The 135,892-nt window shown below is 36.2% G+C and overlaps 1 non-coding gene and 2 pseudogenes across 1 annotated transcript; 2 read left to right on the plus strand and 1 right to left on the minus strand.

Moving 5' to 3' along the window:
* The first annotated feature begins 1,022 nt into the window (after positions 1-1,022).
* LOC144365082 (protein tyrosine phosphatase domain-containing protein 1 pseudogene) lies at positions 1,023-2,337 on the plus strand (annotated as a pseudogene).
* A 22,946-nt stretch (positions 2,338-25,283) lies between these two features.
* On the minus strand, positions 25,284-110,940 carry LOC101958381 (antigen WC1.1-like; annotated as a pseudogene).
* On the plus strand, positions 35,318-35,420 carry LOC120888846 (U6 spliceosomal RNA). The gene has a single exon (XR_005732517.2). It is a non-coding gene; the product is annotated as a U6 spliceosomal RNA (small nuclear RNA).
* Positions 110,941-135,892: the final 24,952 nt, after the last annotated feature.

Consider the following 135,892-nt stretch of genomic DNA (forward strand, 5'->3'; position numbering starts at 1 on the left):
CTGGCAAACAGCACAACCAATCAAGAAGATAAAGAAGACAAAAGGCTTTTCACAAGTTCCTAAGAGGGACCTTAGAGGAATCTAAGGTGACCTTAATAGTAGTTAAGAACAAGATCAATTTTTGACCAGTTTGCTCTTAAACACCTGTTGGAAAAGTTTAACCAAAATACAGCCAACGTGGGCATATCAAAGGAAAGAAGGTTGTTTAAGAATATCTTGTTTTAATATTACATGAGATGCACACTTGTGTCAGCCCTAGCAAAAGTAAGTAGAGAGGCTATAGAGGAAGAGGTCTGATGCATGAGTGTTGGATAAGAACTATCAAAATAGATTCTGCTAAAATCATGTTTTCCCTAAATTAATTTAAGTCTAATCATGATTTATTCTTTTTAAATCCAAATTCTGATATGTGTAAAGGGAAATAAAAATATTAAAGCTTACTTGCTAAACTTTTGTTTATTACCAGTATCAAGACTAATCTCTGGGAAGTATATATCTTCTCCTACTTTTCAACCCTTGCCCTCTGAATCTTTCTAATAAAGCCTGAATCTTCAAGATTACAACAATTATATGTTGAGAAGATGGTAACACAAAACTTCCAGCCAATTTCCACAACTGAGGCCAGTTTTTCTGTTAGTTCATGGAGAGGCCACAAGGGAGGAACTGAATACCACCAAAAACAAGGTGAGGAGCTCATAGTGGGTCCTCCCCAACAGCTGCAGCTTGAGATGATGGCACACCAACAGGCCCCTTAACTGTACCTTCTGAGAAATTTGACCTAAACACACCAGATAAAAAATGACTGGAGAGTACAGAGGGCCATTCCAGAGACATGTATAAACACAGATTTGCAGGTGTGGGGCCTGCCGAGGAGGACGTTGTCTATGTATTGGGTTGGACTCCTCTTCCCACTCTGAGCAGCAGGGAGTGTCCTGGGAGGTCTCCTGTAGACCCTCTGGGGTAGCATCTCCATGGTAGCTGGTCCTTCCTGTCAGCCTGAGCCTCTGGGCCCTGGATGACGAATGAGACCACTGGCTCAAAGGGCTTCAGATTCTGACAGTGACAACAAAGCTCCAAAACAGACTGCCAAGGCTGCAGGAGTCTTGCCTCCAAATGAGCAACCATATTCCATGTTGGTGAATAATAGTGGGTTTGCTGCAAACGTAAAAGGAAATCTAGTATATCCAACCCTGAAGTACACAAAAGTGGAAGGGGGAGTTAGGACATGTCTTCCCTGGACACTGGTTTGTTCCATGGTGTGTGGTGGTACAGCATGCGAATGTGAGAACCCAGCCTGCTGGAGTGAGCAGGAGCAAGACATTAAGGGTGTTTCCTCATCCTGCATCACTGACAATACAGGAAGGAAAAGTAGCCCTTTATTGTCACCCAGGGCTCTGTCATACAGGTCTTGTAATAGCATGTTATTTAGTTTTTGCAACCAAAATGACTGCTGACCAAGCAGTCATATTTTTGCAGGCCAAGTGACCCAATTCCAAACAAACCAGAAGACAACTGCTGTGTATTCAGGAAATGACTCACTTTCTGATTCCTTTCCACATTATTTTCTCTTTCTTGATCCCAAAGCACATACTGTCACGTTAGTTCAGTACCTAATTTTCCAGCATAATGCACTTCATGGTTATGAGTCATGACATCTGAAACACAAGCCCCACATTGTCCAACTGGTCTGAAAACAGGCCAGTGGTGATGAAGTTCATGTTGAAAGGTCATGTTGAACTCTCTGCTGAAATTAAAAAGACCATATCTGAGATAATGACAATGTGGCTGGATGAAGAGTTAATGAAGCACAAGAGTGAGGCATCAGACCCATTTAACCCTACTGCAATGGTGGCAGAGTTTGTGAAATGGGATGATTCTTTCCAATGAGCAAGAGTTTGACCCGCTTTGGAAGAGGCAGGATGTCCAGTAACCCATCTGAAAAGGTGATTCAGCTTTAAAGTGACTCAGATTTAAAGAGGACCAAAACTCTCCTGGAGCAAGAGGAGACATCATTCCTGCCCAGGACATGCTCGGCCACAACGTCCAGCAGCAGAAGCCCATCAGACATTGTGGAGACTCAACATCTCCAGAACTCGAGTTCCAGAGGAGGCATTGGTTAGTACATTTTCTTTCTGGAGTCACTCTAAGTGTGGAGGTTTGAAAAGGCTCAAGGATGATGAATCACCACATTTTTGTAAGAGAGATATTCCAAAGGAAGTACAATGAAATATTACCTTCTCTGTGGGTATTTCACATTCGTCCAATCCTGGGAATCAGTTAGAAAAACTTTGCAAATTTCAAGCGTGCACCACTGTTCTGGGTGATGTGATTGCCTAAACTTGTTTCTTGAGAGTCAAACTATCACCCAGTCCTTGAACCCATAACTTTATTGAAATTAATTTAATATGTGGGAGTATCAAAATCCAAGCCACAGAAAGGACACTAGCTTCTTCAGTAAAATTGATATTAATCAGACAATTTCAAACTCAAAATGGTATTACTCAGTTTTCAAGATTGAATTTCTGGGAAAGCAAGACTAATTTAAAATGAATAAAATTTGTCCAACTCCTTCATTTCTGAATTATAGGTCTAGAACATCAGAAAATACTTTAGTAATTATGGATCTTACTAACTCTAATGGCAAATACTAACTTCAGTGTTGTTCCATATTGTTTAAATTTTCTTAGGAAATCATATCCAATGGCAATCAACAAACTCACTAGACCACGCTGAACTGTCTCATTTTTCAAGTACCCACCCTAGTAAAGAAGGATAGGAAGTAGTTGCATTTTATCCAGACATACATTAGATTATTGCCCCCACCCCCCACAGAAAAATGCTTGTCCTTGCCTCAATCAACCTCAAGTGCGCAAGTGATATCACAGAGCTTTTTATCAGCTCGTTTTCTTTCCTTTTTCTTTTTTTTTTGACCAAAAATCAAATCAGCTGTTTGCTTTGTGTCCAAAATACTTGTTTCAAACTATAGAATAGTCGTGATTTGACCACAGCACTGCACATCTGAAAATCCAGGTACATTAGCTTGAAAGGAGATATGATTAATCTATATACAAGTATTGTGTTTATTGGAATAAAAGTGAAAAGAACAACCCCAAAATAAAACAAAACACAGATTTATAAAAGAGTCTGATGTGTTTAGACATAGTTTTTATTGCTGACAGTTGCTATTGCTCTTTCCTAGAATGACTGTAAGTGTATATCTAATGAGGTCCAATAATGAAGGCAGCCCTCCAAATGTGGAGACTTCATAGTCTAAAGTAAGACCTTTGAATTTCTAATATAGCTAAATGATTCCCAGTTCTGAATTACAGAATTTCATGAGAAGTTTTTGAAAAAACTAGCTGTACATATGGTTCATAAATTTCAGAATTATTTTATTTTATTCTTTATTTATATATGATAGCAGAATGCATTACAATTTTTATTACACATATAGAGCACAATTTTTCATATCTCTGTATACAAAGTATATGCACATCAATTCATGTCTTCATAAATGTACTTTGGATAATAATGATAATCACATTCTATTTTTAAAATAATTTTATATTATGGTAAGAAAATATATTTTATTTTTAAATAAAATATTCAAGTTATAAAAGTAAAGAAAACGAGATTCAGGTAGTCAAAGGTCAAATGCTTTCTCTCATATGATAAAGCTAGAGAGAAATAAAATTCAAAATGCAGGATCCATGACAATAGAAGAGAGTTCAGTGGAGGAGTGGAAGAGAATTGAGGGGAACATTAGAGGCACATGAAATGTGAGGAAATGCAGGATGAAATTGACCAAATTATGCTAAGTACATATATGAATATACTAGAGTGAATTTCATCTTATACAAAGAAAGAAAGAAAGAAAGAAAGAAAGAAAGAAAGAAAGAAAAAACAAAATATAAGGGAGAATAGTAGAGAAGAGACAGGGGAGGGGAGCAGGAGAAGAAAGGAGAGGAGGGAGAGTGGAATTACTGTGGATGGTAATGAAGCAAACTATATTATGTGCAAATGTGAATATGTCAAGATAAATCACTGTATTATGTATAACTATAATGCATTAAAAAAACAGAAGTGGCTCAGGCAGTAGCTCAGTGGCAGAGCACTTGCCTACCATGTGTGAGCACTAGGTTTGATTTTTATTACCACATAAAAATAAATAAATAAAATAAAGCAATGCTGTCCATCTAAAACTACAAAAATATTTTAAAAAAATGAAAACAAAAAAATCATTAAGGAAAAGAAAGGAATCACAAAAAAAGAGTAAATATAATCTTGGTTTAAACTTATTCAGTTAGAATAGAGATGTGGAAAAATTCATTTATTTGCAAGCAAATAACCGAATTTTGGAAAATTTGATATAGATGATAATGAGTCTCTAGCACTGAGAAGTTTATTCAGTCCTTTCCAACTCAAATAAATATGTAAGGATGGTCTGGGATGGGAATAATTCATCATAAATACAGCCACTTAGAAATCTTTTGCAATTCTAATGGTTAGAATTATTGACTGTTTAAACAAAGAAAACCAGAGAAAGAAGTAGAGAAGACAGCAAGGAAAACTAATACAAAACAATAGAATTTAATGATTAATAGTGCAATTAATGGAGAAACATGATATTTAGAGAGTTGTAAAATAACAAGAAAGGAGAAGAAAACATTGGAGTAAAAGACTAATAGGCAGTAGTAGAATCTAGTTATTGATATTTTATAAAAATCATAAAGAATTAAAAGAAACAGCCATTTCCCATCCACCTGATACTCCCCAATAACTAAATGTAGGTTTTAGTCAGCATGAATGGGATGTTTTTGAATATTAAGATAGGTATTTCTAAGTTAATTTTCATAAGACTGCATTCTTAGTTCAGGACTGCATTCCATTTTTATGCTGTTCAAGAGAAGAATAAACTTCTGTTCATCTAAATGATTAAATGTATAGGGTGGGGGATCCTATGTGGGATCCATTCAGTTTGAACACTAAATTTTCAGAGCTTGCTGGCCGTGAATGCATTCAAATTAAGAAAATGAAATTGGTATTTGAGGCTCAGAGTATTTATTGTAAATAAGAGAAACATGTAGAAACTTTCCAGTAATGAAGAAGACAGAGCTCTCTTTTATCAGCAAACAATATCATAAGAAGTTATCTGCAGACTTGGTTACACAAAATACAAAATTAAACAATAAACCACTAAAAGGTGTTAGGCTCAACATCATTATATCCAGGGTCTTCTTACCTCAGGATGAATAAGGATGCTGTCTCTTCCATGTTAGAATTGTCAGCTTCTTTGAGAGACTGAGGAGAGAGATGTCTGGAACAGTAAGATAATCCTGGTTTTAGTAGTGACAAAACTACTAAAAACTACTCTGAGTCTTTTTACAAAATAAAAAGACTAGTAGAGTGGCTAGAAAATATCTATGGGGAACTAGGACTTTTGTGGAAGTGTTAATAGAGCTACATCACATTGACTATATCCTGTGCAAATGTCTTGATGTGAACAATGAGAAGGAGAATGAGTTAAAAATAGTGAGGAGTGGTAACGAGATGTGCTCTCTTGCACACCAGGCTGGTCTGATTCCTTAAGCACTCCAGGCAGAAGATGACCTCTCTCAATTCCTCCATACCTCAATAACATACCACACTTTCTTTCACAGAATTCATGACAACAACTTGGGTTCAGATGTGAAAGAAGGGCAGCTTAACTAAACTCAATAATGTCCTTTTCCCACTGACCACATGACCATGCACAAGTAGAAATCCCACTTCTAAAATATGACAATATATGTTTTTTCAAACAATAAGAGAATTATTCCTTCTAGCATGTGAAATTTCAATATCTCTATTTAAGGCTAATGTATGTTATGGATTAAAATGGGAAATGTTAATGAAAGTAATTGGTTACATGCTTCATTAAAAATAAATTTTTAGCAATGCAAGGTTGGTTCAGCACATGCAAATCAATAAATGCAATCCATCACATAAATATAATTCAGAATATAAGTTATATAATCAACTAAATAGATGAAGAAAACAATTCATTAACAAAATTTAGCATCCATTCATGTTAAAAATCTCTGAAGACACTAGGGATAGAATAAAATGATCTCAGTCTTATCAAAGCTATACATGACAAACCCCAAATCACATCAAAATGAATGGTGAGAAATAAAAGCATTTCCTCTAAAATCTAGAGTAGGATAAGGATTCATACCATTACCATTCCTATTGAATATAACTGTTGTAATAATAGCTATATTAATTAGACAAGAAGAGGAAATTGAAGAGATACAATGAGAGAAAAAATTCAAATTATCTCATTTTTGCAGATGATATGATTATATACATAGAATCTCTTTCAGAAGAGTTTTTGAGTTGATTAATAAATACAGCAAAGTAGCAGGATATAGGATAAACATACAAAAATTAAAAGTTTTTCTATATGCCAATAGTTAAACCAACCAAAAAAATGAAGAAAAGTATTCCACTGAAATTAACCTGAAACAAAACACAAACATGAAAATAAACCTAGCTAAGAAGTTGAAAGACCTCTAAAATAAAACTATAGAACACTGAAGAAAGAATTTAAAGAAGACTATAGAAGATGGAAAGGCATCTGTTGTTCTTCAATAAGCAGATTTATTATTGATAAAATGATTATATAACCAAAAGCAATTTATAGTTTCAATCAGTCCCAATGAAAATATAAATGACTTTCTTCACAAAACTGGAAAAATCCATCCTAAAATTCATATGGAAAAAAAAAATCTAGAGTATCCAAAATAACACTGAGAAAGAAGAACAAGGCTGAGACATCACAATTTTCATGCTGCAGAGCTCTACTAACAAAGATAAAATGGCATTTTTATAAAAACCAACATGAAATTCAATGGACTAAAAGTCACAGAGATAAATGCACACAGATATAGTCATTTGATATTTGACAAAATCAGTAAAAACAAACATTGGAGAAAAAAATGGATGTTATGGTTTGGATGTGATGTGTCTTCCAAAAGCTCATTGTGAGAATATGTAAGAGGAGAAACAATTGGATTGTAAGAGCTTTGATGCAGTCATTGCATTATTCACCTGGTGAGAATTAACTTCCTGGTAACTGAAGGCTGGTGGGTTGTGGGTTGAGGGGTTGGGTTCATGAAGGCATGGCCTTGGGGTATATATTGTGTTCTGGAGAGTGGAGTCTGTCTCTTCTTCCTGATCACCATGCAGGCTGCTTCCTTCTGTCACACTCTTCCAACATGACTTTCAGCCACACCTTGAGCTTCAATGAATCTATTTATAAATAGATACCTTTGAGAACTTGAGCCCCTGCATAAATCTTTTCTCCTCTACAATTGTTTTAGTTGGGTATTTAAGTCAAAGAAGTGAAAAAGCTGACTAAATTTACTTTTTAATAAATGAGGAAACACAGGGAAAACAAATATCCATATGTAGAAGAATGAAATGAGCTCCTTCTGTCTCACCCTGCATAAACATCAACCAAAATTGATCAGAGGCCTAGTAATTAAACAAGAATCTTTACAATTGCTAGAAAAAAGCATAGGGCCAACTCTCCAATACAAAGGCACAAACAGTGACTACCTTAATAAAACTTCCAAAGCTCAAGAAATGAAACCAAGACTCAATTGGGGCAGCTTCAATTTTAAAAACTTCAAACAGCAAAGGAAACAAGATGTTGAAAAGAGAGCCTGAAGAATGGGAGAAACTCTTGTCAGTTATTCTTCTGACAGAGGATTCATATCCATAATATGTAAACATCAAAATAACTCAAATAACCCAGTCAGTCAAAGGGCAACTGATCTAAACAGATATTTATTTCTCAGAAGATGACATGAAAATGGCCAACAAATATATGAAAAAACTATTCAAAATTCTTAACAATAAAGAAAATGAAATAAAAAGTACACCAAGGTTTTATCTCACCCCAGTTAGAAAGACAAGATCCAAGATAAATAATAATCATTGCCTTGTTTTAGGTTATTGTGAATTGAATAGTTTTCCTGATTTTAGTCTCAGCAGATTCATTATTGGAATATTGAAAAGGTATTGATTTTTTTAAAAATATTTACTTTTTTAAGTTTTAGTTGGGCACAATATCTTTATAGTATTTGTTTATTTTTATGTGATGCTGAGATTGAACCCTGGGCCTTGAATGGGCTACGTGAGTGCTCTACTGCTGAGGCACAACCCCAGCCTGAAAAGGTATTGATTTTTGAATGCTGATTTTGTATTCTACTTTCCTGAATTTGTACATAAGTTTTAGAATTCTTCTGATGGAGATGTTTGAGTATACTACATACAGGATCCTTTCTACAGGAAACAGATAATTTGGCCTCTTTTCATATTTGTATCTCTTTAATTTCTTCTCTTGTCTGATTGCTCTGACTTTAGTTTCAATAACTATATTGACTAGGAGTCGTGAGAGTGAACATCCTTTTCTTGTTCCTGATTTCAGAGGAACAAGTTTTTCTTCATTCAATAGGAAGTTGGCTTTGCATTTGTTATACATAGCCTTTAAATATTGAGGTAAGTTCCTTCTATCCCTAATTTCTTCAGAAGTTTTAACATGAATGGGAGCTAAAATTTATCAAATGTTTCTTTTTCTTTATCTATTGAACTGATCATGTAATTCTTATCCCTAGATGTATTTTTTCGTGAATTAAACTTATTGATTTGCATATGTTGAACTATACTTGCATCCCACTCACATGAAATCCACTTTTTCATTCCATACTATCTTGTTAAAGTGTCATTGAATGTGCTTATTAATATTTTATTGAAAATTTTTGTGTCTGCTTAATTCAGGCACATTGTTCTGTAGTTTTCCTTCCTTGATGTGTCTTTGTCTTGTTTCGGTAGAAGAGTAATACTGGCTTTATAGAATAAATTTGGAAGTGTTTCCTACTTTTCTATTTCATGGAATAATTTGAGGAAGATGGGTAAAATTTCTCTTTTAATAATTTGGTAGGACTTTTTTTGTTGGAGGACTTCTAATTGCTGCTTCAGTATCATTGCTTGATATTGGTCTGTTTAGGTTTTCTATATTTTGCTGGTTTGATTTCTACCTAGAAATTGGCTAATATCTTTTAGATTTTATAGTTTTAGTATAAATTTTCAAAATAGTTCCTAATGAGCCTCTAGACTTCTGAAATGTTTGTGATGATATTCATTTTTTCATCTCTAATTTTGTTGATTTGGGTCTGCTCTCTCTTTTGGTTATTTTAGCTAAGGAGAGATCTGTACTAACAAAAACAGCATGATACTGGCATCAAAACAGACATGAAGACGAATGCAATGGAATAAATAATGCAATGGAATAAAAAACACAGAATAAACTCAAATAGATATTTTCATCTGATACTTGACAAAGGAACAAAAAACTTACATTGGAGAAAAGAGTCTTTTTTAAAAAATGTTGCTTGGAAAACTAGTTCCCTATCTCTCAAGCTGAACAAAGGTTAAATAAAATGAATCAAAGACCTAGGAATTAGTCCAGAAACTTTGTGACTGACAGAAGAATATAGGCTTACTATTCCAACATATTGGCACAGGCACCTAACCCTGAAAGCTCACAAAATAAAACTAATAATCAACAAGTGGAATGGTATCACTTAAAATATTTCTGCACAGCAAAGGAAATAAGAGAAAGAATAGAGAGCCTATAAAATGGAAGAAAATTTTTGCCAACTATTCTTTTGAAAGAGGATTAATATCTAGAATATATAAACATCTCAAAAAGTTAACACCTAAGAAGCACTTAATCCTATTAATAAATGGACAGTAAAGCTAAATAGATATTTTTCAGAATCAGGGTGATGTTGGCCTCGTAGAATGAATTTGGATGTTCTCCCTCTTTTTCTATTTCCTGAAATAGCTTTAAAAGTATTGGTATTAGTTCCTCTTTAAAGGTTTTGTAAAACTCTGCTGTATACCCATCCGGTCCTGGGCTTTTCTTAGATGGTAATCTTTTGATGATTTCTTCTATTTTCCTTCTATTCAGAAAAAGACACTTCAAAGAAAGAAAACTACAGACCAATATCTCTAATGAACCTAGAGGCAAAAATCCTCAATAAAATTCTAGTGAATCGGATACAAAAACATATCAAAAAAATTGTGCACCATGATCAAGTAGGATTCATCCCTGGTATGCAAGGCTGGTTCAATATACGGAAATCAATAAATGTTATTCACCACATCAATAGACTTAAAAATAAGAACCATATGATCATCTCGATAGATGCGGAAAAAGCATTCGACAAAGTACAGCATTTCTTTATGTTCAAAACTCTCGAAAAACTAGGGATAACAGAAACATACCTCAACATTGTAAAAACAATTTATGCTAAGCCTCAGGCTAGCATCATTCTGAATGGAGAAAAATTGAAGGCATTCCCTCTAAAATCTGGAACAAGACAGGGATGCCCTCTCTCACCACTTCTTTTCAACATAGTTCTCAAAACACTGGCCAGAGCAATTAGACAGATGAAAGAAATTAAAGGCATAAAAATAGGAAAAGAAGAACTTAAATTATCACTATTTGCAGATGACATGATTCTATACTTAGCAGACCCAAAAGGGTCTACAAAGAAACTATTAGAGCTAATAAATGAATTCAGCAAAGTGGCAGGTTATAAAATCAACACGCATAAATCAAAGGCATTCCTGTATATCAGCGACAAATCCTCTGAAATGGAAATGAGGACAACCACTCCATTCACAATATCCTCAAAAAGAATAAAATACTTTGGAATCAACCTAACAAAAGAGGTGAAAGACTTATACAATGAAAACTACAGAACCCTAAAGAGAGATATTGAAGAAGACCTTAGAAGATGGAAAAATATATCCTGTTCATGGATAGGCAGAACTAACATCATCAAAATGGCGATATTACCAAAAGTTCTCTATAGGTTTAATGCAATGCCAATCAAAATCCCAATGGAATTTCTTGTAGAAATAGAGAAAGCAATCATGAAATTCATATGAAAGAATAAAAGACCCAGAATAGCAAAAACAATACTAAGCAGGAAGTGTGAATCAGGTGGTATAGCGATTCCAGATTTCAAACTATACTACAGAGCAGTAGTAACAAAAACAGCATGGTACTGGTACCAAAACAGGCGGGTGGACCAATGGTACAGAATAGAGGACACAGAAACCAACCCACAAAACTACAACTTTCTTATATTTGATAAAGGGGCTAAAAGCATGCAATGGAGGAAGGATAGCATCTTCAACAAATGGTGCTGGGAAAACTGGAAATCCATATGCAACAAAATGAAACTGAATCCCTTTCTCTCGCCATGCACAAAAGTTAACTCAAAATGGATCAAGGAGCTTGATATCAAATCAGAGACACGGCATCTGATAGAAGAGAAAGTTGGCTACGACCTACATGCTGTGGGGTTGGGCTCCAAATTCCTCAATAGGACACCCATAGCCCAAGAGTTAACATCTAGAATCAACAAATGGGACTTACTCAAACTAAAAAGTTTTTTCTCAGCAAAAGAAACAATAAGAGAGGTAAATAGGGAGCCTACATCATGGGAACAAATCTTTACTCCTCACACTTCAGATAGAGCTCTAATATCCAGAGTATATAAAGAACTCAGAGAATTACACAATAAGATAACAAATAACCCAATCAACAAATGGGCCAAGGACTTGAACAGACACTTCTCAGAGGAGGACATACAATCAATCAACAAGTACATGAAAAAATGCTCACCATCTCTAGCAGTCAGAGAAATGCAAATCAAAACCACCCTAAGATACCATCTCACTCCAGTAAGATTGGCAGCCATTATGAAGTCAAACAACAATAAGTGCTGGTGAGAATTTGGGGAAAAGGGTACACTTGTACATTGTTGGTGGGACTGCAAATTGGTGCGGCCAATTTGGAAAGCAGTATGGAGATATCTTGAAAAGCTGGGAATGGAACCACCATTTGACCCAGCTATTCCCCTTCTAAGTCTATTCCCTAAAGACCTAAAAAGAGCATGCTACAGGTACACTGCTACATCGATGTTCATAGCAGCACAATTCACAATAGCAAGACTGTGGAACCAACCTAGATGCCCTTCAATAGACGAATGGATAAAAAAAAATGTTGCATTTATACACAATGAAGTATTACTCTGCATTAAAAAATGACAAAATCATAGAATTTGGTGGGAAATGGATGGCAATAGAGCAGATTATGCTAAGCGAAGCTAGCCAAGCCCTAAAAAACAAATGCCAAATGTCTTCTTTGATATAAGGAGAGTAACTAAGAACAGACTAGGGAAGAAGAGCACGAGAAGAAGACCAACAATAAACAAGGAGGAGAGGTGGGAGGGAAAGGGAGAGGGAAGGGAAATTGCATGGAAATGGAAGGAGACCCTCAGGGTTATACAAAATTACATACAAGAGGAAGTGAGGGGAAAGGGAAAAATAATACAAGGGGGAGGAACAAATGGGGGTAGAGAGAGAAGAGGGGAGGGGTGGGGAGAGGAGGGGAGGGGGGATAGTAGAGGATAGGAAAGGCAGCAGAATATAACAGACATGAGTATATCAATATGTAAATCAATGGAAGTGTAACTGATGTGATTCTGCAAGCTGTATACAGGGTAAAATGGGAGTTCATAACCCACTTGAATCAAAATGTGAAATATGATATATCAAGAACTATGTAATGCTTTGAACAACCAACAATAAAAAATAGGTATTTTTCAAAAGAAGTAATACAAATGACAAAGAAATATATGAAAAGCTGCTTAACATCTATACCAATCAAGGGAATGAAGATCAAAACTAAATTTTTATATCATCTGGCCCCTGTTAGAATGGGAATCATCAAGAATATATATAATAGTAAATGCTAGAATGGATGTGGGGAAAAGTACTCATTCATTTTTGGTGGCACTGCAAACTAGTACAGCCACTTTGGAAAACAGTATTAAAGGTTTTTTAAAATACCAAGAGTAGAACAACTTCATGATTATGTCCCTCCTTGGTTCTATCCAAAGAACTAAACTAGGCATACTGGCATGATATTGGTATATCAGTGTTGATGAAAGCACAATTTACATTAGCCAAGTTATGGAAACAGCTGAGGGCCTGTCAGCTTATGAATGCTTATAGAGAATGTGGCAAAATTTTAATCAGCCATAAAGGAGAATTAAATTATGGCATTTGCATATAAATGGCCAGAACTGGAGAACATCATACAAAAAAAATATACCAAACTCAGAAAGTCAAAAATTGAATTTCCTCTCTTATATGCAGAAGTTGGAGCAAAATAAGGCATGAAGGAGAAAAAAAGGGATAGAATTCTGGATTAAAAATGACTCATGAAAGAAAAAAAGAGATCAGTGGAAGAGAGTAAGGGGGCTAATGAAAAGGGAGAAAAGATGAGAAAAAGAGGAAAAGAGGAACTGTGGAATGAAATTGACCAAATTACGTTAAACATAAGTATACCATGTTAAAGTATATGTGTGTATGTATGTATAATTGTGTGTATATATATATATATATATATATATATATATATATATATATATATATATCACTAATTTATTTAAAAACTACAAATTAACAGAAAGAAGATAAATAGAGGAAGGAGAGCAGAAGAAGGGAGAGGAATAAAGTGAAATATGGGGAATTAAAATGGAGAAAAATTTATTTTGTGGGTATGTAAATAGTTCAAAATGAACACTACTATTATAGATAAATATAATGCACTGATAAAAAAAATAAAAATTCAATATATAAATGTTGGTGAGGATGTGGGGATAAAGAATTGAGGGTGAGAAGGCAAATTAGTGTGACTTGTAAAGCAGTATGAAGATTCTTTAAAATAACAGGAATGCAGCTACCATATGACCCTGCTATTCCACTTGTTGATATGTATCAAAGAGCTGAAATCAGCATAAAACCGTGATACAGGTATATCAGTATTTATAATAGCTGACTTTCTAGTGACCTAATTATGGAACCAGCCTAGGTGTCTCTTGATGAATGAATGAATAAATAATCACACACACACACACACACAATACCCACAAACACACATAATAGAGTTCTATTCAGTCATAAAGAAAAATTAAATTATATCATTTGTTGGTAAATGGGTGGAACGGGAGAAAATCATGCTAAATGAAATAAGCTCAGGATGATAAGACTTTCACCTTTACTCTCAATCAGAATCTACATAGAAGTAAGAAATAAAAAGAGATGATATTATGAAAATAGAAGCAATAACAGTGGATTAGAAAGGGGTTGAAGGGAGGCATAATGGGGAGAAATGGATAGGATCTCTGAAATGAAATTCTCCATATTATGCTCTCTGTGTGCTTGAATATATCACAATGAATTCTACTTTTATGTATTGCCAGGGTCCTGCCCTAGTGGGGTCCAGGGAGTCCTGAAGGATGAGTGGCATAGGCGAAAAGATGAAATAGGAGTCGGTCTGTTAGAGCAATCTCCAGAGAGAGAGAGAGCTCTAATGCAGCTTTCTCTGAATCATCTTTTATTACAATTTTTCTCATCATTAGAAATACAGAATACGTCATTGATTATACAATTTAAAACTCTTGCCAAGATATGACATTTCCTTAACCATATTAGGGGTACAAAAAATGTAACATTAATTTACATTTTTCCAGGATATGATCTTTAGTTATTTAATTATTGAAAGTACAGAATCATTAATAAAATACGTCATTAATTTACATTTTTCAGGTTTTCCCAAGATTTACTATTTTCCCCAAAATATGCTATTTTCTTATTAACTAATGCCAAACTACATAACCAGACTCTAAGTCTTCTAACCTATATTAACCTTTAAGTTTAAAGTACACCTTTACTTTATTTCTAATCTAAAATTCCTATCTAAAGATGTCCCCTTAAATCTTATAGTTAAAATATACTAAAATTTATAAATCCTTCTTAAGACATATCAGAAACCCATACATCTAAGAACTTAAGAATTTCTAAACCCCAAAATCTAAATAGGATAATATTTCTAACATTATTCTAAAAATATATCTTATAAAGATACTTTAATTAATTCCTAAATTTATTCTCATAAAACTGGTTGAGCTGCTTTCTCAAAGAGTTTCTTTGTTTCTCAGTCAAGATGCACTAGTTCTTATATCTTTATAATATTTCTTAATAGAATGCAAGTTCTAAACATCAGTCCATTTTCCACCAATATTAACTATGCTCATCTTAAATTCCTATGTAAAGTAAATAAGGGTTTATAAAAAGAGAAGAATAATCTTTATATGTTTTAACTTTCCTAAGTGTATAATATAACTTTCCTCAATCAAGAATGAGACTACATATGGCGGGTTTTGTAAAATGAGCATAATAATTAGGTTTTCTAAGAGGTCGGAAATATGAGCTTGGGTTCTAGTTGATATATTCAATGTGGTGCCTAAAATTCTCGTGACCTTTCAGAGGATGATTGTTGTCCATTATCAGATTTGTCCTCAATGTACTGAGATAGAAGAACAGCCTTCTACTTTGTCCTTGATATGCTGAGGGGTAGAAGAACAGCCTTCAAGGCATGAACTACCTATTATGTTCTAGCCATCTGAAGTTAATTTGTTTGGCATTTAATATACTCATGCCTCCTGTAAGAAACATAAGAATGAAAATGAAAAGTCCCAATTACATAAAAAGGGTCTCATGGTTTCAGTTTTTCACCAACCAGCACGGCTTTGCCAGAATTCATCTTCACTGTGACCCTGTCAAGACAGTGGGAGAGCAGCTTTGCCAGCAATTATTCTTACTGTGACTCTGTCAAGACAGTGAGTGGTGGATCACCTTCATCAATGTATGAATGTAATGTTCTCACTACAAGAACAATAAATACATAGAAGGAAGACCTGTTGATAAAGAGAAGGTAATCAGGTGGAAGGAGGAGGGAAAGGGGAAGTACTGGATATTTAAATGGAGCAAATTATGCTATATGTATTTATGAATATGTAAAAAATAATGCCACTATTATAAATAATTATAATGCACTAAGAAAAACACTAAAATGCTCTCCAAATTACTTCTCACATATTTAAAGACAACCATACTTGATGTTCAAACAGAGGTCTTGGTTTGCTGTGTAAAAATTGGAACAAAGCCACAAAGTCTCTGGAGCTCATACAGATATGTCTGGATCCAAAGGGCAGTATGTGCAGACAGAGGACACAATATTTACATCCTTTCAGAAGAAATAAAAGAGTTTCAATAAACATAAAAAGGGAAGAGAATGCATCATCTTGGTTTACAAGGCTACTTAGAATCTTGTAGTAAAGGAAAACTGATCATTGGTATGTCCAAATCCTTCTTTACCATGATAATAATGCAAGACCACTGGAGAGATAGTTATCCACTTACCTGTCTGAGAACACCTGGCACCACCTCCCTCTTCTGGGAAAAAATATTCTCTTTCATCCCAAAGGAAGAAGGAATTTCAGGAACAGGTAACTCTTCAACATCATCATAACCACTGTTTGTGGCAACTGCATGTTGTCCTCCAGGTTCTGAAAACAGGTAATAAGGAGAAAGAGCAAGATATTTGTTAGTGCTGGTGATGTCTTCAATCTGTTCTAATAAAGAGATTCTATGAGATTCTCATAGCTGAGAAATATAGGTAACATATTCCAAGGCTGACCCAAAGGGTTACATTTGATGTCCATATTCTTAGATCATGTAAATCATCTAAATATTTTAATGTGTGAAATTCAATAATATTTTACTAACATGTCATGCCGAAAACATCAATAAAACTTATGCTGTAAGTCTGATGCACTCTTTTCAGGCCTATGATTAAGGGTTGGAAAATATGTACATGTAAGAGATTGAGGGTGATTTTATCAGGAGTACAGATAACCCAGGCTGTTCATATGGCCTATGAGGCAATGGAGACACAGAAGAGAATCCTGGCTTTCTCCCTCCCACAAAGGCTATTCTACCAATTTGAATCCCAGTAGGCAAGGTTTTCAACCTCCTCTAGTGCTTTGCTGACCTTAAGATTTAATTTTAAAGAGCACTCCTGGTTATGCCTCATCCTAGGAACTCTCCATTTTTACCACTTGGGGAAGGTCCATGATGTCCTCCTTTCTTAGGTCATTTTTAGAGAATATCCTCCAATGATTGATAAGTATAGGCGTCACACACACTCCTTGTGTTCCAGTGATTATGAAGGTCGTTTTTTGTCTTTGTATTCCATAAACCACAAAATAGTCCATACATCCCTGTATTTCAGGTCAAATCTATATGTCCTCTTTCACCATAGAATTTGTGAGATGATGGAGTTCAAATGTTCTTTTTTAAAGTTATGTCCTTGGATTTTATAATGATGGATATTTGAGGTGTGTCTATGACCATATGGAAGTATCTATGGGAACCAAAAGACTAGAATCTCATCTTTCCTTTTCTGTATGACAGAGTGGGTGGAGAGAAAAAGTAGTTGTGACCCTGAAGGAAGAGACCCTTCCCATCCTAATCATAGAAATTTCTTATCAGATTATAACCTCCTGCTCACTCCCACCATCCAGGGGAAGACTTGTCTCTACTACCTGGGGAAGGTTCAGGGTCTCCATTCTCCTCATTGTCCCCTGTGTAATAGGATAGCTTAGTTGCTGAGCCATCATAAGATATGGTTCCTAGTAGGGAGAAAACATCATAGACAAACACAGTAGGAGGTCCAATGTCATGGTTCAGAAAAAAATTTTGAAGCTTTATACTTGCAGAGACAGGGCTTAGAGCTCCTGTCTTAGAAGAATGCTGATAATTGTTATAGTAGTCTAGGAATATTCCTAAAAGATCTTGTTCTAAATGGTTGGTCCTCAGGTTGGTGGTATTTGAAACCTTTAAGGTGTGAGAACTAGTGGGAGGAATGAAGTTGTTGGGTGCATCCTCTTGAAAAGGATTGTAAGATGTTTATCCCTTCTTCTTTCTCTTAACTTCCTGGTCACTGTGAGGTGAGCATCTTTGCTCCACCACATGCTCCCAGCATGATAGGCTGCCTTTCACAGGCCAACAGCAGTAAAGCATCTGAAAATGGAAGCCAAATCAAACTTTCTTCTCTATAATTTTATTATCTCAGGCATTTTATTTCAGTAATAGAAAGCTACCAGATATGCCATATGAGGTTGGGTTAGTCATGATCTTTGCTTATTAAAGATTCCCACACTGATAGCAAACTCATGCAAACAAAGGAAGCTATGGAACACACCTGGGCTGTTCAGCAGGCTCTCCTTCTCTGGATTCATGGTGTAATCTATCCCCTGGTACAGGACCTCATCAACAGCATCTTCAAAAGTGGATAAGACTATGGAAAGCAGAATGAGTTCAGACATTGCTCCCGGAAATCTTGCCCTTACCAACAGACAAAATCTTCTTTGATGTACACTCTACAAGACACTTCTCTGGGTTCCCAAGGTCCATTTCTTTAGCTTTGTGATCCATTTGGATAGAGCTAGATTTCTTCTCACCTGGATCTTAGACCCAGTCTCCACTAGCACTGTCCACATGGGAAATCATCGCATATACAATTGGCCCAATATTATCTGTGCATACTTTCAGGTCACCATATTCCCAAGCCCTACCTTGGTGTTTTGCTCTCCATCTTATAAGTTGAGTTCCCAGGATGATAAAGACAAAAAAGAGAAGGAATCCCAGCATCATGCAGAGGATCCAAGGTAAGGAGAAGATTCCAGGGACAGGGGCTGAGGCTGAACTGGTACCTGAAGAAGAAAAAGAGTCATGAGTCTTTAGAGAGGATCATAAGCTCAGGAGAACCCAGTTATCCTGATCATCACTTGAGTCCTCAGGACCATGAATTCCTAGCTCAGTAATTATAGATATGCCTTAATCCCAAGATTTTACCACCCTGGATCCTGCTCTGGGCTATGTCAACTATCTTCTGAGCCTGGTTGTAAGGGATTTTTATAAAGTGAATGTGGGTGCGGCTTTGGAGCTCTCTGACTCTAAAACTTAATACAAGATATGGCTTCTTCTAACACCTGATCATCAGGCCTACCGTAATATGATCAGAATTGTGTAGATTTCATAGTGAAGAACACTGAAAATATGCCTATCTCCTCTATTACCTGGTTCAGAGCAAAACAATCACTTTTTTGGGTGGTGAGAGTTGTTGTCCTTTCACCTGGGGAGAAGAGGAAGAAAATGGAATCACTGCAATGTGTTGGTCTGGGAATATCACTGGGTCCCACCCACCATCACTGGCACATACTTCTGTCCAAGATGCCAGGAGATTGGGCACAGGCTTCCAGAGCCAGAGGGAATCCTTTTGGTTGCAAACACACTCCTTCTACCCTGGCATAGAACACTGAAAATATGTCTATCTCTTCCATTACCTGGGTCATAGCAAAAGAACCACTTACTTCTCCAGGTGGGGCGAGTTGTTGTCCTTTCACCTGGGGAGAAGAGAAAGAAAATGGAATTATTGTACTGTGTGGGTCTGGGAATGTTGTTCAATCCCAACCACCACCACTGACATGGTTGTCTCTCAGATGCCAGGAGATTGGGCACAGCCTTCCAGAGCCAGGGCTCAGGGCAGCAGGGCAGCCTGGGAAGCCCTTTGGATGCAAACACACTTCAACCCTGTCCCCCCCCCCGGTCCTGCTACTCAACAGAGCACCTCACACCAGTGTCCTCCTCATGCTTGTAGTCACTCTGTCCCCAGGGTGCTGCAGCACAGGCCCACAGGGAGGGCTCCCTGCCCCTGCACTGCACCTCACCCAGCCAGATGCTTCCATTTCCAGGGCCAAATGCAGCCTTCCCTGGTGCATCCAGGGCAGAGCCACAGCCCAGCTGCTGACACACCACCTCAGCCTCTGCCAGGCTCCAGGAGTCATCACACACAGTGCCCCAGGTGCCTTCATGCCAAACCTCCATTCGCCCTGAGCACTCACTGTCTCCTCCCCTGAGTCGGAGCTTCTCTTTGTCTAAAAAGGCAGCCGCACCTCCTCTTACTGCTCTGATGAGAGAAAAGGAGCCCCTGGAAGCCATGGGGAAGGTGGGAGGGGATGAGGTACCTGTGAAGGGTGCAGTGGCTGGACAGCTCTTAGGTCTGTGTCCTAAAGGAGCAAACAGAGGGGAAGCACTGGTAAATGACAGCTGGGAGATCCTGTCCCAAGATAAGGTTCTCTAAATTCCTAGGCTCAGTTCAGGCAACAGGTGGTGATAAGGTGCTTCATAAGTAGTCTGTCAGGCTGGGTTACTGAGACATTCCCTGGAACATATCTGTATCAGCAGCTGAAATTATTTTCATCTATTTCCCTGTTTTTACTATGCCTACTATGTAAAAAATACAAACATGATCATGCACATGTTCATGTGTGTACACTCAAACACACAAAGACACACATAACCCAGAAATAAAACTCCACTAAAAAGGGGACCTTGCCTCATTCCCTCTGTTCCCACTAATAGAACAATGCCTGGCATGTTGAATGCCTTCATTAGAAGTATACATGGGTAACTTCCTATGAAAGTTTTGAACAGTGGCTTGACAAATATTTACTGATTAAATAAATAGAAGAGTAAAATCTCCTGAAAAATATTTTTGAACTCTTGCTAATCCAAAAGGTAATAAAAGAAATGGAAGTTAATGTCAATGATTTGTGGCAATAAATGTTAGGCATTTAAAACATAAGTACTGGGCTGGGATTGTGGCTCAGAGGTAGAGTGCTTGCCTAGAACAGGCAGAACCCAGGTTTGATTCTTAGCACCACATAAAAATAAAAAAGGCATTGTGTTGGGTCCATCTACAAAAGGTTCTCTCTCTCTCTCTCTCTCTCTCTCTCTCTCTCTCTCTCTCTCTTTCTCTCTCTCTCTCTCTTAAAAAAAGCATAAGTACTGAGTAATCCTCAAAAGAAATTGTACTTAATATCTCTCATATTATTAATGAAAAATCACAAACATTGAAAGTATTCATTTACGTTAATTGAAGTTATTCCTTTAAGTGACTTAGAAGTATTTTTTACATAAATAAAGCAACTAGATTTCAGAGAAAAGTTAATAAGTGGACAATAGTTAGCTGGTAAGATAGAAACATTTTCAAGAAAAGATAATACACTGAGAAAAATTAATACATAGAGGTAAAATAGGGCCAAGCACAACAAAACAAATGAATACATATAAGTGAAAAATAACACAGAGAAAACACACATGACACACTTGTCCTAAAACACCATCATGGATATACATTTTCCTCATTATTGTGTCAAACTCCTATACTATACTGAGAACATCTCTAGAAATGATGGCAGGATCTCTCTTGGGTGGTTGCTCACTTCAGAATTGGATGTCTGTTTCTCAATATGTGGAGTGTATTGTAAGAATAAACATCATCATTACCTAATCTTATTATTTACTATCCCTTCAGCCTCTACAAGGAAAAGGAAAAAAATAAGGTGAGGAAAGGGAGTAAAAGGAAAAGTGCAAGCATTTATTTGCTTTTGAAATATTTATCATCATTTGTCATCTTATCCTCCCTGGATTTTAGGCAGGTCCTAGCATAGATTTATGGGCTTTGTTCCTTTTTTGATTTTTGAGCTTCTGTGTATTCTTTGACTTTAGTTTAATGGTCAAATAATAAAAAAACAAACAGTGTTTTCTATCAAGATATGAAATATCAATTGAAAACAATTACTCCTACTAAGTAATATGACAATATCTGTTCAAAAAATAGATATCTGATGATCTTGCAACCATTGGCAGTCATCTTGTAGTAATAACCTACTAGTATGTAGTGTTACATGTGCAAGGACATTTAACTGGGTGGTAACAATAGTCATATATGTTGTGGCTGGATGAGATGTGTCCCTGTTGGCATGATTTGGGGATTTATATCTTGTCTTTGTTGAGCAGAGTTCTCCCCATTTCTGCTTCTTGGTGGCCATCTGCTGACCTTCTTTCCCCTGCTTCACTCTTCCACCATGATGTTCTGCCTTACCTCCAACCACAAGAAGTGTAGTAGGATATCTATGGAGTGAGACCTCTGAAACCTTCAGCTTCAAAATAATTATTTTTTCTCCTAAAATTGTTCTTGTCAGGCCTTTTTTTCACAGCACAAAAAAGTAGACTAAAACATTAAATGTCCTAGGACATTTTACTAAAAGAAACTCATAAAATAACATCAAAAACATGAAACACCAATAGTACATCTAGTGAAAGTTATGTTTAAGTTCTGAAGGAAATTAGAGATTTACCTTATACATTAATTAGCTCCATATTGATGTTTAAGTCAAATCCAAACTCAATCTACAGAGCATCATTCTATTATTGAATTAAATATATCATGTTGTTTGTAAAATGTATTTGAAATGCAGAAGACCAAGCATGGCCAATGCACTGGGCAAAAAAAACAACACTATTAGAGAAATTACTTTAAAGAAATCTTTACAAAAGTTAATCAGGCATGGTACAAAGTTATAGTTAAGGAGGTGTGCATGACTAAAAGCCTAGAAAATGACAGAATGGAATAGAACAGAGCATAGAGCAAGAGTCAGAAATATCTGCACCCTGTGTATTTCAAAGGTGACACAACAATGGGGAAAAGGCTTTTCAGTAATGATTCTGAGTCAATTGGATGTACAAACAATGATGTGAAAGTTTTTTCTTATCACACACTATATAAAATACCAATTCCAGAAAGATTGTTCAGCTATACGTAAAAGAAATGTAACTAAATGTGTACAAGGTACTCTTGAAGAATATTTTTATTATCTTATGATAACTAAGTTCTTTTTAAAAGGACACTAGAACACAATGTGCAATGGTGCACAAGAACTTCTGGTCTATCTAAGTAAAACCTATAACTGATTGATCAATCTACAGCCTTCCATATCTAACCCTTACACTTTCCAGCCTATGGAAATCACAATTCCAGTCTAAACTACTAAATTTTTATGAGGTCAACTTTTTTTAGGGTTTCACATACAATGAGATTATAAGACTCTTGTCCTTTTTGCCTGACGTATTTCACTTACCCTAATAGTTTTCAGGTCCATGTATGCTGCAGTAAATGAAAGGATTTCATTCTTTTTTTTTTTGGCCAAGGAGTATTCCATTATGTAAATGTACTTCATTGTATTCAGGTATAAATTGATGGACATTTAGATTATTTCCCTTTCAACTACTGTCAGTAACTGCCATAAACATGAGAGTACAGAGGTCCCTTCAACATCCTGAATTCATTTCCTTTGGATATATGCTCAGCAGTGATTGCTGTATTATATGGTGGTTTTTAGGGGGGAGGGTTGTCTGATAATAGCTTTGTATTTCCTTTGTTTGAAAAGGACACCTTTGCCATGTTTTTTTTTTGTTTGTTTGTTTTTTGTTTTTTGTTTTTTTTTTTAGAGAGAGAGGATTTTTTAATATTTATTTTTAGTTTTTGGTGGACACAACATCTTTATTTTATTTTTATGTGGTGCTGAGTATCGAACCCAGTGCCCCATGCATGCCAGGTGAGCGTGCTACCACTTGAGCTGCATACCCAGCCCAATGTTGTATATTTTTAATTTGCAAATTTTTCTTTCAGTTCTATGAAAATCTCATGGCACTCACTTATGGCCTACATGTTTCCTGTCGGGAAGCTAATTGTCAGGTGAATTAGGACACCCTATGTGTTCTTTGTGTTTTTATTCTTGATTCCTTGAGACTCTTTATATTTCATCTTTGAAAGCTGTATTATAATATGTAATGACAAGATCTCAAGGGTCCAGGTCAAATTTGGGCACCCAACTAAACTTTTGAGCCCAAGCAGAGACTTAAATCTCTCCATAGTGTGCTCCCTGGGACTTTGGGAAGAATTGAGGAGTGTGGTCCTGTGGCAAACAGTGCTGCAATGCTATGTCACACACTAGGCCACAGCCTGCCAAGGAAACACAGCTCTGTGGAGGGACCAAGGTCCTCAATGCTATGAGCTGCCTACTGTTGAGGTGGACTCATGGCCCAAGACTCCTGCAACCAGCCACAGGCTCTTCTTGAATGTGTCCCACAGCACATAGGTCATGCTCTCTCTATGAGTACTGTCCTACATTTGAGGCCTCTATTTCCTACTGAGTACTGAGTTTCATCATAATGTGCTTGGCATTGTGCTCTAAGACAAAATTCTATATATGTTCTTGTGTCCTGCTCCTTAGACAACAGAGTATTGATTTCCTTTTTTCCAAGACAGATTTGAGAAGTGAGGGTAGAGATAGTCTCTTAGATGTCAAATAAACATAGTTCCAGAATCTCATTCTGAGGTTTATGGCATAGGAACAAGGGTTATTGGGCTCTACTTGGCACCTGGCTAGTTCTATGTTTCAAGTTTAAGGCCTTGACTTAATTATAATTCCATTCCCCAAGAAGGATGCATATTTCTTCATGCTGGGCTGCTTCAATTAAGGGAAAGGATAACTTTTATTTTCCTTTCTTGTTCAGTGTGTATTTTCTTTGTATTATCATAAAAGCAGGGAATCATTTGTTTACTTTTCTTTTCATACACCTGGTTTATTATCTCTTATCAAACTGTTTGGTGTCTGAAAAACTGTTTACATGGTGTTTGTGTGAGAGATCACAGATCTCTGGCCTTCCTGCCAATGACATAAAAATTCTGATGTCTAAATCTAGAAAGGAGAATTGCAACTTTACAATAACCCATAAATTCCCCTATGATGTGTTTGATCCCTGTGCCCATATACCTACTAAACCAGTACAAAATATTTCTGACTGTACATCTACAAACATTCAATTCAACTGAGAAAATAGGGCCTCATTCTTGTCTGTCATTTTAAAAGCACTGCAAACAGAGTGTGTGTGCTAATTTATCTGTAAACCTAAAAAACCCTATAAATTAGAGAAATGAAAGTATGAAAATTGACTTTAAGTTTAAATGGTCTACAAAAAAATATCTTGTGAATTAAGAGAGTTGAGAAGGGAAAGGACAATATCAGAGATTTACAGGACAGGAATAAATGAAGCCTGTCATTCAGTGCTACTCTTGAATCCACAGATTCAGAAAAGGATCTTAGTCCTCTCTGTATAATTCACCTCCTATTCCCCCAGGGATAAGACACTACTTCCTGGAACTTTCCATTCTCTTAGATAATGGAGAATGTACTGACAATACCTGAGCAGATGACTCCCGCATCTTCAGAGTGATCACAGTTGTTCTGTCCCAAGCCCAGGGCAGGGCAATTCCACAAGTAGGCCTCCTCTCCTGTGCACGCCATCTTTGTCAGCCAGATGGGTCCAGATCCCTCTCAAAATTGTGCATAGAGCAAGGCATTGAAGGCCATTCCACAACCCAGCTGTCTGCACACCACATGAGCATCTTTCAGATCCCAGCTGTTATCATAGACAGTGCCCCAGGAATGCTGGTGAAGGATCTCCACTCTGCCTGCACAGCGACTGCCACCATCCACCAGGCAAAGCTGTGGGCTCTCTGAGGGAAAGAATCATATCAATGGTTTATATTTAAAAAGATAATGGAAAGGGTTCTCTTGTCATGTGGTATTGCCTTCCTAACCAAGCAGTTGGCAGCATGTACTTTAAGAATGTAGAACTTACTGAGTAAGACATGGAATCATTCATTATAGTAGGCAGCCGGTAAGTCTGAGTTTCTAACATAACCTGAGGAAATTAATTGTAAAAAATAAAAAATTAAATCAAACACAACATAATCAAATGAGTAGTCTCAGGTAGAAGTTATTATGTAGATCCGAGTAAAACTTGTTCTGCATATGGTGAGACAAAAGAATTTGAGAAATGCCAAGATTCCTAATCTGAGTAGCTGAAATTGTCTTCTCTGAATGATTTCTAAGAGTTAGTGTAATGGGCCAGTATCTGAATTGGTTTCTTGTAAAGCACATACACATGACTATCCAAAAGATTGTCAGAAGTCTCAGGTGACAGCCATGAAACCAGAGGGAAAACATGAAATTATACAGTCATTAAGTCTAAAAAGTGAATGGATCATAAGACCAACCATAGCTATTGTAATATATTTCACTATTGATTCTAGGCTTCATATTTCAATTATGGATATTAAATTTTAAATTTGTGTTCACTTTAGGTAGATTAGGCAACCTCCCTGAATAGATGATATCAGATATTGACATTGCCCAAATGCCACTAGGAATCATAGAATGTTACTTATTCCCCCAGTATATCCAATCTGTGCTTGGATTTCCTTCCAGGATTTATTGATGAGGAGGTAAATAGCAGAATGGAATTACACTTTTTCATGACTCTGTGAGTGACAAGAGTCAGAGAACACAGGGAAGACTGTATTTTGAGAAGAGAAAGAGGAAAAAACTGGGAACCAATGAAAAAATGACGAAAAATGTTGACAATATGGAGAAGCATTAAGGCAGCCCAGAGAAAAATACAAAGCAATTCTCAACTTCAACTCCAGCTATCTTACCTGTGGGAGAAACACAGGGTTCTCACAAGTTTTAGATCAAATTTGGGGAGTTGATATAACAAGAGTCCATATAACAAGACAGATTTGGAGAATGAATTTATCACATTGCTTAGCAAGCTCTCAGAGTGCTATAACCAGGGGCCATCTTGAGAAGGGTACTAATGTGAGGGCAAAACTGTGCTGGAATTATAAAGTATAGATTCATTATAACACATGGTCCCTCAGTCACCCCTCTACATGACTGGATGGAAGATGTGAGCACTTATAGTCTTAGATAGGAAAAATCACTTCTACAAACACACTGAGATAGTGGCAGAGAAGGGACTAGAGGCCTCATTGATATGTGGGCCTTCTCAATGTGAAGAGGAGTGATTCCATCTCATGTGGCTGCACAGAGAGGCTGGGTTTGAAAGCTCAGAGATCACATCTGGTGATTCACCCAATTCCTGTGCCCCATTTCCTGAGTGGAGCTCAGTAGTTTGATTGTTTTGACCACTTTTCACAGGAATTCCAGAGATTCACCATGGTGTGACACTTGCTAGACTCCAAGGGCTCGAGGTCCCTGTAGCAAGTGTGTGCCCACCAGTTGGGTCCACAAATCACTGAAGGAAGGGCTTGGGGTAACTTTGACTTTTACTATGCCCCTACTATTTCAAATGCAACATCTCCAGCATGATTATGGCCTGCCCCATCAATATTCCTTAACCTCCATTGCAGGAAATGAGGAGCAGAGTGTAGGCAGCATATCACACCATAACCTAGCTCTTTTTATTTTATTTATTTTTTTATTTTATTTATTTATTTATTTATTGTTACCGAGTTTGAACTCAGGGGCCCTTGGGTGCTGAGCCACATCCCCAGCCTTATTTTGTATTTTATATAGAGATAGGTCTCATGAGTTGCTTAGTGCTTCACCTGGCTGTTGCTGAGGCTGGTTTTGAACTAGCAATTCTCCTGTATCAGCCTCCTCCGTTGCTAGGATTACAGGTGTGTACCACTGCACCTGCTCCTAGCTCATTTTTATGGAATTCAAAGGAGCTACATTTGGCTTCTTTTTTAGCCTAGGGACACCTGGTGGATTCAAATATTAAATGAACAGGAAAGAGTTGTCCAAAAGACCAGAAAAGAGGTGTCTATATACAAGTATTTTGTCTGGAAATATTTTTGACACATTTTTCATTTTTTTAATATCTATATTATTATATTTTCCTTACTAGTATATATTTAATGCATTTTAAAATTCTTTAAATAATTTTTTTTCTTTCTCCTTTTTTATATAAAATAGTTTTATTGTTATTTTTTCTTCTTTTCTTCTCTGTGAGTTTTCTTATGCAATTTTCCTTTTTAAATTATTTTTCCTTTTATTAATTTACTTTCTTGTTTATTCTAGATTTACTATTTTCCTCATCTATTTATATTGCTTATGTAGTTGTTAATGAGTTTGATTATTACTATATTTTATAGTATTTTTATAGCTGGTTTATGTTTCTGTGGTAGTTACTGCTGTTATTCATTAATCTTCTTTCTGAATTATGATTGTGATGAAGCCAAGAACCTTGAAGAGTTTGGGTGTGCTGTGCCACTGAGCTATACCTCTAGCTATTTGAGTGAGGTTTTCCCTGAATGTAACCATGACCTAGCCCTGATAAACATTGGTGGGTGTTTTGGTTTGGATATGAGGTGCCCCCCAAAGCTCCTGATGAGACAATGCAAGACGTTTTAGAGGATAAATGTTTGGGTTATGAGAGTTAAGACTCTCATAAGTCTAACTCAGTTGGTGAATTAAGCTTCTGATGGGATTAATTGAGAGGCAATACTACTCTTATCTTTGAATTACAGAAGAGACTAGGGAGTTGGGTGTACTTGAAGGGGGATGATTATAATGGGACATTATTTCATTTAGTCTGAGTAAGAAGAACATATACAATCACAAGGAGAGTGGAAACCTAAAAACTGATAAAGGAAAACATTCAGAATCTGCATGAGGATAAAATACCTGGAAAAGGTGCATCATTAATATCTGTCATAAAGAGAAGAAGCAACAGTCAGAGAAGTGAAGAATGCCATCAAGATCTCAAGCTGCAAGTTAGTGATGGTCAAAAGTGTGGTTATACATGGAGATGGGTATGAGGGAGCATTGATCCTGTTACTGCAGCCTTCCTGGATGAAGGGGAGTGACCAGGCACTGAGAGTGGCACCAACAGAAGTTGTTGCTGGTTTCACCTCATGGGGCAAATTTCATGTTGCTGGACATTAAGAAAAAGGAAAGAAATTGTTGAAAATGACAAGGTGCAGCATAAATATTCTCCGATTTGTCCAGAAAAAGATTGCATGTTTAAAGAAATTGCAGTGCCTCCAACTAATAAGGAAATCATTGTTTTTAGAGTGTAGCCAGTTTTTTTTTTTATCAGAGCATGAATCTGAAGGACACATTACAGTTCTTAGGAACTTAGAAGATATTAGGATCCAATTTTCTTCAGGCTCCATTAACGTTTCCTGGGAGAGGAACAAAGTAGGCAGATTAGTTTTCAGTAATGTCCATATACAGCCTCAGAGGAACAGTATCAACCAAGACCACTGTCACTGTAAGGAGATCAACTTAAGAGGAAAATGAGGGGAGACCAGGTCACAACTCAAGGTCACAATGCTCTTTTTACCTCAGTATTTAAACTGAGCAAATGCTCTACTTTCTTCCTGCATTGCACCTCTACTCCTCCTTTATTTCTCAACCTAAATATGGTTTCTCTCTTCCTCAATGCACATATTTGTACAGCACCTACCATGCCTTCCTGACACTTAACTTCATGCATGGTGTGTATCATCAGGCTGGAGTGAAAACTATATGAGAGCAGGGGTAATATTTTCTTCTTGTGTCTGTTTTCCAGCTTGGTATTAAGTTTCTACCTACAAATCATGCAATTATTTTTCATCAACAAACTAATCTGAGAGGTTGTCTGACTGCTGTAGTGGATTTCAGAATAAACAGCTTATTGTATTGATTTCCACAAGTTTCAACTCACTCAATTCAAAGTGTGAGGCAGATGAATTGTTTACTCCAAACCTTGCTTTCCTCATCTGAAATAAATAATCACCATAATGCCTACCAAGTCTTTAATGTGATGATTAGACTACATTACATGTGATGGTATTAGGGAACAAAGTGATATGTGTATTATTGAGGTCCAATAATTCACACTCTCACTAAGGAAATACAGAGTAATTAATATAAGGTAAGACTGCATTAACTAATTGCTAACAATGTTCATCAGAGTACAGAATCATTCTCCCATTCACTCAGTTAAGTAAGTATTTGGTACTTTTCACATAAATTGCTATCATTGCAGGTTACCTGACATCTGCCTTGAAACAGAATTGCAAGAGGTAGATCAAGTAATCTCAATCCAGTATTCATTTTGTAGACTTATTTGAACTCATCCATTATTTTTAAATACATGAAACTTTCCTAACAGCAATCTACAGGCATAGGACACACACATAAAAATAGACAGTAGGTCACCTGTACATGTGATATGAGCTTCCTCTTTTGGAGAACAAAATTGGTGTTTCCACGGGTCAGAAGGACAATGCCAGAGAGAGCTATCAGTTTTTCGACAGTGAATCCCATTGACCCAGCATGGTCTAAAACCTTCCCTGGAATGAATCAAGAAATTCCGTGCCCCAGTGTTTCCACAGCCAAGCTGTCTGCAGATCACAGACAAGGTCACGTGTTCCATGGGGCTGCGGCATACACTGCCCCAGGTATTGTTGTAGAAAATCTCCAGCCATCCAGTACACTCCTGGTTCTCACTCAACTGCCTGAGAGCCAGGAACTCTGAAATGGAAATTAGGAATATGGGCATCAGTTAGCATTCAACTCTTAGTATTGTTTTTTCTTTATTCTTAAGTAGTGAGTGCTCATTGCTGACTCTGCTAAGGAAGTGTCCACGAGGTGGAAGACTGGAATTTTTGTCCCTTTAACTTGTTTTGCTAACTTGTACCTCTCTTTTTCTGCAACAATGTAATATTAGCAAATAAACAGGCTGGAACGGTGATTTGGGGGCTCTGTAGCAAAGAAACTTATTATTTCATACCTTACCTGCTCACACCTTGTTTATAGCCCACAAAGACCCTGTTCAAAATTCTAATCCGTGCACTGTAGGATGACATATATGTGTTGATTTGAGTCACTCAGTCTGACAGACCCTACAAAAGAAGGGTGGACAGAACAGTGGCAGAAGATTGGAGATCCAAATATGTCCACTCCCTGATCTTTGTAGTGTGTGAATATTTTAACTCCTTACCAAAAGTGCTCCTAAGACACAATTAAGATTCTTTTGTAAATTATTCTGGATCATCCTAGTTTGATAGTTGAGTGCAATCTGTCATATCCCTAGACCTCTATAATCAAAAGTAGATAATTCTTTCTGCCCCTTATCAGAGGAAGTTGTGAATATGAAAAGATGGTCAGAGGATTGCACTATGGTTGTTTTGAAGAAGAAAGTGGCCATGAGACAAGGAAATAAGTCAAATTCTAGAAGCTTCAAAAGGAAGGAAATGAGTCTTCCCAGAGCTGCAGCTGTTGTAGCCTGCTCACAACTTGTTTTAGCCCACACAAACTCTGTTCAAAATTCTAATCTGTGCACTGTAGGATGACATATATGTGTTGCTTTGAGTCACTCAGCCTATGGTAACTTGTTACAGCAGAAACAGAAAACTAATTCAGTGGGTCATGAGGTTGCACTGGCAGGTAACAGAAGAGTAATGACTGATTTAAATGAACACTATAGAGAATGACTGTGTCAGGGGACAGTGCTGAGAAGGAAGGAGCAGAAGTTCAGTAGCTGCAGCAGGAAACATAAGCACCTCATGTTCTCTACTGGAAGGACAGGAACTGTCATTCCCCTCTGCCTTGTCCCAACCCCTGTATGAAGCTCAAAAAACATCTTGTAGACTCTCCTCTGTCCTCCCAGCCTGTTAACAGTGTGCAGCACAGACTTGAGCAGATGACTCCTGCATCCTCCTTGTGACTGCAGTTGTGCTGTCCCCAGCCCTGGGAAGGGCACTGCCACACATGGGCCTCTTCTCCTGTGCAGTTCACTTCATCCAGCCAGATGGGCCCTGATGCCTCTCCAAAGTGGGCAGAGATGGTGGCCTCCAGAGCCACTCCACAGCCCAACTGTCTGCACACCACATGGGCATCATTCAGGTCCCAGCTGTCATCACAGATGGAGCCCCAGGAGCCCTGCTGCAGGATCTCCACTCTCCCTGCACAGCGACTGCCCCCATCCACCAGGCGGAGCTGTCTGCTGTCTGAGGAGACACAGGGTCATGTTAGTGGGCATTTGCACAGAGAATGGGAAGGCTCTGGTGCTCGGGTATTGCTCACCTAAGCAGTTGAAAGTGTGGCTTTCTGAGGCTGCAGAGCCTGCTGGGTCAGGGCAGGAGTCATTACAATGGGGCAGCAGCTGGTTCTGGTTACCTACAGAAGGTAGTAGAGTTGATGAAACTGAATTAAATTACATAATAATCGAGTGATGTCATCTGAAAGCTGTAGTCCCTGATCAGTAATTTCCTATCTTCAGAATTGTTCTCCTAATGATGAATTCTGCTTCTAATCTGACACTTTTGGGCTTTATGTTAGGCACTAGGAGTGACTTTAGGAAAGTGGGATTATGTTAGTACTTCTTGAAAGCATTGCAGAGCTACCAGGATAGCTAGACTTTAGGAGTCAAATGCAGAAAAAAATAAATGTGGGACCCACTATTTTTCCATGGATGCATTTGCCCAGTCAAAGTTAGAAGGTGAGACTAATGATCTCAGCATGTTTTCCAGATTGTTTTGGCCATACACAAATATAATTTGGTTTGAACCAAAAAGGAGGAATCAAGTTACACAACTAGGAAACTTGTATCATATTTTGTGAATTAAAAGTATTTTGTCACAGTAATGGTGTCCAGTTTCTACAAACTTCAATTGTTTTCATATAATGTGATCTATCTTAAATAGAGTACCTGGAAGAGGCAAAATAAAATATTTTATGAAGGTTTTGTATACTTTCTCAAAAACAATGCTGATCCAAAATACCACATAAAATAGTGTTAAATGGAGAACAATGAGAAAAATGAGAAAAATTTTTCATATTAGTATTGGTGTTTCCTTATAATTAGTTTATGTAATCATGATAAATTGTCTATTAAATGGCATGATGTTCATCTTGGCAGAGAAGTAACCACAAAAGTATAGTAAAAATTTGAGAATTAAAAAGTCAAGAGCTTAAAATAAGAACCCAAAGATGAGTAAAAAAACATTTCATTATCACAGAATAGAAATTGCTAAGTACAAAAATATATAAAATACACTGAGTACATCACAGAAAGATAAGGATAGAAAGTACAAACAGAGACTTGAAAGACATAGTGAGAGAAACTAACATTCCTATGTTATCTATAAGTTTTAGGTATTTAAGTCCACTATAATAGTGCTAAAGTACATCTTAGAAAATATACAGTAGATATGGCCATAAATCAACATCCTAAAGGAAAAAGGAGGCATGACTTTCTACAGAATATGTGCAGTGCTTCTAATCCATTGACTGTGCAAAGTCACATTCCTCCTTCTTGGTGAGATGTAAGCAATAGAATATGATGAAACAAAAATGGCTTGACATAGAAATCTAGCTTAGAAAGTCATGCCTCCTTTTCTTTAGGATGTTTGATTTATGGCATATCTACTGTATATTTGGGAGAGAACATTTATAGGTGGTTCTGTCAATTTCAAGCTACCAGCTATGTGAATGAACTATCCTGGGTCCCAGCTTTGTCAAGTCTTCAAATGATCTCAGTGCCACATGACATTCAAATATAACCTCATGACAGATCTCAAGAGTCAAATGCCAAGACCTTTTCCCAAATTTATGAATCAGAAAATGATGAGTAAAATGAAATGTATTTTTCATTTGTGTTCCTCTTTCTTTTTGGCCTAATATTTCATTCAAATGCCTAACTTACAAAATAAGGATACATTTTTAAAGGTGATAGAAAACAAATATCACATTACATTTAGAGGAAAACCAATTTGCATCTCAGCTGATTTCTTAACTCAGATGCTCAAATCTCTGTGGTCTTGAAATAATGTATTTCAAACTTTCAAAGAAAATGGATGTCAGCCAAGAATACAATACACAGCAAAATTAAGTTTCATATTTGAAGATGAAATCAAAACCTTCCTTGATAAACAAAATTAAAAAGAATAACTAAAAAGCCCTACACTACAGAACACTCTCAGCAAAATATTTCTTGCAGAAGAATTAAAAAATAAAAGTGAAAAGCAGCAAAGTGAGGAAGCACACTAAAGGAGTAGTCAATCAAAGGGTAAACTACATAAAATTAAAAACCAGAAATAAAACTAAATGACTGGGAATACAAATTATATTTCAAATAATATCTTTGAACATAAATAGCCAAAACCCATCAATCAAAAGTCATAGACTGGCATGCTGGTTTTAAATAACAAGACCCAGCAATATGCCTCTTCAGGACATCCACCTCATAGTTAAATACATTCACAGACAAAAAGTGAAAAGATGAGAAAAACTGTATCACTTACATGGTCATGTAAACAAACAGGGATTTCTGTTTTCATATCAGATAATGTAAACTTCAAGCAAATATAATCACATTGCACAAAGAAGGACATTTCACATTGCTTAAGAAAATTATACATGTGTAAGACATAGCAATTGTAAATATTTATGCCTCAAATGGAGCATTTGGGTACATTAAACAAATTCTTCTCAATTTCAAAAAAGAAATGGATCACCACACAATAATACTGTGTGAGTATAGCAACCCTCTATCACTACTGGATAGATCCTCCAAACAAAAGCTAAAGAAACTATAAAAACTACAATCAATAATTTAGATTTAAAGACATTTATAGAGTATTTCATCCATCAACGATCAAAGACACTTTCTTCTTAGTAGCACATGAATCCGTCTCTAAAATAGATTATATCTTATGCCACAAAGCAACCCTTAGAAAATACAAACAAATAGAGATAATGACTTGAATTCTGTTCAATCACAATGGAATAAAATTAGAAATCAAAGATAAAATTCAAGAAATAGAAGCTACTCTGGCACCAGGAGAATAAATAATACACTACTGAATGACCAATTGATTGCAGAAGAAATCATGGATGAAACAAAAATATACTTAGGGGAAATAGAAATAGTGTCACAACATATCAAAACCTCTGGGACACTTTGAAGGCAGTATAAAGAGGAAAGTTCATTGTGCTGAGTTTATTCACTAAAAGAATACAAAGTCAACAAATAAGTAACCTAAGATTACAACTCAAAGCCCTAGAAAAACAAGAACAAATAAACACCAAATGCAGCAGAGGACACAAAAAAATTAAAGTTAGAGCTGAAATCAATAAAATTAAAACAAAATAAATAATTAAAAACTACCAAAATGAAAAGTTGGTTCTTTGAAAAGAAAAGCAATAAAACAGAAAAATCCTTAGCCACTAAGACAAAGAGAGAAAAAACAAAAATTACTAAAATTTTTGATGAAAAAAGATAAATTACATATAAATACAGATGACAATCAGAAAGTATTTTGAAAATTTATACTCAAAAATAAAATAAACAAAAACTTGAAGACACTGATAAATTTATAGAAACATATGATCTAGCCAAACTGAATCAGGAGGACATACACAATTTGAACAGATCACTTTCAAGCATTAAAATAGAAGTCACCATAAAAAGTCTACCAATCAAGAAAAGCCAAGGACCAAATGGATTCTTAGCCAAGTTCTACAATACCTTGAGAGAAACTGGATATCAGTCAAGATTACAATCAAGTGCTTGCTTCAGCGAAAATGTACTAAAATTGGAATATACAGAGAAGATTAGCATGGCTCCTGTGCAAGAATGACATGCAAATTCATGAAGCATTCCATTTTTTTTAATAAATTGGAATTCACATTGAAAAAGCCTACAGGAGGACAAATGTATAAAATCACAACAGATTACAAACCAAGGCACATTATAACAAAAATGTCCAACATATAGAATAAGGAGAGAATTTTAATAGCCACAAGAGAAAGGAATCAGATTACATATAGGGGAAAATCCATTAAGGTAACAGCAAATTTTTCAAACAGACCCTGAAAGCTGGAAGATCCTGGGATAATGTATATCAAGCTCTGAAAAAAAAATGAGTGCCAACCAAGAATCTTGTATTCAGCAAAATTAAGCTTCATATTTAAAGATGAAGTAAAAACCTTCCATAATAAAAAAAAAGTTAAAAAGAATTTATAGCTAGAAAACCGGCACTACAAAATACCTTTGGCAAAATATTCTATGAAGAGGAAACAAAAAACAACAATGAAAATCAGCAGAGGGAGGTAGTACCCTAAAGGAAAAACTAATCAAAGAAGAAAATCAAGTCAAGGTAAATAACAAAACTAAACAAATATGGCTGGAATTACAAACCATGTCTCAATAATAACCCTGAATGTTAATGGCTTAAAGTCACCAATCAAAGGACACAGGCTAGCAGAATGGATTAAAAGAAAAGACCCAACTATATGCTGCCTCCAGGAGATTCATTTGATATAAAAAGACATACACAGACTGAAGGTGAAAGGTTGGGAAAAGTCATACCACTCACATGGACAAAAAAAATTCTTGGATCAAATAAAGGAGACTTCAAGCCAAAGCTAATCAAAAGGGGTAAATATGGAAATTACATACTGCTCAAGGGAACCATACACCAAAAAGACATAATGATAATAAATATATATGCCCCAAACAATGGTGCAGCCAGATTCATCAAGCAAATACTTTTCAAGTTTAAGAGTCAAATTGACCACAACACAATATTCTTGGGTGACTTTATCAAACTTCTCTCACCACTGGATGTATCTTCCAAAACAAAGGTTGAATAAAGAAACTATAGAACTCAATAATACAATCAATATCTTAGACTTACCTGACACATATACAATATTTCAACCTGTGTCAAGAGGATACACTTTCTTTTCAGCAGAAGATGGATCCTTCTCTAAAATAAACCATATACTATGCCACAAAGAAACTCCTAGCAAATACGAAAATGTAGAGATACTACTATGCATTTTATCAGATCATAATGGAATGAAATTGGAAATCAATGACAAAATAAAAAATAAAAATTTCTCCATCATCTGGAGACTAAACAATATTTCTACTGAATGAACAATGGGTTACAGAAGACATCAAAGAGGAGATTAAAAAATCTTAGAGGTAAATGAGAACATAGACACAACATATTGAAATTTCTTGGACACTATAAAGCAGTAATAAGAGGAAAATTCATTTCATGGAGTTCATTCCTTAAAAGAAGAAAAAGTCAACAAATAAATGACCTCACACTACATCTCAAAGCCCTAGAAAAACAAGAACAATTAAACAACAAAACAATAGGAGGCAAGAAATAATTAAAATTACATCTGAAATTAATGAAATTGAAACAAAAGTAACAATTGAAAAAATTGACAGAACAAAACCTTGGTTCTTTGAAAAAATAAATAAAAGCAACAGACACTTAGCTACACTAATGAAGAGAAGGAGAGAGAAAACTCAAAATACCAGCAGACACGACAAAAAGGTAATATCACTACACAAACCACAGAAATACAGATGATAATTAGAAATTATTTTGAAGTCTTATACTCCAATAAAATAAAAGATAGTAGAGGCATTGACAAATTTCTTAAGCCATATGATTTGCCCAGATTGAATCAGGAAGATATAGACAATTTAAACAGACCAATATCAAGTGATGAAATAGAAGACTCCATCAGAAGCTTATCAACAAATAAAAGCCCAGGGCCAGATGAATACACAGCCAAATTCTACAGACCTTTAAAAAAGAACTAATAGCAATACTCTTCAATTTATTTCAGTATATAGAGAAAGAGGCAACACTTCCAAATTCATTCTATGAGGCCAATATCACCCTGACCTCAAAACCAGGCAAAGACACATCAAAGAAAGAAAACTTCAGACCAATATCTCTAACGAATATAGATGCAAAAATTCTCAATAAAATTATGGTAAATTGAATACAAAAATATATCAAAAAATTGTGCACCATTATCAAGTGGGATTCACCCCAGGGATGCAAGGTTGACTCAATGAACAGAAATCAACAAATGTAATTCATAATATCAATACACTCAAAGATGAAAATCATACCATCATCTCAAAATATGCAGAAAAATCATTTGACAAAATATAGGACCCTTTCATATTAAAAAAAGAAAAGCTAGGAATAACAGAAACATATCACAACATTGAAAAGGCTACCTATGCTAAGCTTCAGACCAACATCATTCTAAAAGAAGAAAAATTAAGGGAATTCCCTCTAAAAACTGGAACAGAGATGCACTCTTTTACCACTTCTACTTAACATAGTTCTGGAAAAGCTGGCCAGAGCAATGAGACAGAACAAAGAAATTAAAGGGATATATATAAGAGAAGAAGAACTTAAATGAGCAGTATTTGCTGATGATATTATTCTATACCTAGGAGACTCAAAAAGCTCCACCAGAAAACTTCTAGAACTAATAAATAAATTCAGCAAGTTAACAGGATATAAATTCAACGTCTATAAATCAAGGCATTTCTGTATATCAGTGACAAATCCTCTGAGAAGAAAATGAGAAAAACTACCCCATTTACAATAACCTCAAAAAAAAAATAAGATACCTGGGAATCAACTTGACAAAAGAGGTGAAAGATCTATATGATGAAAACTACACAGCCCTAAAGAAAGAAATCAAAGAAGACTTCAGAAAATGAAAAGATCTACCTTGCTCTTGAATAGGCAGTATTAATATTATCAAAATGATCATACTACCAAAAGCACTATACAGATTTAGTGCAATTTCAATGGCATTCCTCAAATAAATAGAAAAAAAATCATAAAATTCATCTGGAGACATAAAAGACTCATAATAGCTAAAGCAATACATAGCAAGAAGAGTGAAGCAGGTGGAATCACTATACCAGACCTTTAACTATAATATAGAGCAATAGTAACAAAAACAGCATGGCATTGGCACAAATAACAAAAGCAGATTGGTAGACCAATGGTACAAAATAGAGAGCACAGAGACTAACCCAAAAAACTATGATTATCTTGTATTAGACAAAGGTGCCGAAAACATGCATTGGAGAAAAGATAGCATCTTCAAAAAATAGTGCTGGGAAAACTGGAAATACATATGCAACAAAATAAAATTATACCCCTCTCCCTCGCCATGCACAAAACTCAACTCAAAGTGGATCATGGACCTAAAAATTAAACCAGAGACTCTATGCCTAATAGAAGAAAAAGTAGGCCCTAATCCTCATCATGTGGGATTCGGCTCCAACTTCCTTAATAAGACTCCTATAGTGCAAGAATTAAAATGAAGAATCAACAAATATGATGAAATCAAACTAAAAAAGTTTCTTCTCAGCAAAATAAATAATCTGTGAGTTGAATAGAGAGCCTATATCCTGAGAGCAATATTTTACCCCTCACACATCAGATAAAGCACAAATCTCTAGGGTATATAAAGAACTCAAAAAGATAAGCATCTAAAAACAAAAGCCCAATCAACAAATGGGCCAAGGACCTGAAGAGACACTTCTCAGAAGATGATGTACAATCAAACAACAAACATATGAAAAAATGTTCATGTTCTCTAGCAATTAGAGAAATGGAAATCAAAACTACTCTATGATACCATCTCACTCCAGTAAGAATGGAAGCTATTATGCATACAAACAACAATAAGTTGGCAAGGATGTGAGGAAAAAGGTATACTCATTCATTGCTAGTGGGACTGCAAAGTGGTGCAACCAATATGGACAACAGTATGGAGCTTCCTTGGAAAACTGAGAATGGAACCACCATTTAACCCAGCTATCCCTTTCCTTAGTTTATACCCCAAAGAATTAAAAACAGCATACTACATGGACACTGCCACATCAATGTTTATAGCAGCACAATTCACAATAGCTAAACTGTGGAGACAACCTAGATGCCCTTCATTGAATGAATGGATAAAAACAATGTGGTATATATACACAATGGAATTTTATTCAGCCAAAAAAAAGAATAAAATCATGGTATTTGCAAGTAAATGGATGGCTTTGGAGAAGATAATGATAAGTGAAGTTAGCCAGTCCCCCCTAAAAACAAAAGCTGAATGTTTTCTCTGAATAAGGAGGCTGACTAATAGTGGGGTAGGGAGTGGGAGCATGGGAGGAATTGATGAATTCTAGATAGGGCAGAGGGGTAGGAGGGAAAGGGAGCTGGCAGAGGATTAGCAAGGAAGGTGGAATGTGATAGACATCATCAACCAAAGTACATGTATGAAGACATGAATTGGTGTCAACATACTTTATGTACAACCAGAGATATGAAAAAATATGCTATATACATGTAATAAGAATTGTAATGCTTTCTTCTGTCATTTAAAAAAATAAGTTAAAAAATATAATCAACACCAATAGTCCTCAAATTATTTCATGAAATAGAAAAGAAGAAAATCCTTTTAAACTCATTCTATTAAGCTACTATCACTATCAATCTGATACCAAAACCAAACAAAGACAAATCAAAGAAAGAGAATTTCAGGGCTGGGGATGTGGCTCAAGCAGTAGCATGCTGGCCTGGCATTTGTGAGGCCCAGGTTCGATTCTCAGCACCACATACAAACAAAGATGTTGTGTCTGCCAAAAACTAAAAAATAAATATTAAAAAATTCTCTCTCTCTCTCTCTCTCTCTCTCTCTCTCTCTCTCTCTCTCTCTTAAAAAAAAGAAAAAGAATTTCACAGCAATATCCCTGATAAACATAGATAAAAATATTCTCTTGCTGTGAAAAAACTTTTTAGTTTAAGTAAGTCCCATTTGTTGATTCTTGTTATTAACTCTTGTGCTATGGGTGTCCTGTTAAGGAATTTGGAGCCTGATCCCACAATATGTAGATCGTAGCCAACTTTTTCTTCTATCATACGCAGAGTCTCTGATTTGATATCAAGGTCCTTGATCCATTTTGAGCTAATTTTTGTGCATGGTGAGAGGAGGGGATTCAGTTTCATTTTGTTGCATATGGATTTCCAGTTTTCCCAACACCATTTGTTGAAAATGCTATCCTTCCTCCATTGCATGCTTTTAGCCCCTTTATCGAATATAAGATAGTTGTAACTTTGTGGATTAGTCTCTGTATCCTCTATTCTGTACCATTGGTCTACCCGCCTGTTTTGGTACCAGTACCATGCTGTTTTTGTTACTATTGCTCTGTAGTATAGTTTGAAATCTGGTATTGCTATACCACCTGATTCACACTTCCTGCTTAGAATTGCTTTTGCTATTCTGAGAAACAATAAGAGAAGTAAATCGGGAGCCTACATCATGGGAACAAATTTTTACCCCCCACACTTCAGATAGAGCCTTAATATCCAGAGTTTACAAAGAACTCAAAAAATTAGACAATAAGACAACAAATAACCCAATCAACAAATGGGCCAAGGACCTGAACAGACACTTCTCAGAAGAGGACATACAATCAATCAACAGATACATGAAAAAATGCTCACCATCTCTAGCAGTCAGAGAAATGCAAATCAAAACTACCCTAAGATACCATCTCACTCCAGTAAGATTGGCAGCCATTATGAAGTCAAATAATAACAAGTGCTGGCGAGGATGTGGGGAAAAGGGTACTCTTATACATTGCTGGTGGGACTGCAAATTGGTTCGACCAATTTGGAAAGCAGTATGGAGATTCCTGGGAAAGCTAGGAATGGAACCACCATTTGACCCAGTTATTGCCCTTCTTGGTCTATTCCCTGAAGACCTTAAAAGAGCGTACTACAGGGATACTGCCACATCGATGTTCATAGCAGCACAATTCACAATAGCTAGACTGTGGAACCAACCCAGATGCCCTTCAATGGATGAATGGATTAAAAAAATGTGGCATTTATACACTATGGAGTACTACGCAGCACTAAAAAATGACAAAATCATGGAATTTGCAGGGAAATGGATGGCATTAGAGCAGATTATGCTCAGTGAAGCTAGCCAATCCCTAAAAAACAAATACCAAATGTCTTCTTTGATTTAATGAGAGCAACTAAGAATAGAGTAGGGAGGAAGAGCAGGAAGAAAAGATTGACATTAAACAGAGGCACGAGATGGGAGGGAAAGAGAGAGAAAAATGGAATTGCATGGAAATGGAAAGAGACTCTCATTGTTATAAAAAACTACATAAAAGAGGTTGTGAGGGGAATTGGAAGAAAAATAAGGAGAGAAATGAACTACAGTAGATGGGATAGAAAGAGAAGATGGGGGGGAGGGGGATAGTAGAGGATAGGAAAGGTAGCAGAATACATCAGTCACGAGTATGGCATTATGTAAAAATGTGAATGTGTAACCGATGTGATTCTGCAATCTGTATTTGGGGTAAAAATGGGAGTTCATAACTCACTTGAAACTATTGTTCGAAGTATGATATGTCAAGAGCTTTGTAATGTTGTGAACAACCAATTAAAAATAAATAAATAAATAAATAAAATTAAAAAAAAAAATAAAAAAAAAATAAAATAAAATAAGTAGCTGTTAAAAAAAAATATTCTCATTAAAATTCTGGCAAATCTTATATAAGTACATTAATAATAGTGTACCATGATCAAGTGCGGTTCATCCCAGGGATTCAAGTTTCATTCAACATACAGAAATCAGTAAACATAATTCAACACATTGATAGGCTTAAAGCCAAGAATTTTATTATCATCTAAACAGATGCAGAAAAAGCATTTAACAAAATACAGCACACCTTCATGTTCAAAACACTAGAAAAGCTAGGGAGAGTAGGAACCTACCTTAATATTGTGAAAGCTATTTTTGTTAAATATCAGGCCAACATCATTCTAAACAGGGGAAAACTGAAAGCATTCTCTCTAATAACTGGAATAAGACAAGGATACCCTCTATTTTAACTTTGTTCAACATTTTTCTTAAAATTCTAGCCAGAGCAATTTAAAGAAGAAACAAATTAAATGAATACAAATAGAAAAGAAAGAACTCAAACAATTCCTATTTGCTGATAACATGACTCATATTTAGAAGACCCCAAAAATTACACCAGAAAACTTCTAGAACTAATAATGAATTCAGCAAAGTAGAGTGATATAAAATTAACCCCCATAAATCAATTGCTTTCCTAAAGAAATTAAGTAAACTATCCCATTCAAATGGCTTCAAAAAAAAAATATTTGGGAATCTGTATAACAAAATAGATGAAAGACTTCTACAATGAAAACTACAGAACAATAAAGAAAAAAATGAAAAATACCATAGAAGATGAAAAGATCTCCCATGTTCATGGATAGCAGAATTAATATTGTGAAAATGATCATACTCTCAAATACTTTATACAGATTTAATGCATTTACCATTAAAATTCCAATGGCATTCTTCATCGAAATAGAAAAATCAGTCATGAAATTTATTTGGAAAAATAAGAGACCCAGAGTAGCCAAAGCAATTCTTAGCAGTAAAAATACAGCTGGAGGCATCCCAATAGCAGACCTTAGATTATACTACAGAGCTATAGTTACACAGAGCAGCATGGTGATGGCACAAAAACAGACAGGTAGACCAATGGTACAGAGTGAAGACACACAGACAAACCCACGATAAATACAGTTATCTCATACTAGCTGAAAGCTAGTAACAGGTGTCAAAAATATACATTGGAGAAATGATAGCCTCTTCAAAAATGGTGCTGGGAAAACTGTAAATTCATATGTAGCAAAATATAATTGATCCCAAGTCTCTTACCCTGCATGAAACTCAACTCAAGTTGATCAAGGACATTGGCTTGAGACCTTAGACCCTGTGCTTAAAATAAGTAAAAATAGGCCCAAATCTCCACCATGATAACTTAGAAACTGACTTCCTTAACAAGACTCCTAAAGTGCAAGAAATAAAATCAAGAAACAAATGGGATGGATTCAATCTAAAAAGCTTCTTCATAGCAAAGAAAACAATAAAGAATATGAAGAGAGAGCCTACTGATTAGGGGAAAATTATTTTCACATTAATCTCCAGGATAAATAAAGATCTCAGAAATTTAACCACCCCCAAATAACCTAGTAGATAAATGGACTAAGGTACAGAACAGACACTTCACAGAAGTATATATACAATTGGTCAACAAATATATATATATGTATATATATATATATATATATATATATATATATATATATATATATATATAATTCAACATCTCTAGTAGCTAGAGACATGCAAATTAAAACTACACTGAGATTTCATCTTACTCCTGTTGGAATGGCAATTATCAAGAATACAAGTAACAATAAATGTTGGCAAGGAGTTTGGGAAAAAAAGAAAACTCATACAAGGTGGTTAGTACTGAAAATTGGTGCAACCATTATGCAAAGTGGTATAGAGATTCCTCAGAAAACTTGCAATAGAACCACCATTTGACTCAGTTATCCCAATACTCATGATATGCCTGGAGGACTAAAAATCAGTATGGTGTAGCCACACCATGGATCTAAGTTCATAGCAGCTCAAATTCACAATAGCTAAGCTAGGGAACCAACCTAGATATCCTTTAGCAGATGAATGGTTAAATAAAATATGGTATGTATACGCATTGGAATATTACTCAACCACAAAGAAGAATGAAAGTAGGGCATTTGGCAGTAAATGATTGAATGGGTAACTATCATGCTAAGTGAAATAAGCCAATCCCCCAAAACCAAAGACCAAATGTTTTCTCTGATATGCAAGTGCTAATTAACAATAAAGTGGGTGGTTGCTAGGAAAAATAGAGTTACTTTGGATTATACATAGGAGAGTGAAGGGAGAGGAAGTTGTATAAGGCTAGGAAGGATTGTAGAGTGAATCAGACATTATTACCCTGTGTGCATTTATGATTACATGACTGATGTAACTCTACACCATGTACAACCAGAGGAATGAGAATTTATATTCTATATATGTATAATATATCAAAATGTATTCTACTATCATGTATAGCTAGTAAGACCAAATTTAAAAAAATAATAAAAATATTTGAAGCAAATGTGGTAGTAGAACTTTAAGATTTGAGAAAACTTTGAAGAAGATATTTGTACATTCTTAATTTTACTGTTTTCTGTGTGCTTAAGCTATAAGCAATAATAAAACTATAGCCTTTTTCAATCAAAACAATTCCTCTGAATAACACTTCCAAGAGTCTGAAAAATGAAAGACCACTGAGAAGAGGCATATTTCCCCAAGGAATGTCTCATATTTCTAGTCTGTGCTCCATGGTGTCTGCTCTTAAAGACATGTCACTCAAGTACCAGTTGGTCCTGACCTGTCTTACCTGAGCAGACCACAGAGGCTGTGTTTCCATGGGTACAGGAAGGAATGCCCAGGGCAGTCACAGGACAATTCCACAAGAAGGACTCAGACCCTAAGCAGTGAAATCGGTCTCTCCAGATCTCATCTCCTCCTTCCACAAAGTATTCTCCCTTTGGGGTGGAGATGGAGAATCCACAGCCCAGTTGACGGCAGACAACATTGGCATTGGCCATATTCCAGTGGGAGGCACAGAGTGTTCTCCAGCCTCCAGAGGTCTTCATCTCCACTTGAACCTCACACTGAGAGCTGCCATTTTTCATGAGCCTGACTTCTGTGTACTCTGGCAGGAGAAGACAGGATTTCAGAAATAGCTCACATTTGTTACCACAACAGAGTGTGCAAAAAGGTTAAAGTCCTGCTGTGAGTCTCACCTGAGCAGACAACTTGCACAGCTCCTCTGTGTTGGCAGCTGCCTGCAGGACAGGGCACTCTGGGGCAGAACCAGAGCTCAGGCTCTCATCCCTTACACTGAAACTCTTCAGCCCAGACCTGTTCACTGGCCTCTTTGAAGGGCAGGTCCAAGAGAAAAGATGCAGCCTTGCCACACCCCAGCTCTGCACAGATGACCTGGGCAGTGGGTAATGTGAAATTCCCATCAGATACTGGAGTCCACTCTCCTCCAGAATTCACTTCCACTCGCCCAGAGCAAGGTCCACCTCCTCCATCCAACTGCACAAATCTTGTGGAAGAACATAACCAGTACAATTAGTATCTAGGGTTGGAATTGGGAACTACATGTCTCAGGAAAGTTGTAAAATATTTTCTTTTCCCAGGAATGGGATGTGGAGAATGAATTCAATGGTGTCAGAATGGAGATTCCACAAGCAAGTGCCTGGAGACAACTTTAGGAGGAAGAATTTGTGAAGTCAGCTCTAATAGCTGACTCCAGAAATAAATAAATAAATAGATAGATAGATAGATAGATAGATAGATAGATAGATAGATAGATAAATAAATGGTATTATATAATATATATTATAATGTATTGTGTTATATAACATGGTTGTATTATTTTGTGTATTATTATATATATAATTGTGTGTCTGTCTGTGCAGGTCAACCTCCTTTTTATTATGCCCTGTATCTATCCCATGAATTTGAACTCTGTGTAGAAAAAGACTAGGATTAATTTTTCACTATTTTATCCTCAGAAACTTTCAGTTCACAGGTACATTACAACTAACTTAACATTTGTTAAAGAATGAAAAAGTTCAAAATGTATCAAAAATGACAATTTATATTAATTTCCCATTTAGAGATGAGAAAAGATCCCACTAATTAGTGTGAGACAGAGGAAAGTAGGTTATGGTGACTAAGATAATCCGGCATCTTTACACCATCCTTCCCATTAAAAAAAAAAGAGAATTTAGAAGTAGGATCTGCTGGGCAATGTGGTGTATGCCTGTGATCCCAGTGGCTCTGGAGGATGATCCAGGAGGATCTCAAGTTCAAAGCAGCCTCAGCAATGGCAAGGTGCTAAGAAACTCATTGATCAGTTTGTCACTTTCTAAATAAAATACAAAAAAAGGGGGCTGGGGATGTGGCTCAGTGATTGACTGCTCTTGGGTTTAATTCCTAGTACCCACACCCAAAAGAAGTAGGAACAGAAGTTCTCAAAAGATTTGAGCCTGCTTATTTGCCTTTTTGTTTTGTTTCAAGAGACCATTCTATTACTAATAAGTAGAGTTGGAAGCAGCCATTAGACATCTATTAAAGTTGATCAAGAAGTGATTTTTAGTATTGGTTCAGACCTTTAGGGAGGCAACTGACTACAGATATACAATTGTAATAATAGTAGGTTGATGTCCTGAAAAAGGAATTCTTTCTCTGGAAAATAACATGTTCAGTAATTTTTCTTTTCAAAGTAAGTCATCAAAATGGAATTTACCCAGTATGGGTAGAAATGCCTCCAATCGGGAAAGGATAAAAATAAGGCAGAGAGGTCTTCAAAGGAGACACAATCTGAACTTTCCTCTTAGGCCTGATATAGGAGAGAGGTGTACAAAGATAATATGAGAGTCTGCTTCCCTGTTTTGTTATTCACAACACTAGCATGTTTTCAGAATTTGTCATGTTCCAGATGTGTTTCTAGGTGCTGGGTATATATATTTAAAGAAAATGATGTCATTATCATTGCAGAGCTTTACATCCAGTGGGAAGAAAAGCAGTTTTAAAACATTTGAAGTTTGTGAGTCACTTGGTGGAAAAAGGAAGAAAAATTGCATCTGCAGAAATCTATTGATTCATATGAATCATTCTCACTCCAGTAAATTACACATTGTAGCCATATAAATCTCTGTCTGATCTTTTGCTCCATAGACACATTGCTCCCCTGGTCATGTTTCAGGGTTCTTATGAAAGTGTCATCCAATGGACCTTTTCTTCCTCTATTCTGACCTTCTCAATACCTCAGGTTTAAGTCACTCTTGCAAATCATTTTCCTCATTTTGTGCAGGAGGGGTGTACTGAGTTCACACAATCTACACAGATTGCCCTTTCTACACCAGGGTCTTAAGTACTGCTGATATAATCCAGGTAATCCTTATGTGCTCTTTATCAATCTTTGAAGAACATTCCCCACATACTGTAAGCTTCCTCTGTCTTCTTCAGAAAATTCTATTTGTCTTCCTGTCCCATTCTTTTCAAATTTATCTGACAATATACTCTACTCTTCTTGTATCATTGTTTTCATTAGATATAAACTATATAATTTTCCCCATATCATGTCACTTTATGTTTTCCTTCATTTCGATCTAAGTAAATGTAGTTTAACTGAAATATTTTGACATAGTGTACATATTAATTGTATGTACACTATGTCAAAATATTTGACATAGTGTACATACTATGTCACCTGCTAATGTATGCATGCATTGCATTTCTTTGTTTCTTCAAATCTTTTCATTTATTTTTTTGAAAGCTTCCAAAAGACTTTCTTTTAGCTTTTTGAAGTGCAGTTCCTTATTGTTTTCTGTAGCCACCCTCCTGTGCCAAGTGCACCAGAACTTATTGTTCCTATTTAAGTAAAACCCATTGTTCATTGATTAATCTGTTGCCTTCTATTCCCATTCCCTACACTCTCTAGTCTATGGTAACCACAAGTCAATTCTCAACTTCTATGAGGTCAACTCTTACATATTTGACATAAAGTGACATTATAAAATACTTGTTTTTCTTTGCCTGAATTATTTCACTTAATCTAATGATCTCCTGACCCACGCATATAATGTCAAATGAAAAGATTTAATTAATTTTTATGACTAAATGGTATCCTATTGTATTTCACTTATTTATCCATTTATCAAATGATGGGCATTTAGATTATTTCCATTTCTTAGCTACTATGAATAGTGCTGCCATAAACATGGGAGTACAGATGTCTCTTTAACATAGTGATTTCACTTCCATTGGACATATGTTCAGCATTGGGATTACTGTGTCATATGGTAATTTGTGTGGGGGATGCAGGATGTCTGATAATATCTTTGTACCTCCTTTATTTCTAAAGGATAGATTTGCTGATTCAGTATTCTTGATTGGCAGGTTTTTCTTCAGTTCTATTATAATCTTATGACACTCACTTCTGACCTATATGTTTACTGTTGAGAACTCTGCCATGAGGTAAATGAGGACATCCTTATATGTTGTTATATTATTATTCTCTTGATGCCTGAGAGTCTCTATCTTTCATCTTTGAGAACTGTACTATAATTTATAGAGACAAGAATCTAAGGCTTCCAGTAACAACTGTCCAACTAACTTTTCATCTTCACACAGAGTCTTAACCGTCTCCATATTGTGCTGTCAGGGGTTGAGGAGGAATGAGGTGGGAAGTCCTGTGGCCAACAATGGTACAATGCTATATCACACCTTGATGCCACAGCCCGCTAAGAAATCACAGAAGTGGGGAGGTACCAAGGCCCTATGTGCTATGAGCTGCCTTCAGCTGAGGTGGACTCAAGGCTCCAAATTCATAGAACCAGCCACAGATGCAGCAGGCTCTTTTTGAGTCTGTCCCACCAGCACACAGGTCTTGCTCTGTTATCTCTGTTCTACATTTGAAGCCTCTAATTCCTGCTCAATACTGTGTATGATAACTGTTGTTCTGGCACTAAACTCTAAGACAAATTCCTGTGCCAGCACTGTGCCCTGATCCTTAGAGAGTCTTGCTTTCCCCTCTTTTGCTAGAGGTTGGAATTGTTGTTGTGGGGATTCTCTTCACTGCCCAACTAAACACAGTTCTAGAGTCTGAGTGTGAAGTTACTGGCATGGGGACAGTATTGTTGGGCTCTGTCAGGCACCAGGTTTCACTGTTGCAGCCTAGTACTGAGTTTCAAGTGTAAAGTCTGGGCTTAATTCCCTTTCCATTCCCCCAAATGTATGCATTTCTCTTCATGCTGGGCTGTCTGAGGTTGGGGAAAGGGCAAGTCTTCCTTCTCCAGTCTCTCTCTCTCTCTCTCTCTCTCTCTCTCTCTCTCTCTGTAAAAGCATGCACTCACCTGCTTTATTGTCTCTTATAAAGCCAGTTTAGTGTGTGAATTGCAGTTAATGTGGTGTTTTTGTGGGAGATCACTGAGCAACCACCTGATATGAGTCTAAATTATATAATATTATACCACAATAAATATGGATTAATATTTTGTTTCATCTAACAATGATTTTCAACACAGGGCTAAATTTATCTCTGGCATATGAATTTATACCATAGGTGTTGTTTTGAGAAAGAAATGTAGAGAGAATCTATTGTAGTAATGATGGAAGAAAAACCTGTGACTCAGAGCATTTAACCCACAGTTCTCTGGTCCTTTCTGCCAATGAGTTGATAATTCTGATGTTTGAATCTGGAAAGGAGAATTGCTATTTTGTGTTACTCTTTATATTCCCCTGTGATGTGTTTAATCCCATCTCTGTGGCTATACACCTACCAACTCAGTGAAAAATTATGTCTGGCTATACATATATAAACACTCAATTTAACTGAAAAAAGCAAGCCACATTCTTGTCTATCTTTTGAAAAAAAAGATATGTGTAGTGATTTATAGGTAAATCAATAGAAACAAAATTATGAAGATGATTTTAAGTGAAATGATTACACAAAAACAAAACCTATCCTTTTAAGTATTACTGCAAAGAAGGGAAAGGACAATATTTGAGATTTACAAGAAATAACTAAATCACATTACCCACTGCTATTTTGAATACCCAGGGTCCATGGGGACCTCTTAGTCCTTGGAGGCTCATCTGTCTCTTATTTCCCTAGAATCACATACACAAATTTAGTCCTTTCCATTCTCTTAAGCAATGGAGAATGTGCAGACAATACCTGAGCAGATGACACCTGCATCCCACTCGTGTGTGCAATCATGTTGCCCCCAGCCTAGAGAAGGGCACTTCCACACTTGGTCCTCCTCTCCTGTGCACTTCAGGTCCTCCAGCCAGATGGGCCCTGATCCCTCCCCAAATTGTGCAGAAAGTATGGCATGGAGAGCCACTCCACAGACCATTTGTCTGCCACCACGTGAGCATCATTCAGGTCCCAGTTTTGGTCACAGACAGTGCCCCAAGAATGTTGGTGAAGAATCTGCCTGCACAGCGACTGCCACCATCAACCAGGTGAAGCTGTGGAGTCTCTGAGGAGAAAGAATCATGTCAATGGTTGTATTTACAAAGAAAAGGAGAAGGGTACTCTTGTCCTCTGGTACTCCCTTCCCCAACCAATCAGTTGGCAGAATCTACATTCAGATTGCAGAGGTTGATGTGTAAGACATGGAGTTATTTATAGCAAAGCAGCAGCTAAGTTTCAATTCCTACCAAATAAGTAGGAGAATTAATTGTTTAAAAAACAAAAAAATGAGACTAAACACATCATAATCTAGTTAGATGTCTCAGGTAGAAATTATGAGGTAGTTGTTAACAGAGTTAAACTTACTATTTGCAGAGATTTTCACAGGATCTGATAACACAATTCTAGAATGTCAGGTTTCCTACCTTGAGTAGTTGAAAGTGTCTTTTTCTGAATGATTTCTAAAAGTCAATTGGTCAGTATCTGATTAGTTCTTATGGAGCACACACGCTTGAGTGCCAATGGCCTGGGATGTGGGAGGACCAGAGCACAGGGGTTCGAGTACAGAAGGATGAGATCATCAGAAACATCAGGTGACAGCCATGAATCCAGGAGAAATCATAATCATATGGGTCATTAAGACTGAAAAATGAATGGACCATGGTTTACCTCAAAATATTTAACTAATGATTCTAGGTTTTAGAATTCAGATTATACATGTAATGTCAAAACTTGACTCTCTTTAAGTAGATTGAGCAAGTTCCCCCACAAAATGGTTTCAGATATCCACATCACTAAACTTCACTAGGTATCATAGAATGTTACTTTTTTTTCCCCAAATTCTTCTTTCAGGAGTTGTTATTATTAAAAAAAATAAGAAGTAATTAGCAGAAAAGAAGTAAATTTGTTGTGACCCTGTGAATTAAAAATGTTAGGGCACAAAGGAATAATTTTACTTTAAGAAGAGAAATAGAGGAACTACAAAGAACTACTTATTAAACTGTGTTTGATAACTCTAAACAACAGGGAAAAGAAGAAGTGCAGCCCAGAGAAATGTACAAAGCAGTTTACAACCTCATCTCCAGCTGCATAATTGAGGGAGGCAATCTGAAAGCATAATGTAAATTGGAGAGTGCAGACAAACCAGATGGCGTCTTACCTGTGGGAGAATGGTTCTTACAAGCTTTCAATCAAGCTTGAGGCATTTCTCTGAGATGGAATACTCTTGTACAACAAACAAACTTTAGAGAAAAATTCATCACATTGCTCAGCAAGCTCTCTGAGTGATGTAACAAGGAACTATCTTAAGAAGTGGCCATTATTAGGGACTAAAGTCCTCTGGGGTTTAGACAATGTTGAGTAATCACAATTTTAGGTCTCTAAGCCACCCTGTCACAGTGATTCAGTGCAAGTTAGTGTTCTACAGTCTCAGATAGGAAGAGTGCCTGTCACAAAGATGCTAAGAACATCTAATTTTAGGGGAGAGATGGAGGTCTCATTGAAAATGGTTCAACCCTCTGTAAAAAAAAGCAATTCCAGGCACATGTGGTTGCACATAGGGACCAGGTGTCAGAGCTCAGAGACAACGTCTGGAAATTCATGACATTGCCATGTTGCCTATTTCAGGGATTACACTATTTTCCACAGCCTTTCCAGGGATTCACCATGGCTAGGACCCTTGGCACACCTCAATGGTCACCTTCTAGAGGCCTCTGGGGCAAGTGTGTTACTACCTGTTGGGTCTGCAGACCACTGAAGGAAAAGCTGACTTGACATATGACATGCCTTCAGGTTTCCAGTCAAACCCCTGTAGGGATATTATGGCCTGTCTTGTCAAGACTCCTTTAGCCTCCTTGATATCAAACAAGGAGCACCGTATAGCCAATCTATTGCCCTCAATCCCAGCATGTTTGGTGGGAAGAGAGAGGAACTGCAACTGGTTTTCTTTAGCAGTTTACTGGCTCCCACATACCTGGTAGATTCAAATGTTAGATGATGTGGAAAAGGTATCTTCAATGCACATATTTTACCTGGGAAAAATTTTTGACATATTTTTATTTATGCTTTATTTTATTTTCTTTACTACTGTTAATTAATTTGTTTTTAATTCTTCAAATGGATTTTTTCTCTCTTCCTCTTTCTCACTGACCCTCCCTTTCTCTTTATTGTACTGGTGATTGAACCCAGAGGCACTAAACCACTGAGGTACATCCCCAGTCTTTTATAATTTTATTTATTTACCTATTTATTTATGAGACATGTTCTCTCTAAGCTGCTCAAAATGGCACTGTACTTGTAATCCTCCTGCCTCATCCTGCAGAGCCCATAGGATTACAGGTAGTGCCACCTGCCTAATTAATGTTTCCCCCCTTTTTAATTACAAATATTTTTCTTCCTTTTTTAAACTCCCCTTCTTCTTTTTCTTTTATTTTCCAACTTCAGTATTTTTTAATTAATTTTCCTTTTACTAATTTTTGACTTTCTTTTTAATTCTATATTTCTTCTTCCCCTTATCAATTGTTATTGCTGTTTTTGTTGTTGTTGAGTGCATTTGGTTATTACTGTATTTCTATAGCTAGTTTATTTATTTATTTTATTTGGTACTTTGAATTGAATTCATGGGAACTTAACCACTGAGACACATGCCCAGTCCTTTTATTTAATTCTTATTTTGCGGGGAGTGGTTTGGTACAGGGAATTAAACTCAGAGGCACTGAACCAAATCCTCAGCCCTATTTTGTATTTAGAGACAGGGTCTCAGTGAGTTGCTTAGAACCTTGTTAAATTGTTGAGGCTGGCTTTGAACTCGCAATCCTTCTGTCTCAGTCCCTCAAGCCATGGGGATTACAGACATGTACAGGCTTCTTATTTTGTATTTTGAGACATGTCTCACTGAGTTGCTTAGAACCTTGCTAAGTTGCTAAGAATGGCTTTCAACTCACAATCCTCCTGCCTGAGCCTCCTGAATGGCTGAGATTATTGGCATGTGCCAACATGTCTAGCCAGTTTATTGTTATGTTGTGGTTACTGCTCTTCTTTTCTTTTTGCTGAGTTATGTTGGTGATCAAGCAGAGAACCTCAAACATATTGGGTGTGTGCTTTGCCACTGAGATATAACTCCAGCCAATCTAGAGAAGTTGCACCTTACTGAAGCCATGACCTAGTCCTGCTGAAGTGTTGGTGGGTATTTCAACTTAATGAATAGGGCAGAGAGAAATCCACAGCAGAGATAAGGCTGCCATAAGTAGGCATAACTCCTGCTCTTGGACAATCTCCAGGTTAAGAAAACATGGGCGAAATAATTCAAATGTGGAAAAATGCCTTGAAGGACCTCAGTACAGGTTTCTGCCATATCCTCTCAGACCAAACACTAAAAATAATACTGGATAAATAACTACAGAAAGTATGCCCTACACACCGTGCTGTCTATAACAACATGCATGAACTACCAGAAGGACCCCATTTGCATGAGAAATATAGAGAAAAATATCATGCTCTGACATAATACCTGGAGTTTCAAAATCCATTATAACCAGCCCAAGAAGCCACAAAGAAACAGCCACTTTGAATTAATCTCAGTGTCCACTTTGAATTAATCTCAACTCTACAGGACACCTACACCCCAAGGCACATCATTAAGAGAAGGGTGCTTTCTAAGAAGACCCTAACATAACAGATTTATAAGCAGAAACACTAACAGCCAGGGGGCCATGAATGATGTACTTCAGACCTTGAGAGAAAATAGTAGTCAACTACATGACTATGTTCAGAAAAGTTTTCCTTAAGAATTAAAGGAAAATAAGTCTTTTGAAGATAAGCATCAGTGAAAGAAATTTTGAACCACTGATCCTGCACTGTAGAAGATAATGAAGCAATCCTACACACAGAATAGGAAGCAAAACAACCTAGCCATGGAAGCATAGGAAAGAATAAATTTCACTAGAAGAGAAATAAACAAGTGCGAAAGAGAAAAGAATTAAACATTATCAATTCAGTAAATTGTCAAAGCTCCAAGATGAATAAGGAGAAAGCCACAATCATAGATTATTCAAACTCTCCCAGAAAAATGAAAATGCCAGACACTTGTAAAAACCTTTCAATAATAACTCTGACTGAGACCGCCACACTAGCCCATGTGGGTTCAAGGCTCTCAGTAGGCCTGGTATACTCCTCCCCCAGTGGGGCAGATAATGCCAGAGCCCAGCCTTTGGTGCAGAATGGACAGTTCTGACCAGCAGACTATGAAGGGATGCCAAGCCTAGTGGCCCAGATTTACCCACACTGGCTTCTGCTGAGCCCAGGTGCACAGCACATTTGGTCTACCCCTTTACTGGAGGGGAAGACACTCCCCAGGGCCTAGCCTCTGGTGCAAGCCAACCCTTCTGACCAGTGGACTACTGGGGGAGCCAAGAGCCAGCCTGGACCACCCACACCAGCCAACATGGGAACCACACTCCACAGGCTCTCAGGAGGTCCAGTTCACCCCTTCCTCAGTGGGGCAGACATGACCAGAGCCTAACCTTTGGTACAGAACAGCCTCTTCTGACCAGCAGACTACCAAGGGAGGTCAAGCCCAGTGGCCTAGATCCACCCACTTTAACTTCCACAGGTCCCAGATATAGGATACATTAGCATCCATTGAGAGTCACCAGAAGAGTCTAGAAGCCCAACATCAAGGTGGGGTAGAGACAATCTGCATGGATACTATAAACACATAGGGAAGAAACTGTAATTTCTCAGATCCACACTGCAAGAAAGAAAGACACATAGACAACATGAAAAAACAAGGGAGGAATGTGCCCCCAAACAAACCAGAACACTATAATAACAGAACCCATGGACAGCAAATTTGATAGGATGTCAAAGAATGAGTTCAGTAGGTTCATAATTAAATGATCTCTGAATTAAAAAATGACCTAAATTAACAAATACAGGCAAAAATTGATTACTCCAACAATGAGATAAGAGAGCAAATACAGGTAGCAAATTATTACTTTAAGAGAGAAATAGAGACCCTGAAAAAAAAACAGAAATCCTTGAAATGAAGTATATAATAAATCAAAATAAAAAAATTAATAGAAAGCATGATCAACAGATTAGATCATTTGAAAGAATGAACATCAGATAATGAAGACAAAGTATACAATCTGGAAAATAAAATTTATCACATGGTGAAGAAAGTTAATAACCATGAACAGAACATCCAAGAATTATGGACAGCATCAAAAGACCAAATATAAGAGTTATTGGGATAGAGGAAGGCACAGAATTTCAAACTAAAGAAATGCACAATTGCATCAATGAGATAATATCAGAAAATTTCCCATGCATGAAGAATAAATTAGAAAAAAAATATACAAGAGGCTTATAGGACACCAAATGTTCAAAATTACAACAGATCTACACCAAAGCACATTATAATGAAAATGTGTAGTATACAGAATAAGGTTAGAATCTAAAAAGCCTCAAGAGAAAGGAATCAGATTACATATAGAGGGAGACCAATTCAAATATCAGCAGATTTTTCAACCCAGACCCTCAAAGCCAGGAGATCATGGAACAGTATATACCAAGCTCTGATAGAAAATGGATGCCAACCAAAAATCTTACATTTAGCAAAACTAAACTTTAGATTTGATGATGAAATAAAAATATTCCATGATAAACAAAAGTTAAAAGAATTTACAACTAGAAAGCCTGCACTACAGAGCATCATCAGCAAAATACTCCAAGAAGATGAAATGAATGAAATGATGAAAATCAGATTTTAAAAGAAAATCTAATCATAGGAGAAATGCAGTCACATTAAATAACAAAAATAAACAAAAATGGCTGGGAATACAAATCATGTCTCAATAATAACCCTGAATATTAATGGCCCAAACTCGACAATCAAAAGACATAGACTAGCAGATTAAAACAAAACAAAAACAAAAACAAAACAAAACAAACAAACAAACAAACAAACAAAAAACCCTCCAAGAGACTCATCCAATAGGAAAAGACATCCACAGATTGAAGGTGAATGGTTAGGAAAAATTATACCACTCACATGAATTGTGGAAGCAAGCAGGGTTTTCCACACTCACATAAAACAAAGTAGACTTCAAATTAAAGTCAATCAAAAAGGATAAAGAAGGACACTACATACTGCTCAAGGGAAACATACAGGGACAAGACTTAACAATTGTAAATATATATGCTCCAAACAATGGAGCATCTACATTCATCAAACAAACTCTTCTCAAGTTCAAGAGTCAAACAGAGCACAACACAATAATTTTGGGTGACTTTAACACACCTCTTTCATCACTAGATAGATCTTCAAACAAAAGCTGAACAAAAAAACTATAGAACTCAAAAATACAATCAATAACTTGAAATTAACTGACATATATAGATTATTGCAACCTTCAATAAGGGAATATACTTTCTTCTCAGCAGCACATGGATCCTTCTCTAAAATAGACCATATACCAGTCACAAAGCAACTCGTAGCAAATATAAAAAAGTAGAGATTGTACCCTGAATTCTATCAGATCATTATGAAATGAAATTAGAAATCAATAATAAAATAAGAAATAAAATCAATTCCATCATCTAGAGAATAAATATTATGCTACTTAATGAATTATGGGTTACAGAAGACATCAGGAGGAGCTTAAAAAGTTTTTACAGGAGAATGAGAATATTGATACAACATTAAAATCTCTGGAACACTATGAAAGCAGTTCTAAGAGGAAAGTTAATTGCATGGAGCATATTCCTTAAAAGAAGAAAAAGTCAACAAATAAATGACTTAACACTACATCTCAAAGCCCTAGAAAAAGAACAAATCAGCACCAAAAGCATCAGAAGACAGAAAATAATTAAAATCAGAGCTGAAATCAATGAAATTGAAACAAAAGAAACAATTGAAAAAATTGACAGAACAAAAAGTTGGTTCTTTGAAAAAAATGAATACAATTGACAGACCCTTAGCCATGTTAACAAAGAGAAGAATCGAGAAAACTCAAGTCACTAACACATGTGACAATAAAGAAAATATCACAGCAGACACTACAGAAATTCAGAAGATAAATAGAATTTTTTTAAAAAACTTGTACTACAATAAAATAAAAAATATAAAAGGTATCAATAAATTTCTAGTCAAAAAATTTGCCAAATTGAATTGGGATGATATACACAATTTAAACATATCAATTTCAAGTTATGAAATAGCAGACACCATCAAAATATACCAACCAAGAAAAGCCCAGGACTGGTCAGATACACAGCTGAGTTCTGCAAGATCTCTAAAGAAGAACTAATACCAACACTTTCCAATTTATTTCAGGAAAAAGAAAAAGAGGAAGCTCTTTGAAACTCATTCTATGAAGCCAATATTATTCTGATTCGAAAATCAGACAAAGACACATCAAAGAAAGAAAACTTCAGACTAATATCTCTAATAAACATAGATGCAAAAATTCTCAATAAAATTCTAGCAAATAAAATACAAAACCACATAAAAAAGATGGGCACCTCAATCAAGTGGGATTCATCCCAGGGATGCAAATTTGGTTCAACATACAGACATCAATAAATGTAATCCATCATATCAATAGACTCAAAGATAAGAATCATATGATCATCTCAATAGATGTAAAAAAAAATATTTGACAAAATATAGCACCCCTTTATGTTCAAAACGATAGAAAAATTAGGGGTAACAGAAACATATCTATACGCCAATATCATTCTAAAAGGAGAAAAATTGAAGAAATTTCCTCTAAAAACTGGAACAAGACAGGGATGCCCTCTTTGACCACTTATATTCAACATAGTTTTTGAAACCCTAGAAAGAGCAATTAGAAAAAAGAAATTAAAGGGATACACACAGGAAAAGAAGAACTCAAATTGGCACTATTTTCTGATGACATGATCCTATACATGGAAGATTCTAAAAGTTTCACCAGAAAACTTTTAGAATTAGTAAACAAATTCAGCAAAGTAGGAGAATATAAAATCAACACCCATAAATCAAAGGCATTTCTGTATATAAGTGACAAATCCTCAGAGATGAAAATGACCTCATTCTCAATAACCTCAAAAAAAAAAAAACCCTTGGGAATCAACTTAATGAAAGAGGTGAAAGATCTATATAATGAAAGTTATAGCACCTCAAAGAAAGAAATCAAAGTAGACTTTAGAACATAGGAAGTTCTACCTTGCTCTTGGATAGGCAGAATTAATATTGTCAAAATGATCATACTTCCAACACCACTATACAGATTTAATGCAATTCCGATCAAAATTCCAATGACATTCCTCATAGAAATAGAAAAAGCAATCATGAAATTCAACTCAAATATAAGAGACCCATAATAGCTAGAAAAATCCTTAGCAGGAAGAGTGAAACAGGTGGCATCACTATACCAGAACTTAAACTATACTACAGAGCAATAGTAATAAAAACAGGATGGTATTGGCACCAAATCAGACTGGTAGACCAATGGTACAGAATAGAGGACAGAGAGATTAACCCACAAAAATACAATTATCTTATATTAGACAAAGGTGTCAGGAACATGCATGGGAGAAAAAGATAGCCTCTTCAACAAATGGTGTTGGGAAAACTGGAAATGCATATGCAACAAAAAATAAATAAACCCCTATTTCTCACCATGCAAAAAACTCAACTCTAAATGGATCAAGGACTTAGGAATACAGCCAAAGACTCTGTATCTAATAGAAGAAAAAGTAGACCCTAATCTCCATCATGTGGAATTAAGCCCCAACTTTTTAAATAAGAATCCTATAGCACAAGAATTAAAATCAAGAATCAATAAATGGGATGTAATCAAACTAAAAAGCTTGTTCTCATCAAAAGAAACAATCTGTAAGGTGAATAGAGAGCCTCTGTCTTGGGAGCAAATCTTTACCCCCTCACAGTCAGATAGAGCACTAATCACTAGGGTATATAAAGAACTCGAAAAGCTAAATATCAAAAAACAAAACAAAACAACAACAACAACAACAAAAAAAAAAACAAATAACCCAATCAACAAATGGGCCAAGGACTGAACAGACACTTCTCAGAAGATGATGTACAATCAATTAACAAATACATGAAAAAATGTTCATCATCAGTAGCAATTAGAGAAATGCAAATCAAAACCACTCTAAGATTTCATCTCGATCCAGTCAGAATGTCAGCTATTATGCATACAAACAACAATAAGTGTTGGTGAGGATGTGGGGAAAAAGGTACACTCATACATTGCTGGTGGGACTGCAAATTGGTGCAGCCAATCTGGAAAGCACTATGGAGATTTCTTGGAAAATTGGGAATGGAAACACCATTTGACCCAGCTATCCTTCTCCTTGTTCCATACTCAAGGGACTTAAAAACAGCATACTACAGGGCCAAAGCCATATCAATATTTATAGCAGCACAATTCACAATAGCTAAACTTTGGAACAACCTAGATGCCCTTCAATAGATGAATGAATAAAAAAATATGGCATATATACACAATGGAATGTTACTCAGCAATAAACAGAATAAAATCATGGCATTTGCAGGTAAATGGATGGAGTTAGAAAAGATAATGCTAAGTGAAGTTAGAAAATAAAAAAATAATAACAAATGATGGATGTTTTCTTTGATATAAGAATAGTGATTCATAGTGGGATAGGGAGTGGGAGTATGGGAGGAATAGATGAACTCTAGATAAGGCAGAGGGGTTGGAGGGGAAGGGAGAGGGCATGGGGTAATTAATGCTGGTGGAATGTGGTGATCATTATTATTCAAAATACAGGTATGAAGACATGAACTGGTGTGAGTATACTATGTATACAACAAGAGATATGAAAAACTGTGCTCTATATGTGTAATGAGAATTACAATGTATATATAAATGAAAATTTAATATATAAATAAAAATGTCATATATAAATAAAAAAAACTCTGGATATAAGTTGTCTGATTCTCAAATTAAAAGATGTAGACTGGCTAACTGCATTAAAATTCAAGAGCCAATAACTTGTTTCCTGCAAGGAACTCACCATATACGCAGAGACATATATAGACTGAAAAGAAAAATGTTAAAATTGATATAGCAAAAGAAACCTGAGAGTAAACAGAAGTAGCTGTATTCATATAGGAAAAACACATTCCAAAATCAGAAGAGAAAAATGTTATTACATATGAGTAAAAGAAATAAAGAATATATGAAGAATATATAAAAATTACAAATAAGTATGCACTAAAGAAAAGAACACAGAATTTTATTTTAAAAACACTCATAGGATATAATGTGAAAAAAACTTCAGTAAAATACTAGTGGTATCTTTTTTTAAAAGAGAGAGAGAGAGAGAGAATTTTTAATTATTTAATTTTTTTTTTCAGTTTTTGGTGGACACAACATCTTTATTTAACTTTTATGTGGTGCTGAGAATCAAACCCAGTGCCCCGTGCATGCCAGGTGAGCTTGCTACCACTTGAGCCACATCACCAGCCCCTAGTGTTATCTTAATATCCCATTTCACTAATAGATTTGGCATGCAGAGAAAACATCAACAAGCATACCTCATAGTTACACTACCATTATTAATCAACTTGACTTAGCAGATATCTACAGAATATTCCATTCAATATCTTTAAAATGCACATCTGAGGAAGAAGTACATTTAAGTAAGTGTAGAGAGTCTGAGGTTCAACCAAGAACTGTCTAAAATTTATAAGGCAAATGGAGAAATAGCAAAGCTGTAAGATGGAATAAGAACATCCAATAAGGTAGAGTGACCTTAAGAGGAAAAACAAAAGTGGACAGCTGAAGGTTCCTATTTTCCAGGGATATTTGAGGTATTATCATTTAAGTGTATGGTGGGGTTAAAATATCAGCATGAGGAAGAACTAAGAATTTGTAAAATAACATGTTACAGTGAGGGCAATAACATATGTGAGAGAAACACATTTCAATATGGGCCAGAGGGGCCATCAGAGTTTGATTACAAATTCAAAGAGAATAGCAGGATAATTTCACACTATAACAAGATACAATACTTATTCATTATTCAGCAATCTTTGTTTAGTCTAGTGAAGGCAGGGGAGATTTAGGTATTGGTACAACCACATTTGCCATTGACAGATAAGGAAGAGAGCAGGGAGTTGAGTGTACTTCAAGGGAGAGTATCATAATGGGGCATCATATTGTCTAAGTAGGGTAAGAAGAACATGTGCGATTCTGAAGAGAGTGGAAAACTGGAAAACTGATAAGGGAAAGCATTTGGAATCTACAAGAGGATAAAATATCTGGAAAAGGAGCATCAAGAGTATGTGCCAGAAAAATAAAAGAAAACAGTCACAAAAGGAACAATGCAATCAAGGTCTCAAGTTGGACAGGTAGTGATGGTCAATAGTGTGGCCATACATGGAGATAGGGTGGGAGGGAGCAGAGTTATGCAAAGGGAGAGAGTCAGGAAAGGAGAAGCCAGGATGTTATCTCAGTATGTTCAAGGATCCTGGCAGCACCAGAACAGGAGACAGAGGAGCCTGGTGAGCTGGTATTGTAGCCTTCCTGGATGATGGGAGTGGTTAAACTGGAGAGTGACACCAGCAGAAGAGGTAGGTGACACCACTTTATGGGGCAAATTTCAAGTAGCTAGACATGGAGAAAAAGAAAGGAAACTGTTGAAAATTTCAAGAAGCACCAGAAATATTCTAATAAAAGGATATAATCTTATTCTAAGACTTTACCTTGAAAAATAAAGCATGTTGATAGGGAAGCATAGAGCCTCCAAATGATGAGGACATTATTGTTTTCAGAGGACAGACAGAATTTTATCAGAAAAAGAAACTGAAGTGGACATTATAGGTCTTAAGAAATTAGAAGATAAATAGCCTCCAATTTCCAACAGGCCCCATGGGATGTTTTCTGAGAGAGGGATAAAGTGGCATATTAGTTTCCAGTAGGATGTGAATAAAGGCTCAGAGGATATAGTAACAAACCAAGACTACTGGCACTATGAGAACATAAATCTAAGAAGAAAATAAGGGAAGACCCATGCCTCATCTCAAAGCAATTCCCCATAATGTAGAGATAAGAAGACTAACAAACCACTTTTCAACAAGATTGTTATTGGGTCCACACTTTGGAGATACCTCTAGCTCTTCTTACCATCCAGGTAATCATGCATCTCTCCACCAACTCTCTTCTTGCTCTACACATGATGAGATTTTTATCAGTGCTTCTCAAGGTCATTATGCTCCTCCCACCAGTATTTACTCTGATAAATACTCTACTTTTTTCTTTCATTGGACCTCTACTCCTCCTTTAGTTATCAAACTAAAAATGATTCCTTTTTTTCTCAAATCACACATTTCCACCACACCTTCATGACACTCAAATTTATGCATAATTTTGTTGTCAGGCTGGAGAGTAAAATCCATGAAGACAGTGGTGGTGTTGTTTTCTGTGTCTGTCCTCCTTCCTGGAATTAAGTTTCTATCTACAAGTCACTAGATTCCTTTCCATCAACAAAATGACCTGAGAGACTGTCCAGACATTCTGGTGTAGATGTATTTCAGAATAAAGAGCCCAATATATTTGATTCCCCAAATTGCCCCTTACTAACTTAAAAGCGTGAGAAATATGAAGTGGTACCCCTAACCTCCATTTCCTCATCTCAGATAAATGATCACTGTGATACCTATCATCAAATGATAGTGATGATTAAGCCACATTACCTATGGTGGGGTGGAAGTGTGGGAACAAAGTGATCCCACATAGCAAGCAATGCATATAACTGAGGTCAAATCATTCACCCTGTCACTAAGATAATACAGTTTAATTAATATAACTTCAGACTGCATTAGCTAATTGCTAAGAGCATTCAACAGAGTATAACTTCATGCTCCCATATATTCAGTTCAGTCTCTGGTACTTTTCATATAAATTGTTATCAATGGTTTCCTCACATCTATCTTTAAAACAGGACTGCAACATGTTAATCAAGTAATCTCTATCCAGTTTTCATTTTGTACACTTACTTCAACTCATCCATTATGTTTGAATATATTAACTTTTCCTGACAACAACCTACAGGCATAGGACAAACACATAGAAATAGACAGTAGGTCATCTGTACACGTAATATGAGCTTCCTCCTCTGGAGAGCAAGATTGGTGTTTCCAGGGGTCAGAAGGACACTGCCAGAGAGAGCTATCAGTTTTTCAATGGTGGATTCCATCTATCCAGTGGGGTCTAGAACCTTCCCTGGGAGGAAACAAGAAATCCAGAGTCCCAGTGTCCCCACAGCCAAGCTGTTTGCAGATCATGGACAAGGCCATGTGTTCCATGTGGTTGCTGCAGATACTGCCCCAGGTGTTGTTGTAGAAAATCTCCAGCCACCCAGAACTCTCCTGGTCCTCATTCACCATTCTAAGGGCCAGGAACTCTGAAATGGAAAAGAGGAAACCAGGGGTCAGTTAGCTTTCAACTCTTACTGCTGTTTCTTCTTTATTCCTAAGTAATGAGTGCTCATTGCTGACTCTCCTGAGGAAGTGCCCACTAGGTGGAAGAGTGAAATTTTTGTCCCTTTAACCTGTTTTGCTAACTCGTACCTCTTTTTCTGTTTCTACAACAATGTAATATTAGCAAATGAATAGGTAGGAATACTGATCTGAGGGCTCTGCAGAAAGTGTATTCTTTATCTTCTCTCTGACTAACCATCTGATAGATCCTAAAAAATCAGCATAAACAGAGGGTAGTAGAATAGTGGAGCTCCAAACATGTCCAATTTCCAATCCTGGGAGACTATGAATATTTTAGCTCACATTGCATTGAAAAGGGCTTTTCAAACAAGATTAACAAAATGGTCCTTTCTCTAGGTAAGATGGGACATGGTTGTATTCCAAGTTGATTGGAAGGCTAAAGAAGCATCCCATGTTCAAAAACAGCCTCAACAATTTAGCATGACTCTGTCTCAAAATAAAAAATAAACAAATGTGTCATGGCTGTGGTCCTGAGGTTGAGTCCCCCGACTCAAGCCCAGTACCAAAATAACAAACAAAAAAAAAACAAAAAATATTAACAAAAGTATGCTTTCATTGTGATATTATCCCGGATCACCCTGGATAGGATTTCCCCAATGTAATGAAAACCTTATACCTGTATCCTCACAAACAGATAAGCCATTCTGGCCCTCACCAGAGTGTGATGAAAACAGGGAATGATGAGATGGTTGAAACACTTTGTGTTTGAAGAAGGAAGGGTTCATATAAGGAATTCAGGCAACTTTTAGAAGTGGAAAAAGGTAAGAAAATGAGTCTTCCCAGAGCTTTGGCTGTTGCATCCTGCTCATACCTTGTTTATAGCTCAGACAGACCCAGGTCCGTCTTCTAACCTACACACTTTAAAATGATAAATTTGTATTGTTTTAAGACTCTCAGTCTATGGTAACTTGTTACAGAAGAAATAGAAAACTAATTCAGTGGGTCAGGATGTTGCACTGGCAGGTAACGGAAGAGTGATGACTGCTTTAAATGGACACTGTAGAAAATGACTGTGTCAGGGGACAGTGCTGATATGGAAGGAGCAGAAGCTCAGCTGCTACAACAGGAAATGGAAGCACCTCATTTTCTCCTCTGCTGGAAGGACAGGAATTATGAGAGCACCACCTCACCACTGCCCTGTCAGCAACTGCCCAACCCTGCTGCAGGGCTCAGACATCATTCTCCAGACCCTTCCAGCCTATGCATAGAGTATATCACAGACCTGAGCAGATGACCCCTACATCCTTCTTGTGACTGCACTTGTGCTGTCCCCAGCCCTGGGAAGGGCACTGCCACACATGGGCCTCCTTTCCTGTGCAGTTAAGCTCATCCAGCAAGATGGGCCCTGATCCCTCTCCAAAGTGAGCAGAGATGGTGGCCTCCAGGGCCACTCCACAGCCCAGCTGTCTGCACACCACATGGGCATCACTCAGGTCCCAGCTGTCATCACAGATAGAGCGCCAGGAGCCCTGCTGCAGGATCTCCACTCTCTCTGCACAGTGACTGCCCCCGTCCACCAGGCGGAGCTGTCTGCTGTCTGAGGAGACACAGGGTCATGTCAGGCATTTATACAGGGAATGGGAAGGCTCTGGTGCTAAGGGCCTTGCTCACCTGAGCATTTGGCAGTGTGGCCCTCCCAGGCTGCAGAGCCTCCTGGGTCAGCCCAGGAGTCACTGCACTGGGGTAGCAGCTGAGTCTGGTTTCCTACAGATGGGAGTAGAGAGAAGGAAATGGAATTAAATTGACAATAATCCAGTGATGGCATCTGAAAGCTGTAGCCCATGATCAGTAACTTCCTATCTTCTTATTCAAGGATTCTGCTTCTGCTTCTAACACACACTTCTCTCTTAATTAAATGAAGTGTAAATCTACTAAAGTCCCAGGAATGACTTTAGGATAAAGTGTGAATATAACAGTGCTGTTGGAAAGTATTGCTCATCTTCAGGGAAGCAAGACTTAGGAGTCAAGTTCAGACAAAAGTAAAAACTAGAATCTGATTTTTACTTGGAGGTATTTGAGCATTCAAATGTAGTAGGTAAGACTCTGAAAATAGCAGCATGTTTACCAGTTTTTCCTGGGAGTGCACAAGTAAAATTTAGGTTGGACCAAAGAAGAGGAATCATATTAAACACCCAGGAAACTTGTATTATATTTTATAGAAAATATTTTTGTCAAAGATGGTACCCAGTATCTCACAACTTCATTGTTTTTGTATAATGTGCTCGACCTTAAATAAAGTGAATTGAAAAAGTTAGATAAATTTCTTTGTGAAGTTTTTGTAGGATAGATTTTTTTTCATATACGATGCCTGTCAATCATAAAAGCCTCATATATATAAAGCAAATTATGTAGAAAACAAATTAGATAAAGGAGAAAAATAAAGAGATTGTTATAGAGTGGTATGGGTAAATCCTTATAGTTAATTCAAATAATCATGATTAAATTCTATAAATTAAATGACATGACATAAATCTTGGTAGAAAAAAACAAAAAATCAATAAATATTTGAGAGTTATGTATAACTAAAAAGATCTCAGTAAAAAAGACCAAGAAAGTCAGTGACTACAAGTAAGAAACCAGAGGATGAGTCTAACAGCAGTGTAGGTTAACACAAAATAGAAATATTAACTGGAAGAACATGGGAAAATACATAGTGAAGAAGAGAAAGACAAAAACAAAAGAAATATAATAGGATACTAAGAGTGATGGTGAGAGAATTTGACATTCCTATTTACTTGACGAGTTTTAGGTTATTAAGGCCATATTTGATAGAGAAAAAAACAAATTAGAAAATACACAAATTTAGATATTCAACACACATGTAGTTTATAAAAATACCCACAAAATCTGTGACACTCTATCTATTGACCTCTGCAGTCCATTCCTCCTGCCCTCCAATCTGGGCTGACAGTGGTGAGTTGTCAATAAGCAACAGAATGTGGTGAAGGCAGCACAGCTTGACTTAGGAACCTAGCTAAGAAAGTCAGGCCTCCTTCTCTTGATATTGAATGTTTGCTTAATGGGAAATCTACTCTGTGGACTACCATGTGGGAGAGAGTATTTGCATATTGTTCTGTCAGTAGCCACAGTTGAACTTCAAGCTACCAGCCATGTGAATGAACTATCCTGGTTTCCCAGGTTGGTCAAGTCTACAATGACCTCAGCTGCAGATGAGATCCAAGTGCCACCTCATGAGAGACCACAAGAAGCAGCTGGCAAAAATCATTGCTAAATTTATGAATCTGGAAATAATGGGCAAAATGAAATGTATTTTTATTTGTGTTGCTATTTTTTGTGGGGGAGGGTGGGTGATGTATTAAAAAGCAATACCCACTAGGACAAATATATTTACTGTGAAACAGCAATCATACATTTCCATGTTTATTGTGGCACTCTTCACAATAGCTTCAGAATGGAATCTGATGCTCATTGGAAGAAAAATTCATAAAGAAAATGTGGTATAAATATTGCCATAAAGAGGACTGAAGTTCTCCCTTTTGCAACAAAATTGATGGAATTGATGGAATCATAGGACATTATGCTAAGTTCAATAACCCAGATACAGAAAGACAAGTGGCACATGGTCTCCATCATATGTGAAAGCTAACAGTTTATTTTATGGAATTTGGGAATGACACTGTATTTATGTAAATATTCTTGATAATTTTTTTAAGGGTAAGAAACATCTTTTTGTGTGTGTGTAAATTTTTTTATTTATAAATGATAGCAGAATGCATTACAATTCTTATTACATATATAAAGCATAATTTTTCATATCTCTTTTTGTATACATAGTATAATCTCACCAGTTCATGAGGAACATATCTTATCCACCTACTCCTTGCTAGTTACTCAGAAGTATTTTATATATTCAGTGATGATTGTGGCAGGATGAGGGGATAATATAGAAAAATAATAGCATTGGGGAATCTAGCTTAGGGTTATATTGGAATTTTGTATTATCTTTGAAGCTTATTCAGAATTCTCAAATTATCAAGAAAAATAATCAAATACATGAAAGAGAAAAAAGGGAAAACAAAGACACCAAAAAGTAACTGTGAAAACTAGTTGTGATGTTTAGATACTGGCTGTCTCAAAAAATCTCATGTGTGAGACAATGAAGTAAATTTAAAAGTGAAATTACTGGGTTGTAAATGTCTTAATCAGCACATTAATCCTTTGATAGTATTAACTGGGTGGTGACTATAGTCATGTGGGTAGTGGCTGCATGAGATGGGTCCCTGATGGGATTTATATGTTGTCTGTGTTGAGCAGAGTTCTCCCCATTTCTGCTTCTTGGTGGCCATCTCCTGACATCCTTTCCCCTGATTCATTCTTCAACCATGTTATTCTGCCTTACCTCAAACCACAAGGAATGGTATAGTATAAATATGGACTGAGACCTCTGAAACCTTGGTCTTCAAAATAAATTTTTTCTCCTAAAATTGTTCTTGTCAGGTCTTTCTATCACAACACAAAAAGCTGAATAAAATACTAGTAGAATTAATTCCTAGGACATTTCACTAAAAGAAACTCATAAAATAACATCAAAAACATGAAACACCAATAGTATACCTAGTAAAAGTTATATAAAATCTCTGAGGGAAATTAGAGGTATATCTTGTAAGTCAATTAGCTTCATATTGATGTTTAGGTCAAATCCAAACTCAATATAAATGCCATCATTCTATTATTGAATTAAATATGTCATACTGTTTGCAAAATTTATTTGAAATTCATAAGACCAAGTATAACCAATGCATTGGGCAGGAAAAACAACACAATTAGATCAGTTATTTTAAATTTATCTTTTTAAAAGTTAATGAGACATACTATAAACTTAAAATAATTAAGTTGGCATGCATGGCTACAACCACAGAAAATAATAGAATGGACCAAAATGAAGCATAGAGCAAGAGTCAGAAGTAACTGCACCCTGTGTATTTCAAAGATAACACAGCAGAGGGGAAAAGTCTTTTCAGTAATGATTCTGAGTCAATTCTGCTTATGCAAACAATGATGTGAAACAATTTTCATACCATGCACTATATACAATTCTGATTCCAGAAAGATTGTGCAACTATATATAAAAGAAACATAACTAAACATGTATAAGACACTCTTGAAAAAATATTTTATGATCTTATAATAGCAAAGTTCTTTTTAAAGGGACACTAGAACACTACAAGTACAAGAAATTATGATATGCTGTGCTTCATTAAGAACAAGAATTTGACTCTAGAAAGGTCTTATAAATAGAGGTCATAAAAAAACAAAGATTAATAAAGATATACAAATATATCCACATTTGCACCAAATGATATTGACATGGTAATTTGTAGGATAATCATTTGGCTACTCAGAAAGTGCAAACAACTCCAATCTCCACATCATTTGAATGAATCAATATATGATCCTGTAGTTATTTGCAGAAAACTCTACAACAATAAAAATAGGACTCAGCTAAAAATAAAAACATGGGTAAATTATAAACATTATGTTGAGTCAAAGAACAAAAAGAGAACATGGTGCATGATTTTACATGAAGCTTAAAATCTGAAGAAAATATTCTTTGGCAGCAAAAGTTATAGTGTTCTTCTTTGTAGGGGAGGAAGGGACAATGACTGGAGGAATGTGAGGGTGACTTCTGGGAGCTGCTGATGCTCTCTGATAGTTCAGGCTGAGGACTATGAGCTGTCCTTCATTGTTATATAGTGTTATCTATGAAGTTCAATAAATTATAATGTTCATTTAAAACCAATCCTTTTAATATTTCTTGACAGGGCTGAAATATGAATGATCATTAAGAATCATAGTTCTTGGGCTGGGGATGTGGCTTAAGTGGTAACACACTTGCCTGCCATGCGCTGGGTGCTGGGTTGGATCCTCAACAGCACATAAAAATAAAATAAAGATGTTGTGTCCACCGAAAAGCTAAAAAATAAATATTAAAAAATTTTCTCTCTTCCTTTCACTCTCTCTCTCTAAAAAAAAAGAAAACAAAAAAGAATCATACTTCACACTGTGGGAGACCATAGTCCATCGTTGCATGTGACTGACTTTCCTCCCAGGCTGGGTGTGAGGCTCTCAGTCACTTTTAATGTGGCAAAGCATTTCCGACTCTTCTTGTCTGTGTGGTGGCTTGTCTCATCACTGCCCCAAAGATTCAATTATCCCACCTGACCTTGCCACATTGCCCCCCTTGACCTTCATTGGATGGGATTTTCTGCAGAATTTTTTGTTCCCCAATAAAAGCCCTCTCCCTAGTGTGCTCTGTTTCTCTCTAGCCTCTTCAGTAAAACCTCACTGCTCCCCTGGGGAGCTTGAGGCTGAGGGTTTCATGAGCCTTTCCAGAGCTGGTTTAAAGGCAAAATGGATTCTGTGACTTTAATTTAAACTCCCTGAGAATTTTCCCATGTGACTGAACCTTTTACACAGTCTGCACTGTCCATGGAATAAACACCACAAAATGTCTCATTTTTGAAGTCAGTTTTCCATGCTCTCTGCTCTTAGAGACATGTCACTCTAGTACCAGTCAGCCCTGACCTCTCTTACCTGAGCAGAACACAGAGGCTGTGTTTCCATGGGCACAGGCAGGAACACCCAGGGCAGTCACAGGACAATTCCACAAGAAGGACTCAGACCCTGAGCAGTGAAATCTTTTGCTCCAGATCTCATCTCCTCCTTCCACAAAGTATGCTCCCTTTGGGGTGGAGATGGCGACTCCACAGCCCAGCTGACGGCAAACTACATTGGCATTGGCCATATTCCAGTGGGAGGCCCAGAGTGTTCTCCAGCCTCCAGAGGTCTTCATCTCCACTTGACCCTCACACTGAGAGTTGCCATTTTTCATGAGCCAAACATCTGTATATTCTGGTAGAAGACAGGGTTTTAGCAGCATTACATATTTTTCTTACCCCAATATATTGTGTAGGGAGATTATCTACCTGTTGTGAGTCTCACCTGAGCAGACAACTTGCACAGCCCCTCTGTGGGGGCAGCTGCCTGCAGGACAGGGCACAGGCTAGTGGGCAGAACCACTAGCAGGACAGGGGCAGAACCACAGGCCAGGCTATTGCCCCTCACACTGGAACTCTTCAGCCCAGATCTGTTCACTGTCCTCTCTCAAGGGCAGGTTTCCCAGGACAGATGCAGCCTTGCCACACCCAAGATCTGCACAGATGACCTGGGCTGTGGGTAATGTGAAATTCCCATTAGATACTGGAATCCATCCTTCTCCAGAATTCACTTCCACTCACCCAGAGCAAGGTCCATGTCTTCCAACCAGATGCACAAATCCTATGGGAGGAAAAACAACAATTACCACTGAATAGAAGGAGGAAGCTACAATTCACAGGTTATATTGTCAAATCTTTTTGTTTTTCAGGGTTGCGGTGTCAGGGCTTGGATTCAACAGTTGGTGCCTGAATGTGATTTCTTGGAGGAAGTGTGTGAAGCCAGATTTTGGAGAAGAAATTTGTAATGTCCTTTCTAAATTGCTGATTCATGGTATGATTATACACACTGTTTTATATATATATATATATATATATATATATATATATATATATATATATGAATATGTGTGTTTGCCAGAAATGTGTGTGTGTGTGTGTGTGTGTGTAAAATTGATTTTTCTTTTATAGGGACATATTATTCTTATAATTTGAAGGTATCTTTGATTTTTTACTTTGTTTGACACTCTCCCTCCTTTATTTTTGGTACAGAATCCGTATTTATTCACTAAATGTGAACTCAGTGTAGAAAAAGTCTCAGATTAATTTTTTACTATTTTATGCCCTGAAACTTTCAATTCACAGATTCACAGATAGTGATTCCAACTAAGATAGCATTTGTTAATTAATTAAAAACTTCAATGTGTATTCATAACTGACACTTTATTTTTATTTTCCATTTAGGGATGAGAAAAGTAACCACTAAATAGTGTGAGTCTGAGATAGAAACTAGGTTATTGTGACTAAAATAATCGTGAATCTTTATATCATCTTTCCCATTAAAGAAGACAAAAATGAAATTTAAACTACGAACAAAAGTTATCCAGAGATGTAAGATTTTTGTGTGTGTGTTTTTAAGGGATTATTTTGTTTCTAATAGAGTTTGAAGAATCCATTGTACATCTTTATACATCTATTGAAGCTGATCAGGAAGTGATTTCAAGTATGGGTTCACACCTTTGGGAAGGTGTCTAGTTATGGATGTGAAATTATAATAGTAATTTTATGTAGTGAAGAAATTCAGAAAGAAACCTTCCTCAAGAGAATATCATGTTCATTAATTTCCCTCTAAGTAATCCATCAAAGTAAAAAGAACATCAAAAACATTAATATATCTTTTTAAAATTGTTACTTAAAATGTTACATTTGGGATACTCCCTTCTCTTTCTGAAGCTGATGTACTAACATGAAGTGTGGATTCCTGAAGTGCTACTACAATGGTAATTTTAATTTATATCATTATTATAGAGGAGTAATGATAGTGTACCTTATTTATAGAGTCAAAATTCAGATATACAAATTCCAAACTGAAATCAGTAATCTTTAGGAGGTTATGTGAGTGTGAGACCTGCAGGCACATTATAAAATCAGCCACAAATACAGTTGTCTAGTGACAGGAACAACAAAGATCAGCTTCCAAAACAGAAACCTGACTGGCTGAAGGCTCTGCCAGTGGATGCAGCCAGGTCTTCTTCTCTCTCTGTGAACTCTGATTTCCACTCAGTCACTTTCACATAGATGTCCAAAACAAGTAGCACCAGGGAGGACCACCAGGTTTGCATGAATGATTGCAGTTTTTCAGTGGCACTATTTCCTCTTTATTTTCCTTTTTTTTAAAAAAAATATTAACTGTATTTGGCCCATTTCTAGCATCCACGTGTTAGAATGTCTCAGTTGAGGTAGAATAATATTACATCCAAGCTCTATCTAAGATAATCCTCTGGGGTATGTAAATACAGTGTTCTCTGAGTGAAATGTTTGAAGGTATCTTTATTTTAGGCACTGAATTCCATTGAAATATCAAACCTTTGTCATAAACTTTTGTATAATTTCTATTAATTAAAATTGGAAGCATTTCAGATAAAAAGATAGATCTCCCAATTGGGTTTTACCTTTACTCTTCTACTTTTCACAGATCAGAGAGACCTAATCCAGCCTGAGAGGATGCAGAATAAAATTCACATAGTACATGTACCTAGAACATAAACTGAGCATTTGTCATTGTACTGAACAGAGATCCTGAGATGTTCAGAGAGCAGTATTGTTGGAAACTCAGCAATACATTTATTTATCTTTAAAAATACATTGAAGATTTATTATGTTTTGCGCATTGTATTATAAAGTAACATATATACAAAATCCCTTGAAAATTGTTTTGAAAAAAGATGCAATTTAGAAATTAGAGCCAGCTACTACCTATACAGAATGTAGTTATTTTTGGGAGATCATTTACTTTGTTGCACTTAATAAAATATAAACACAAGAAAGTGTGGTTCAAAGGAGGTATACATCATTCTATAAACCCTAGTGATGGTGTGTATAATTATGCTCCACAAGTTCTTCAGTAAATAGTAAATTCTTATATCATAGTGGTTTAGAAATCTTCATTAGTTCTATTTGCAGAAATACATATCAGTTTTGGTAATATGTCAACGGTATAAAGGGATATGGAGAAATAATTCCCCTACCTCATCTGAATTACCAGATGGTTGAGGTAAATAGTACTACAGTATTATTTTTCACTCTTTCTTTCACTTGTCTTGCTTATACAGAATATATTCTCAAATAAAGCAAAGCTTTCATATTGAACCTACCACTCAGTCTGCAAAATCTACAATCTTAAAATCTCAGAGGTATGAATGTTGAGATTGGTTCATCTGGGACTCTATTTCCATTCTTTTGTTAGTTATGCACATGTAACTGAAGCTCTCAACAATGAACACATACTGAATTTTAAAAATAGTGGTATATACATATGATGGATTGCAATAAAATGATCTGATTGAGATGGGGGTGTGAATAAATCTCCCAAACATAAACTCAAATAAAAGAATAATAAATAAAACAATGTGAGGCAAACCAACTCAAATAGATTTGATGCACAAGGCTGGTATAGCTCACATGGACATCTAAAGGGAAAGTATGAGGAATGGGGACCTGATGCTTTTAGGAACCCCCATTCCCCATGATTCTTCCAAATCCCTGATTTTTTTGTCTTTGATATTCAGAAATAACTTTTGCAGACAGTTGAGAAATGTGGATCCTGGTGTGCTGCTTGATCCCAAAGAGTGTAAATACAGGACAAAGACTTTAACTGACTTGGCTCACCATTATGATCAGGGAGAGTGTAACAGTGTGAATGAGCACATCAAGTCAACCCAGTGGTGAGAATGAGGACTGGCTCCCCAAAGGAAGAGATGCTCAGCAGAGCATTAGGATAAGAAAATTTGTGGAGTCTGTGTAAATACAACTACAATAATTTTATGAGGGTGTTTATTAAATATATTATCCTTTTAATGGATAATTCTGTTTTCTTTAGCAAATGCACTTATTTTCTAAAACACAGGTCAATATCCAAGTTGGTAATTCTATTTTCTATAAAATTTCACAAAGAAGAATAAATTAGTCCATGTTACAAGGACATTTATGCAGAAGGCTGGTGTGAAGAAAGAAATTATGTATAAAGTATGATAAAAATTATTAAGAATTATGTTTTTGTGAGTAATAGGCGTCAAGGGGATTGAAAATGAATATAAATACAGATTCAAACAACATATGTATATGTATGTGGAATTTAGTACTTATAAAATGCCACAGTCTGGCTGGGCACAAAATCACGAGCCACTTAAGCAGGAACAAACTTTCTTTTTGAAACTGCCACCAATGCCCTGTAGGCTCCCTGGAAGATTGCCAACTGATGCACGCAGCAGCGTTCTCCCCAGACCCCAAGAGAAAGTTCCTCCTCCAGAATTCCCTCCTACTGCACTTCCCCAACAAATGGGAACTCTCCAGGAGTCCAGTAGCAGGCAGAGGTGGACAGCAGGAGTCCAATATCCATATGAATGCAAATCTTAACATAATCATATCATCTCAAAGGCTTGCTGGCATCACCTTTCAACCAAAAATGCCATGCATCATATTATTTGGCTGTGGCTCTTAGCATCTCCCCCCTTCTGTTTAATTAAGCAACAAGCAATGTGGCTAGGGACCGTGCCTGTTAAGATTGTCCAATTCAACATATGGTTCTTACCCGTCATGGGTTGAACTGACTTCTAGGCATCAGCCTCCTGTTTTAGGTTGATACCACTGCAATTGGATCATACTCTTCACTGAATACTGGTCCAGCATATAGCCATAGTTGTGGATAGGCCTATGCACCAGTGGGGGGGTGAGGTTCTTTGCCTCACCTCTGTTGGCCCCAAAAATTAGACCATCACTAGTAGAAGGGAGGAGGATAAAGATATGCCATGACACCAAGTCAATTGATGGCTCCTTAGGAAAAATTGCATCACTGGTGACACATCAGCAAAGATACACCAGCACTACCATAACTGTGCATCAACAGATAGATCACTATGCATACAAGTGATACATAGTCCAGGCAAGTTCTGTAAGCAGTTCAAAGCAGAGGAATCTATCAATATGTCCATTTCCTCACAAAATAAATTGACTCATTGATTGAGCATTACTTGTTGAGTTATTATTCATTGATGCATCAGTTTATACAGTTTGTTGTGATAACTATCGAAGAAACTGTAGTTTGGTTTCATCTTTGTCTTCACCAGCACTGGGATGAAGATAGGAATATGACAATGATGCTAAAAAAAATTATGTAACATTCCAACAGGTACCAAGAAAACAATTTTTTGAACAATTTACATTATCCTGAACAGAATTATTAAATATAATTAAAAGGAAAGGTGAAACTAAACAAACAGATCTGTTAACCTGCTTATTTGTACACATATTAAAACAATCCTCAACAGCTGTTTACCCAATTTAAATTAAACCATTAAAATCACATGAATAATAAAAAAATTTGGATCAATTTATTTATGAGCGCTCCTCATATATGATATATGAACATACGCACATACAGACATACAACACAAAACAGAAGTGTGAACACATAACATACAACACATAAGACAATAGTAAAGGTTTTGTAGCTTTACCTAGGTGAAATATCCATTGCAATGTTTAAAAACTCCACAGTCAAAAAATAAAACTGATCAGATAAACATTAACATAGGTCTGTATGAGCTCAAAAATAAAATAGAACTTTATGACGTGGGAAAAAGCAATAATAAAATAGATATTGAAAAAAGCATCCTGGTTAATCACTGTCACAGATGTAAGAATAGCCAAGCTAGAGTTCTGGATATCAGCTGTTATGGATTTGAGTCAAATTATCTTCTTTTTGGTCTGTAGAAATTGTTTTGGTTAATCTCTCTAGAATCCAAATCGGCTGCTGTTCGCCCTGTGGAAACACACAAACAGAACCCCGACTCCAGGCAATCACTGGGTCAGGACCTTTCCATTGTCCTGTTAGAATATCCTTCCAAAGTACCTTAGACTTATGTAAATTTTTTGGATACAAATGTCTTTCCACAGCACTAAGCCATGATGAATCCAAATTTAAAAAGTTTAGAGTAAAAAGGGTTATTTTAAGTTTATCTTTGGGGGATATATACCCCTTTCCAATTCACTCTTTTTGTTTTAATAAGTACATTTTAATAGTTTGATGAGCTCTTTCAACTATGCCTTGTCCCTGTGGATTGTATGGAATTTCTCTTATGTGAGTAATGCCAAATGATGAGCAAAATTGTTTAAAAGAGGTAGAAGCATAACCAGAACCATTATCTGTTTTTAACTGTTTTGGAATACACACAGTGGCAAAATTTTGTAAGCGATGAGCTATAATATCTTTAGTTGTTTTCTCCCACATGAAGGGAGCCCATCAAATATCCAGAAGAAGTATCAACTGTAACAAGCAAATATTTTAATTTTCCAAATTTTGGCAAGTGTGTGACATCCATCTGCCAAATATGGTTAGGTATCAGTCCTCTAGGATTGACTCCAAGATTAACTTGTGGTAAAAATGTCACACAATTTTGACATTGTTCTATTATATGTCTGCTTTGTTCTTTAGTTATTTTAAAATACTTTTGTACAGTATTAGAATTGACATGGAACCTTTTATGAAAATTTATAGCTTCTTTTATTGTGGAGAAAATATGTATGTGATGTCTAGATATATCTGCTAATTCATTGCCCAAACTAAGGGCTCCAGGCAATCCTGTATGTGCCCTGATATGTCCTATAAAGAATGGATCTTTTCTGTCCCTGTTTAAACTTTGTATAGTGGAAAACAAAGAGAAAACAGTAGAGGAAGAAGAAATCCTACCAGCATCTCCAAGGGATACTATAGCATTAACTACATACTGACTCTCAGAAAATAAATTAAATACAGAATGTTTAAACATCATAAAAGCTTGTAATACTGCATTAAGCTCTACCTTTTGAGCTGATTGTTTGGGTACTAAAAATGTAAAAGTTTGATCAGAGGTAACTACTGCTGCTGTACCATTATTTGACCCATCAGTAAATATATTTGGGGCATTCATGATAGGGGTTTTTCTTGTCATTTTTGGAAAAACTACAGGATGCTTAGACCAAAAAGACAGCAAAGGATTAGATGGTAAATGATTATCAAATGAAACATTAGATTTACACATGATTATTGCCCAAGTATTTAACTCATTAGCTAACTCCATCGATTTGATCCATATTAATGGAGTCATAATTTTATTGGGAGAAATCCCAAACACTCCCTTTGCTGCTTTTATTCCTTTGAGTACTAATTGTCCTACAGACTCAGGATACCTAGTAAGAATGGTGTTAGGAGAATAAGATAAATGTATCCACAATAATGGACCTTCTTGCCAAAATACTCCTGTAGGAATACTTTTTTTGGTTGCACAATAAATAATAAAGGCAAACTTATATCAATTCTATCCAAATGCATACTTTCCATATATGTTTCAATGATTTTTAATGCCTTTCGTGGTTTAGACATTAACATGTGGGGTGAATTTGGATATGATGGACCTTTTAGGATATCAAATAAAGGTCCTAGTTCTCCTGTTGGTATGGCTAGATAAGGCCTTATCCAATTTATGTCTCCCAATAACTTTTTAAAGCCATTAAGTAATTTGAGTTGATCTACTTGTATTTGAATTTTTGGTGGATGGACCATGGTTGAGGATAATAGAAATCCTAAATAATTAATTGGAAGATGTAATTGTACTTTATCTATTCCTATCTCTAGATTGTAATTTTTTAATAAATTTGTAAGTGTGACATAACATTCTAGCAATGTGTTTTTATCTTTATGTGCCAATAACACATCATCAATATAGTGAAATGTTTGTAGTTCAGGATTTTGATTTCTAAGTGGCTGGATTGCTTTGTTAACATAAATTTGACACATAGTTGGACTATTAGCCATCCTTGAGGGAGTACTTTCCATTCATATCTCAGATCAGGAACTTCATGATTTAGTGCAGGGATAGTAAATGCAAAATGTGGACTATCCTCAGGATGAATTGGAATTGAAAAAACAAAACAATCTTTAATATCTATAGCTAAAATATACCAGGTTTTTGGTAAAGCAGGCTATTGGGGAATCCCTGATTGAGCAGGTCCCATAATAACCATCTCATTATTAATGGCTTTTAAATCTTGCAATAATCTCCATTTACCAGATTTCTTTTTAATGACAAAAATGGGAGTATTATAAGGAGATACAGAAGGTTGTATATGTCCCTCCACTAATTGTTGTTTGACCAGGTCATGGGCTACTTGTATCTTTTCCTTAGTTAGGGGCCACTGAGGAACCCACACTGGTCTTTCTGATTTCCAAGTAATTTTGAGTGTCTCAGTGGCCCTTTCTGTAAACCCAATCCTTGTCTATTTATTTCTTGATCTATTTGAATTGGTGCTGTAATACCTTGTTCTTGTTTTCTTAATCTTTTTTCTTTCTGAAAGCCTTGTCTAGCCCTAGTAGTGGGCACGTTAGGACTGATGTTATTTGTTAATATCAAACCTAATTGATCTAGGACATCTCGTCTCCATAAATTTATAAGAAGATGATCCAATATATAGGGCTGTATAGTTCCTTCACATCCTTCACGATCCTTCCAATCTAATACCATTGCACTTCTATGGGGATTAGTCACCATTCCTAGGCCTCGAAGCATTTGAGTGGCTTGTGGTAATGGCCAATGTTTTTGCCATTGTTGACGAGAGATGATGCTAAGGTCAGAACCTGTGTCCAGTAGCCCATTAAACTCATGTCCTTAAACATTTAGTTTTAGCATGGGGCAAGAATCTAAATTTAAAGACAGCATAGCCCAATCTATACCTGTGGAGCCTAATCCCCTGGAACCTCTTTCTACATTACAACTGGAAAATTTATCATGTAGGCTGGGTCTTATTAATAACTGTGCTATTCTATCTCCTGGTGAAATTACTGATATACCTCTTGGAGAGCTAGCTATAATTTTTATTTCACCTTCATAATTGGGATCAATTACCCCAGGACTTATCATAAGTCCTTTTAGTGTAGAAGAACTGTGTCCCAATAATAAGCCTCCTGTTCCTTGGGGACGAGGTCCTTTTACTCCTGTGGAAATGATTTGAACTCCCATCTCTGGAATTAGTACTGCTCTTGCAGAGGAGCAGATGTCCAACCCTGAACTCCCTCTAGTTTGTCTGATGAGGGATTTAATGGATAATGTATCCTGGGCACTACCTTGATGGTGCTGCTGGGTTCCTCCATTGCCCCGTATATTTGTGGTTTTGGGCCCCAGAGCAGTGGGCCCTCCAGTCCATTTTTTGGCAATGGAGCCTAATGCTTTTCTCCACGATATCATGGGTAAGCACTTGGTCCTTGTCCATTTTTTGATAATGCAATACCATCTATGGTTGTTTGAGAACAGCGTTCATTAGCCCAATGTCTCCCTCTACGGCATCATGTATTCTATTCTTTTGATACCTAGCTTTTTAAAACCCTCCTCCTATGGGGCAACTCCTTTTAAAATGTCCTGTTTGATCACAATTATAGCATGTTTTTTGCCTGGCATCTAAAGCCTGTTGTACTGCTGCCATGACTTGCCCTTGTTCATTAACGTCTCTACATAATTTAATATATGTGTTTAAATCTTTATATCTCCATGGTCTAATGACCTCTCTGCAGCAATGATTTGCTTGGTCATAAGCCAGTTGTTTTATAAATGGCATTGCCTGTTCTGTATCCCCAAATATTCTAGAAGCTATTTGAATAAGCCTATCTAGAAATTCAGTGTAAGATTCATTAGTTCCTTGTATTACCTTAGATAATTGTCCTTGTAAATCTCCATGCCCCTGTAAAGTTTTCCATGCCCTAACCACATCTACAACAATTTGTGCATATACACCAGGATCATATTCAATTTGTTGCCGTTGACCTTCATAAGGTCCTATTTCTAACAACATTTCTAGATTTCTTTGAGGGTAACCGGCTGTTGCATTTCGCCTAGCTGTCTCCATGCAAAATTCGTCATTGGCAACCTTCCATAACAAATATTGTCCTCCATTTAGCACAGATTGACACATGTTAGCCCAATCTGCTGGTGTCATGTCCAACTTGGTAATGGATTCGGCTGTACTTATGGTAACGGGTGCTTGGGGACCACAGCCTCCTTTAACTGCTTCACTGTTTTAAAATCTAAATCATGGTGAATTTGTTGCCCTCCTGCCTGCTCAAGTACAGGGCATGTTAATCTTTGAGGTCCTGCCTCAGGATTCCATCCATCACCTACGGGAGTTGAGGGCCGCTCTGCTCTAGATGGAGCTGTTGGTTGAATTATGCCCTCTGGTGATAGAACAGAGTTAGTAGCAGCCTCCTGTTGTAACTCCCAACATGATGGTTGTTTTTCCTCTAAGCTTTCTTTCTTTAAATTTTCCTCTGTCTGACTAGCTCGAAACACCTTCTCTTTTGCTTGACCTAACATGTTTTCTACCATAGTCTGGACCTCTATCAATTTACTTAACAGTCTTTCGGTGTTTTTTTTTTTTTTACTAGTTTCTAATCTACTATAAGGTAATGCAACCCAATAAAATAGCATAAAACAAAACTGAAACAAAATGAAACAAAAATGGAACAAAAAATAGTTATATCAATTTTTTCTTTCTCAGGGCCGAACCACTTCAAACCTTGAGCCAACCATTTTTCCCAGTTTGCCTGAGAAAATTCTAGGGATAGGCAGCTTGAAACAAAAGAAAATAAATCAAAACAAGAACACATTTTTTTTTTGAAATGGTCACCCATTCTTTCACCTTCCCTCAGGGGCGAGCAACTTTACTCACTTCCATGCTTCAGCCGTTCCCCTTATGGGCCACCAATTGCCACAGTCTGGGTGGGCACAAAATCACGAGCCACTTAAGCAGGAACAAACTTTCTTTTTGAAACTGCCACCAATGCCCCATATGCTCCTGGGAAGATTTCCGACCGACGCACACAGCAGAATTCTCCCTGGACCCCAAGATGAAGTTCCTCCTCCGGAATTCCCACCTACCACACTTCCCCAACTAATGGGAACTCTCCAGGAGTCCCGTAGCAAGCAGAGGTGGACAGCAGGCATCCAATGTCCATATGAATGCAAACCTTAACATAATCATATCATCTCAATGGCTTGCTGGTATCACCTTTCAACCAAAAATATCATGCATTCTACCACGCGGCCTGCGCAGTGGTTTCATTAATGAGGTTCTAGGCATAAAGTTAGTTAGAAGAGATCGAAATAAAACACAAGACTCAGTTACCTTATTTCTATTGCTAGGTCCGAGAGGGCTCCCCTCTCTGGTTTGCTCCTCTAGCTGCCCAGCAGGGAAGCAGGGATTACTCAGGGCTAGCAAGAGAGAGAGCGAGAGCACGCCGGGGACTAGCCTTTTATTAGGGAACAAGAGATATAGGGGAGAATTCCATCCAATGAAGGTTGGGGGGGCTGCACTCCAAGGTCAGGGTCAGTGATTGGGTCCCCGGGGTCAGTGGTCAGGCACACCCCCACATGGATGGGCTCTCTCATCAGGAAAGTGTCAGAAAAACTTCGACTTTTGCCAAAGTGCCTCAGCCCCTTAACGGGAGGCACCTGATAACGTGTGAGAATGGCTTCCCACAATGCATCATATTATTTGGCTGTGCTCTTAGCAATAAAACATTCACATGCCTATATTTAATTTTATATAATAATATTTTAAATTATTAGACTAAGCAATTTGAGAAATGCCAAGATTCCTGTTTTAAGTAGATAACAGTGTCTTTTCTGAATGATTTCTGACAGTTACTGTAATTGATGGGTATCTGAATTGGCTTCTTATAAAGCACATATATATTAGTACTGTGGCCAGAGATTTGGAATGATGGCTGTACAAGGGATGCAGTACTAAATAAGGATGAGATCATCAGAAGTCTCAGGTGATAGGCATGAATTCAGGGAAAAATGTAATTATATAGGCATTAAGACTAAAAAATAAATGGATTATAAGAAAAACCTTAGTTAAACCATAGTTAATTATGTTTCATTAATGATTCTAGGCTTCATATTTCAAATATGAATATTTAATTTCAAATTTGTGTTCATTTTAGGTAGATTGGTCAATCTTCAGGAATAAATGATGTCAGAAGCTGACATTGCCAAATGCCTCTAGGAACCATAGAATGCTACTTTTCCCTAAAATATATGTAATCTGGTTAAACTTCCTGACAGGAGTTCTTAATGAGGAGTCAAGTAGCAGAATAGAAGTATACTTTTTGTGACTCTGTGAGTGACAAGAAGTAGGGAAACTCTATTCTGGGAACACAAAGAGAAAGAAAACTGGAAGCCAATAAAGAAATGATGAGAAATGTGAATGATGTGGAGAAGCATTAAGGCTGCTCAGAGAAAAAATACAAAGTAATTTTCAACTTCAACTCCAGCTTTCTTATGTTTTCTTGTAAGAAACACATGGTTCTTACAAGCTTTAGATCAAATTTGGGAAGTTGTTTTGAGAGAGACTTCTTTTTTTTTTACAGTAAATATGAATGACATTTATTCCTTTACTGACAGTGCCAGCTGGTATTCATGTAAGCTCCATAATAATAACATTATCCATTGGCTGCTACTTTCAAATGAGTGAGTGGCAACTTGGGGAATCCGATAAAATTGGATGTTTACTCTGAAATCCTCTACAGATTAGTTTGTTGATGATAAGTAATTGGGTGATTTCTATAACACCATGCTTTAAAAAGTTATAAAAAGAAAAATGGTTACAACAGTTTTACTTATCTTATAAATTCCACTGGATCTATAAAATTCCTATTCTTATATTTAAAATGCAAATTATAGGATCTACATGATTTACTAGTCTTATAAAAAAACCAGTTAAGACAAAGGGAAAAAAGTGTCTCTTTTAAATCCAAACTGCATGGCTGACTGTCTTATCTATGTTCAGCTTGCTTTCTTGACTAGTTCCTCCCTAATATTACAGCACAGAACAACAAAAGTAGAAACATTCTAAATGTGCAAGTTTTCTTTTTTGAAAAAAGTTTTTACTAAAAATTTCACAAGCTTCCTACTGGCTTTTATCTGAGCTAAAATTACACTCTGACCTGACAAAAAAAGTTTATATTATTACAATGTAAGTTTTTAAGTATTCTACATAAGTTGATGTATTTTTCTGATCAGTCTTGTTTTATCTAACTATAAAGGTTTTTACATTCTGTCTTTATCCAAAGGCCAATTTCTCCAGAGTTAAGTCTCAAATATATTCAAAATATTTTAAAATAAATTCTTAGAAGGATATAAATATGGTGACATTGGGAATGGATCTGAAATCCCCCACAGACAAATAGCTGGATATCTGAAACCATTGATTTCAGTGTCCATCATAGCTGTTAGATCTTGCACATGGCATTTCCAATTACACAGGCCTATGCTATGTCTGTATATTATGTACCTGATATCAAAATTGACATTTAGACAAATGAACGCTCATAAGTAAAAATTTAAATAAAAATGGATCCAAATAACTTAATTTAAATCAAGTAATCAGATAAAAAATTAGATGTCCTTAAGATTCTGACTTATGGGTTTTTCTAGGTGACCAAACAATAAAGTCTTAATTCCCCCAGATATCTAAAATATAATATAATATCCATTACTTTTAAATTTTTCCTAAACCAAACAGGGATGATTAATACAATTAATCATGTTTTTCTTATGTTTTTATGTTATAATTAAAATAAGTAAATTAAACAACATAAATGAGATTAATCTTCATAAGTATAGTTTCTTAAATACATAAATTTAAAATTACAGCTGATGCCAAACTTATCTCTCATTTTTTCCAGTTGTTAAAGAAACACGACGCTGCCTCCTTTCTTTATTTAACTTTTTCTTTAAAACAGGCTTTACAAAAAATTAAGAAGGATTATCAACAACAATGCTGGATCAAATTTCAATATCTAATGTGCCATTGTCATTGATAGTTTTTGTTAAAAACACCTTATGCTTTTACAACAGTAGTTACTAGTATAACCAAAATTATATACATAAAAGTATATATATATATATATATATATATATATATATATATAAAGAATTATATTTTTCTTATTTTTCAGGCTCTAATATTTTATCTCTTTCTGTTATGTATGCTCAATTAGTTACTGATTGTCATACTGAAATTTTATCCTTAACAGACACAGAGATTGCCAAGATGTTGCTATGCTACCATGCAAGTCACTCAGCTGCTACCTACCCACAGCACAACACCATCACCGGGCTCCCCTGACCTCACCAGGCTCCTCCCACCTCACCAGATACCTCAGTGCTGAAAGCAGACCTCTGCCATCTTGACTCAACATTCTCATCATTTAGCTGGGGGAAATTCCCAGATTGTATCTCCAGCAGCCAGGTACCAGGTTTCCAACCTTCCTCCTCCCCAGTGGTGATAATCCAACACAGTAGCTGCCCAACATAGGTGTGCAGTGCGACCAGGGAGCCCAGAGTGAGAGTTTCCTCAATTGGGAACTGCTAAGGGAGAGGGAGATGGGGCTAAAGTTTGGAGCCTAACAGAGAGACCAGGAACTGGGAAATCTGCAGGCAAGAAGGGAGATAGTACCAGACACTCAAGTCATATGAGTGAGTTGTCCAAAGAAGAGACCCATGAGGTGCAGTCTTTCTGCAGGGACTCTTTGTGCCACTCTCTGCATCCAGGCACCTGCTCCAGGACAAGTCTTCCCACCCTGGTTACTTCCACTATCCAGAGGGCAGAGACACCAGCTTACAACAGAAAACCCCACCTACTGGATGAGAAGAGAAGCAAGATCTTCTAAAGCTACCTACAACCCTGGCTTCCTCCCTCAAGTTTTTTGTTTTTGTCTGTTTGTTTGTTTGTTTTCTTCTACCCCTCCATCTTCTGCCCCTCAAACGCCCAATATATGTGAAACCAGTAACTTTACATGAAATAGGACTTTGAGGACTGAGTCATCTGAATAATATAGTATAGAGGTGTTGCATATGGTCTTTTTTCTTTTCCTTTTTGTTCTTTCAATTTCCCTCATCAAAATTTTGCTATTTTAACATCTGTATTTTTCTAAATACATATCTGTGTTTGTTTTATGTACTCTAGTGTCATCCCACGTACTTGCCTACCATAAATTAATTTCTGTCTGTTCTCTTGCTACTAACCTTATTCACTAGATTTCTCCTTCATACTTCCTAAGATATATTGACTCTGTATCCTCACATCCTACCTTCTCAACATATCATCCTAAGCCCCACCCAAAGGTTATTGTCCATTGTCAGAAACTGTAAACTTTTTAACAAAACTACTGATTCTATTTTAGATAATAATTGAATTCAACATTTCTGTACATTGATACTAAATTGTAAATGTCTTAATAACAACAAATTTTTCATAGGAATTATATTGCTGATATTGGGATCTGTTAACATTGTACTTCCCCACAAAGAAGAGGTCTTGGAACCCTACAAGAGCACTAAAAACCTATAGCATAAAAACAATAACATTCTAGACCCACAGATCTGGAAAGGAAGGCACATGAACAACATGAAAAGACAAGGAAAAAAATGCTTCAAACACATGAAGATGCCACATCATTAGAAGCCACAGCACAAGAAAATACAGAGAAGGAGTTTAGGATGTACATGGTTAAGATGTTCTGTGAACTCAATGAAGATATAAGAGCAAATACAGGCAGTGAAAGTGCTCTTCGACAAGGAGCTACATAAACAAATACAGGAAGTAAAAAATCACCTCAACAGGAAGATAGAGATTCTAAAAAATAAACAAACCAAAAACAATCACAAATTCTTAAAATGAAAGAAATAATATACCCAGTTCAAAGCTCAAATGAGAACATCACCAACATAGTAAACCACTTGGAAAATAGAACATCAGACAATGAAGACAAAATATATAATCTTGAAAAGAATATAGACCACACAGTGATAATGGTAAGAGACCATGAACAGAACATTCAAGAAATATTGGATAGCATAAAAGACCAAATTTAAGAGTAATTGGGATAGAGAAAGGCATGAAGGTCCAAACCAAAGGAATGAACAATATATTCAATGAAATAATATCAGAATTTTTTTTTAGTATGCTCTTTTAAGGTCTTCAGGGAATAGTCTGAGAAGGGCAATAGCAGGGTCAAATGGTGGTTCCATTCCCAGCTTTCCCAGGAATCTCCATACTGCTTTCCAAATTGGCCGCACCAGTTTGCAGTCCCACCAGTAATGTACAAGAGTACCCTTTTCCCCACATTCTTGCCAGCACTTGTTGTTGTTTGACTTCATAATGGCTGCCAATCTTACTGAAGTGAGATGGTATCTTAGGGTGGTTTTGATTTGCATTTCCCTGACTGCTAGAGATGGTGAAGATTTTTTCATGTATTTGTTGATTGATTGTATGTCCTCCTCTGTGAAGTGTTTGTTCAGGTCCTTGGACCATTTATTGATTGGGTTATATGTTATCTTATTGTCTAATTTTTTGAGTTCTTTGTATACCCTGGATATTAGGGCTCTATCTGAAGTGTGAGGAGTAAAAATTTGTTCCCTATTTACCTCTCTTATTGTTTCTCTTGCTGAGAAAAAACTTTTCAGTTTAATAAAGTCCCATTTGTTGATTCTTGTTATTAACTCTTGTGCTATGGGTGTCCTATTAAGGAATTTGGAGCCCGACCCCACAATATATAGATTGGAGCCAACTTTTTCTTCTGTCAGAAACAGAGTCTTTATTTGATATCTAGTTCCTTGATCCACTTTGAGTTCTGCCACATTGATGTTCATAGCAGCACAATTCACAATTGCTAGACTGTGGAACCAATCCAGATGCCCTTCAATAGATGAATGGATTAAAAAAAATGTGGCATTTATACACCATGGAGTATTACGCTGCACTAAAAAATGACAAAATCATGGAATTTGCAGGGAAATGGATGGCACTAGAGCAGATTATGCCTAGTGAAGCTAGCCAATCCCTAAAAAACAAATACCACATGTCTTCTTTGATATAATGAGAGCAACTAAGAACAGAGCAAAGAGGAAGAGCAGGAGGAAAAGATTAACATTAAACAGAGACTTGAGGTGGGAGGGAAAGGAAGAGAAAAGGGAAATTGCATGGAAATGGAGGGAGACCCTCATTGTTATACAAAATTACATATAAGAGGTTGTGAGGGGAATGGGGAAATAAACAAGCAGAAAAATGAATTACAGTAGATGGGGTAGAGAGAGAAGATGGGAGGGGAGGGGAGGGGGATAGTATAGGATAGGAAAGGTAGCAGAATACAACACTTAATAATATGTAAAAATGTGTATGTGTAACCAATGTCATTCTGCAATCTGTATTTGGGGTAAAAATGGGAGTTTATAATCCACTTGAATCTAATGTATGAAATATGATATGTCAAGAGCTTTGTAATGTTTTGAACAATCAATAAAAAAAGAATTTTTTAAATGAAGAATGAATTGGAAATCCAAATTCAAGAAGCCTACAGGATGCTTAATGTACGAAATCACAACAGATTCACACCAAAGTACATTATTTTGAAAATACCCAATATACACAATAAGAAGAGAATTTTAAAAGCCACAAGAAAAAGGAATCAGATTACATGTAGGGAAAACAAATTAGGTTAACAGTAGATTTTCAACATGACCCTGATAGCTAGAATATCATGGAACAATATATATCAAGCTCTGAAAGGAATGGGTGTCAACCAAGAATCTTATATCTAGCAAAATAAAGCTTTAGATTTGAAGTTGAAATAAAAACCTTTCATGGTAAACAAAACATAAAAGAATTTATAGCTAGAAAACTGACACTACAAAACATTGGGAAAATACTCCAAGAAGAGGAAACAAAAAACAAAAATGAAAGTCAGCAGAGGGAATATTTTTTCTTACCCTAAAGAAAAAAAAAACTAATCAAATAAGAAAATTAAGTCAAGTTAAATAGCAAAACTAAACAAATATGGCTGGAAATACAAACCAGGTCTAAATAGTAATCCTGAATCTTAATGGCTTAAACTTACTAATCAAAAGACATAGACTAGCAAATTGGATTAAAAAAAAGACCCAACAATAGTCTGCCTCCAGAAGACTTATCTGATAGGCAAAGACATACACAAACTGAAGGTTGGAACAAATCATACCACTCACACAGACTGCAGAAGCAAGCAGAGGTTTTCATCCTCATATCAAATAAAGTAGACTTCAAGCCAAAGTTAATAAAAAGAGATAAAAATAATGGACATTACATACTGCTCAAGGGAACCATACACAAACAAGACATAACAATCATAAATATATATGCCCCAAACAATGCTGCAGCTATGTTCATCAAGCAAATTCTTCTCAAGTTTTAGAATCAAATTGAACACAACACAATATTTTGAGTGACTTTAATACACCTCTCTCATCATTGGATAGATTTTCAAAACAAAAGTTGAATAAAGAATCTTTAGCACTCAATAATATAATCAATAACTTAGACTTAACTGACATATATAGAATACTACAACCTGCATCAAGCAGATATACTTTCTTCTCAGCAGCACATGAATCCTTCTCTAAATAGACCATATACTATGCCAAAAAGAAACTCTTAGAAAATACAAAAAAGTAGAGATACTACCATGGATTAATATTATCAAAATTAACATTATCAGATCATAATGGAATGAAATTGGAAATCATCCACAAAATAAAAAATGAAAATTACTCCAACACCTGGATACTAAACAATATGCTACTGAATGAACAATGGGTTGCAGAAGACATAAAAGAGGAGATTAAAAATTATTAGAGGTAAATGAGAACATAGACAGCAGATATCAAAATCTCTCTTACTCTATGAAAACAACTCTAAGATGAAAGTTCATTGCATGGATTTCATTCCTTAAAAGAAGAAAAAGTCAACAAATAAATGACCTCAAATTGCATCTCAAAGCCCTAGAAAAAGAAGAACAAATCAACAGAAAAACCAATAGAAGGCAAGAAATAATTAAAATGAGAGATGAAATCAATGAAATTGAAACAAAAGAAACAATTGAAAAAATTGAGAAAACAAAAAGTAGGTTCTTTGAAAAATTAAATAAAATTTACAGACCCTTAGCTATGCTAGTGATGAGAAGAAGAGAAAGAACTCAAATTATCAGCATACATAATGAAAAAGTTAATATCACAACAGACACTACAGAAATGAGAGGATAATTAGAAATTATTTTGAAAATTTATATTCCAATAAAAATAAGAAAGTGAAGGCATTGACAATTTTTTTAAGTCATACAACTTGCCCAGAATGAATCAGGAAGATATACACAATTTAAACAGACCAATATCAAGTGATGAAATAGAAGATGCCATCAGAAGCCTATCAACCAAGAAAATCCCAGGACTGGATGGTTACACAGTTGAGATCCACAAGGCCTTTAAAGAAGTACCAATACCAATATTCTTCCATTTATTTCAAGAAACAGAAAAAGAGGCAGCTCTTCCAAACTCATACTCTGAGGCCAATATCACCCTGATTCCAAAACCAGACAAAACCAAAACCATTCCAAAACTAAGACAAAGACACATCAAAGAAAGAAAACTTCAGACCAATATCGCTAATGAACAACTTTATAGTAGAGGAAGAATTGTAAATATGGGAGATAGAGTTTTCTTTATCTCTGTGACAGAATAACGGGGGGGGGGGTGACAAACAACTCGTGTACCTTGATACACAGGAGTGGGAGCCTTTTATTGTAGGACAGGAGGGTATATATACATTCCACACAGTTTATCTTAATTAACATAAACTAGATACAGCAGTCAACCAATAAGGAATCTCCATACTTAATGGCTCACTGGCGCCACCTCACAAACCACTCCCCCTGGCAAAATGTCAGGCGCCATCCTGACTTGTTTACAGACTCTAACAATCTCCAGCAGTTAGAGAAATGCAAATCAAAACTACTCTAAGATACCATCTCACTCCAGTAAGAATGGCAGCTATTAAGAATACAAACAACAATAAGTGTTGGAGAGTATGTTCGGAAAAATCACACTCATCATTGTTGGTGGGCCTGCAAATCAGTGCAGCCAATCTGGAAAGCAGTATGAAGATTCCTTGGAAAACTGAGAATGGAGCCACCATTTGACCCAGCTATCCCTCTCCTTGGTCTATATCCAAGGACTTAAAAACAGCATACTATAGGGACACAGCCACATCAATGTTTATAGCAGCAAAATTCACAATAGCAAAACTGTGGAACCAACCTAGATGTCCTTCAGTAGATTAATGGACTTTAAAATGTGGCATATGTACACAATAGAATATTACTCAGCAATAAAAGGGAATAAAATCATGGCATTTTCAGGTAAATGGATGTAGTTGGAGAAGATAATGCTAAGTAAAGATAGCCAATCCCAAAAAATCAAATGCCAAATGTTTTCTCTGATATGAGGTGACTGATTCATAGTTGGCTAGGGAAAGGGAGCATGAGAAGAATAGACAAACTCTAGATAGGGCAGAGAGGTGGGAGGGAAAAGAAGGGGGCAGGGGGTTAGCAATGATGGAGTAATGTGATGGACATCATTACCTAAGGTACATGTATAAAGATGTGAATTGGTGTGAACATAAACTTATATACAGAGATATGAAGTATTGTTCTATATGTGTAATAAGAATTGTTATGCATTCTGCTGTCATGTATTTAAAAAGAAAAACCAAATAAAAAAAAGACAAAGAGACATAGACATTCATGTTTTATACCTTTCTTATGAGAAAACTCTATCTCCCATATTTACAATTATTCCTCTACTATAAAGTTGCATTAACAATTTTTTAACACCAATTAATTTTCACATACCTCATGATAGACAATTCTCTTTGTTATATTAGGTTATACATTTCCCATCTTCCTTAATTTCTACCATTCCTTTTATAAATGGGTTAAAAGTGTGCACAAATGCCGCAGTCCAGCTGGGAGGTGACAAGCAACTTGAAGGTTGATACGGGAACTACTTTATTGCAAGTGAACTCAGTGGGAACTGAGCGAGGACTCAAAGTAGTGGGCACCCAAGGTATTGGGAGCCGCTTCTCTGCTAAACAGCAGAGGTATATATACCCAACTAATTACACACAGCTTAACTCAATTAACATCATCTAGATACAGCAGTCAGCCAATAAGGAATCCTAATCATCTAATGGCTGTAATCTAAATGGCTCCCTGACAGTTTCTTTAGATACCACTACTCCTGACAATCTGCCAGGCACCATCTTGACTTGATTTGCATCCCCAACACACAAATAGAGGTAAACAAAAAGGAGTAATATCTGTTCTTATTAATGATATATGGACTGACTATTATATCCTACTTCAAATCTCTCAATAGCAACCTGCTTTAACTACTATTATCCTGACACAAAGACTATTTTCTACTACTTTAAACATTATTACAGATTCTTGACAGGCATAGGACAAACACATAGAAATACACAGTAGTTATATATATATATATATATATATATATATATATATATATATATATATATATATAACTAAACTTGTTCCTCATATTTTTATAGCTTATATTTTTATATCCTCATTTGGACTTCAACTTACTATCTCTTTTTTTAACCTTTTAAACTATTTTGTAGCATCATATATCTTTTATCTTCCTCTCTAGTATATGCAGCCATACCAAGATGCCTTTGATAGAATGTAATGCTCATACAGGTAAAATCGTGAAATCTTTTTGTCCTTTATTTTGAGATGGTGTGAAATCCCATAGATTTTTTTCATCAAAATGCTCAATCACTAATGAAAATGTTTTCCATATCTTCTTAATTGGTTCATGCTATAATCAATAAATTTCAATCCCTTGTGTGAAAATCTTAAAATCCACAAGGCCTATGTTCTAATATATTTTGCCAAATGGATGTTACTCATTTTCCTCCTTTTCATCCTTACTCCTTTCTTTGTATTTTTATTGACATTCATTCTGGGTTCATTTGGGCTAGTGCCCAAAGGTCTGATAAGATATCAACTTGCAGTTCTCATTTATTACTTTGTTTTGCCATCATAGACAAGCCTTTTCATTTAAAAATGGATAATGCCTCTACATATGCATCTCATGCTTTTACACAATTTTCTAACCAATAAAATATAATTTTAAATTATAAAATTCCTCATAATCCTACCAGGCAGGCTTTGGTTAAACAAGAACATCATACTCTTAAAACTTGCCTTTTAAAGTAAAACAAAAATGGGTATCTAGCTTCCCTCATATTTATAATGCTTTAAATACTGTTTTATTAACAGTTAATGTACTCAAAATGCAATATAAATTTATACTCACAATTGGTCATCTGCTTTGGATAGACATCTTATTCCCAAACAGCCATTAGCAAAAATTTATGTAATATACAGGTTTTTACCAGACCCAGGATGACAAGACCTCTGATCACATGGGGAAAAAATACACTGCTATGCTTCCACCAACAGGTCTAAACTCACACAAAACTCTGTAAATACTTTGGTCTTAACAATAATATTGTTCTGTTGTTGTACCCCAGCCATGAAATTTCAGTACAGTCAGACTCCTTTACTTCTAAAACCCATTACAATATTTGGGTTCATTTGGCTAAAATTGTTGTATACCTGCAAAATGTCTCACAGTACCCATTGTTGTCTTAGCAGACTGTGTTTCTACCATCCCCGCAGGATATAAAAGGCCACCATCCTGCACAATGAATCCATAAATGTCTATTCCCCTTGATAAAAAACTGTGATGATTCAGTAAGCCTTCTCTCTAAGGCAAAATTTGACACTGACATTTTCCTTAGTGGATATCCCTGGACCAGGAAAACTACTATAAAACTACTATAAAACTGGTCTGTGCTATGGTAAAAAAAAAATACTAATCATACCTCTATGGCAATTAATATGCTTAATGAAGAACAAAAACAAATTGTCAATCCACACTTGACAATCAGGCTGAAATTGATTATTTGTTATTATTATATCACAAAGGTGTCAGGAGTTTAATAATATGTGTTGCTTTAACTTAAGTGATAAGAGTAATTCTATTTCAAAGGAGTTAGACTACTTTAATTATATCATTGATGAGGTCTGACAAGATGATGGAGGTTTAGGTTTATTGGATTGGATAACTTCATGGTTACCCAACTTTTCTTGGTCAAACAATTATTCATAGGTGGATGTTTACTAAAACTGGGATTGTTATGTTGTGCTTGCTGTTGTCAAGGCCTACCCTATTTTTTCCTCCACCAGCATTAAAAAGAAAACTATTATGCATTTGAGAGGACTTAAAAGACAGCAAAGGTGATCTTTAGGGTTTCTGTGTTTGGGATTGGGATTCCTTATGACTGCATGACTGTGACATGCTTGGTGCCTAGGAAAGTTTCTGTGTAAAGGCAGAGGATTCCCAGCTGCTATAGTAATGCCCTCCATGCTAGACTCTTATCAGCTTTGACTGTAATCTTCATTAGTTCCTGGGAATAGAAGAACTTGTTTGCTAGATAACTACAATGTTATCTAGTGCTCCTGGTGCTGCCCACATAACAGTAATTTCAGACAATGAACTTTCTTGAGAACTGAACAAAGCTCTTAATATTGTATATTTGTAACTATGAAATGTAACTGCAGAATAAGCAACCTTACTTATACTCTAAACAATAATGTGGTTATGGTACTAATGACCTAATATAACCTGTAGGTTTAAATAAATGTGGCCACTTGGACAAAGAGCCACTCTGCTACCTTTCCTGGCTCTGGACCTTGACCCTCTCTTGTCTTTATTATTGTTCCTTACAAAAATAAATGATCACAATGATACCTATCAAGAGTAGATTGTGTTGGTGGGAATAAATTGTTTGCACATAACAAGCAATGTGTATAATTGTAATCCAGTCATTCACCCTCTTACTAAAGAAATACACATCAGTTAATATAACTTAAAACTGAATTAGCCAATTGCTTTGAAAGTTTATCAGATTATAATTGCATGCTCCCATATTCTCAGTTCAGTCTCTCTGATACTTTTTACATAAATTGCTATCATTGCAAGTTTTCCTCACAACTACCTTTGAAATTGGATTGCAAGAGGTGGATAAAATAATGTCTATGCAGTATCCATTTTGTGGACTTATTTTAACTCATACATTATCTTTGAATATACAAAACTTTCCTAACAACAACCTACAGACATAGGAAAAACACATAAAAATAGACAGTAATAATCACCTGTACATGTGATATGAGCTTCCTCCTCTGAAGAGCAAGATTGGTATTTCCAAGGGTCAGAAAGACACTGCCAGAGAGAGGTATCAGTTTCCCAACAGCGAATTCCATCCACCCAGCGGGGTCTAGAACCTGCTCTAGAAGGAATCCAGAAATCCAGGGTCCTAGTGTCCCCACAGCCAAGCTGTCTGCAGATTATGGACAAGGTCATGGGTTCCATGGGGCTGTGGAAGATACTACCACAGATATTGTTGAAGAAAACCTACAGCCATCCAGAACACTCCTGGTCCTCGCTCACCAGCCTGAGGGCCAGGAACTCTGAAATGCAAAAGAGGAAAACAAAAACAGGTGTCAGTGAGCATTCAGCTCTTACTGCTGTTTTTTTCTCGTAAGTAGTCAGTACTCATTGCTGACTCTGCTGAGGAAGTACCCACTAGGTAGAAGACTGGAAGTTCTTTTTTTCTTGTTGTTGTTGTTGTTGTTGTTGTTGTTGTTTTGTCCCTCTAACCTGTTTTGCTAACTTGTACCTCTCTTTCTGTTTCTACAACAATGTAATATTAGCAAATCAATAGGCAGGAATACTATCTGGGGGCTCTGCAGTGAGTAAACTCTTTACCTACTCTGAATAATCATCTGACAGGCCCTCAGATGATGGCCCTCAAAGGATGCCTGACATAGGTGTGGCACATTAGTGGAGCTCCAAATATGTTCACTCCCTGATCCTCAGAACCTGTGAATATTTTACCTATTTCAAAAGGGCTTTATAGACATCATTAAGAGAAGAATCCTTTCATGGATTATCCTGGATCGTCCTGGATTAATAGGGGAGTACAATCTAATCATATCCTTAGACTTGTGTCCTCAAAAGCAGATAATTGTTTCTGGCCCTCATCTGAGGGATACACGTTCATGGAATGATAGTCAGAGGATTGTGCTGCTGTTGGTTTTAAGAAGGAAGAGGCCATGAGACAAAGAGTTCAAGCAACATCTAAAAGTTCCATAAAGGAAAGAAATTAGTCTTCCCAGAGTTTTGGCTGTTGCAGCCTGCTCACACCTTGTTTATAGCCCAGACAGACCCAGGTCAGTCTTCTAACCTACACCTTATAAGATGATAAATTTGTGTTGTTTTTAATCATTCAATCTATGATAAATTGTTACAGCAAAAATAGAAAACTAATTCAGTGGGTCAAGATGTTGCACCCACATGTCACAGAAGAGTGATGACTGCTTTGAATGGACACTGTAGAGAATGACTGTGACAGGGGACAGTGTTGAGAAGGAAAAAGCAGAAGTTCAGTTACTGCAGCAGGAAATGAAAGGACTTCATTTTCTCCTCTGCTGAAATAACAGGATTTGTAAGAGGAGCATTCTCCTCCTCTGCCCTGTCAACAACTGACCAATCCCTGTCCTAGGGCTCAGACACCACCCTGCAGACTTTTTATTGCCCTCCACCACCTGTGCACAGTGTGCACCACAAACCTGAGAAGATGACCTCTACGTCCTCCTTGTGACTGCAGTTGTGCTGCCCCCAGACCTGGGAAGGGCACTGCCACATATGGGCCTCTTCTCCTGTGCAGTTCAGCTCATCCAGCCAGATGGGCCCTGATCCCTCTCCAAAGTGAGCAGAGATAGTGGCCTCCAGGGCCACTCCACAGCCCAGATGTCTGCACACCACATGGGCATCATTCAGGTCCCAGCTGTCACCACAGATGGAGCCCCAGGAGCCCTGCTGCAGGATCTCCACTCTCCCTGCACAGTGACTGTACCCATTCACCAGGCGGAGCTGTCTGCTGTCTGAGGAGAGACAGGGCCATGTCAGTGGGCATTTCCAAAGGAAATGGGAAGGCTCTGTTGTTGGGGACCTTGCTCACCTGAACAGTTGGCAGAGTGGCCCTCTGAGGCTGCAGAGCCTGCTGGGTCAGACCAGGAGTCATTGCACTGGGGCAGCAGCTGGGTTTGGTTTCCTGCCAAATGGGTTAGAGAAAAGGAACCTGAATTAAAGTACATAGGAATCAAGTGATGGCATCTGAGGTGAAAGCTCTTACAAATGAACATTAATTTTCTATCTTCAGAGCTGATCTTCTAATGGAGATTTCTGCTTTTTGTTATGCCAGACTTTTTTTTTATTTTAAGTGCACATGTAGGAATGAGTTTAGGAAAGTGGAATATATCAGGGCTGCTTGAGAGCATTGCATAGCTTCCAAGACAACAAGACTTTTAGAGTGAAGTTCAGAGAAAAGTGAAAACTAGAATCAGGTATTTTCCTCCTTAGGCATTTTTTATTCAAAGTTATTAGGTAAGATTCTAAAATTTTTAGCATGGTTGCCACATTTTATCTGGGAATACACAAGTACAATTTAGTTTGGACCAAAGAGGAGAAATTCTATTGAACATCCAGAAATCTTGCATCATATTTTTTGAACTGAAAGTAGAGTTTTTCTTTTAGATGGTGTCTATTTCTAACCACTTCAATCATTTCTACTTAAGTTGATCTACCCTAAATAAACTGCATGGAAAAGAAAAAATATCTTTATGAAGGTTTCATATTATGTGCATCTTGGCAGAGAAATAATTAACAAAAATCCAATCAATATTTGAGAGTCATGTGTTATATTAAAAAAAAGTCAGTAGCTAAAAGTAAGAACAAGCGGATGAGTCTAACAACACTGTAGATGCTCTTCAAAATAGAAATAGTGGAAGAACATGGGAAAATACAGAATGAAGCACAGAAACTCAACAGGATAAAAATATAATAAGCAATTAAGAGAGATGATGAGATAAACTAACATTCTTAATACTCTATAAGTTTTAGGTACATTTTAATTTTTTTAAAAAAATATATTATGGCTCTTTTTACTTATACATGACATAAGATTCCATTTTTACACAATCATAGAAGCATGGAATATGTCTTATTCTAGTTATAGTTACATTCTTATTGATGTACAGGATGGAGGGATCACTGTGATGTTTTCATACATGCATGTGGGAAAATTATGTCAGATTATTTCCACTGTACTTTTCCTATCCCTCTACTGTTCTTATATATCCTATTTCTAATCTACTGAATTTCTATTTTTCCACTCATTGTCCCCTCTCCTTATTGTGGGTTAGTTTCAACATATCAAATAAAACATTTGACCTTTGGTTTGATAGTACTAAAGTAAAAATTAGAACATACATAAAGTTGGATATTTAATACATATGTAGTGTTTAAAAAATATCCACAAAATCTGTCACATTCTATTCATTTCTCCTGTCCTCCAATGTGGGCTGACAGTGGTGAGTTGCCTTTAAGCAATAAAATATGGTGAAGCCAGAATAGCTTGACTTAGGAAACTAGCTTAGAAAGTCAGGCCTCCTCCTCTTGACTTGGTAGGATGTTTGCTTAATGGGAAATCTACTCTGTAAGGATTATCATGTAGGAGAGAGCATTTTCAGGTGGCTCTGTCAGCAACCCCAGGTGAACTTCAAGATTCCAGCCATTTTAATGAACTGTCCTGGATTCCCAGCTTGGTCAAGTCTTCAATGACCTCAGCTGCAGATGAGATCAAGTGTAACCTAATGGGACCACAAGAGAAAACTGCCAAGAGTCCTTGCCAAATTTGTGAATCTACAAATCATGAGAAGAATGAAATGTGATTTTTACTTAAATTCCTATTTTGGGGGGAAATTTTATTATGCAGCAATAGTCACCAAGATTACTATGAAACACAGAAATCCTAAATTCCCATGTTCATTCTGGCACTATTTACAATACCTATGGTATGTAATCACTAAGTGCTCACTTAAAGAAAATTTTATGAAGTACAGATGATATATACATACAGAATGAAATCCTGTCGTTTGCATTAAAAAAGATGGAATGGAAAATATTGTGTTTGATTAATAAAGCAGATACAGAAAGATAAATCCCAAAGTCTTCTATTATATGTGGAAGTAAAAAAGAATCCACTGGAAAACAGAGAGGAGATTGCTACAGAATGTAGATCATATTTAAAGTACTAGATGTGTCCAACCTGATCTAAAAATTCTTGAACATGAATTTAAAAAAGACATGTTTTGTGATTAATTTTTCTAATATATATAGTTTACATTTCTACATTAGAAAAAAGTCAAAGCCAATTTTCATTTATATATAACATACTCAAACATCAATTTACAAGTTCTCTTATTACTTACTTATTTTTGCTTATTTCCATAGCTCCAAGTGAAAATTTTTCATAAATTATTGGCTTGTGTTCTTCAAAAATATCATTAGCATGAAATACAAAGGAAAATTAAGAGTTTCATAGTAAGAAAGATAACTAATCATGAGAACTGAATGTAGCACATTACCATACATTTTTCCTGTGAATAACTTATTTAGGAAAATTAATAAGAATCTGAGCAAGACTAATACTATATGATTATATTACAGCAAGGTGGATTTATGGAACTTGCAACAATGCTATGGTTACATATAAAAATATTTTAGGAGTAACGGGACACATTATATTATCCACCTAGTCTTAACTATTCATACAAAAAGATTTGATAAATTTAGGCATAAATGGAGCACAAGGAGAGAATATATTAAAATAGTGGCTTTTGGAAATTTGGTTAGGGTTACTTGGGAATTTTATACTATCCTTGAAACTTTTTCAGAGTTATCAAATTAAAACAAATGAATGAAATGAAAGAAAGGAAAAAGAAAAACCTACCCATTTTTTACACATACACACACACACACTAATAAAGGTGAACACAATTAAAGCCATTTCTAGGATATTTCACCAAAAGAAACATTAATGGCACCAAACCCAAAAATACTTAGAAATAAACATCATAAAAGCCATGTATAATCTCTGAGAAAAATTATATATAGCTTAGAAGTAAGTTATCTCCATATTCATGTGTTTTTCAAGTCCGATGCCAACCTAAATACCATTATGTGTATATATATATATATATATATACACACACACATATATATATATGAAGTTGTTTCTAAAATTTATGTGAAATGCAAATAACCAAGATTGACTAATGCATTAGGCAATCAAAGTTGCACAATTAGAGTAGTTAATTTAAAGTAATTCTTAAATTTTACTGGGTCACGTTATAAAGTTATAATAATAAAGGAAATAAGTACAGTTGTAAGGATACACAAACAACAGGATTGAATGGAACAGAGTATAGAATGAGTAGGAAAGTCTGCATTGTTTATTTTAAAGGTGATCTTCTGGTGGGGAAAAGCTTTTTTAGTAATGATGCTGAGTCAACTTGCAGTCCAAACAATAATGTGAAACTTTTCACTACATCATACACACCCTCACGATATGATATCAACCCCAGTACTGTGCAATTAAAGAAAAGTAATTAAACATGTATGAGAAAAACTGGGAAAATATTTTATGATCTAATTGTGAAAATGTTGTATGTGTACAAAAATGTTGATAATCTGTGCTTCATTAAGAACATTTGACGCCTGAAAGAATACCTTACTAAGAGAGTGAAAGTAAAAGGACAAGTGTTACAAACCTGATACAAATACATACATATTTGCATCAAAAGCTATTGCCATTTTAATATGTAGGATCGTTATTTGAGAAGTCAACAAGTCTCAAATTTTAATATCAGTTGACTATCGATTCATAGTCATGTGGTCATTCAGCAGAAAACTCAACAGCAAAAATAAGTAAATAAGTAAGTAAGTAAGTAAATAAATAAATAAATACATAAAGTTCTGCTTCAAATAGCAAAATAGGTGAATTCTAAGCACAACTTGGAGTCAAAGTAGATACAACAAGAAAAGATATTCCATTATTTTACATAGAAGTACAAGGCTGACAAAAATTTTCTTTAGCAGTAAATTTTAGAGTGCCCTTCTTTGGAGGAGAGCAGGGCACAGTGACTGGAGGGATGTGACTGTGACTTCTGGGAGCCACTGAAGCTCTCTGATAGTCCAGGTAAGGAACTTGATAGAGCTGTCATTCATTGCTATACATTGTTCACTATGAATTTCAATAAATAATGATGCTTACTTAAAATGTACTCCTCCTTATACCTCTTGAGAGGGCCTGAAAGATGAATGATCATTGAGAAGAATCATAGTTCACCATAAAATGTTTCTTTCCTTCATTTATAGTTTTTAACAATTTTCTACTTAATATCACTGTTCTCTGTCAAGATTAGGGCATAATCCCATTGCACATTCAATTTTTTTACAAAGTTGTTTTTAGTTCTTGCTTTTATTTTTATTTATTTTATGTGGTGCTAAGGATCGAACCGAACTCACTGCCCCACACATGCTAGACAAGTGCTCTACCACTGAGCTAGAACCCCAGCCCAGAATGTTTCATTTTTAAAGCCAGCTCTCCACACTGAATGCTCTTAGAGATATGTCACTCAAGTACCATTAAACCCTGATCTCTCTTACCTGAGCAGACCACAGAGGCTGTGTTTCCATGGGCACAGGCAGGAACACCCAGGGCAGTCACAGGGCAATTCCACAGGAAGGACTCAGACCCTGAGCAGTGAAATTGGTCTCTCCAGATCTCATCTCCTCCTTTCACAAAGTATGCTCCCTTTGGGGTGGAGATGGCGACTCCACTCCACAACCCAACTGACAGCAAACGACATTGGCATTGGCCATATTCCAGTGGGAGGCACAGAGTGTTCTCCAGCCTCCAGAGGTCTTCAACTCCACTTGACCCTCACACTGAGAGCTTCCATTTTTCATGAGCTGAACATCTGTATATCCTGGTAGAAGACAGGGTTCTAGCAACATCACATATTTTTCTTACCTCCACAGAGTGTGTAGGGAGGTTAAAGCCCTGTTGTGAGTCTCACCTGAGCAGATAACTTGCACAGCCCCTCTGTGGTGGCAGGTACCTCTAGGACAGGGCACTCTGGGACAGAACCAGAGCTCAGGCTCCAGCCCCTCACACTGGAACTCTTCAGCCAGACCTGTTCACCTTCTTCTCTGAAGGGCAGGTTTCCCAAGGCAGATGCAGCCTTGCCACACCCCAGCTCAGCACAGATGACCTGGACTGTGGGTAATGTAAAATTCCCATCAGATACTGGAGTCCATCCTTCTCCAGAATTTACTTTGACTTGCCCAGAGCAAGGTCCGTGTCCTCCATCCAAACGCACAAATCCTATGGAAGAAATTAACTAACAAAATTAATATCTTGGTTTGGAATTGGTAGCTACATGTCACAGGCAATGCTTGAGATCTTTTCTTTGCCCAGGGTGTGGGGAATGGATTAAAAGTTGATATCAGAATGAGAATTCCATTGAGTAAGCATGTAAAGACAAATTTAGGAGGAGGAATTAAAAAGGTCAATTTTGAGTGATTGACTCAAGAAATGAATATGTATTTATATAACTGTGTGTGTTGTAATTTATGTTTTTATTTTCTTTTATGTGAACATATTATCTTTCTTATTAAAAAGGTACTTGTGTGTTTGTCTGTATATCTGTCTCTGTCAGTCTACCTCCTTTTTGGGGGGAGATGTAATTTTCTACTTAATATGAACTTAAGTAGAAAAATACTAGGCTTAATTTTCACAAATTCATCCTCAAGAAATTTTAGCTCACTAAAAACTTCCAACATTTTTTAATGAAATAAAAATTTAATCTGTACCAAAACTGACTATTTATATTTATTTCCAATTTAGAGATAAGAAAAAGAGTCCACTTAATAGTGTGAGAATGAGATGTAACCAGTTTATTTAGAATAAAACAATCAGGGTTTTTTATATCATAATTCTTGTTACAGAAGACAGAATGATAATTTAGAAGTATAATTTTAAGTTCAAGAAAATTTTTTTAAAAAGTTTGGATGCAAAGATTTGTGCATGTTTTTGCCTTTTAAAATTTTATTTCGAGGGATTTTTTGCTATTAATAAGTAGAGTTGGAAGAAGATATTATATATCTATCCCAACTAACCAGGAAGGAATTTAAAATATGGGTTCAGACATTGGGGCAGACATTTGAACCCAGGTATGGAAAAGTATTGTAATAGTAAGTTTATGTCATGAAGAAGTTCAGCAGGGAATCCTTGCTGAAGAGAATAACATGATCAGTGATTATTTTTCCAAAGTTATTGCCTTCAAGATTGAATGAATATCAAAAACATTAATCTAGTTTATTATTTTTTTACTTAGAGCATTATAATTAAAATGCTCTCATTTCTGTCTGAAACTGATGTGTTTACATCAAGTGTGGATTTGTGACCTTGTGACTACAAGGTCATTTTAATTTGTATTATTACTACAGAGGAGTGGGGACAATGTATCTTACTTAGAAAGTCACTGTGAAAATGCAAAATTTTAAGCTGAAATCACTAATCTTTCCGATGCTATGTTTTAAAGAGCATGAGACTTACAGGTATCATAAAAATTAGTCCAGTGACAGAAACAATAAAGATCAGCCTCCCGAATAGACACCATCACTGTAGGCTTTGACTGTGAATGCAGCCAGGGCTGCTTCTCTGTGGATACTGGTTTCCATGCAGTTACATCTCCACCCTATGGATTAACACCACTACTACCACCACCACCATGAGCTGTGCATGACTGATTATAGTTCTGGCTTAATTAGATACATACATTTGTCTGCAGAAGCACTACTTTTTTAAAAATTTTCTTATTTTTTATGGTATATTGTATATTTCTAGCTCCTAGGGTATAAAATGTCCCAATTGAGCTAGAATATAACATTACTTCCAAGTTCTATCTGAGAGAATTCAGTGGAATATCTGATTCCAGTGTCCAATAGTTGAGATGTTATGTGAGTATCAAACCTTTGCAAAAAAACGTATATATAATTCCACTAATGAAAACTGGAAGCATTTCAGATAAAGAAATAGATTACCAAATGCAGGTTTCACCTTTACTCTTCTGTTCTTCACAGATCAGAGATACCTAATCCTGTTGTATCCAGAAGGGCTGAAGATTAAAGTTCATACAGTATGCATACTCAGACCATCAACTAAGCATCGGTTGCTATGCTGAACAGAGATCCTGATGTGTTTAGAGGGCAGTATTGTTGCAAAATCAAGAATATTTTAAGTCATCTTTTAACCTATATTAATAATTGATTATTTCTAGGTATTTTTTATAAAATAACATGCATCCAGAAAATGTGATCCATTTTTTTTTCCAAAAATACTTGATTTAGAAATTAGAGTCAGATACGATCTACGCACAGATGATCCTCACTTGTTTTTCTCCGGAGTTGAATTACTCTATTGTATTTAATGAAATATAAATAGAACAGTCAATGTATGGTTTGGATGAAGTTAAGTAAGCATTGTTCTATAAACCTAGATCCCCTGATTCCACAGGTGGGTATTACTATGGTCTACATAGTTCTTCAGCTAAGTAGGCATTTCTTATATCAGTGGCTTAGAAATCCTCATTAGTTCTATTTGCAAAATACATATCAGTTTTGGCTATATGTCAATGGTATTAAGGGATTTAGAGACAAAAAAATGATTTCCGTTTCGTTTCTGCTTTACCAAATTGTTGAGGTAAATGGTACCACCATTTTATTGTCTATCCTTGTTTATACCTGTCTGGCTTATATAAAATATATTCTCAAATAAAACTAATATGCACAGGATGAGGTGGCACATACCTGCAATTCCATTGTCTCTAGAGACTGAGGCAGGAGGATTGTGAGTGAAAAGCCAGCCTCAGCAACAGCAAGGTGCTAGAGTACTCAGTGAGACCCTGTCTCTAAATAAAATATAGAAATTCGCTAGGGATATGGCTCAGTGTTTAAGCACCTCTGAGTTCAATCTCCAGTATCCCCAAAACAAAACAAAACAAAAAACTAAGGTGCCATGTTGAACCTATCCCTCAGTCTGAACAATCTACAGTTACAAAATCCCCAAATCGATGTTGATTCATCTGGGCCACTAGTGTATGGACACATAATTATAATTATTTACTCAGAGTAGACCTTCTTTTTGAATCATGAGAAAAAAAAGTGTATGAAAGATTGAACATTATTGAAGAGGTCCAAATTGGTAGTTTACCCAGAATTATCATTTTTCAGGTCACTTGAAAGAATTGGTATGCATTTCTCCTTCTGAGTTATAAATAGAATTTATATTGGAAGCAGCTTCTTTGAGTTTTGAGGCATAATATGAAGAAAACCTATTACTTGAGACTTTTTTGAAACATAAAAATTAAATATGATATTAAATATTGTGTCTATAAGCCTCATTTGTGTAAGAAATGAGACACAGCCTCATGAGGCTATCAAGCCTCATCCACATGTCTACTCATCCATCACTCCACAATCTTTCTATTCTGTTTAGGGAACAGAACTGTGTCACCTGAGGTCATTCAAATATCTCCATCAGTCATTGTATTTGGCCAGGCAGTGGTCCATAAAGGTGAAGTGTCTTCCTCAAAGACCAAACTTTCCCTGTACCATTGGCCTTCTCAGTCACCTTAAGGCCAGAGGTGGTAACATGACCAGTCTATCAAGAAACAGCAGGGACAAGGAGAGTGGTCACTGGAGGCCAACTATGGTTTGAAGTGCCTCTGACTCAGAAAGGATAAAAATGGGGCAGAGAGGTCTTCAAACTTTCTGTCCAGTCATGATGTAGAAAACAGGTATATAAAGGCAAGTTGAGAGACTCCTTCCAATTTTTCTTATTCAAAACATATACCAAAATTTGCCATGTTATAGAAAAGGATGAGGTTTTTTTTCTGTATATGTATATTTTAAGGAAATAATATTCTTTGTGGAGCTTTACATCTAGTGAGGACAAAGATATTTCAAGCCATTGGGCAAAATTTATGAGACCTGAGTGGAAAAAGAAAGAAAAATTCCATGTGCAGAAGTGTATTGAATCCCATGAATCATTCTCACTGGAGTAAATTAAAAATTGTATTCAGATATATCCTCCACTGATCTCTTTCTACAGACACATTGCTCCTTGGGAATGTTTCAAATTTCTTAAAAATGTGTCATCCATGGGAATTTTTCTTTCTCCATTCTGACCTTGATGCCACAAATTTGAGTCACTTTTGCAAATCCTTCTTTTTCTTTTGTACACCTAAGGTTTACAGGAGTCACACAAATGTAAACAGATTCCCCACCTTACACTCAGGGTCTTCAGTGCTGCTCAGATAATTCTTATGTGCTCTTTATCACCCCTCGGTTGCCATCCACCAGTACTGTGAGCGTCCTCTATCATCTTCAAAAATTCAATTTGTCTCTTTGTTCCCATTGTTATAAAATTTACCTCCCAATACACTTTTCTTGTATCATTGAATCCATTAGATATAAACTATATAGTCTTTCATCATATTTTGTCATTTTCCTTAAATTTATTTGAACTGAAAACACAAATAATATATATTTAAATGAGTAAATAGATGTGCTGGTATATGTTTACATTGTGTTATCTTTGTCTCCTCAAACACTTTAATTCTTTTTGGTGAAAACTTCCCATATGCTTTTTCATAGCTCTTTTAAATATAGTTCATTATTGTTTTCTATAGTCACCCTACTGTGCAATGGTGCACCAGAACTTCTTGTTCCTATCTAAGCAAAACCTCTTATCCATTAATCAATCTATAGCCTTCCATTTCCAACCTCTACACTCTCCAGCCTTTGGTAATCACAATTTCAGTCTTAAATTTGATACGACCAACTGTTTTAGATTTGACATGCAGTGAGATTATAAGACCCTTGCCTTTCTTTTCCTGACTTATTTCACTTAACCTAATAATCTCCAGGTTAATGAATGCTGTAGTAAATTAAAGGATTTCCTTTTCCCCCTAAATACTATTACATTGTGTAAATTTGTTTATCTATTTATCAGTTGATGGACATGTAGTTTAATTCCATTTCTTAGCTACTGTCAGTAGTGCTGCCATAAACATGGTAGTACAGATGTCTCTCCAACATCCTTATTCTATTTCCTTTGGATATACACTCAGCAATGGATTAGTATATTGTATGATAATTTTTTTTGGTTGGATGTCTGATAATGTCTTTTATTTCCTTTTTCTGTAAAGGATAGTTTTACTGTCTTAATTATTTTTTATTATCGTATATTTCTTTTAGATCTATGAAAATCTCATGGCACTCACTTGTAGCCTCTATGTTCACTATGGAGAAGCCTGCCATCAGGTGAAGTAGGCCACCCCTATGTTTTATTTTTCTTTTCTCCTGATTCCTTGAGATTCTTTATCTTTCATTTTTGAGAGCTGTACTATACTATATAAAGAGCCCAAAAATTCATGTCAGATTTATAAGAAGGCTTGAACAAATTTAGGTGTCCAACTAACTTTTCACCCCTCAGCAGAGACTTCTACCTCTACTCTCTCCACAGTGTGCTGTCTGGAGCTTTGGGGAGCTTTGAAGACGGTGATTTTGATGCCACAAAAGCTGCCATTCTATTTCACAACCTGAGGAAACAACCTTCTGGGACAACACAGAACTGAGAAGGGACAAAGTTCCTCAATGCTATGAGCTGCCAACTGCTGAGGTGGACTCAAGGTCCAAGACTCCAGTAATCAGCCACATGTGAATAACAGGCTCTTCTTGAGTCTGTCCCACCAGCACATGGGTCTTGCTCTCGCTATGAGCTCTGTCCCACATTTGAGGCCTCTAATTCCTACTGAGTGCTGAGTATCATCATGGTGGGCCTGAGACTGAGCCCCAGGACAAAGTCCTATGTCAGCCCTCTGCCCTGAGCCTTAGCAAGTGGAGTCTTGCTTCCCGCTCTGCTGAGGCAGCTTGGAGGAGTGGTGATGGAGACAGTCTCTTTCCTGCCTGACTAAAGACAGTTCCAGGTTCTCAGTCTGTGGGCGCTGGTGGAGCAATCAGTGTTGTCAGACTCTACAGGGCACCAGGTTTCATTCTGGCAGGACTTGTCCTAGGTTTTAAGTCCAAGGCCTGAGTTCAATTTCTTTTCCAGTTCCCAAGAAGGATGCATCTCTCTCTTTATGCTGGGCTGCCTGAGATTGGTGACTTTCAGTATTCCTCCCCCTTTCTTTTTAATATTCTAAAAACAGGCACTCACCTGATTTATTGTCTCTGATCAAGCTAGTTTGTTGTGTGAAGAGAAGTTCATTAAGTGTTATTTGTGGGAGAACACTGAATAAACATCCTGGCCCCAAACTACATGATCTCTTACCATAATAAATATGCATTGATATTTTATGGCATTCAACATTGATTAGCCAGGGCTGGATTACATTAACCTTCCTAAGTATGCGTTTATACAGATGTTGCTTTGCAATTAAAATATAGAGACTCTACTGTAGTAATGATGGAAGAAAGCCTGTGACTCTCATTCACAGTTTTCTGGCCCTTTTTCCCAATGTCCTAAGAATTCTGATATCTGAATCTGGAAAGGAGAATTGCAACTTTGCAGTAATTCAAAATTCTTCTGTGAGGTGTTCAATCCCAGCTCTGTGCCCATAAACCTACTGACCCAGTACAAAAATATCTCTGGCTATACATATATAAACACTCAATTCAACTGAGTAAAGTACAGCCTCATTCTTACGTGTCTTTTGAAAAGTGCTCCAAACAGGGTGTGTATGGTAATTTATGTGTAATCCTAAAAATAAGTTAGAGAAATAAAATTATGAATATTGCTTTCAAGTGGAATCATCCTACAACAAACCTATCTTATCAAGAAAGAGAATTGAGAAAGAAAAGAACAATATTTGAAGTTCACAAGAAGGGAAACAAATGAAGCCCATTATTTGCAGCTATTTCAAATACTCAGGGTCTATGAAACAACCCCCTTGTCCTCTCTGGACTTCTCATTTTCTACTCCCCTAAGGATAAGACACTCACTTTGTTAGGCTTTTTCATTCTGCAATACAGTGGGAATTCACTGGCCATACCTGAGCAGATGACTCCTGCATCCATCTTGTGTGTGCAGTGGTGTTGCCCCCAGCTGAGAGAAGGGCACTTCCACACAAGGGACTCCTCACCTGTGCACTTCAGGTCATCCAGCCAGATGGGCCCTGATCCCTCCCCAAAGAATGCCCCGGGCACGGCATTGAGGGCCTCACCACAGCCCATTTGTCTGCACACCACATGGGCATTCTTCAGGTCCCAGCTGTAGTCACAAACAGTGTTCCAGGAATGTTGGTGAAGGATCTCCACTTTGCCTGCACAGTGACTGCCTCCATCCACCAGGCGGAGCTCTGGAGTGTCTGAGGAGAAAGAATCATGTCAGTAGTTGAATTTACAAAGAGAATGAGAAGTCTTTTACTCCCTCCCACAGACTAAGTTTTCAGAATGCAGAGTTTGCTCAGTAAGACATGAAATGGTTACACCAGAGCAGCAGCTAACTTTCATTTCCTACAAAAACAAGTAGGAAAATTAATTGTGTAAAAAAAAGAATTAAACTTATTGTAATCTAGTAAGTAGTCTCAAGTAGACGTTAGGTAGGTACTATCAAAGTTAAAGTTGTTATTGGTAGAGTTCTTCATAAAGTCTGATAAAATATTTTTAGAAATGTCAGGATTGCTTCCTTGAGTAGTTAAAAGTACCTTTTTTGTGAATGATTTCTAAGATTTAATGTAAATGTGCCAGCTTCTGAATTGGTTTCATATAAAGCATGCATGCTCAAGTGTCATTGGTTTGGTATTTGGAAGGATGACAGCACAGGTGATGGATTAGGGAATGGTCATGACATAATCAGAAGTCTCAGGTGACCTCTATGAATCCAGAAAGTAAAATGAGAATATAGGCATTAAGACTGAAAAATGAATGGATCACAAGAAAGACCATGGTTTACCTTAAAATATTTCACTAATGATTCTACATGTCAGAGTTCAGAACTGAATATTTAATTTCAAATTTGTTTCACTTTAGGTAGATTCAGCAATCTCCCAAAAAGATGTGACATTGCTCAGATGTCATAAGGAATCATAGAATATTACTTTTTACCCAAATAAATCAAATGATGGCTTGTATTTCCTGTTAGGAGTTATTGTTCAAAAATAGAAATTCTTAATGAGGAGGTAAATATCAGAATAGAATAACTTTTGTTGTGTCTGAATCAAAAGAGGGAACACAGGAAAACTATATTCTGAGAAGAGAAGAGAGAGAAGACTTGGGACTAATTAAAGAAATGATAGGAATTCTTAATAACTCAGTGGAGCATTAAGGCAGCCCAGAGAAAAGTACAAAGTAATTTATAAGTTCAACTTCAGCTGCTTGGTGAGGGAGGCAACTTGCAATCATAAGGTAAGCTGGAGAGTGCAGACAACCCAGATGGTATCAGCAGAGCAGCAGCCTTAGCTGTGGGAGAAACACATGGTTCTTATAAGCTTTAGATCAAGTTTGGGTAATTGTTCTTAGACGTCTCCTATACAACAAGAGAGCTTTAGAGAATTCATAACAATGCTCAGTGAGCTTTCAGAATGCTATAGCATAAAACTATCTTGAGAAGGGACCTACAGTAGGTGGCAAACTTTTCTGGGATTAGAACATATAGATCAATAAATTCAAGGTCCCTGGGTCACCTTGCTACTGTGGTGGGATGGAAACCATTAGTATTCTACAGTCTCAGATAGGGAAAGTGCCTATTGCAAACATGCTGAGAGGATTGAGTGGCAGTTAAGGACCTGGAAGCCTCATTAGTAAGTGGTTTTTTCCTCTATGAAGAAGAGCTATTTTATGTGCATGTGCTTGCACATAGGGGATAGAACTCAGAGACCACATCAGATGATTCACCCAATTGCCATATCCCCTCTCTAAGTTGGAGCTTAGTAGTTTGATTCCTTGTACCACTTTTTACAAGCATTCCAAAGATTCACCATAACTATGGTTCACTTCCGTGGGCAATGACTAGAGGCCTCTGGAGCAAGTATATGTCCACAAATTGGGTCCAGAAAACACTGAAGAAAGGGCTTGTGGTAACTTGGACTTTTATAATTAATTTTACACAATTTTCCTACTTATTTTTGCAGGTTTGCAAACAAAACACCTCCAGTGTTATTATAGCATTCCCCATCAACATTTCCTTACCCTCCATGGCAGTAAATGAGGATCACAGTGCAGCCTGCATATCACACCAAATCCAAGAATATGTAGTGGGAAGAGAGAGGAATTACAATTATTTTTTTGCAGGCTACTAACCCCCAAAATCTTTTTTTTTCTTTTTTTATTGATTGTTCAGAACATTACAAAGCTCTTGACATATCATATTTCATACATTAGATTCAAGTGCGTTATAAACTCCCATTTTTACCCCAAATACAGATTGCAGAATCACATCGGTTACACATATACATTTTCACATAATGCCCTAATAGTAACTGTTATATTCTGCTACCTTTCCTATCCTCTACTATCCTCCCTCCCCTCCCCTCCCATCTTCTCTCTCTACCCCATCTATTGTAATTTATTTCTCTCCTTGTTTATTTTCCCATTCCCCTCACAACCTCTTATATGTAATTTTGTATAACAATGAGGGTCTCCCTCCATTTCCATGCAATTTCCCTTTTCTCTCCCTTTCCCTCCCATCTCATGTCTCTGTTTAATGTTAATCTTTTCCTCCTGCTCTTCCTCCCTGCTCTGTTCTTAGTTGCTCTCATTATATCAAAGAAGACATTTGGTATTTGTTTTTAGGGATTCACTAGCTTCACTAAGCATAATCTGCTCTAGTGCCATCCATTTACCTGCAAATTCCATGATTTTGTCATTTTTTAGTGCTGCATAATACTCCAAGGTGTATAAATGCCATATTTTTCTATCCATTCATCTATTGAAAGACATCTGGGTTGGTTCCACAGTCTATCAATTGTGAATTATGCTGCTATGAACATCAATGTGGCAGTATCCCTGTAGTACGCTCTTTTAATGTCTTCAGGAAATAGTCCGAGAAGGGCAATAGCTGGGTCAAATGGTGGTTCCATTCCCAGCTTTCCCAGGAATCTCCATACTGCTTTCCAAATTGGACGCACCAGTTTGCAGTCCCACCAGCAATGTACAAGAGTACCCTTTTCCCCACATCCTCGCCAGTACTTGTTGTTGTTTGACTTCATAGTGGCTGCCAATCTTACTGGAGTGAGATGGTATCTTAGGGTGGTTTTGATTTGCATTTCTCTGACTGCTAGAGATGGTGAGCATTTTTTCATGTACTTGTTGATTGATGGTATGTCCTCATTTGAGAAGTGTCTGTTCAGGTCCTTGGCCCATTTGTTGATTGGGTTATTTGTTGTCTTATTTTATATATATATATATATATATATTTTTTGAGTTCTTTGTATACTCTGGATATTAGGGCTCTATCAGAAGTGTGAGGAGTAAAAATTTGTTCCCATGATGTAGGCTCCCTATTTACCTCTCTTATTGTTTATCTTGCTGAGAAAACACTTTTCAGTTTAAGTAAGTCCCATTTGTTTATTCTTGTTATTAACTCTTGTGCTAAGGGTGTCCTATTAAGGAATTTGGAGCCCGACCCCACAATATGTAGATCGGAGCCAACTTTTTCTTCTATCAGACGCAGAGTCTCTGATTTGATATCTAGCTCCTTGATCCACTTTGAGTTAATTTTTGTGCATGGCGAGACGAGGGGATTCAGTTTCATTTTGTTGCATATGGATTTCCAGTTTTCCCAGCACCATTTGTTGAAGATGCTATCCTTCCTCCATTGCATGCTTTTAGCTCCTTTATCAAATATAAGATAGTTGTAGCTTTGTGGATTAGTCTCTGTGTCCACTATTCTGTACCATTGGTCCACCTGCCTATTTTGGTACTAGTACCATGCTGGTTTTGTTACTATTGCTCTGTAATATAGTTTGAAATCTGGTATCCCTATACCGCCTGATTCACACTTCCTGCTTAGAATTACTTTTGCTATTATGGATCTTTTATTTTTCCTTATGAATTTCATGATTGCTTTATCTATTTCTACAAGAAATGCCATTGGGATTTTGATTGGCATTGCATTAAACCTATAGAGAGCTTTTGGTAATATTGCCATTTTGATGATGTTAATTATGCCTATCCATGAACAAGGTATATTTTTCTATCTTCTAAGGAGGAAATCAAAAAATTCTTAGAGATAAATGAAAATACAGACACGACATATCGGAATCTATGGGTCACAATGAAAGCAGTTTTAAGAGGGAAATTCATTGCCTGGAGGTCATTCCTCTCTTTTGAGAGAGGAAAAACCAACAAATAAATGAGCTTGAACTTCATCTCAAAGCCCTAGAAAAGGAAGAGCAAAACAACAGCAAATGTAGCAGAAGGCAAGAAATAATTAAAATCAGAGTGGAAATCAACGAAATTGAAACAAAAGAAACTATTGAAATAATTAACAAAACTAAAAGTTGGTTCTTTGAAAAAATAAATAAGATCAACAGACCCTTAGCCATGCTAACTAAGAGAAGAAGAGAGAGAACTCAAATTACTAACATATGGGATGAAAACAACAATATCATGACAGATGCTACAGAAATACAGAAGACAATTAGAAATTATTTTGAAAACCTATATTCCAATAAAATAGAAGATAGTGAAGACATCGATAAATTTCTTAAGTCATATGATTTTCCCAGACTGAGTCAGGAGGATTCACACAATTTAAACAGACCAATATCAATGGATGAAATAGAAGAAGCAATCAAAAGACTACCAACCAAGGAAAGCCCAGGACCGAATGGGTATACAGCGGAGTTTTACAAAACCTTTAAAGAAGAATTAATACCAATACTTTTCAAGTTATTTAAAGAAATAGAAAAAGAGGGAGCTCTGCCAAATTTATTCTATGAGTCCAACATCACCCTGATTCCGAAACCAGACAAAGACACCTCAAAGAAAGAAAACTACAGACCAGTATCTCTGATGAACCTAGATGCAAAAATCCTCAATAAAATTCTGGAGAATCGGATACAAAGACACATCAAAAAAATTGTGCACCATGATCAAGTAGGATTCATCCCTGGGATGCAAGGATGGTTTAATATATGGAAATCAATAAATGTTATTCACCACTTCAATAGACTTAAAGATAAGAACCATATGATCATCTTGATAGAGTCAGAAAAAGCATTAGACAAAGTACAGCATCCCTTTATGTTCAAAACATTAGAAAAACTAGGGATAACAGGAACTTTCCTCGACATTGTAAAAGCTATCTATGCTAAGCCTCAGGCTAGCATCATTCTGAATGGAGAAAAATTGAAGGCATTCCCTCTAAAATCTGGAACAAGACAGGGTTGCCTTCTATCACCACTTCTATTCAATATAGTTCTCGAAACACTGGCCAGAGCAATTAGACAGACGAAAGAAATTAAAGGCATAAAAATAGGAAAAGAAGAACTTAAATTATCATTATTTGTGGATGACATGATTCTATACCTAGAAGACCTAAAAGGGTCTACATAAAAACTACTAGAACTAATAAATGAATTCAGCAAAGTGGCAGGATATAAAATCAACATGCATAAATCAAAGGCATTTCTGTACATCAGTGACAAACCTTCTGAAACGGAAATGAGAAAAAACACTCCATTCACAATATCCTCAAAAAAAAATAATAAAATACTTTGGAATCAACCTAACAAAAGAGGTGAAACATTTATATAATGAAAACTATTGAACCCTAAAAAAAGAAGTAGAAGAAGATCTTAGAAGACTAACCTCCCAAATCCGATGCATTCAAATGTTAGATCACCTGGAAACACGTTTCTCCAGTGTAAATATTTTACATGGAAAGACCTTTTGACACATTTTAAATTATATATACCTTATTCTATTCATTTACTATTTAATTATTTTATTTTTTAAATACTTTAAAGGAATTTTCTTTTTCTTCTTTCTTGTTTTTTTATTTCTTTGCAAATATTTTTTCTTTTTAAAAATCCCAATATTCCTCCATATTTATTTTCCTTCTGTAATTTTCCTTCATGAGTTAATCTTTTATTAACTTTTGATGTTCTTGTTATTTCATTTTTCTCCTTTTCTATGGTTACTGCAGTTTAAGTTATTATTGAGACTCCTCCTATACAACAAGAGAGCTTTAATTATTTAATTATTACTGTATTTATCCAGCTTTTTTATTTTATATTATTTTTATTGCTATTGTTTGTTTTCCTTTCTTTTTCTTTTTTTTAAAGAGAGAGAGAAGAGAGATAGAGAGATAATTTTTTTAATATTTATTATTATTATTATTATTATTTGAGTTTTTGGTGAACACAACATCTTTATTTGTATGTGGTGCTGAGAATCAAACCTGGGCTGCATGCATGCCAGGCGAGCGCACTACCGCTTGAGCCACATGCCCAGCCCCTGTTTTCTTCTTTCTGAGTCATGATGGTGACCATATAAAAACCACACTTCAAAATCTATTAGAAGAGACAAAGAAGGTAACTATATAGTGGTAAGTTGAATAATCCATCAAAAAGATATAATGTTGGGCTGGGGATGTGGCTCAAGCAGTAGCGTGCTCACGGGGCATGCATGCGGCCCAGGTTCAATCCGCAGCACCACATACAAACAAAGATGTTGTGTCCCCCCAAAACTAAAAAATAAATATTAAAAAAAATCTCTCTCTATCGCTCTCTCTCTCTTTCTCGGTCTCTCTTTAAAAAAAGATATAATGTTTATAATTGCATGTGGAACAGAACACACAATTTTATGAAACAAATCTTATAGGATATAAAGGGAAAATAAACTTAAATACAATACTAATGATGTCTTACTATTTCACTAATACACTGGTCATCCAGACAAGATATCAACAAGCAAACATAGGACTAGACTACATTGTATGTCAAGTGAATATAATACCTACAGACTGTTCCACAGAACAGCTGTAGAATACATATCATCTTCATTTGCAGTGTAGCACTCAGCTTCAGAGTTCTACTCTTCCCAGATCATTGAGACATAATTCTTCTATAGTCTGATTAGGTCATAAAAACAGTAAAATTCATTCACTGAACATTCTTAGAGCTTTAGCTGAGTATCATACTGCTGTGGAAACAGATTCTGAAGCGAACCAAGCAGCACCATCAGTGAAAACTGAACATTCTTTTCTCATCATTAAATAAATCCTCAAGTACTTATGGATAATTTATCATGTTCTAGCATTATGTCATGAAATTTCCTTCATCCAGAAGCCATGGAACAGATGTTTTGAATAATATATGATTTAGAAATCTCAGTCTGTTATCAACTGTACACGGACACGTGATCCTCACCTGTAGTTCTCAGGGATGGATGGACTATTGCAAATGATAAGGTGTAAACAACACACAGTCAGGGTGTGGCTCAGATGCAGGTGTGCACTGCTCTACAAACCAAGATCACCAGATTCTTAAAGATGGGTATTACTATGGCCTACCCAAGCCTTCACTTAGAAAGGTGTTCCTTTTATTCAATGGTTTAAACACAGTACGTGATTTTAATTTCAAAAATACACATTCTTTTTGTAATATTTCACTAGCTGATAGGAATCTTGTGAGGAAAATTTTTCATCTTCTTTTCTGTTTTCATATGACTGAGGTAAAAATACTACCAATTTAGTGAGCTGCCCTCCTCACACCTGTGTTTTTCATACAATAATGTATTCATTACTAGAAGTGATGTGCCATACTCTGTGTGTACAATCAGTCTGCACAATCTACAATCATGAATAAACATATTTCAGAATGTTATGATTGGCTCATATACACCTCTATAATATAGATACAAAATGACAAATATATGTTCAGAGTGGCCCATCTTGAATATTGGGGAGTGGAATATGTCATAGCATGAGAGTGGTTTAAAGGCCTACAGTGGTTGGCATTGTTTCGGTAGTGCCCATTTTCCATGGTTTACTGAAAAAAATGGCAGGCATCTTCCCCGTCTGATTTGAAAACCATACTTATAGTGGAAGTACTGCTTGGAGTTTTGAAACATATAGTAAGCCTACTGCCTGAGTCATTTGTTTAGATATTGACATTAAACAAAATATCTGGTGCAGGATTTCTTATTGTTAATTTTCACTACAAATGATAGGCTCTCAACTAAAAGTGGTTTGATACATAAAACTGTGTAGATTACAGAAAAGATGAGCTTCTAAAGAGAAAGCATGAGGAATGAGGACCTGATGTTTCTAGAAAATTCCTTTCACATTTCCTTCCCAATTCCTGTTTCTCTTTCATTTACCTTTGCTCTTTAGACATGTCCTTTTCACACAGCTGAGACTGTGGGCCCCAGAATGTATATTTGATCCAGAAGAATATGCCCACACAGGGCAATGACTCCTACTGACCTTTCCTGTGTTTTAGGAGGTGGTACTTACTGGTCTATCAGGGATAGTGGATTAGTAGTGCATCATCTGTGCTGTGTTGATCAAAAGCAATTGTACCCCAAAAGAAGACATATTTAGCAGCAAATTGGGATGTATCTACTAAATTTAAGAATATAAATCTAACATGAAATATGTAGGACCTTTGTGAAAGCAACCAAATTGTTTTTAAACTTTTTATTCAAATTTGTTATCTATGTAATTACAACAAAAAATGTCATAATAATGAAAACTTGAGGCATGTTGTTGGTATTATATTTAGCTAAGCAGTGGCAACATAAGATACAAACTTTGCTGTTACATTTTTGGTTACAAGTCATAAGTAAGAGTTGCTCATCATAATTAATGACCAATCACATCACTCCTTTCAGGATATATTGGTGATTCGTCACTGAGCATATGTTACTCAGTTCATATGTAGACAACAAACTGTATTTATCCCACCTCCTTTTCTCTCAGTAATATGCTCACATAACACAAAGCAAGAATGAATCACTGGAGGGAACCGATGGAAAAAGACAAAAGTGAAGCAAACACACACCTACCAATAAAATGTTATCTATGACAGCAGAATGCATTAAAATTCATATTAAACACAAAGAGCACAATTTTTCATGTCTTTGATTGTACACAAAGTTGAGTCACACCCGTTGTGTCTCCACAAATGCACTTAAGGTAACCATGTCCATCTCATTCCACAGTCTTTCCTACATCTGTGCCCCTTCACTGACCCTCCCTCCCCTTTGCTATATCTAGAGTTTGTCTAATTCTCCCATGCTCCCACCCATACTCCATTATGAATCAGCATCCTTATATTAGAGAAAACATTCGACATTTGGGATTGGCTAACTTCATTTAGCATTAGGTACTCCAATTCCATCCATTTTCCATGATTTTATTCTCTTTTAATGCTGACTAGTATTCCATTAGACAAACTAAAGAAATTAAATGGATTCAGATAGGAAAAAAGGAACTCAAATTAGCACTATTTTCCAATAATATGATTCTATACCTAAAGACTCAGAAAATTCCACTAAAAACTTCTAGAACTAATAAATGAATTCATCAAAGTAGCAAGATGTAAAATCAATATGATAATTCAAGGGCATTTCTGTATATCAGTGACAAATTCTCTGAAAAGGAAATGAGAAAAACTACCCCATGTACAATAGCCTCAAAAAAATTACTTGGGAATCAACTTAACAAAAGATAGGATAAACCACTACAGCAAAAACTACACAATGCTAAAAAAAGAAATGTAAGAAAACATTAGAAGATGGAAAGATCAACCTTGTTCTTGGATAGGCAGAATTAATATTGTTAAAATGACCATACTACTAAAAGTACTATACAGATTTAATGCAACTCCAGTCAAAATCCCAATGACATTCCTCATAGAAATAGAAAAAGCAATCAGGAAAAATTCATCAAGAAAAATAAGAGACCCAGAATAGATAAAGCAATTCTTAGCAAGAAGAGTACAGTAGGTGACACCATTGTACCAGACCATAAACTATATTATAGAGCAATAGTAATAGAAACAGCATGGAATTGGCACCAAAATATACTTGTAGACCTATGGTACAGAATACAGGACACAAGACACAAACCCACCTAACTAATGTTATCTTATGTTAGACAAAGGTGCCAAAAACATGCATTGGAGAAAAGATAGCCTCTTCAACAAATGTTGCTGGGAAAACTAGAAGTCCATATGCAACAAAATGAAATTAAACCCCTATCTCTCACCATCCACAAAACTCAACTCAAAGTGGATCAAGAACCTAGGGAATTGAAACAGAGAGACTCTGCCTATTAGAAGAAAAGTAGGCCTAAATCTCCGTTATGTTGGTTTAGGCCCTGACTTTCCTTAATAAGACTCCAAATATTTTTAAAGGTTTTAAAGATCTTATGTTTGAAGTAAAAACATAAATAATTTTTATACTGTTCTCTTTTTTATACTGTTTGAATGCAAACATTTGTTAGAATACAGATGAATATCTAAATTGTTACTAATTTGATGTTTTCTATAGGATTTATGAAGTTCATAAGTCAAAATAAATGTGAATATAGGAAAGAAATTTTTGAAATAGAAGGCTGCTATAAAAATATTCATGAGATTTTAAAATATATTAAAAAGAACTAAGTTCTTATGAGAGTGCAATGCAGCAGAATGTAAATGTAGACAAAAGACAATTATATATTTAGTAAGTTAGTATTTAAAAGGAAACACCTCAGATCATTAGGAAATATATATTTTTATATTTTTGAAAATGTAGGTATAATTTTTATCAAAATAGTATTTAATCACTACTTTTTATTGTTCTCTAAAATAGACTTTTCAGTGGTTAAATAAACACATGTGAAAGTCATTCATAATGCAAAGACAAAACACATGTACATATATATCCACTAATATCCAAGTTTATTGTAAAGAAGACATATTTGAGAACTTTCCCACTAACATAAAAATTTCAGCTTGTCATTTAAATGGCTACATATTTCCATATTGACTAACATCCTTCATTTCTGGGATGTAGCAAAAATCTTTTCATTGGCCATTGATTTGGTAAGAGCATTTTTAAAATTTTTGACTCAAAAAATGGAAATTTATGTCTTACATAAAGGATAAATATTATAACTAAAATAACCTGACAAGCCAGGTTAGTGTGTTAGCGAACACTTTGTTATGAGACACACATGAGATAATCAGCGTTATAAAGAGAAAATGTTTAATTTCATTTACAATTTTAGAAATTGCAGTTAGTATTTGGTTGGTCTAATTGGGGGGGGGAACATAGCCCCTTATTGTAAAAGAACATGGTACAGCAAATTGTTCAACTTGTGTCTGAGAAAAGAGTTAAGAGTAGGCCAGAGTTCTATAATCTCCATCAAGAGCAGGCCCTTAATGATTCAGTGATTCCCACTATTCCCAAACTCCTGAGGTGTCTCTCACCTCCCAACAGAACCATGTTGGAGATTCAGCATTTACCATGGGCCTTTGGGGACAATTTTAAGATCCAAACTATAGCAGTCATAGCGCTTTTGGAAAGTCTAGCTAAAGAGGAGCAAATTTACCAATGTTCACTGTGTTTAAAATTAATATATTTAATGTCCTTCTACAGAAATGCCATAGGACCAAGATGGTAAAACTTAAAAGTAAAGAAAGCTATAAATTTTAAAATCTGTCTTGCATTTCAGAAAACTATACTCAGTTTTTTTCTTAAATCAGTAATTAGAAGAAAAGACACATCTGTGTTTCAGTCAAATAAGAAAGAAACCTGGCTCAGACCATGCAAAATTTAATTCTTAGTGGCCTATGAGACTTGGGGTATTGGGTCTATAAGTGACTGAAGATATGTTTTGGCACAACTTAGAATGTGTGGCTATTCTTAGAATGACAGAAATGTGGTTGTGGCACAGTTCAGATTTGGGGGTTGTTTTATTTCTAAGCAAAGAAAGTACTACCCCTTTGATTTTATAGCATAAAAACACTCTCAGTTTCATTTTTGTGTTCTAGAATCATCTTTTAGTGTTAGCATATCTTCAGATAGTGACTTCTTTAAGTGTTAAGATTAAAGATTATTAACCTGTAAATTAAATTGAGGATTGTAAAGAACCATTTCCTTTTATTTTGGCAGAGATATTAGACTGTGGTAGGTTAGTGATTTGTACAAAGTTATAAATTTGGAGAATATAGTTAAAACCCTGACCTATCCTCTCATGTCCTTGTTTTACTCTTCCCAATGACAGCTTCACATGCCAGATTATGGCACATTTTCTCCTCCCTTGGCTCAATGTAAGATATATATTGCAGGTAAATCTCCAGGCACATACTTTCAACTTTCCTCTCAGACAAGTGTCCTTCATTTCTCATACTTGACTCACTTGCAAGAAAGACAACAACCTGAGTAATAGGAGAATCTCACGATCCAGACTAGAAAATTGTTCCTCCGTACCTGTGCTTGAGCCTAAAAGATCCTCACTTCTCCACATTTCTGCCCTTTTCAGGGCTTTATTGGCCACAGTAAATGTGTTCTCTTAATCCCTCTCATGATTGAAGATTTAGGTCTCTATTTTATTCAGGTAGACCAAAGAGCTAGGATGACAAGGATGGTTCTCAACATATTTTATAAAGATCGCACATATATGTCTTTCTCTATATCTAGGGTTGCCTTCTTCATCCTGCCTGTAGCTGTGACTCAATCTGTATTCAACCAACTCCCAGGTCCTGTGGCAGTATCCTCACCTCTATCTATCTTTCTCTCATACATTATTCCAGGCTCCTACTTTCTCTTGAGACAGAGCACTGTGTTGCTTGAGATACTGGGGATGTCTCCATTACATGTGGTATTTGGCCACTTACAGAGCCACAGAAACTGAAGTATGTTCCTTGAAGACCAAACTTGCTTTTTTACCAGGCAAAGATGGCTTCATGACTTTACATTCCAGGCAAAGAAGGGGCAAAAAGCATGGTTACTAGATGCTGAGAAATAGCCAAAATAGCCTTGGACTAGCGCATGATGAAAATGGAAGAAAAAGGGAGACTTCAAAGAGGCATATGTAAACTTTCTGCTCAGGTTTGTTATTAATGTTGGAGATGGCTATTTGAAGGCAATATTAAGAGTTCACCTCATATTATTTTATTCAAAATTCAATTCTTTTAACATTTTGATCTGCTTAGTGCCTCAAACTTGAGTCACTTTTACAACTCATTCTTCTCTTTTCCTACAATAACCATACAGAATTCACATAAACATACACAGGAAATTCTACAAATTACAACTGAGTCTTCAACTGTGCTCAGAGAATCCTTAAGTACATAGTCAGCTCTCATGCCAAATCCTATTACTACAAGCCTCTTTAACCTTCCCAAAGTCCACTTGTCTCTATGCTCCCATTCTTATCCAATAACACCAAATGCACATTTATGACTGAATGCAACAGGTAGAAACTGTCATGTCTTACCAAATACATACCTAATGACATTTATTCAATCCAAAAGTGAATTGCAAACACACAGCCTTCCAATTCGAGTTTATGAAGATGTTTTGTTTAAAAAAAGTGAAGAGAATGGATTGTAGTAAAGATGAAAGGAGAATTCTCAACTCAGAGCTTTCTATCTGTAGTTCTCCCTCTCACCAAAAGCTATGCATTCTTTTCTCTGAATTTGCAAGAGACTTATGACTTTGTAGTAATCCATAAATTCCTCTTTGATTTGTTTAATGATGCCCTCTGTGCCTATACATCTACTAGCCTAGTGCAAAACAGTGTCTCAGGCTACACATATGGAAACACTTCAAATGAAAAAAGTACAACCTCCTTCTAATCCTTTCTTCTGACAGGTTCACTGTCTCTAAGGAGATATATCTGTTGGTTTGCAGATCTTTTAGATTATAAGAAACTTATAAGAACAAAATTATAAATATTATACAGTTAATATTAATTGAATGTTATTAAAATAAATTATCTTTTTAGACAGACAACTGGAGAAAGGAAAACTGTAGTTGAGACTCACAAGAGGGAAATAAGTGAAGCTCATCACAATCAGAAACTAAACAGTCTTGGTCTATAGACCTCTGAATCCTTCCTAGCTCATCCACCTCCTATTTCCCCAGAAATCAGAAACCTTATAATCGAGTGCTTTTTTTTTTTCTCCAAGACACTGGAAAATACAATGACAGTACCTGAGCAAGTGACTCCTACATTATAGTGCCTGCTGTTGCAGTTCTGTTGTTTTTCAAAAACAGCAATAAAATTGAAAAATACGTAGTTGGACTGATCAAGGAAACAATAGAGAAGACACAAATTACCAGTATGATGAATGAAGCAGACAGTTATCACTCCATTTCAAACAATTACGCATTATCCTTGAAAAGAAAATTTTATAATCCAGTTCATCCTAAATTATTAGCTAACTTATATAAAATTAATAATTTCTAGGAAGAAATAATTTTCCAAACCTGGTACAAGAACTAATAAAAAAACAAAATCACCACCAAATTGGTGGAAAAAATGGGATTTACAAAAAAGCTAAAGTCTTCCACATAGTAAAGGAAACATGCAACAGAGTGAAGAGACAATCTACACAACTGGGAGAAAATATTTGTAAACTATACATTTAAAAATGAATTAATGTCTAGAATATATAGTTTAAAGTGTATATATATATATATATATATATATATATATATATATATATACACACATACACCACATACACACACACACACATACATGCACACCTGATAAAATATGGTTGTAGATCAAAACAGATACTTCTCAAAATATGGGCTGAGGTATAGCACAGTTGATAAGAGTGCTTGCCTCACATGCATAAGGCCCTGAGTTCGGTCTTCAGCACCAGAAAAAACAAACAAACAAACAAAGAATCAAAAATACCAAACCAAACCCCTGCCAAAAACAACCCAAAACAAAACAAAATACTAACAAAATATATATATAAATATATATATATATATATGTGTGTACATATATATATATAAGTACACATACATATATAATATATTATATAATTTTTATACACACACATACACAAAATTGACCTAAAAGTTATATGTAAACATGCTCACCATCACCAATCTTCAATGAAAAACAAACTAAATGGCAATGGAATATTGTCTTACTCTAGTAACAATGGCTACTATCAAAAATACAAATACTAAAGAGTGAGAGGTTGTGGACAATGTGGTGTATATGCCCAACAGAATATTATTTAGCACCAAAATGCATGAAATCTTGCCATTTACAAAAACGTGGATGCAACTAGTCCTCCTGGTTTAGTGAAACAGGCAGAGTACAGAAAGATAAGTGCCATCTCTCTGAGATTAGCAGTATAAAAAAGTCGATGTCACTGAAAAGAAGAGTAAGTTACAAGCAGCTGGCGGGACTGAAGGCATGGAGGGAGAGGGTATTATGGGGAGAGGCTGATGAGAGACTGCAGGTTAATTAGCTAGATAGGAGAAAGAAATTCTGTTGTGCTCTTGAACAGCAGGGTGACTATCGATAATGTTAATGTGCTGCATATTTCAAAAAGTTTCCAAGTATGAATTTTGAAATTTTTCACCACAAAGAAATTATATATATTTGAAGAGATAGATATGTTTATCCCAATTTAAGCACTGCACAATACATATGTAGAATAGATCACCTGGTATCCCATAATTATGTGTACATTTTATGTTTTTATATATCCATTAAATATCACTATCATACTAAATTATAACCAAATTGAATTATTATCTAAAACCTCCTCACAAAAAACCTCCAGGACTAGATGCCTTTAGTGGTGAATTATGGTGATTTCCTCATAGAAAAATTATGAGTTCAAGGTTTTGTTTTGCTCTTCAGAAAAGGAAGCACTTTATAATTTATTTTATTATGTCAATCAGATACAATGTCAAAATCAAGGCATTAGAAGAAAATAAATGAAGCACAAAGCAATATTCTTCAAAAAATATAGACACAAGAATTTTCAGCAAAACACAGCAAGTCATACTCAACAATATACAAACAGCATAATGCACCAGGACCAAATGGGTTTACCCAAGAATGCAATGTTGGCTTTAAAAAAAAAAGTAAATTAAAGTAATTCACCATATTAGTATGAGAAAAATGCATGAATGTTACACTAGATCCAGAGAAAATACTTGTCAAAATTTAAGGGGCTGTGGATGTGACTCGGGTGGTAGCATGCTCACCTAGCCTGCATGAGGCACTGGGTTTGATTCTCAGCACCACATATAAACAAAATAAAGATATTATGTCCACCTAAAGCTAAAAAATAAATATTAAAAAATTTAATATCCCTTTATAATAAAAATTCCCAGGGAAATAAGAATAAAAGAGAATCTCATTAAACTACAATAACAGTTTCTCTTAAAAATTCCATTTTTGTATTGGAGGACTCAGAAAAGGCAAGAAAAAGAAGTAAAAGGTATATAGCTTATGAAATATGAAGTTAAACTGTGTTTGCTCTCAGACAATATAATTGTGCATGAAAAACTGGGAATCTACAAATATCTACTAGTAGTACTCATAAAGCTATAAGACATGAATAAAATATAAATATTAAATCATCTTATTGTAGCAACAAAAAATTGTTGCTACAATAAGGTTAATAATCGTTTTTGCTACAATAAGGTTAATAATCGTTTTGGAAAGATGCATATCAGACCACTTACTTCAATATGTACTATAAGTCTATATTGAAACAGTATGGTACTGGCCTAAGGATAATCATACAGGTCACTGAACATAACAGGAGCCTAGAATCAAACTCTCATGTTATGCCTCCCTTACTTTATGAAAAATAAGAACAACCAATGAAGACACAAAAAGTACTGAAAACTATTAATAACTAGGGGAGAATAAATTAGATCCAAAGATAATTAAACTTATTTACAAAAATTTGTAAAAGATTAAATAGCAAATATTAGAGAAGATTTGTAGTAATGGAAATGGTAGTATTAACTTTGGGAACCTCCAGCTGTTACTTTAAAAGAAATAAACTGACAATATGATGTGACAATTTCAAGAATATTCCAAAGCTATGAAAGGTATGACATGAAACTTGTTAACATTTTTATTTATAATAACAAAACTAGGATGTCACTCAGCAATTCTACAATAAGTTAATGGATAAATAAATTGAGATATATCCCAATTAAAAGTGATTATGTGATAAAATGAATAAAGTATTTTAAATAAATGTTGTTGTAAATATTTAATGTATATTACATGAATCCATGGTAAATTATACATATGTATATATATTTACTATAGTGAAGTAAAATATCATAACCAACAAATCACATACTTACCCAAATTTAGTTTTGCTTCCCCCCCCTTGCCAAGAGCAACTAAAATCTACTCATTTAGTGTGAATCCCTGAAAGAGCACAATTTTATTATCTCTAGTCCTCCTGTTGTGTGTTAGAGCTCTAGGCTAGTTCATGTTATATATCTGCTATTTTGTATCCTCTCACCTACATTTCAACATTTTGCTGAACAAAGAAAATGAGGAACAAGGTGTCACATACTCTATGGATGCATCCATGTAGGCTAATTAATGTGTGGTATTGAAAGTCAGGGAACTGGTTAACCTTGCCTGAAAGGAGGCATGAAGTTATCTTATACTTGTTAATATTCTATATCTTGATTTCTATGTTGTTTACATGTATTCACTTCACAAAAAGTCCTAGAGCTTGAGACATGGAACTCTTTCATATTTTAATACTTCAATAAAGAATTAAAATGAGGATTCAAAGCCAGGCCATCAGATTTCAGAGATCAAACCCTATATTCTTTTGCTAAAAACTACCTCAATAATATAATCTTCATGAGACTTTACTAGTCACAAATGTTGTTTTATGATAAAAAATAATAAACTTTGAATCTAGGAGAAGTTAAAAGAACTCTAAGAACAGTGAAATATATATATATATATATATATATATATATATATATATATATATATATATATATATTTACCTACTTATTGGTTATAGTTTGCCCAAAATAAGAAAATTAATAATATAAAAATTACGATTATAGTAATAAATGTGTGTGCATACATGAATGTGGAAACTTCTATTATAGCATTATAATAGAAGGTGTTGTAGGTGTGTATATACAGTTTTATATCTAAAAACAATTTCAATTCCAAAATATGCTATGTCCCTTTGTATTTTTGTTTCTTTCAGGAAGCCTTCCCTGACCACTTCTGAATAAGTTAGCTGACTCCCTATTGTGTTCCCACAGCAGCCTTCACTTTGTTAATTATTTTATATATCATAGTTTATCATTGTTACTGGTTTAGTTGTCCACTTCTGTCACTGTGCTGTGTCACTGAGAAGTGTGATCACTGTTGTAGCACTGGTGCCTGTTAAGGCACAATGAAGAATAATTACATCTAGCAATGCAGTGTACTAGGTACTCTAGGGAACCCTCGAGTATACAGAGGAAATACTCCACAGAACAACTAGGAAACAGATCCTGACATCAGTATGGCCTGATGTATAAGATATAAGCCAGCAGGAGAAATTGGGTAGTTCTCAGATGAATTCTGAGGGAGCCCTTCTGCTGCAGTCTGGCTGGGCACAAAATCACGAGCCCCTGAAACAGGAACAAACTTTATTTTTGTTTTATTTTTTTGTTTTGTTTTTTAAATGTGAGAATATTTTTATTGGTTGTTCAAAACATTACATAACTCATGACATATCATCTTTCATACATTTGATTCAATTGGGTTATGAACTCCCATTTATACCCCAAATACAAGTTGCAGAATCACATCGGTTACACATCCACATTTTTCTATAATGACATATTAGTGACTGTTGTATTCTGCTACCTTTCCTATCCCCTACTGTCCGCCCTCCCCTTCCCTCCCATCTTCGCGCTCTACCCCATCAGCTGACAAGCTTTATTTTTGAAACTCCTGCCAATACCCTGTATGCTCCCAGGAAATATGCTGACCCACAAATGGAGTGTTCTCCTGAACACACACCAACAGGAAATCCCTCCTCTGGAATTCCCTCCTACTGCACTTCCCCAACCAATGGGAACTCTCCAGGAGTCCCATAGCATGCCCAGGTGGACAGCAGGGGTCTAATATCCATTTGAATGCAGATCTTAACATAATCATATCATCTCAATGGCTTGTTGGTGTCACCTTTCAACCCAAAATGCCAAGCATCATTACTACTTGGCTATGGCTCTTAGCATCTCCCCCTTTCTGTTTAATTAAGAAACAAGCAATGTGGCTTAGGGACCATGCCTGTTAGGTTGTTCCATTCAACATATGGTCCTTACCTGTAATCTGATGAGCTGACCTCTAGGAGTCAGTCTCCTGTATTAGGTAGGTACCACTGCAATTGGATCATACCCGTCACTGACTACCGGTCTAGCATACAGCCATACTTGTGGATAGGCCTATGCACCAGTGGAGGGGTGAGGTTCATTGCCTCACCTCTGTTGGCCCCCAAATTTGGCCTTGGTGCCAGTGGGGGGGTTAGGTTCTTTGCCTTACCTCTTTCGGCTTCCAAATTTCAGACCATAACTAGCAGAAGAAAGGAGGATACAGAAATACCACGACACCAAGCAAACTGATGGCTCCTTTGGAATAATTGTATCACTGATGACACCATCAGCAAAGATATGCCAGCACTACCACAATTTGCTGCACGAACAGATAGTTCACAATGCATACAAGTGATACATAGTCCAAGCAAGTTCTGCAAGTAGTTCAAAGTGGAGGAATCTATGAATATGTCCATTTCCTCTCAAAATAATTTGACTCCTTGATTGAGCATTACTTGTTGAGTTATTATTCATTGATGCATCAATTTATACAGTTTACTGTAATAGCTATTGGCGAAGCTATGGTTTGGTTTCATCTTTGTCTTCACCGGCACTGGGATGAAGGTAGGAATTTTGACAATGATGGCTAAAAAAAAATATGTAACATTCCAACAGGCACTAAGAAAACAATTTTCTGAATGATTTACATTATTTTGAACAGAATTATTAAATATAATGAAAAGGAAAGGTGAGAGTAAACAAACAGATCTGTTAACCTCCTTATTTGTACACATTTTAAAGCAATCCTCAACAGCTGTTTACTCAATTTAAATTAAGCCATTAAAATCACGTGAATAAAAAAAAATTTCGGATCCATTTTTTTATGAGCACTCCTCATATATGATATATGGACATACGTACTTAGACATACAACACAAAACAGAAGTGTGCACACAAACATACAACACATAAGACAATAGTAAAGGCCTTGTAGTTTTACACAGGTGAAATCTCCATTGCAATGTTTAAAAACTCCACAGTCAAAAACTAAAAGTGATCAGAAAAACATTAACCTAGGTCTGTATGAGCTCAAAAAATAAAATAGAACATTATGATGTGGGAAAAGGCAATAATAAAATAGATATTGAAAAAAGCATCCTGGTTAATCTCTGTAGCAGATGTAAGAATAGCCAAGCTGGAGCTCTGGATAACAGCTGTTATGGATTTGAGCCAAATCATCTTCTTTTTGGTCTATAGAAATCACTTTGGTAAGTCTCTTTGGAATCCAAATCGGCTGCTGTTCTCCCTGTGGAAACACACAAACAGAACCCCAACTCCAGACAATCACTGGGTCAGGACCTTTCCATTGACCTGTTAGAATATCCTTCCAAAGTACCTTAGGCCTATGTACATTTTTTGGATACATATGTCTTTCCGCAGCACTAAGTCCTGATGAATCCAAATATTAAAAGTTTAGAGTAAAAAGTGTTATTTTAAGTTTATCTTTGGGTGATATATACCCCTTTCCAATTCCCTCTTTTGGCTTTAATAAGTACATTTTAATAGTTTTATGAGCTCTTTCAACTATGCCTTGTCCCTGTGGATTGTATGGAATTCCTGTTATGTGAGTAATGCCAAGTGATGAGCAAAATTTTTTAAAAGAGTTAGAGGTAAAGCCAGGACCATTATTTGTTTTTAACTGTTTTGGAACGCCCACAGTGGCAAAATTTTGTAAGCAATGAGCTATAATATCTTTAGTTGTTTTCTCCCACATGAAGGGAGCCCATCAAATATCTAGAAGAAGTATCAACAGTAACATGCAAATATTATAATTTTCCAAATTCTGGCAAGTGTGTGATCTCCATCTGCCAAATATGGTTAGGTATCAATCCTCTAGGATTAACTCCAAGATTAACTTGTGGTAAAAAGGTCACACAATTTTGACATTGTTTTATTATATGTCTGGCTTGTTCCTTAGTTATTTTAAAGCGCTTTTGTAAAGTATTAACATTGACATGGAACCTTTTATGAAAATTTATAGCTTCTTCTATTGTGGAGAAAATGTGTATATCATGTGTAGATTTATCTGTTAAATCATTGCCCAAACTAAGGGCTCCAGGCAATCCTGTATGTGCCCTGGTATGGATCTTTTCTGTCCAAGATTCAACTTTGTATAGTGGAAAACAAAGAGAAAACTGTAGAGGAAGGGGAAATCCTACCAGCATCTTCAAGGGATACTATAGCATTAACTTTATACTGACTCTCAGAAAATAAATTAAATACAGAATCTTTAAACATCACAAAAGCTTGTAATACTGCATTAAGCTCTACCTTTGAGCTGATTGTTTGGGTACTAAAAATGTAAAAGTTTGATCAGGGGTAACTACTGCTGCTGTACCATTATTTGACACATCAGTGAATATATTTGGGGCATTCATGATAGGGGTTTTTCTTGTCATTTTTGGAAAAACTACAGGATGCCAAGACCAAAAAGACAACAAAGGATTAGATGGTAAGTGATTATCAAATGAAACATTAGATTTACACATGATTATTGCCCAAGTATTTAACTCATTAGCTAACTCATCAATTTGATCCATACCATAGTATATGGAGTCATAATTTTATTGGGAGAAATCCCAAATACTCCCTTTGCTGCTCTTATTCCTTTGAGTATTAATTGTCCTACAGCCTCAGGATACCTAGTAAGAATAGTGTTAGGAGAATAAGATAATGTATCCACAATAATGGACCTTGTTGCCAAATTACCCCTGTATGAATATTTTTGTTTGTAGTACAATAAATAATAAAGGCAAACTTATATCAATTCTATCCAAATGCATATTTTCCATATATGTTTCAATGATTTTTAATGCCTTTCTTGCTTTAGGCATTAACATGAAGGGTGAATTTGGATCTGATGGACCCTTTAGGATATCAAATAAAGGTCCCAATTATCCGGTTGGTATGCCTAGATAATGTCTTATCCAATTTATGTCTTCAAATAACTTTTGAAAGTTAAGTGATTTGAGTTGATCTACTCGTATTTGAATTTTTGGTGGATGGACCATGGTTGAGGATAATAGAAATCCTAAATAATTAATTGAAAGATTTAATTGTACTTTATCTATTGCTATTACTAGATTATAATTTTTTAATAAAATTGTAAGTGTGGCATAGCATTCTAGCAATGTGTTTTTATCTTTATATGGCAATAATACATCATCTATATAGTGAAATATTTGTAGTTCAGGAGTTTGATTTCTAAGTGGCTGGATTGCTTTGTTAACATAAATTTGACACATAGTTGGACTATTAGCCATCCCTTGAGGGAGTAGTTTCCATTCATATCTCTGATCAGAGCCATCATTATTTAGTGCAGGCATAGTAAATGCAAAACGTGGACTCTCCTCAGGATGAATTGGAATTGAAAACTAAAAAAAAAACAATCTTTAATATCTATAGCTAAAACATACTAGGTTTGTGGCAAAGCAGACAATTGGTGAATTCCTGGTTGAGCAGGTCCCATAATAACCATCTCATTATTAATGGCTCTTAAATCTTGCAATAATCTCCATTTACCAGATTTCTTTCTAATGACAAAAATGAGAGTAATATGGGGGAGATATGGAAGGTTGTATATGTCCTTCCGCTAATTATTGTTTGACCAGGTCATGGGCTACTTGTATCTTTTCTCTAGTCAGGGGCCACTGAGGAACCCATACTGGTCTTTCTGATTTCCAAGTAATTTTGATTGCCTCAATCACCCTTTCTGAAAACCCAATCCATATTTATTTATTCCTTGATTTATTTGAATTGGTGCTGCTATACCTTGTTCTTGTTCTCTTAATCTTTTTTCTTTCCTAAAGCCTTGTTTAGCCCTAGTAGTGGGTGCGTTAGGATTGATGTTATTTGTTAATGTCAAACCTAATTGATCTAGGACATCTTGTCCCCATAAATTTATAGGAAGATGATACAATACATATGGCTGTATAGTTCTTTCACATCCTTCAGGATCACTCCAATCTAATACCATTGCACTTCTATGGGAATTAGTTGCGACTCCTAAGCCTCGAAGCGTTTGAGTGGCTTGTTGTAATGGCCAATGTTTTGGCCATTCTTTTTTTTTCTTTTTTTATTTTTTTTATTGTTGGTTGTTCAAAGCATTACATAGTTCTTGATATATCATATTTCACACTTTGATTCAAGTGGGTAATGAACTCCCATTTTTACCCCATATACAGATTGCAGAATCACATCAGTTACACTTCCATTGATTTACATATTGACATACTCGTGTCTGTTGTATTCTGCTGCCTTGGCCGTTCTTGACGAGATATGATGCTAAGGTCAGCACCTGTGTCCAGTCGCCCATTAAATTCATGTCCTTGAATATTTAGTTTTAGCATTGGGTGAGAATCTAAATTTAAAGACAGCATAGCCCAATCCACACCTGTGGAACTTAATCCCCTGAAACCTCTTTCTACATTATGACTGGAAAATTTATCATGCAGGCTGGGTATTATTAATAACTGTGGTATTCTATCTCCTGGTGAAATTACTGACATACCTTTGGAGAACTAGCTATAATTTTTATTTCACCTTCATAATTGGGATCAATTACCTCAGGACTTATCATAAGTCTTTTTAGTGTAGAAGAACTGTGTCCCAATAATAAGCCTACTATTTCTTGGGGAAGAGGTCCTTTTACTCCTGTGGGAATAATTTGAACTCCCATCTCTGGAGTTAGTACTGCTCTGGCGGAGGCACAGATGTCCAATCCTGCGCTCTCTCTGGTTTGTCTGATGAGGGACTTTAATGGATAATGTGTCCTGGGCACTACCCTGATGGTGTTGCTGGGTTTTTCCATTGCCCCGTATATTTGTGGTTGTGGGCCCCAGAGCATTGGGCCCCTCAGTCCATTTTTTGGCAATGGAGCCTGATGCCTTTCTGCATGATATCATGAGTAAACACTTGGTCCTTGTCCATTTTTTGATAATGGAGGACCCTCTTTGGTGGTATGAGAATGGCATTCATTAGCCCAATGTTTCCCTCTAAGACATTATGGACAAATACCCGGTATTCTATTCTTTTGATACCTAGCTTTGTTAAACCCTCCTCCTATGGGACAACTCCTTTTAAAATGTCCTGTTTGTTCACAATTGTAGCATGTTCTTGGCCTGGCATCTAAAACCTGTTGTACTGCAGCTGCCAAGACTTGCCCTTGTTCATTAATGTCTCTACATAATTTAATATATGTGTTTAAATCTTCATTTCTCCATGGTCTAAGGACCTCTCTGCATTAATGATTTCCTTGGTCATAAGCCAGTTGTTTTATTAATGGCATTGCTTGTTCTCTATCCCCCAAAACTCTGGTAGCTGTTTGAATAAGCCTATCTACAAATTCAGCGTTAGGTTTATTATTTCCTTGTATTACCTTAGATAATTGCCTTGTAAATCTCCATGCCCCTGTAAAGTCTTCCATGCCCTAACTGCATCAACAGCAATTTGTGCGTATACACCAAGATCATATTCAATGTTTTGCCATTGACCCTCATAAAGTCCTTTTCCTAACAACATATGTAGATTTCTTTGAGGGTAACTGGCTGCTGCATTTCGTCTACCTGTCTCCCTGCAAAATTTGTCATTGGCAACCTTCCATAACAAATATTGTCCTTCATTTAGCACAGATTCACACATATTAGCCCAATCTGCTGGTGTCATGTCCAAGTTGGTAATGGATTCGACCATGCTTACTGTGAAGGGTGCTCGTGAACCATAGGTTGTTACAGCCTCCTTTAACAACTTCACTGTTTTGAAGTCTAAAGCACGGTGAATTCATTGCCCTCCTGCCTGCTCAAGTACAGGGCATGCTAATCTTTGAGGTCCTGCCTCAGGATTTCGTCTATCAACTTCGGGGGTTGAGGGCCACTCAGCTGTCTCTATAGATGGAGCTGTTGGTTGAATTATGTCCTCTGGTGATAGAACGGAGTTAGTAGCAGCCTCCTATTGTAGCTTCCCTCCTGATATCTGTTTGTCCTCTAAGCTTTCTTCCTTTAAATTTTCTTCCTCTATCTGGCAACCTCGAGAGACCTTCTCTTTTGCTTGACCTAACATGTTTTCTACCATAGTCTGGACCTCTAACAATTTACTTAACAGTCTTTCAGTTTGTTTTTTACTAATTTCTAATATACTATAAAGGTAATGCAACCCAATGAGATAGCATAAAACAAAACAGAAATAGAATGAAACAAAAACGAAACAAAAAATCATTGTATCAGTTTTCTCTTTCTCAGGGCCCAACAACTTCAAACCTTGAGCCAACCATTTTTCTTAGTTTGCCTTAGAAATTTCTAGTGATAGACAGCTTGAAACAAAAACAAAATAAACCAAAACAAGAATACATTGTTTTTTGAAATGGTCACCCATTCTTTCGCCTTCCCTCAGGGGTGAGCAATTTTGCTTACCTCCAAGCTTCAGGCATTCCCCATATGGGCCACCAATTGCCGCAGTCTGGCTGGGCACAAAATCACGAGCCACTCAAACAGGAACAAACTTTATTTTTGAAACTCCCGCCAATGCCCTGTATGCTCCTGGGAAATATGCCAACCCACACATGTGGCGTTCTCCTGGACACACACCAACAGGAAATCCCTCCTCTGGAATTCCCTCCTACTGCACTTCCCCAACCAATGGGAACTCTCCAGGAGTCCCATAGCAGGCTCAGGTGGACAGGAGGGGTCTAATATCCATTTGAATGCAGATCTTAACATAATCATATCATCTCAATGGCTTGCTGGTGTCACCTTTCAACCAAAAATGCCATGCATCATTACTACTTAGCTATGGCTCTTATCACCCTTCTGAATGTGCAATGACTTGGAATTGTATTGAGGGGCAATGTGGAAACTATCATGGATACACCCACAAAATCTGTGCCAAGAAAGCGTTCAGTGTGATCTGGCAGGCTACTGTGGTCACCTGGACTACTGACAGCAAAGGCTCTTGTAACATGTCCTAGGATTAAGGAATTTTTAATGCTCTGGCAGTATAATTCCAAGGTTGAAATATTTCAAAAAATGGGGCAAATTCATATGAACCAAGTGCTTTAATATGTGAACATGTGTTTTGTTATTTTGAACATCTGAGGATAATGTTCTCTTTGAGGAAAAATTATGTTTGCTTGAAGTGGGTATAATTTCTTCTCAGACTGATAAGAAATTCATCCACTGATCTTGCTAATAGAGACCAAAATATAATCAGAACATAATTTTACATTTCATTTTGAGAGTCCATCCCCACCCCTAAGAGACAGACAGTTTGGAGACAGGACACCATCATGGGTCTTTGGCTAGAATCCAAAGAACTGGATGTTCCTAGACATATACTAAGGGAGTGAGGAGCAGAACATCTTGTTCTTGTTGGGAGGGGTACAGTTTCTCAAAGAACAAGGAAAGAGACTTCTGAACAGAGAGTTTGAAAAAAGGAAGAAAAAATGAGTAGAGACAGAGACGTGAGGAACATTGTTGAAGCAAGCAGGACCTGTAACTAGGAAAGCTGGCTCTCCAGGATGTGGCTGGAACATTCCCTTTTCAGGAGCTCAAATACTGTAAACCTAACTGCACTGAGCCACAGGTCCAGTGTGGACCACATTTCATGTAAGGTCTGAGGAAACCACAAAGGAAAAAAATCACCAGGAATACTTTCACAAGCACAGGATTCTTATAAGCAGCAGTTTCTTAGCATGTGAGAGAACAAGTTTGAGTACCCACAGGGAAAGAAAAATTGGACCACGACAGGCTCATCCTGAAGTCTCTAAGTCCAGATCCCTGCTCTTCCTACAGGGCTAACATCAA

The sequence above is a fragment of the Ictidomys tridecemlineatus genome, chromosome 6, assembly GCF_052094955.1.
Source record: "Ictidomys tridecemlineatus isolate mIctTri1 chromosome 6, mIctTri1.hap1, whole genome shotgun sequence".
Taxonomy (NCBI): domain Eukaryota; kingdom Metazoa; phylum Chordata; class Mammalia; order Rodentia; family Sciuridae; genus Ictidomys; species Ictidomys tridecemlineatus.